General features: G+C 39.4%; 1 protein-coding gene across 1 annotated transcript; it reads right to left on the minus strand.

Moving 5' to 3' along the window:
* Nucleotides 1-17,212: 17,212 nt before the first annotated feature.
* Nucleotides 17,213-92,299, minus strand: SH3RF1 (SH3 domain containing ring finger 1). The gene is made up of 11 exons (XM_088528122.1): nucleotides 91,803-92,299; nucleotides 44,479-44,754; nucleotides 43,035-43,130; nucleotides 41,069-41,371; nucleotides 40,848-40,958; nucleotides 33,497-33,654; nucleotides 30,920-31,090; nucleotides 30,497-30,756; nucleotides 26,809-27,167; nucleotides 24,359-24,693; nucleotides 17,213-19,897 (listed from the first exon to the last, which is right to left on the minus strand). The coding sequence occupies exons 1-11, from the start codon at nucleotides 92,187-92,189 to the stop codon at nucleotides 19,729-19,731; spliced, it is 2,625 nt and encodes an 874-aa protein (XP_088384248.1). The 5' UTR covers nucleotides 92,190-92,299; the 3' UTR covers nucleotides 17,213-19,728.
* Nucleotides 92,300-104,292: the final 11,993 nt, after the last annotated feature.

The following is a 104,292-nucleotide window of genomic DNA, read 5'->3' on the forward strand; positions in this document are numbered from 1 at the left end:
AAACTGGCTTTCAGCCCAAGAGTGATGACTACATACTTGCACCTCAGGTGGGGAGCCTTCCAAAAGGGCACCTACAAATGCAGGAAGACAACTCACTACTCCTAAGCAAGGTACACACACTCTTCCCCCCTGGAAAGCTGCTCTCTCGGGGAGCCTTCGCTAGGAAGGTAGGTGGGAAGGGCCCATCGGTAAGGCCGGTGCTCCGGCAACCCTGCCCTGGCTGCAGATGCAGCTGCGCCGTGTTTTGTCGTCAGCTTTTATTAGAAACACGTGGTGCCGCCAGCCCTCGGCAGCGTGACCCAGCCGCTCCTTTAGACAGTCATCCAGAAGGAGGCCCTGACCAGCGGCTGCAACGACGCTGCATTTTGGGGTTGCTTTTTTCTCCTCCGTTCCTCCCCAGAAGCCACCTCACCCGCAGGGCCCCGCCATGCGGCACCACAACGCGCCCGGTCCCCCCGCACAGCGCCCGCAACGAGGCACAACCCGCTCCCGCCCCGCGGCAGCCGCCCGCCGCCCTCCTCCCCACACGGGGACTAACGGCCGCCGCCCCGCGCGCCGCCAGAGGGCGGCAGCGGCCGCTCGCCGGTGCCCGCGGCGCGCGGCCCTCGCGGCGCTGCTGCCCGTCCTGCGGCGGCAACGCGGCCGCGGGGAGGCGCGGGGCTCCCCGCGCGCCGCGGGGCTCCTCACCGCGGCTCCCGCTCCGCCGCGCGGCGCGGCGCGGCCCTGGCACCCAAGATGGAGGCCGCCGGCATGAACGTGGCGCGGGCGCTGCCGGGAGCCCGCCCGCCGCCGGGGCTGCTGGGACACGTAGTCCCTTTCCCCTGGCGCCACGGTGGCAGCGCAACGGCCGCCGCGCAACGGCCGCCGCGTAACGGTCACGGCCAACGGCCGCCGCGCAACGGCCGCGGCCCCATCCCCGCCGCGCGGAGCAGGGGAGAGGAGGCTGAGCCGCCGCACGGGGCCGCCGTTCCCCCCGCGGGAAGGTGGCTCCTTGCTCAGGAGCACAGGAGGCTCCTAAAAGGCTGTTTGGGATATCTTTAAAATGATTTTTAAAGGGTTCAGGGGGTCTTTGTTGTTGTTTCTCGCCCACCCCCACCACCGCGGGAAATAACCTTGACTTATGAAGGGCCCCTATGAGCAGCTGCAAGCAGAAAATATCTCCAGGAAGGTCATCGTAGAGTTAGCTCAAGAGACACTTTAGATAAACACACAATGCAGGGCAGCTGTAAGACTTTGCGTGAGGAATCAAAATAAACTTCATGGCGTACAATTAAACTAGCAGAAACCCTATGTTTTAACAGTAGTATTACTGACATTCATGTCAGATGCTAGAAAACTACAGGGTTTTCTGTGGAGTCTTTAAGTCATGCATAGCAAATCTGTTTATCCCAGAAATACAGATAAACCTGGTGACAACTTGTGTGCAAGAGTCCTTTTTTATCATTATTAAAGTAACACACTAAGTAACAAGTGTTGAAATGGCACTGAGTGGGAGCATAACTTGGTAAGACACTTGTTTTTGACTCAAAATCCCTAGTTGCTCAGGCTTTCCAGGGGAGCGGTACAGTTTAACACCACTACCACATCCCAGTGTGGGATTCTTTTCTAAGGAACTCGTTCTATCTATCTATCTATCTATCTATCTATCTATCTATCTATCTATCTATCTATCTATCTATCACTCATTATATAGACAAAAATAAAATACACTGCTAAGCAGTTTGTGGGTTTTTTTCCCCCTGAAGTTTCCTGAGGGCATGTAGACTACAGAGGGAACACCTAGGAGCGAAGTATAGTAACAGGACAGCAGCAGGCCAGAATTTATGTAAAAAAATTAAGTAATTACCGCTTAGCCTATCTGTGAGTTCTGTCCTCACATCAGGAGGACTGGCTCATTCTTTTAAAAGACGTTAAAGGGAAGCTGATCTTTGTTGTAATGTTAGGACTCTTCTGACACCAAATAAGCACGAGTTTCATTGCTCCCACTTAATAACAGGAAAAAAAAAAACTGTTATAGTTGACCTTTTTTTTTTTTTTTTTTTATGAATTCAGACAAGATCCTGTTTGATTCTTATTTGTTAACTCAGTAGTTAAAAGGAGATGTGTGTTTGTCCTGTGGGGCAGAAGTAGCCAAGTGTGTGTCAAAATGACATTAGCCTTTTTCCTCCGGATACCTGATTACATCACGAGACAAGAGCCTAAAGCGTAGTTAATCTGAGCACGTTTACTCGCGCTGCTTCCCATTAAAACAAGAGGAGCTGCCGGTGTCCAAATGAGGAACCAGTCGCACATCAGTCCCCCATTCCCAGGGAACCGTGACTCACACAGCAGTCTCTGCTAGATGGACTGTGCTCGCAGACTTGATCCAACCCTAACATTGAGTCTGTAAAAGCTGGTTCAATACTGGCCATTCCAACATCTGGTTTAGTGTCAGTGAGAAATGACAATCTAGTGATTCTTGCATGGTTCTCTACATGACCGTGTAAATATACTTTTGAAACCTGTGCACAACATGCAAAAGTCATGCAACAGTTTCGTGAAGCCTGATGCATTCAGACACTAAAAATACTCTTTCCTCTGAGAGTTTTTTTTGTTCTTAAAATACCTCAGTCATTCTTCCATACAACTGAGATGCTGCTCTCAAGCAAGCACTTTGAAATTTATAGGGAAGCCAAAAATACATATATATATATATATTCCTCAAATGAAAGGATATCTAACACATCTAAGAGCACCAAACGCAAATAAAGCATAATACAACAAACCAGTGGCCACTAGCCATATCGTGCTGGGACAGCGGGGAGAGAAAACCGGTCTGGATACTGATTGATATTTACACATGCACACAAATTAAATTATGCAACTAACAATTTGTATGTTGCAGCTCCCAGGTCTCCATGATATTGTGCTAGCCTTCTTGGCAGGTGATAGGAAATCTGAGATGCACTTGCTCGGGGTGGGGAAAGAAAAAAAAAAAAAAAGAGGTTGCCTGAAAGAAAAACGCTCCCCTCTCCTAGTATTTTGCAACCTGGCAGACTTTTCCCAACCAGATCAGATACTGCCCGGCTCAGATACTTAAGTCGTGAAATTATTCTCTAGTGATTTTCTTTTTAATTACACTGCAGTCTGTTTTGTTTTTCTAGACTATCCAAAATATCTGCATTTTTATGGTGCTGTAAGAAGGAACTTTATCATGCTAACAGGAAGCTTTCTTGGATAACTAAATGTGCTTTCCAACAGATATATAAGCAAATGTTTCCTTAAGAGACCTATTCACAACAACCCTATGAAAACCTGCCCTTAAAAAAATAAAAAATTAAAAAAAGGCTCTGTCAAATTACCTGATATTTCTGCATGGGCAGGGCTGGGAACAGCGGGTGCCCGGGCAGCGTTTTGAAAAGGCAGAGAGCGTCACACGGAGCTGTCAGCTCCCAGCAAGGCAGCCTGGAAAACGAGCGAGATCAACAGCGCTTCGCACAGGGTCCTGACCCGCTCCCGGCAATCACCACTCACTGCTTTGTGTGGAGAGGGTATTCTGGAGATATTGAATATTTTGGAAGCGCAAAGAGCATCCTGTAAAAGTCTGGTACTGTTAGCGTCTAAGTTTTGCAGAAGTGGGTTTCTTTTATTTATCTATCTCTTTATTTATTTGTAAAGGTGTCAGGTTGGCTAGCTAACCTACTGCTGTCTGGCAAAGCAGATTATTAAAATGTCTTTAAAAGAGTTTCTCTTTCCTTCCTCTCCCCCTCCGTCACCCCAAAATATTTGAAGACATCGGTAGAGCTTGAAGATCAGTTTATAAAATCTTGTTGTTTACTGAAGATAAATAATGAAGATAAACAATATACTTGTAGGAACAACAAGGCTTAAAAATACATTCCTTGAATGGTTAGAACTAAATAGCTCTCCTCCTGTCCTTTTGGACTTTTTTTCCTTTTTTAAGCCTCTAAGGCACTCTGTCAAGAAAATTAGTAGCCTCAGGAAAAACGTTTAAGAAAACAGTCAAATATTATTCATGAAAGTAAGGTCATGGCCTTGTATAATCTATCTAGTTTTTATGTCAGCAGTTTTAACTCTCCTCATTCTGCCTTGCATACTCTTATCCCTAGTCTCAGTGACTACATAGATATATAACCTGCAAATATAGTATCTATGGCAAATCATTTCAAGGATTGATTTGTCCTGTAATAGCCACTGGGGATATTATTACAATTGCTAAACATTAAAAAAAAAAAAAAGTATTTATGGTAAATATATATCAAAAATTGCAGCTGGACTTTAGTTCAGAAACACATAAACACACCTGCTCTGAGCATTAAAATTAACTGAAATTGTCAACAGCCAAAAATTTCCCTTTGTGTTATGATATAGCAAATGTCAAGGCACACCTGGCCCTAATACAAATCACAGCCTTGGTTACTGAATCTTCACATATGCTATGGACAACTGAATTACTGCCTGCTTTGGGACTGCTACACAGCCTTCTAGAAATATACTGTATCTATTCACGTTTATATATAATAAATTATGTTTATTATATCTTAAGGTTTCTTTTTTGCAGAAAGAAAAGCACGCTGGGGAAAGAGTAAGGAGAAATAAAGAAGAAAAGGAGAGAGGAAGAAACATGGTAAGATCATGTTGAAAGAAACATTGAAAGATCGACAATTTAGTCTGAACTTAATAGAATAAAAACCTATGTCAACCTCAAGCAGTGGGGTAGATATCTCATTGAGTAGGAAAACGCACAGTTAATAAGCAATATGAGTGGATCCTTCACCTTCTCATCATAAAACCTATCTAAGCAAAATCTGTGATTTACAAATGCAGTAATTACCCCACAGGAAACCCAGCAAACCGGAGACACGTGGAAGTGGAATACTTCCGTGATTCCTCCTAATAACTATTTTGAAATTCATAACATTTATGTGTAGGAAGAGACCAAAAGCTCTTTGAAGCAGGAAACTAACAGCATATCAACAAGCCTTAAGCCATTTTTATGGCCTCACCTATTTTAGCAGGATTGCTCATTACAGGATTATGAAAATGTTTGCAAGAGGAGCCTTAACAAGGCAAAGATTTGTTGAGTGCAGGACTACCAACTTACATGGCACACTGCTTACAGAGAGAAAGCAGGAAGCCTACAGCTATGCAGTCATTCCTCTGTAACTGCAAATAGCTATGAACCTAAACATAAGGACTTCCACTGGCAAAGCTTCAGCTGATGATTTGCCAGCAATAAGTGTTAAATGCAGACCATAATAAACTGCAACTGCGATCGTGACGATCACTCATATCTTATAGATTGCTCACCTCCTTCATCTTCAGCAGTATTATAGGAAATGCCAAAGACAATATTCTTTACAGCTGTTACTCATTTTGCAGCCTGAAAAACACACAGTAATACTTGGAGGGCTTTCAAGGAACTCAATTCCCCACATTCAGTTTTCTGTCAGATTGTCCTTAATAAATCTAGTCTCATATCTCATCTTCTAATAGAAATCCTTGCTTGTCATTTCATCCTGCTCACATACTTAGTTGAGTAGCAGCAAATTTCATCTCCTTATGACAGACAGAAGCCCTTAATGTTGTATTTTCCTCCAGTGATTGAACATCGAGCAGTAAATCATAACAATACCCAATCAACTGGCTTAATGAGGTAGGAAGTAGGTTATTAAAGATGAGAACTGACATTTAGATGATTGCTTGCACCATTTTCAATTTATCTACCATATTTTAATATTTTCCTTCAGAAATGATCAGAAACAATTAGCATTCGTGATAAGTTAACTACTGCTTGCTCTAGCCTGTCAGATCAAGTAATGTCTGATTATGTAAGACACACCCCTTATTTCAACGGTTTTAATATTTAATCATTCCTCATAGATACCTGTTCTGATTTTCAAGAGTACAGTTTATTGTAGGAATCTACTAGAAGTCAAATACATCTTTCTAGACTAAAGGAGGTCTTTTGACCACTTCAATCTCACCACTGCAGGTAAGTGTGGCATACAGAAACCGAGGAAGGCAAAAGCTATTATCCCTGCATTTCAGAAGATTTTACTATGCATCATATATTCATTAGATTATGAATACGTATATTGCATTTATTCAACTGATAAAAAAGACATTCACCACAGAGGGGAAAATGAATCAATTTAGAAGATCAACATACAAGACACATATTTTAACACATGATAATTATATTGGCTACAGAAATGCCAAAACAATAACTCAGCTGATGCGAAAGTCCTGTGATGCAGACTATACAGGTGCTACAGAAGCCTGCTTTGAGATTTCTTTCCATTACAGGCACAGATATTAGTTCACATATATACTGTAAATGCATGTTTTGTCTTTATCCTCACCTCCTTCAATATTCTCTAAAAGGCTTTACATCATTTGTACTGAACAAATAGAATATACTGTATTCTGCATATTATAGTGGTAGGTTATCCCAGACTTCTGCAGACAAGTGCCCCTCCGCCTTTCAATTTATCTTCATACAACTTCTTCATATCTTGCTCTTTATTTTTGGTAGCAGGAATCTTTCTCTCTCTGACCTCTTTCAGCAGACAAATCTCATTTACCGTTCCTTGACCTATATGTGTGTGTATATACACACACAAACAGAAACAGCAAAATAGACTGAAGATATCACAGGTCTTTAACGTTCCTATATGCAGAACCCATAAAACATGAGAGCTTGAAATAGCCACCCAACTGAAGAAAACATGGTACTCTCAGTCTTTGCCAAAAATTTGACCCCACCATGTTTGTTGCCTTCCTCAGCAAGCATCCTGAATTAAAAACCTACAAAGTTTCTTAAGTTCCTTCCAAGTTCTTGTTTTATGCACCCCTCTTTTTTCTTTTTTTTTGACTGCTTTGCACTCCAAGTCCCTGTGAAATCTATTTTATATACATTTTTATGCTTCTCTTGCAGTAGAGCTAATTAGTACAACTGCCTTCCTCTTTATGTAGTGTTTTTCTGCAGAACTTAACTTGAACATCTTCATCTATGTGAACACTGTTTGCTGATAACTGATAAGGGGAATAAATCAGTTTCTATAAATCAGTGTTGTAACAGTGGGTAGCAGAAGGCTGCCCCAGTGTTAGATCGTTCAGGCAGACTCTCTGAAAAGTTCATGAAAGTATTTGATATGAGGCAATTAGCTTGTTACTTTTATCAAACTGAATAATTTGGCAGTAATTTATTAATCTTCTAGGTATCACCTGGTTTATAATTACCTGTAGGGTGCTTAATAACCAAAACTGATCCTCCAGGTTAATTTAATCAAAAACTCCCAGTAAATTTATTTTTCAGTGGTTTTGCATTTCTGTCTTTTCTCCCTCTGCAAATATTGTAATTTGTGCAGTTAGAGGACTTGGGTGATTTAGAATCTAACATTTTATTTGATCATAGAACAGAACTGGACAAGAAGTGACAAGGAAATTTCCCATGCACCTTCACTTATGTGCCTATCCTGGCTAAATTAAGTAGTGATCTATGTTCCTTGCTTGTTTCTCCCTCTTTTGGTTTAAGCAATTTTGTTGATTCTATTAATCAGCACCCCTGGAAGTGTATATGTGTGTATCTGTGTACATGTATATGTATCTATCTATATATATATATATCAACAAAGTGGACAATGCCTGACAGCTAGGAAATATGCTGAAACTACCAATCATTTCACACAGGCCAGTGTACAATCAGTTCTGTGTGTTTACCCAGCAGAGGTCTGCATTGTTCTTGCAAAATAAAGATGTTCCCACGCATTTTAATCATTTGTGACCATAGCTTTTTGCCCACAATATTACCCACAGACAGAAGATTTGCAAACAAAATTGCACGAATCTGGATTTAAGCAACCATCACTGAGTAATACAACACCGCGTCATGCATTTTCACTAAGATCAGAATTATTTTAGGCAACCTATACATTTGATTTTTTCTGCAGCGTTCAATGTTTATACAGCAGAACACAGTCCTGTTTTCTTCATCAAATCATTGTTCAATTTGAGGATGCCTTTCATAAACAATTATTCTGCTCTAATAGTAACAAGCAACACATTTGCTTTGCAGACACCTCAGTGAAACGCTCCTGTCAACATGACTGAATTGTCTGTCATGTGCCTTAAATTCTTTTGAAAAATATGGTATGCCATCTGGCTCCCAAACACTCATTAAATTCATTGAAATATGAATGTCTGAGGAAGATAACATCTGATGATGCTCCCTTTTTTTTTTTCCTCTCTCTCTCCTCCAAAAAAAAAAAAAAGTATAAATTATACCAAAAAAAGACAAGTGGTTATGTTTTATTTATGTTTTAGTTTCCCACAACTAAGAACATGCCAGGCATTTTTGAGAACAAAGACAAATGACATCTCCTATTCCTGGGAGTTTATCGTCCAAGTGAAATGAAGAAGGAAAAACAAGTAGCAGGGGAATCAGATGCTCAAGCAGTAGAATATCCAGTTTTCTGAGGGAAAGGATGTTCTTACGAACTGAGATTCAGAAGACTTGCCATAAATTTCCTTTAAGACTTGCCAAGTCACTCAGTCTGTTTTTCACTTGGAATTCATCTTTAACTGTGGTTAATGGTTGTCAAGTCCCCTTGCTGTTACAGCCTTTGGGAAAGATCTCTTATTGCACAGATTTTTTTTTTCTCTCCCCTGTGGAAGCACTTTTAAGCCCTACAGTAGAAAGAGCCCCACACCTGAAAAACTTGAATTACCAGATACAAGACAATGCCTTTCCAAAGGGGTTTATTAGGAGAGTTGGTCAATTAATTCTTCAGGGGTGTTCAGAGAAATTTCCAAAAAGAACAGCACTTCAAACAAGCAAACAAAAGATATATTTGATAGTAACTATTTGTTTCAACTTTTCAAACAGTGCTTCTCATGTTAACACTAAAACATTGTTAAGCTTCCATTTCCTAGAGAAAGCAAATGCTTAACAAAAACAAAGGCATTTTGCACTAACGTGTATTTAGATTCAAAAGTTGCTAAATATATGAAAATAAATGATCTGATAAATACATGCCAAGCAATTCTGCTTGCAACACACTGGTACATTGCTCCATACAACGATGCAAGAGAAAAGAACAAGCTGCAATCCTGCAGGAAATAGCTCCGAGAATAAAGGAGAGAAGAACAGCAAACAAGAAAACAGACTGAAAAGGGAAGAACAGGAAGGCCTCATCCAGTACACAGCAGGGCTCCAACTCCTCGTACCACATGGGCCATCAACGGGTACATTTTCTTCTTTGTAAGAACCAGGTTGCTCTGCTGGCTGACCTTATCCAGCCTCTTTGCATTTTCCTCAACTCAATGCTTAGCTATTTTCAGCAGCAGGACTCTGCATAATGTTTTATAGCCCATTTTAGCCCTCATGCTACATCCAGTCACAACATCCTCCTTGAGCTCTAACTAATCTACATTCCCTGCTTTGTTATGGAAGTGGGGGGAACGATGCACAGGGAAATAAGCAAGACACTGGCCTGGGTTATTTGGCTGTGAGAGGAAGTCTTTGCCCCGAGACGACTTCTGTACCTGCAGCACTCAGCAATTTTGATTACCAAGACAAGCCAGTCAATAAACGGGAGGGGGAAGGGAGACTGTAAACAAGTATAATTGCTGCCATGCTCCTGTATTTTGACATCTGGAACTTTACAGCCCAGCAGGAGGTTCCAAAACAAGATTCTTATGAGTTAATAAATCAGTTATGCTGACAAGAGGGTCATTCTGTTTCTGATAAGACAGACTGCTCCCTGAGGAATGAGAAAACCCATGTATATCGAATTATCATGTGCACTGTCTGTGCTGGCACATTTATGTGAACTAGAGACAAGTCTTTGCTGGAGAGCAGTTCCTAATGAACATCACTTGCCATGTGCAGGGCAGCCATGCGGAGATTCATTTGATGATAAAATGGGCACACTATAAAGAACAGGATGTAGTACCTATTCCACTGGTGATAATTCAAAGAGCAACATAAATCTGAAGGTCTTCAGACAAGCTGAGAAATCACAGCTGTTGCTAATGCTAACCATTTCTGTGCATTTTATCAGCTTGGCAAGTAAATTACTAGTTCATTTCTTCTGTCAAAAGTGAAAAATAGACTGCAGTAAAGCATTCTCCCTAATGGTATCAGCAGCTCAAGTACCTCCACACTCTGGAGACCCACTCACATGTAACTGGAAAACGCAAACCACAAAGTCCAGCTCCCTCATCTGACAGAAACTCCCCTATAACATCATTGTTTGTAGCCCTCATTTCTTGAGGCACAACAAGAAATAATTTTATGATTTTATTTAAAAAACAGGTGCATTGCAAAAGCATGCACAACTCGATAAAACAGTTTCTAGGTAAAACAAAGATATCATCAACCTGGATTAAAGAGCCATTCTATAATTCTGTTTTCTTTAAAATACATGTACTATACTACAATATGTTCAGTTCTTTCAGAACAACATCTGCATTAATACATAATTGTTGAACTAAGGCAACTACAGTGACATAGATGCTAATGGCATACATTTCATCCATGTGTGTTCCTTTGGAAGACTTTAAAATCATACAGGTTCTAACTTCTTTTCACAGTATCACTTGGGAAGCAAGTCTTTTTCACAGACACCAGCAAGCACAAGTTAGACACTCGCCTTTAGCACATCCCATCACCAGAAACCTTTCAGTTAATGGAGGATGAAGCCAGTAAATTTCTGGAGACAGTTAATTTTTCCAGACCTTCTTGCAGCTGACATCTAGCACTGGTTTCACTATCGGCTACAGAATTAGGGCTCTCCCTTACAATAGTGCTGATATATTTTCAATTCTTTCATGGATCTTCCTCCCTCTGTGGCCCCTATCTAGTTTGCCTGCAAGGCAAGGAAACAGTATTTCACTCCTTCCTTCCCCCAAAGCTGATGTTCTACTATTTAAAGGAGGTAAGAAAAGTAGGGAAAGAAAAAAAAGAAAACATAAGCACTAACATCACATCCTCCGACCCTTTGGATTTGTTTAACATGTCCAAGACTCAGGTGTTAAAGGCTTTTATGAAATAAATCATATGTTTGGTTCTCTTAAATAGAGAGCTTCCCACCTCTGTTTTGGAAAAAAGACAATCTGCTCCAACTTTTCCATGTTCACTGTTTAAATTATCAGCACAGTTATATTCAACATACTTTTCCTTCACTGCTTGGGTGAGTAGTTCTTTCAAGTACCAAGATGTTCTCCTCCTGCCCCCAAAATCAAACATAAGCGCCTGTATTACGAATGTCTGATCACAACCTGTTGCTCTCCACTTTTCCTGTTAAATGAAGAAGATTGTCCTTCCTTTTCAGCAGGGAGTCCACGCTCACACCTTAGCAAATCTCCATTTCTAACGTGCAGCTTGCTTACCTAGCATTTTATTTCTTCTCCTCAAAGCAAAAACATTTGCTTTCTTAATTTCTAACCTCTGCCTCCATAAATTTCTCGTTACAGATCTCAGCAGTTTTCCAGTGCGGATGACACCAGGCTCTACGTGACTGACCTTGGCTGTGCATGAGCTGATCAAATTTATTGCCAGCATTGCCAGGATTTCCTGGAACTAGACTTGATCCATGTGCTCAGCTGCCTGATTACACGACTTGCTCTGAACTTGCTTTCAGTGGAGACAGGCACTACTCCCACTGTCTGTGTCAGCACAGTTTAAAATATCCTATTGGGGATGTCTCTGGGAGTATTTGCTTTAGCACGGTCCAAAGCATAATTTGAGTCGCTGATTCAGCAAAACTTGCAAGCACCTGAAGCTGCTGCTGAAGTTAGCAGCACTTTTGTGCATACACCAAGGGATATTCCAAATCATGGCCACGGTGGCGAATACACAGGAGAGAGGGAGGAAGGGAAAGGAGGATTTTAGACCAAGTCAGAGAACCACAGCCATTAAATCTAAAGCTAGAAAACAAAAAGCATTCCTTGAGCTCTCTGAAGTGCTGGACTTTCCCCTCATATCTACATGTTAGAGCACCCAAAGCATCAGTTTCAGGTTTGAAATAGAAATCATTCCTGTTGTGTAAAGTGCTTAACATTTTTTTTTCTTCCTTAGGAAGAGCCCGAACACCCTGAACTCCTTATGAAATCACAGCCTATGAGGTTAAGTGATGTATGTGAGAAAGAGGCAGTAGGGCACAACATCAGGCTTCATTTTATTTAGCCACCAGACATTCTAGCTCTAGCTGTAAAAAAGTAATTTAAACTTATAACCAAGACATTACACTCATGCCTTAGGGACCTCTTTTATATTTAGATTCACTGTTATCAGCATTAAACATCTCTTCCAAAAACACTAAGTTATGTTACTCAATATAACCGAAAGATAACGTAAGCCAGCTGTTAACTATTGTAAATTTGTCAACAGTGCATTTAGGTGTCAGAAATTGTGCTTTATATCTGTGCCTTCTACAACGCCAGACACGTTGGCAGCTTTAGTTGACCGGATTCAGTACTTCCCCACGAAAAATTCCTTGAGAAAAACCTGAAATACTTGCAGATAGATCCTTCAACACTCACAAGCTACTACAAGGCGAGCCAACCTTTGGCAGTGCTATCTGATGATGGGGCACAAACAGCGCTGTATGAAAATACAGGCTAGTGCTACCCCCTCCTACCTTCCCCCATGTCGTACTTGGGAGAAGATAACTTCTGCAGTGGTGGATTTAGACAGCACCCAGTCAAAGCAAGGCTGCAGTGCAATTATACGGTCACTGTGCCAATGCTTTCTATTACTGTCAGCTGCAAGAGCAAGATACTCCACACTCAAAAATGGATCTGTTACATAGATCAGCAAAAGTAGTAAGAGAGCAGATGGAAAAATTCCCACGTCGTCCTGTTCATCAGTAACACACTTAGGGTAAGTCCGCACAAGAAAGGCTTGCCAGCGTAACTATTTTGGTGCAGAGACAAGCACGCCCTGCTCGTTTTCCCCTTTTTTCCCTACAGGCAAGAGCTGCGAGGAGGTGCAGCTGCTGTGAGCACAGGCGGCTCCCACAGCCCGGCTCAGCTGTCGGGGGACGTCGTGTAGCTCCAGCAGCAGCTCCTGCCATCTGCACTGGGGGCTCTGGCAATGCAGCTGTTACCGCCGAGGCCTGGAGGAGAAGAGGCTTCACGGGCAAGGAATGAGCTAACCCTGTTGTGGGCTTCATCCTCCAGACACCCAAGTGCTTCAGCACACAGAGCAGCAGGCCAAGTGCCTTGTCGTGGGAGAGGAGCATTAGTATCCTCGTTTACAAAGGGAGAGCTTAGCGTCAAAAAAAGACACAACTGTGGTTGCACCAGACAATGTTGCACTGATCTCTTTTTAATTACAGGACTCTCCTTCCTCCCACCCATTCCCCACTGGCACAATCATTGCTGACATGTCAGTCCCTACTAAGAGAACTGCAGCAAGTTTCCCAGGCTTAGAAACTGAGGTTCTGGCCTAACTAATCCTGTGCTGTGAAGAACACTGAGATGCACGGAATTTTGTATTTCAGTATTTGGCTCTTTTTTGTGTCAGCTGATCGCTCAAATATTATCAAATCAAAAAATAAAAAACGGAAAGACCATTACTGTCTTGGCCAGATCTTATCAGCTTTTGATACCAAATTAACACGGATATCTTAATTAAGGAGCATTCCAGGTCCAGGTCCTATTTACTGGAGACATTCTCAACAGAAACACAACAATTCCAGATGAAAATTACAATCTGGATGTCTTTGCCTGAAATCACCAGTTTTGTTTTAAGGAACATGTCTCAGGTACAAACCATCAAGGATACTAGATACCGAAGTAACATCCTGCAGTAATTACCCTTGTTGTTATAGCTTTAAAATACTTATCTCTTTGCATACATTATTCCTCAAGAAGAAGGCTGGTTTTCAAATAGTTCAGTATTGTTTTATTGAAAATTATTAATTATTAAATTTAATCCTTGAAAGAAACCTATATTGTAGAGCATATATCCTGAGTTACAGAATACAAAGAATTGCAGTGACATGCAGGAAAAAGTAGTTATGTACTAGAAATTCGGAAGTTGTACAGAGGCATGGGCTAGGCCTTTGACAAAAAGAATATATAAAAAAGCAGACTTTCCTGCTCCATGTGTATTCAAAAGACAAACAGGGATTGCCTACTAAAAAGGAGGATAGAGAAAAAAAATCTTCCAACTTTTGTTTCAATATAAACTTCTTAAAGCTAGACCTCTTCAGTTTACTGAGATGTTCAGCCAGCTGAAATAAGAAATTTGACCTAGGGCACGTCCCTTGTTGTGCAGAACAAAGTCAATCACCACTTGAAAGTCATTCAGCTGCTGACTCATCTCCTCTCCCAAGCATGCACAGATATACCATGAGAAAATACTGCAGCAACTAACCACAAGAGATTCTGGGGTCAGCAGTTGTTAGCAAACCAAACCCTGCTCTGCAATTGTGGAACTGAAAATTTATAGGTTTCACTGAAAAGTGATCAAGTCTCTCATGTATTACAGTGCTGCTAAACTGCATCATCTTTGATCTAGTGCCTCATCCATACTACTGGGACTAACATTTTTTGAGAAAAGGATAACCCAGCCCTAATAGCTCTGTATTTTCCAAGTATAAGAATCTATCGGCTCAGTTTCTTTCAGATATATTTGTTCCCCTAGAGCAGATGAGATATTTTCTTTCACTATTTAACAGCAGGGGGCATATTCAGTGTACGCCAGCAAAGTTTAATGAAATCAGTGAAGTAGCACTGATTTGCAGTAATTTTGAGTTCAGTCATGTGTTCCGATGCCAAAGAATCTAGATATTTTAAAGGCTGTTATTGCTCGTGTTTTATAGAATGTGTGGGACTCAAAGTCCATTAGTCTGTGGAGAGGGATTCGACCTAGTATATCAGTGACAGAACACCTGTGCAGATCTTAAAAGTTAATAATTTTCCTTCTCCCTTTTTTACTGGCAGCATATTTTCTTGCTGTGTTCCAAATTTCCACTCGTTTCCTGTTGCGCAGGCTGTTCCCAACACCCTGAAGTTAAACTGTAGCTAGTGTTTTGACACATCCTGTGAAGTGGTTTTGATCAAAATGGCTATTAGATGCAAATATGAGTAGGCTTTTGGGTACTGCATGTTGTATTAACAGAATCATAACACTGGAAACTAGAATTGGCAAAGCGTAGCTAAGTACTATTCATTTGAGCGTATGTGTTAAGAGAAATTTTTGCAAGCCAGTTAACAACTGAACAATTGAAATCTGCATCTAGCATTACTGTGCTTAAGTTGTCATTAATCCATTGAGTAATATCAGTGGAGAAGTTAACTGACTTGCCACTTCCATTTTTACTTAAATAAAGCTGTCAGAAAATAGTAGAAGGAAGGAAAATCAAGTAATTTTTGACATCTTCTAACATTACAGACTGTATAACTGCTGTGATTTGATAGACATGCATGAAGTGCTCATTATGCTACATTTTGAATGCCTTTTGCAAATTGGATTGGATCTAGGGAATTTTGTTTTGTTCCTCAATGCTGATCAAGTTGATTCTGATGAAAATGCTCTTCAACTGTTCAAATGGATTGCCTCAGTCTCTTATCCCCAGAAATCAATTTCTTTTGTGCTGCTCTAAGGGAAATTAGGAAAAGGACTTAGATGTTCTATTTGCTCATGCTATTTGGAGCAGGTCTAATCCATCAGAACCTCTCTAAAACTCGTGACCATTTACTTTCCAAACAGGTATTATGTCACATGTCTCACAAGAGCATGGGTGTCAGCTTGACAAATGAGGAAACTGAGGGCCAAAGAAGGTGGGAACTCAAGTTTTCAAGAGCAACTACTGATTTCAAGTCTCTCTTTCGGAAAGAGAGGCACTTGGACACCATTCTGCAGGAACGGTGTATTACATCCGTACCATTTCCCAAGAAAGCACTTAGGAGTGATTTGAGAAGTATAAATATTGCAGATACACGGCAAAAATCCAAAGAAAATAGCAGAACTGACATGTCCCATAGAAAACTGTGACATAGCTATTACTGGGCAGATATATGAAAGACTATCAAAGGAGTTTTAGTATGTCAGACATAAAAACTTGTTGAATAGACAAGCAGATTATTACATTTCATTAAAGCCAATATATCTTTAAACACATTTGCTTAAAGCTACTGGGAAGAACAATCCAGTAAAAACATTTTGCCAGCTCTTACGAAAAAAGTCAGAAGACTCACAAGCCATGTTTTCAAGCCTATACCAAACTATCATAATTGGTATTACAGCTGTAAGGCAGAAGTAATCAAGCAAGGGCAGGCAAGATTTCAAGCACCTTCGGCAAGCCAAACATATTAGAATCACTCAGGAACTACAATATCAAAATAAAACCAACCTAAAGTATCAGATGCTTCCTTTTACTGCTCAGCCATGAGGTTTGTGTATACTCTTCTCCTATGGACGCACTATGGATGCAATTATGTCAGATCGCATTTCTGCAAAAGATGAACAAAGTTGATTTTCTATCTTCTCTATTCCTACAATTCCTCTCCCCTGTCCCATAAAAAAGGTTAAGACACCCCGTTTTTACAGCCTAGATGCTGTGTGATCCACTGCTGTCAGGATCTAGGCCCAGGTCAGTCTTATCTAACGAGGAAACTATCACAGTAGCTGTCACATTTAGGGAGTCTAAATGTTTTGTGAACACTTTTAAAATTCCTTTTGTAATGAACCCACATATAGTGGACAACGAACCACATCTAAGCCAAGGTCTCCTGGTCAGGCTCTTACTTTCAGGACAAAGGAGTCTCCAACCACCCAATACTTCCACCATCAGTCAAAGTTAGGGTAGATACTTTACTCCCAGCATTGGGGACTCCCAATGTACACACAGCAGATCCACTACATTAGATGCTTCTGTCTCTAGGAAAGCACTTTGTAACTCCCACGTGCCTTATTGCAAACTAGTAAGCAGTGAACAAATTGAAATGGAAGTTACCTTCTTGCTTTGAAGTTACTTGCAGCAATACAGAAATGGAAAATACCAGCCAGATCCATCAGGTCTCCACAATTCTTGCAGTATACTCCATTATTCTGAACATCCGACATTATGAAATCTGAACATTTTCTATTAGCACAGCCAGATGTCCTTCTACAAATGCTGAAAATTAAGTTTTATTGGTTTTTTTTGTGATTAATTGGTGTTTAATATTTGCATACACATTTATACTTTAGCCATTTGCTAAGAAAATATTTATTAGGATTGAAAGTTTAACATAGTAAATCAAACACGTAACATTCATTGGACTTCAAACAGATATAAAATATCTTACAAAACTTTTTTTTAATGGAATTACACAGAGCAAATGTACAGGGTTTGTCTGTTTCTACACTGAATTAATCCCAAGCCAAATAAAAAAGAAAAAGGGAAAACCCAGGAAAGGCATGATAAACTGCATTTGTCATTGTTTCACTGCTAGGTAATAAGCCCTTTTTACAAATATTTATAGAATGTTAAAAAAAAAATCATGTATTCCATCTAACAAAACTATTGGATTAACAGCTGATTTTAACTGACTTTACATCATGAAATTCTATTAATAGAGGTACCTTAGTCACTTAGTTTAAAATATGGAGAATAGAGATAGAAAAAAATTAACTTTTAGTAGTCTTTAATATAAAATGCACTAAATCTTCCAAAATAAGAATATTATGACACACTAGTGCCAATTTATGCCGACAAAAACTGATATCAGCTTCTTTCTAACTAAAATTCATTTCACAAAACCTTTATATATTACATGAATATTCAAGTAAACTATTTAAAAATATTTAAAAACACAAAAGGTGAATTATACAGTGTTTCAGAGAGACAATTAATTGGGGAATGCTGTCATTTCCAACTATATAAATTTATAGATATACTTTTTTAATTTTTAAGACCATCATGATACTACCTGATATTGCAAGAAATCCTTGTCATTAATATTTGATATTTTTCAATGTATAATTTCAAAAAAAGAGAAAAACCAAAACACAATAAAGGATTTAATACATCACTGCATACCTGTTCATCACTACTTCTGTGTACTGTGCGATATGGAATCGCACTACTGGCTTCCCTCTGTAAAGTGCTGAGCAACAGCCAAATTCTGGCAGTTTTGGCTGGAGATGATGGTGCTCAGTGTCTTGCAAGAATCACAACTAGACTGCTATAATCAAACAATAATACAAAAACCAAACTTGGCTGAGTAGTGCATTTGCCAGTGTCAAATCTCTAGCAACACCCTGAAAGATAAAGATCACTTTTCTTGCAGGCCTCATGCTTCATATCTGCCAGCAGCAAGGACAGTATGATATTTTATTAAGGATTCAAACACTGGCCACCATCTCTGGCTGGAGGTGAGGTGCTCACTAGTTTTGGTCAAGTGGCTTTTGGGAAACTTTCAGAGCGAAATAACCCAGCAACAGGAAGTGTGAATGAAAAATGTAGATCATGCACAGTTATATTACTGCAAGAATTGAGCAAGACATGCAAGACAAAGAGAAAAAAGTCAGAACATACCAAAATAGCAATGGTTAAGAAGTTAGTAAAGTTTTCACAGTGTTTCATACAGCCTTTTACTTTAACACAAGTGCATCACTTACCACCACTATTGCTCAGACATTTTAAACATCTCTTGGCCATGCAGATCAGTTTGAGAAGAAAACATAGCAAATTACACTTCTTAGGCATTTTTAGACATTAAGTACAGCTTAGAATTAATTTTTATATTCAGTCTTATCAAACAGGTGTTTTGAAGCTATCATCGTTCTAAGTGTAGGGCTTTAACATTGCTTCCAAATTTGTTGGATCCTGAGAGGTAAATGCCCAAAGAACCGGCTATATATACAAAGCTAAGCTTTGCTCAAACAGCCAAATTCTTACATAAACAAAAGGTATAGGGAATTTCTTATTAGCACTCCTAAATTTCTGCCTTCCTTAACCTTTAGATGGTCCTAACTATCAGGTTGGATTTTAGTTAGTTTTTCACGTACATTTTCACCTCCTGGAAACATTACTCTACCTGGGTGACTTATGAAGAAATAGAACTAGACTCGAGAACACCACTGACCACTCACTTTTTTTCTTTTTTCTCCTCTGTCCTAAGAACAAAATACACATTTTTTTTTCCCCACATGGCAAATTCTATTCAACGCCACATCACCACCACTCAACATTAACTCATGAAACAGAGACTTACTCCACTGATCAGACACAGCAGGGGAAGAATGTCTAGAGGGTAAGTGGGAGGCTCTTTATCAGATATAATTGCTTGCTTAAAAGGAGAGAACCCAGCTTCCCCTTAGCTATTCTTTCATAAATTAATAATTTGCTAAAATCATAATCACAAGAATTGTAGCCATTACACAAAATTCAAGTTTTTTTTTTTTAAAAAAACAAGAATAAATTAGTTACAGCCTTGTAAACAATTGTTCATTTATGTAACATACTTGGAAAAAAAAAAGTTCCTCTATATAATAAATCAGACAGTACAAGGCACACATCACACTTAAGAATCCAAAGTGATAAAACCAGCAGGTGCCTTCATCTTCTTTGTTCGCTGGTGTAATTGTGCTATAGACAATGTAGGAATATGTATAATTTTGTTCTTACAGTCATTTGAAAGGATTTCATGACTGTGCTTTTTCTGGTAGAATACCTGTGCTATCTTACAGTACAGTATGATTTGCAGGTCTTGGAATGAATCTTCTCAAATGTTTTCTACAAAGCTGCCAGGGAAAAGGCCAGTTTTTCCATTCCGTTGCAGTGTGCCTTTGAACCAGCCATCCTCACGTTTTTTGTGTACAAACACAATGTCACCTTCCTTGAGTTCAAGTTCTGCTTCACTCTGTGGAGGATAGGACACCACGACCCTGTACCTGCATTAAAAAAAAAAAGGAAAAAAAACCAGCTCTTATTTTAGTCTTTCTTTTTTAACAATCCCTGTAAAAAGGAATAATAAACCTGTGCATGTTAAAACTTATCAGAAAAAAAAATCTGCCTAGAACTGTTTGATGAGTTTATATCAGCTGAAGTTAAATACATCTTGAACAGAATATAAAAATACAGAATTTAAGTCAAATATATGTATTTCATATCATAGTTTTCAAACAGATCTTTGTAAAACAATACATGTATTAAGAGGTTAAGTAACAGGAGAAAATTGTAAACACATTTTTGGATATAAACTTGCAGGCTCTTCCAAGCAGCATGACACAGCAGTAATCAAAGCATTCTTGAGAGTAACTGGACATAACTTTATGACTGTACACGCAATATGATGTTATCCCAGGGAGGGCCCTTGACACACAGAACAAAATAAGAGGCTAATAAAACTTGTTCACTTGTACTGTTGTTTTTTAACATTACTTTTACGTAAGAACCTTTCTATCCTTTTCAGGATAGAAAAAATGCCATCTTATTCAGCTCAGTTTATGTGCTGCTATACTTCACACCTTAAAATCTAAGATGCTAAGACATGCATCTAATTTTATATTGCATTTTTACAAATTCTATTTGGCCAAATCTGGGTGATCAGATCCAGACTCAGATTCACACAGCTGTCCACTCATCTCATCCTCTATCAGCTACAGAACAAAACTATTTTTTTTAATTTATTGCTTATAACATACAGCCAACATTACAAATTTCTTTCAGGGCAAAATAGCTTATGCTTCAGTGCAGAAGTTCATTGCCAGGTCCCTCAAAAAATTATTCACATTTGCTAAGCATGACTTACATTTTGAAAAAAACATGTTTATTCCTGCCTATTCTGATCTTTCAAAGGACATGCCTGCTTATCTCCTTCTTCAGTATATGTAAATATTTTGATATTTGCAAGTCTTTTTTTGGTTACCTCAGCTATAGATATCTTTCATGCATTTATTATGCAGAACGTATTTTCTCCTTTACATTTGACTGTCTTATGGTACCTTTTATTAACCTTAAAAGTATCCTAACTTTGTAGTTAGTCAGTGATAAAATATTTTCATTATAAAAATATTTAAGCTTCTCAGAGCATCCATTGCATCTGACACCAGTTCCTTCCCAGGTTCCTAATGGGTCTGCTGCATCCCACAGCTCTCTTGTACTCTGCATTTGTGAAAAGATTTATTTTAGTCTATTTTAATATTTCTCCATTCTGCTTTTCATTTCTAATACTGCATTTCAGATAGTTTTCAAGGAGATCAAAAGAGTACATCCTCCTTTTTCTCCTTCTCTTCATTGTTACTATTTCACTAGACAAAGAGATTGATTTTCTTCCCAGCTACGTGCACCTGATTTTTAGACAACTTTATTTGTGCTTCTCCTGTCTTGTTCTATAAACCACTTGTTTAACCATCAAATGGAGAAAAGTATTGCATTCTCACATGTGAACAATAGGCACAAAGACCTGGAGTTACTGTTATTGCATAAGTTAAATTCATATTCATTATTCAATTTTTTCTTCCAGAGATTTTCATTTAAACTCTGAATTTTTACCATTCCTGGTCCGCTCACCTGCCCTGCTGGCTCTGCAGCTCTGGGACCTGCTGAGTAGGTGCCTTGACCCCTACAGAAAATCAGGCCCCTTCTAGGGCAGGCCCGTGCTCGATGGCATTCGGTGCTGCCAGACCTGGCAAACAACTGCTGTCCTCTGAAACCACTGGCCTGCTCACTGATGTCACGCTGGTCATTTTGTGGTGCATAAAGTGACGTGGAACGACTTTAATCACAGAATAAGATTACTGCTGTCCTTCACTCTAACTGGATGAAAGACTCTACTTGTGCTATAATTTAGGATATGCAGTGCCGTGTATTTAGGGTCAACATCGGGTCTTCATCACCACTGTGGAGCGCTGGGAAGCTTATTATTACCGTGCTGTATATTTACCGGAAAACTTAAAGCTTTTTAACCAATGCTTCCCTTTATAAAGAAGTGGAAAAAAAAGGCGGGGGGGGGGGGGGGGGAGAAAAAAAAAATCATAAGATTTGGCAAAGACTACTTGGAACTGTCTTCTACCTCTTGTTCCATACAACAAGAACATGAAGGACTGAGGAGTAGTGTGAGCAACCCTCCGGATTCACTGGGGAAGACTGAGTATAGGAATGGTATAAGAATGGTGACTTAATGGTTTGCTGCACTGAACATCTGCAATGTGGAGGGAGCGTCATCTTCGTCCCTTCCTTTAGCGGAATGGCTATGGGAATCTAAGTATTTACCTGCAAATCCATAGCACAAAAAGCTAGTGTGCTACCAAACGTGCCAAGTCCACTTGTTCTCCATGATTAGAAGCTAGCCCTATTTTCCATAGAACATACAGGAAATATGCTTGCTATTACAGTGAAGAGAAAAATCAGTGGAATTAGAGCAAGAATTTGTAATTTCACCTTAAAGACAGCCAGGATTTGTGGAAAACTCAGTAACAAAAAAATGATCTTTTCAGCACATTTTCAAGCACTTCTCAGCATTGTGCCAGGCACTAGGCTCCCTTTTCTCAGAGAACATCCACAGAACGTTACTCCTAAATCCTCTAGTAACCTCTGAAAATTGAACCGCACTAATAGCTAAAGCTTCAAAGCCAGGGTCTGCCTAGAAAGAATCCTGCTGCTTTTTTCAAACAGACCGTAGCCTGTGATTGAAACTGTGATATGAAGGAGCAGAATAATCTCTGCTGCAGGTTTCTGTTCTTCACCTTTTTGTTGAGTTTATCTTCATGAATATTCTCCTCCACATCCCCCACTTTTCACTGCACTGCAGTATGATGCACTCTTATTCACCCCTTCTTACAGGTCTAATGGAAATGAATGCTGGTAGATTAAGAAATAAACTATATTTTAGGTAATAAGCATTATTAAGTAATACATTTTAAGCACTTTGGCCTAGAAAAAAATGGAAACATGGCATGAGCGTGTCAGCAAGGAAAGCTCTAATGCCTCACTGAAAAGGACAAGGAGAATTCAGTGTAAAGATCCAATTCTACTTAAATACACTGAAAAAAATACAATAGGCGAGCAGGGACAATGACTTTGTGGCAGCATTTTCCTGGTGGAAATTATCGTATAACTAAATAATAAGAATACACAGATTAAAAGGATTATTTTAGTGTATGTTATTGATAGTTCAATGCACATTCAGCATTGTTTTCAGTAAGTAGTTCAGAGAAAAGAAACTCTATCATGAAAGCAACATACTTGAAAAACCGACATTTTGTGAGGTTGCAAGTGATTTTACACACCCACTGCTCGTACCAGAATGAAATTGATATTTTCACAATCAAAGCTTAAAAATATATTACTGTCCCAAGCAGCTATGGTAACTTGAAAATACATGGTGCCATTTTTAAAGAAAATTCTTCCAGTTTTTATTTTCCACATGTAAGTGTAAAATCCCTTCAGAATTTCAATCACAAATAAAAGTTTCCTGAAGAAGAGTGTATTGAAACAATAATAACCTTTAAAAATATAAAGCAATGACAAATCAAATTAAGGACAAAGCAGAAAACCTGCACGCTGGCTGGCTATTGCTATGTGAATGTAGCTGAAGGACAGGGGTACTCTAAAGTAATGATACATCCACATAGCACAAATTAACATCAGATCAAAGCCTAACATAGTTAGCACCAATCAGTTCATTTCTACAACTGTTACAGTGCAACTGCAATATTTTTTTTTGCATGCCACAAAGTCCTCTATCTGCTGGAAAAGAAATCCTATGAGATTCTTCAAATTGCTTGTCTACTACAAGAGGATTCAGAAAATTGCCACTTTCTCCTCAGTCCATGCAACCCACCAAGGACCTCAAAACTTGAGAGCAGCAGGGGGACAAGGAAAAGTGACAGAACTTTAAAGCAACTGTCTGGTGGTTTCAGAATCCAGAAGACAAAGTGCTTTTTGGGCTCACTTTCTAGGAAGCAGAGCACAGCAACAGGCACAGCACTCAGGTACTGAAAGCATCTCTGCAACAGCTGAAGAAATCACATGCAAAGTCTACTCACAGATAAGGATCTTATTCACTGTACACTTATGTCTGCAGTTATACACTGCTAATAAGCTTAAAAGAACTAACATGATTAACCATATATGCAAAATTATAATGTGTTAATGAATTGCAAAATAGGAGGCTTATTTTATATATCTCAGTTCTCATATCAGACCTATGATCATAGTATTCATTCCAAAACCTCAAAGTAAACAAACACAAACATTAGTTGATTGATATACACATAAAGCACCATAAAAAATAAAGGACTCATTTTTTTTCTCTATGATCTCAGTATTTTGAAAGACTTCTAGCAGTCCTAACACACACTGTGTAGGTCAGAAATGCACTTTCTTTTAGTTTGTCTACGGTAATTTACCTTTCACAGACAACAGGCCTGGATTCATTCAGGACTGGACCCAGGGACGAGCAAGGCTGCCGAGGAGGCGGCGCTATCGGAATATTGGAATCCAGGGAACTCGTTTTCCGATGCAGCGTCTCCTGTGCCAGTGCAGAGACCTCGCTGTCGGGGGGACAGGGTCCAGCTTTGCTGTGGCCACCTGCTGAAGGAAGCTCTGGCCCCACTGCACCTTGCAGGGCCAGCTCTGCTGCTGCTTGCTCAGACTCCAGGGTCGGGGAGGCTGGAGGCGACACTCGGGGCTTGCGCTTAGTGGATGCCCCCGAAAGCAGTTTCAGCAAACCCTTCTTTTCTTTCTGTGAAACACAAAAAATGCTTCATTTTAGAATACAGGTATTTAGTGAAGAGTTGAACTTTTCCTTCTTTAGATGGCATTTGGATCAGAGAAGACTCAGTAAATCAGGAAGAGAACTCTACAAATAACTACAAAGTATTAAATTCATGAAGAGAAAAACAGTAATTTCTTTGGACCATAAATTTCCTAAGGCCTTTCGCTTCATTTGTTAAAGTTAAGTTAAGGTTTATCATAAAGGCCAATACCACTGGCCCAAAAGGTAGTCTAGAAGCAGTAGCAAGGAGTCAGATTTCCACAAAGTGAATCTAGGAGGTAAAATAGTTAGCTAACATAGAAATTTCTAGGAAAGAATAAAGACTCTATCAAACCAAACTGGGAGAAAAGCCTGCCCTAGAGGCTGCTGTCTAGATAAGTGTCTTCTATTTATCCTCCCTCTGTAAGGGAAAACCTTCACAATTTAGCAGAAATTTGCCACAAGGGGAATGTATTGTGTTTTGCTGCTCTGCTAGAGGGGAGAATTGTAAGCATTCTTTTTGCTTGTCCAGACAGGGATCCCTCAAGACTATTACTTACCCTGAAGAGAATTATTTAAGTAGCTTTTGTGTTTCTTGTCTTTTTTTAAGGGGTGTGGCAGTGATCTTCTTACCAACCCTTTGACTGAGAGAGTTTAGTGCTTAAGAGAGGTGCCAGATTATAAACCCTGAAGACAAAAATAAACTAACCACAGAAACAGAAAAGCATGAGCAACCTGGGATTTTTATTATAGCTTAGGATGCAATGGAATTGGTGAACTATGAGTGAAAAAAAAAATTATCTGTCTCTCTTCCAAGTCTCCATTATTTTCAAGCTATTTCAGCAAATAACTGCTGTCTATGAAATGGTTGAGAAAAAAAAAAAACCCTCCAGAATGTCACCTAAATATGTTAGCATCTTCAACCTTAAGCTCCAAATGGATTTTCTAAAAGCCCTCCCTAAAGATCTCTTATTCTGCTTTCAGCTGCCTACAGTAAATAATTCTGAAAACAAAGTTATTGGTACCTCCATTTGATAATTATCAACAAAAATAATTAAAAAGTAGCAGAGATTAGTGCACAGAATATGAACTTCAGCTGAGAGTGCATGTGGGCAAAGAATAGCACAGCAACTGTCTAGAACAGCTGAGAGCTAAAGGAAGTTGTTAAAAGAAGGTAAAAAGATTAAAGATTATGATAAAGATACCACACTCTAAAACACAGTTGGAAAGAGAAATTTGGTTTTTTGCCTATCATATAACATAATCTCATGGTTCACAGGCCAGTGAGAATAAGTTTAAACCCAGAAGAAAGCATTTCAAACAAACTCAGGAAAGAAAACCAACTCAGAGAGACTCTACTACTCACATTTAGAAAAGGAAACTTGTCTGCTTGATACTTCAGCTTTTTTTCCTTTATCCAATAAACATGGTTTGCAACATGTGTTTTATCTATATATCCATCTGTCCCTAACACTATTGTGTTCATGAGCAAGTATCCTTTCTGCTGATGTAGTAAGCAAAATGAGAGTTTTTTCCACTTATTTATATAGGCTAAACAAATAGCGATTTTCATTAAAAACTACTTTTATTTTATTATAGTGATCTTTTAAAGGTCCTGGAAGTTCATTGTCTTCTGCAATTTCTCCTGTCAGTTTAGAGACACTCACTGACAGCATTTGATAACCACGCTGCTTTCTAAAACATGCAGGAACTTGGCTGCGAGTCCAGAAACAGAAAATATTTAAAATTCCAACTGTCAATCTAATGACTCTTCTGAACTGTGTCAATTCACTTTCTGTTTTTAATATTAATGGCCTGCATCTGCTGCCTTATTTCAACCCTCCAACAGGGATGCTCTGCTCTGCATTTCAATCCATCCTAAATTATTCTCGTTTGGCCAAGAATGGACTTGCCCATAGCTATAGTTGCAAGTGGATGGCTCAGTCTTAAAAGCCTTACCATGGTGTGACTCAGAAAATGAAGACGGGGAAACAGAAACCAGACTCACAGAATGGTTGAGGTTGGAAGGGACTCCTTACAAATTTGCATACAGAAATAGAGGAGAGTTCAAAATTCAAGGCAGCGATTTTATTCTCTGCCCACCTTGCTGTCCTTGTCTGGTTTAGCAACAGCAGCATTTCCACCGGCTCCCAAAGCAGTATCCGGGGACGCAGGAGCTCCGGGATGAGCGTTCCCGCTTCTCCCGGTGACATCTCCCTCCACACAGGGAGCGGTGGCGCCGGGAGAGCCCAGGGAAGCCGCGGCACAGGCCAGCGGGACGGCCGAGCGGTTCGCGTTGACGGCGGCCACGTAGGCCGCGGCGCTCGCGTGCTGAGGCGGGAGCTGCTGGGAAGCCACGGGGTGGTGGGGAATGATCACGGCGGCAGGGATAAGGCACGCGGAACTCTGTGCCTGGATGGGCGTCACGGCGGCCGTGGGTCTTTCCTGACTGTGCGCAGCAACTGGAACAGAGAAGGAAAACGCAGGAGCATTAATCTTTTCACAGGACACATTAGAAGTGAGGTACGGTCACTGTATTATAACTGGCCAATAAAAATCCTAAGAGGCTTCTTTCCTACCATTCTCTGAGGTAATACAATAGTGACATGTCACATGGCATCAAATTTATCTCACTGGAATAAAGAGCTAGCATATGCCTGCTACTTGCACCAGTAAGCGACAGAATAACTACAGACCTGCAACTATTATGAAGGTTATCTATGCTGCACAGAAAAATGCTTCATGTATGAACTGAGATGCAAAGTGAAGATTACATTTTAGTTCATAAGAGGCAGCTAAATCCTGCGTGCAACTTGTTTGCTCATTTAAATATGCTGCATAGTTGTCAGGGCACATAAAACAATGTAGGAAGGAACACTCCTTATAGAAGCTGCTAAAAATATAATTGGATTGTTTTCCCTAAACTATTCAGTAAATCCACAACAGATTTAGTGGGTCTTTCAAACAATAAGTACAGTGGCAATTACTGCTATGAGTGGTTTCTTTGAAAATGTAAGCTATTGTCTCCTGGGATGTTTAAATATAGAAGTAGATTTACTCATACCCCCGTGAAATAAAAGGAACATCTAGACTGGAAGTTGCATAGGGCTGAATAAACTAGCCTTGCTAAGCCCAGCTACGTAGAACAGAGCTCTGCAGGAACAAATTTGTCCGTTCCAAAAACTATATGTTTAAATGGTCACCAGCACTTGCATTAGGTCATTTGAACAGCTCAAGTATCTCTGTACCACTGGGTGAAATGAACTGCAGACATCATCTTACCCGAACAATATGAGGCAGAATGCAGCATCCCAGTACTGCACAGCCTCTTTCCTCCAAGTATGTGGAAACAGGCATCACTCAGGTTGGTGCACACACTTCTCAAATATCAGTTCACTCTGATATTTCAAATGCTAATTGGAGTTTCAGGCTAGTTGTAAGCAATACCCTGGAATCAAGCCTCTAGCACTTGCTCTCTTTATTCTGCTCTCTTCACTAACTCCCCTGCTTATTTGGTTAGATTGAGCCAGCAGTATATTAGCAAAGACTGACATAGTTCACAGACTTGACATAACAATCCTATAATTTGTATTATATCCAACTACAATGTCTAAGAAACAGAAGTCTTTTCTAAGAAGGAACGACAACTAAATGCTATGTATAATTTTGTGACACATACTCTCTCCCCCCTGCCACAGACGCTTTTAAATCCCAAGTACTACAACTACTTCAGATAGGACGGATAGGACAGCAGCAATGCAAGCAGGAGTTTTAGTTAAAATGGATTATTACTGCTGTCTATTGATTATGAGACAAAGTCAATTTTCTTAAAAACAGCTGCTGTTCTTCACGATGCAACTATACTTGCATGCAAGTAATAATGGTACAGGCATGTAATAACTTTCTGTTTCTGTTTTCTTATCCTTGATGCAGAAGAAGAAATCATCAAGTCACCCATAAAACAGGCAGGGTGCACATTTCTTTCCTGGTGCCTCCCAAATGAAGAAAAAACACTGGACTCCTCAGCAGCTGATGGCAGGCAACAGCTAAACTATTTGAAGAAGGGTCCTCAAAGTCCTAAGCTAAACTGAAATTGAAGAGCCCTGCACAGCACAGCATTAGTCCTCAAAACTAGTCCAAAAACTAGAAAATAATGCTCAGAAAAGGTATTTGGGAAAACTCAAAACGAACACATTGCAGATGCTGACTACAAGATTTTCTGCAGTAAAGCGTAAAGCAGCCATTACTGCGTCACTTCTAATTAAATAGGTCATTATAAGGAACAGAACTCTCCATCTCCCAACGGGACACCTTTACACTGCAATCCACTGTAAAGCTCCCCATGAAGAGATGGCAGCCCCTTCCATTTTTCCATTTTGGACTTGGAAAGTTGGCTGTCATGTTTTCCAGCTGACCAGAATTGTAAGAACTTACTCATCTTGACAGCGCAGGACTGAGGAAGTGCAGGAATAGAAGGTCCTCTGGGGCCTGCAGGAGCTTTTCCCTTTGTGCTCTCACTTGGAAGCTCCTCAGCAGGGCAAAAGCAGGATTTAGAGTAGAAAACACCTGCGCCTGAGAGGCAGGAATCTACAGATGTTTTGCTTTATTTTTCTCTTTCCATCTGCCAATAACACTTGGGCTCCTTTGCTTTCATTTCATGGTAAAGAATGAAGTTGTTGGACTGCATCAGATGCAATAGTCCCTTACAAGATCATACTGACAGAAGATTGGGCCAATTAGGGAAATAAAGGTACTAAATACAGACATCTCCAGATATCCTACCTTCAAAAACAAATCTGGTGCTGACATCTGAACGTGCATGTAAGGTTTTATATGGAGATGAACAACTTTAAAGGAGTGTGGGCTAATTCATAGATCCTGAGACCGTAAGATTCATAATGGTCCTTAAGGGGATTCATTTGGATCTTTTATCTTCTCTTCAGTCCCTAAGAGCAACTGGAATCCCTAAGGCTCTAATTGGGTGGTATTATCCTAGTTGGCATATCCACAGAGAAGCACATGAATTTGGTAAACAAAATATCTTGAAAGCAAAACTATGACTCTTTCTGGATCCAAGTTTAAATAACAGGAGGTTCACTATGATACGGCCTTTCACAGTGAATATGGAAACAGACCCATCAGAAACACACGGTTTTATGTAATAGATGGTTCACATCTTGAACACAGGATAGTCATAGTGTTTCAGAGCCAAAGGCAGAAGTTACAGTCAATAGTTTAGAGAACAAACTGGAATGCCTCAAGACCAACCCCAAACTAAAACACTGAAAAAGAAGAAAGAAAAAATGCAAAAGGTCTTCAAAGATGTTAGGAGGGAATTTAAACATGAGTGCCAAACTAGAGAAATATGTATTTGTTATGCAGTTAACACTGGTTAAAAAATAAGCTATAATTAAGATGTCCCTATTTTTATATTTATATGTCCCTATTTACATGAACTGCATGAGTAGGGAAGCTCAGACAATATGCCCCCATCCCAGATAGTGCTGGAATAAAAAAATTCCCTCAAAGTGCTTGCATGCAAATTCCCAACAGCTGCAGCAGATACAGACAAGTACTTAAAGGAGATTAAGAGATGCCACATTCAGAGCAATAAACTTGCATTTCATAAAGCATCCAGCTCTACAAAACAACATTAAAAGGCCTTTTTTGTCCCTTTAATTTAACATATATTTAGACAAAGCATGGCTCCAGCTATCTCCTCAGACAGACTCTAGAGTTTGGCTCCCCCTTCCCTCACAAAATTTATTTTTTAAATTATTACTATTATTACCTGTTCTAACTGCATTGCGAGCCTGGTTGACCGTCATTTGTCCTGTCATGTGCACGAGGACCTTGGCTTGAGGACTGGTTTGGATATGTGCTGCAGAAACCACAGCTGTGGGTACTGAGCTCGAGTTCACCGCCACACCATTCCCCTGGAGCTTCTGAGACGTCCCACTAGCTGTGGAAGGGCTGACCATTGTTACCACTCGTCCTGCTTGGGCAGCAGTAGACATGGGAACTTTTGTTTGGGACGCACTTGTCACTGTCCTGTCAAAATTCAAAATACAAAAGTGAAACACAACTGAAAAATGAGCTAGCTGCTAAAGCCCACAGCTCTTCTACTATCTAGTTTTTAGGATTGCATACGAAGCCAAAATCATTTTGGATGTGAAATTAGGGAAGCTATTTATCCATCTGCATACAAACATACCTCGTAACTGGAGCCACGTAATTGCCAGGAAAAACACCAATCTTGCTTGTATGCATGGAAGTTCCTTTGAACCAGCCATCTTGACAGCGTTCAAACACCAGGAACATTTCTCCCTTCCGCAGTTCCAGTTCATCATCTTTCCGAGGAGTGTACGGATATATAGCGATGTATCTAAATGAGAGAAAAATTCTCAATATATGCAACTGCTACGTGATGGTTTCTAATTGTTTTAGGCTTGTGTTTTCTAGCTGAGAGAGAGCCTAGAGTCAGACATGACAAGGCATGGCAGAAAGGGTTACATATTTGGTGATCCATCATACTGCTACAGTATTAAAACAGAAGTTTTGACAATATTAGAGGGAAATGATTGTTAAGAATATATTCCCAGCTGTGCTTTAGTATCATGCTTAATACATCTAATAAGATCATTCATTTTCCTAAGTTAATGAATTTAATTAATAAGTGCTTATTGATTAGTTATCCCATCATATTCCTCTTTTCTCTTAGTATGCTCATTTCTAATATCTCCTCCTCTTTGTGACATGTCAGCTCCTTCTGGGAGCAAGTACTGGCAAGTACTGATTGTTGGAACTGAAAATATCAGTATCAGAGAGAGTTTTCAAAACGCAACATTGGAATTCCCTGTATTTGTAATCTTCCACTCCACGTATCTCCCTGAAACTCCCAGATTCCCTGTAATTGGGGTTTTGTAGCAGCATCACTCTGTGGTGTTAGGAAAAATGTGTGTTATTGGAACATGAAATTAATGCATAAGGTAGATATCAGTTGTTCCAGTTTAGAGCCTATTTCCTTTTTTTTTTTTTTCTCCTAAGCAACAATATTTAAAACCATAATACAGTGCATGAGAAATAACAGTGGGGGTGGGTAAGCTCCACCCCCATTTTTTAAGGGGCTAAATATATATAAATATCTAAGTAGCTGAACCTCTTGCAATTACATGCTGGAAAATTTGTAACTGTGAGATTTCCTTTTATCACATTAAACAGAGACACTGCTCTACTATTACAACGTTCTGTTTTCTGCCACGAGTTAAACATAAAACCTTTCAAACCTTAAAACTTACACTTACTGATCCAGACCTTTCAGAAATTACATACTCTAATAAATCACATTTTCTCAAAAATAATACACTTTCACCAGAGGCAGCCAATTAGTCTGGCTGATGAGCAAGTACGCTACCCTCCTTTTTTGAAAAACAACCCACAATTACTTGCACTGGTTGCCTTTCCAATCTTGCAACCCCAAGAACAAAAGGAAGCACTCTTCAGGAAAAAATGTCTCTTGGTCAGTAAGGGCAGTATTAACTGTACACTTCTCCCTTTCCCATTAGATCTTTGTTCTCTGCTGCCCACACAAGAACCTTGGCATTAGCTGCAAAAATGATTTAAAGGCAACACAGTGGCAAACATATGACACAGTGGAAACAAAAGGCTTTACTGGCACAAGATTTGGGGATCATCTACAAAGCTGCACAGTAAAGCTGCCTGTGAAAGTAGCTAATTGGTGTTCATTAACTTCACTTTTAGTTAAATCCATCTAAGTTTCCTTAGTATCCTCGTACAGAGCAACGCTTTGAAGATGGAGAACAGGAGTAAATGAGATGGGAACTTGATTAACTGCAGTAAGCATAGTAATCCACTAAAAAAAAAAAAAAAAAAAAAAAAGCTGAAATGCTCGATGCCAAAGAAATAGCCCAAACCCAGATGCACCTGCTATACAAGAAAGGCATTCTTTTGGAGTGGGAGGAAACCTGGTGGGAAGATAAAATAAAAGACGCAGAACAAAAGTGGTCCTTGCATTATTCAAATGCCTTATTAGATGGTTCAACCTCTCCTGAATTTTATTTTTCCTTTTAACTTTCCTCTTCTCCAAACCACACACACAGAAGTTCCCAAGAAGAACGATGCTGTCAGCAGCACATGTTAATATACAAAATATTTTCACCCAGAAAGATGACGCACATTTCCTTGTATTACAAGCGTGAAGACATAGTGCTAACTAGCAGCTTTCTGCCTTCACTGCAAATTGCCACCCCCTAATTAATGAAACTGTAGAATCTTCAATCAAATTTCACTCGCAACTTGCATAAGCAGCCTGACAATGTCATGCTAATATAACAGTCTAAATGATACACAGCATTTGGTGTGTTTTGGCATAAGCTCTTCCACATGAGAATAGCTTTTTCATTCCATTCATAATAGAAAACATCAGATAAATTCACTCCAGGGCTTGCTGCTTGCATGTACACAGTCTTCATTCCTAACGCAGGGATTCATTCATCTTTTGCATGATAAATACTTTCTATTTTTTGAAGTGAGTCTTTTCAATATGCAGCAACATCTGATTATATTTACCTAAGTCATAAATAGCCCTCAGCGAGAAGGCTGTTTGGGGATATCACCTTTATGTATGTTTTGTTGCCTTTGTTCCTCATTACAGGCATGGCTTTTTGGGAATGCTAGCAGAACATAGGCCAGCTGGCAAGAAATAAGTACGCACACAGTTATTGATCTCATTCCATTTCTTCGACGGGCAACAAGTTGCAATTTTACTTACACACTCGGTCGACTTTGTGGTCGTAAATGTGCCATTTGCTCAGCTGATCCTGATGCAGGTCTTTGTGCTACACCTGCAGATGGAGGCCCAGAACCGGCGGACGCAACGTTGGCAGCAGACAGGAGAGGAGGTGGTGGTGGAAGAGGGGGATTCATACTCTGACACAATGAGAACAATATTACAAAATTAGCAACAGGTGATCTATATTGTTTGATGAGTTGAATCAGCTGCACGAAAGTATGATATGCTGAGGGAATGAGAACAGCTGAATTTTGTATTCCATTACCTATTTGCAAAGTTTAGCTGGAAAGCTAGGCTTCTCTGTATTTCTTTTTCCAGTATAAAACACTGGAGTCTTGGGAGCTAATTAAGCAAATGGTGAGCAATCTCTCAGTGCGGGAGAAACCGACTGCATTGTCTTTAATTATAGCATTTTTACGAAGGACTTGACAAAAATTAGTAAGCCTTCCAGGAGGTAGATTTTACATCCTACGGCTGCCTGTGCTTCAAAACATGATTGTTTTTGTAACCTGAAGCTGAAACATAATGCACAATTCAGCAGCAGTACACCCCAAACCACTCCTTCTGGGGGAAAATTCCCTTTGATGTATGGATTACAAAAGTGAGCACAATATGAGACCACAGCCACTGCATTATTGTTACCACTTTTGCCTATTCTTCTAGTTTAAAGCATTAGCTTTTGAAATTCAGTACTATCAAGACTGGTAATCTTTAACAAACACTCTAGTAAAAAGGCACTGTTCCTTTCTGGGCAGATCCTAATGGGGGTTCTGCCTACAGGATTCGACTATGCCTTTTGAAAATCAATGGAGCAATTGTTACCTTCTGCTTTATAAAGCCACGGACAATTCTTCAGGACCTTGTGTACTGACACTCCTGGGAAAAGTTTCTCACAGAAGAACTTTCCCTTCCCCCACTTCCAAAAATAATTCTTTCAGTTACAACACACAAAAAGGGAGAATTCCAAATAAATAGATACAAAATCAAAATGCAAAGCAGAATCAGTTTGCTTCATATACCACTTTGATGTTGAGCAGATACCCCTGATCAATGTCACTGCTCACTTAAGGCTTAAAAAAACCACAAGACAAACACAAATTAACAAAACATACTGAAGTAGTGCTGGGGTCTTCCAGTTCATTGGCATATAAATGTATAGCACCATATTGTAATTCCGGAATTACAAAGACTTTCAGTCACATTCCCCTGCCCCAAAGAGCTCAGTTGTGCACTACTTTGCTTGCTTTTCTAAACTAAAAATTTAAACCGAGGAGGTTCTAGTTCTACACTGCAGCGTTATTGCATTACTGCCTTTGGTGATCATAAAAACACAGTTCTGAAACAGTCTTCCACTACCAAAACAGAGAGTTACATGATTAAAGCCTTAGAATCTAGGGGGGAAAAAAAAAAGACTGTCTCTAGTAGAAAATATAGCTTCTGTCAAAATAACTAGGCTTAATTATGCTATAATAACCCGGTAAATTGTGAAATAAGAACATTAAAACATATTCTGCTCACGTATGAGAATTCCTTATCCAACTGCATCCAACACAAGCAGACAAGACCTGCTGAAGAGATGTAATTGCACCCTTTGATACTAATAGTTAATACAAAAACTACATTACAGTTGTTGTAGATTCTAGAACTCTATCCATCAAACAATATTTTAAATGTATCCTGATATTACAGTGAAATAGAAACCCCCCAGTCCCAAACGGCTTTATAGAAGAGATTATTCTCCTCTCCCTACCAGTTTAGATAAGGACAAGAAGAATACAAATATTTAACTTTTAGGCAACCTGTCTTTAGAATATAAATCCAAACCCTTATTCAGGTATCTAGATAATTCATACATGGTAGAACCTATAAGTCTACATTAGGAGACAATCAGGTGGAAATCTTGAAAATTAAACCTATTCATGCACAGTTATCAAGGTGTCACAATTTCATACTTTCAGTATTGCTGAAGATGCAAATAGTGGAAAGTATTTAATTCACGTGAATGCATAATATATAGAGAAGTCTATTAGCAGCAATAAAGGCACCTGCTCTATTCAGGTTCTGCTCCCTCTCAGTGTCTATTACTATGGTAATGAAACCTGCAGTGAGCTGCAGCCCAATTAAACTTCTAAAGATTTGGCAAGTGCTCAGAAATTCAAACAAACTACCTGATAGGCCTTAGAGGACAAGTGCTCCTCAGCTTGCACTGCTACAACTTAATAAAATTGTTCCAGAAAGATTTAGCCAAGTTTTCAAGAAGTCTGGCATACAGCCATTTCTGCAGATACCAAGAAACAAATCTACCTCCAGGGCACAAGCCAGTTTTGATTCATCCTGTGTTCAACTTTTATATATTAAAAAAAAAAATCAAACACCACATGTTTTAATAAAACAAGTTTATTAAAAAAATTTTAAGAGTATTTTCATTAATGCAGTTGAAGAGGGGGAGGAGGGAGAAGCACCCTTCCTGCAACTATGCTTCAGCCTGAAAATGTACTCTCAAGCATATGAAATGGCATATTAAGCAAATCTCAGAGATAAGTAGTCAAACTGTGTAATGCTTCATCTGTTTAGGCAAAAGCCTTCAACTAGTACCCATACTCGAGAAACTCACATATTTCTGAAGTTCAAATGCAGGCTGTGTTCCCATATCAGTCAACCGGAGATCAATAATCGGCTTACCCAAAGAATAACAAAAGGCAGAGAGCAGTAGAGCAAGGGGAAACACACAATATTAATTAACTGTCTTTCCTCCCACAGAATCTAGGGAAAATACATGGCTTGCACCATCCCCCGCGGGCTAACAAATTAAGGCTCGTGTTTAAAATTATAAATGTATGTTTTGAAGCAGAAGCCTCTGATACCAGAACTCATTGCTACTTTCAGCTGCTTCCTCTAGTCTACCAAAAATTACCCTGAATTTCTGTCGCTTACAACTCAGACAGTTCTCATTTAACACTCCTCTTGACTCACTCAACGCTATGGAATCAGCTGGAACCACATGAAAGAGACCCAAATGTCATCATTTTTAACTCTTTAGTAATACTTCAGACTACCTTATGTATAAACATACAGGGACGGTATTTTTGCTTCTATGACAAAGACCAGAAGAAACACAGATTTTGAATTTTTGAAGCCTTCAGCATGTAGGTGAAATACAGAGCACTTCTAAATACAGAGCACTTGTTTTTTCTAACAAGTGCACATATTATGACACCATATCAAGTTCAGCACATTCGATCTTAAAATGGAACAATATGGACACTCTCCATCAACTATTGTCCAAAATACCTTAAACTTCATATGAGAATATATAAAGGGAGAATTAAAATAAGGTAAATTATATGCTGTTGTTCCACTGCTTGTGAAAGGAGTCTAACCTTGCTGTGGTATATTCCTTTTCTGTTTCTTCCCCATATTACAGCTCAAAAGGCATATTTCCTTTAAGATTCTTTTCAGCAGAATCTGTGGCAACTAGAGCTCCTCCATTAGATAACAGCCTTATAAATCACATCCAAGAATTCCCTCTCAAGCAAACGAGGTTTGCGTAATTGCGTGCACATATTTTCCCCCAACAACTGTTCAACTCACTATCTGCTACTTATATTTTAAGAATTTAAAATATACTAAGCACCTACAAGTTCAGAAATGCCAGTGGCCAAGAAAATAGCAGCAATTAATGCTCCCGGTAAGGATAAGAAGGAAGTATGAAGCTCCAGAGTCTTTTAAGTGACACTAGCACAGGAAAAACCTCAGCTGTAAGATTGGTCTCAGTACATAGCTACTTCTATCTCAAAGAATCAAACCTCAAAACACAGAAGAACTCAGATTCATTAATGCTGCTGCTAAAAATCTAGTTTGCTGCTGTAAAACAAATAAATTATTGCAGGTTTTTTTTTGAATGTAAGCAAAATTTTATCTGTATGACAAGCAATAGGTAAGGTCCATGATCATCTAACAGTGTTCTCTTAATTGTCTCAACTTCAACTGTAAATTGAAGTTGTAAATTAGTTACCTCATACAACTTTTGTTGTGAAATAGCATCTACAAAAGACTACTATGGACAAAAAACTTGAATAAAATTGATATTTCTTGAATGACTGTATTGTTAAAAAAAAAAAAGAAAAAAGAAAATAACCACTCAACTAAAACATGATCCTATACATGTACACAGATACCAGACTTGCAGACTCCGTGGTGCTAGGAATTCATCTCCACTGTCTTACAGTGACTTACTTCCCAAACAGGAGAGCTCAAAATATCTCCTCTTGAAAATAAATAGCTTGCTTTCTTACAGAGAGTAAGACAAGACAGTAGTTCTTCTTCATTTATAGGTTTGCGAAAATAGCAAAGATATATGAATTCAGAATTACTGTGGAGGAAAAGATCCTTCTCTTTTTCATTGATAAGCAATCATGCTCATGCTCCAATTCTTGCTTTCTCTTAGTCCAAGTTTGGCAGGAAGAAGTTGCCACCAATGGTTTGTCTTCAGAAAGACCAAATAGTACTATAAACACCCCAAATAAGTAAAACATCTTCATGCTTAAAATAAAGTCTTAACTCTTCTCTGTTCCAACCTGACTCCTTTGTCATTTGCACAATACTCAGAAATGAAGAAAAAAGCTAAAGGGAGAAAATTAGAGAAATGCAATAGTTGACACTTGCAAATGCAAATATTTAAAAAAAAAAAAAAAACAAGGTGAAAAGATCCAAGCCTACTACTACTAATATATAACTAGTATATTATATTGTACAGTCACAAGTACTCAGAAGCTTAAAATTAATCTTCAGAATGTTAGGAAGGATATTTGCAGAAGGACAAATCCTGAAAAACAAGAATATCATTTTCTATCTTGACCTATCAGAACTGTTCTGCAGATTCCCCAAATTAAGACAAGAATTTATGAAGCAAGAGGAAAAGTGGAAATGGAAGTAGAGTTCCCAGTCTGTAACTCCAAACTGCATCATCATCTAGTATCATCTACAGGAAAAGAACACAGGAACCACACGACTGCGGGCTGTGCTGCCAGCTTGTATTTTAACCGTGCTGACTACAAGGCAAGAAGGAACAAACATTATGTACAAAATGCTATCAATTTTTTAAATACTGCAGCTCCAAGAGGGTGATAGAGAATAATTCTGATTCTCATTGGGAATTATATGCCTAACTGGAAATTTAACAAGGAACCAGGTTATCACAAAGAAAAAGTATCTATACAGGACCCAGGACAATCGTGCCCCAGGAGTTTCACTCCATGTTGCACATAGCACTGTTACTTAATCCCCATGGGTATGGGTGGAAGTATCTTTTTTGAACAAACTTATGCAACTAAAGTACCCAAGGTTGCTTAGTAACTTTGCGCTAATGCCAAGATAAAGTATTTTTCCATGTTGAGAATCAAAGAGAGAAGTTGTTATTTTTAATAACAAAGAAAAATGTTCGTCATGGGCTGGCAGGGGATGGGGAACGGGGAATCTACTTCTGACAGAAGCCTGGCAATCCTGCTTTGAATCATGCCTACCCAACCTGAAAATATCCTCAGCCACAAATCAAATTTACTACTAGATATTTGAAGCATACACGGTAACTAGCCTTATATTCCCCTTGACAGCAGAAATGATATTGATGCTAATTTGTTCAATGTGTACAGATACTTAACTTGAACAGGATAAAAGATATCTAAAAAATTAGCATGTGAGCAGCTAGTTGATTCTAGTATTAGATGGACACCTCTCCTGCAAGAAAATACCAAACCTATATGTAAAAATACCAATCTATATAAAAAAGGAGATTACTAACTGGTTCCAGATTAGCATTCTTTAACAGTAGGACTGCACAGATGGTCCACAGGTTGAGGGAGGGGTAAAAGGACAAAATAATGCTACAGAGAGACTTGGCTTACTCAGTAATGCAGAGCACAAGTGTTCTGTGTGTATAACTGTCAACAACAAGGCCCCTGATCTGAGGAACAAAAAGCACACAACCTATTTAGTTGGATGAGAGCACACACTACATCACCAGTGATGTTGAGAAGAATTAGTGGGATCCTAGTGGACAGGGAGCTGAACATGAACTTGCAATGCTTCACACAGGACAGATGAATACGTGCCACTTCTCAAGATATCCATCAGACTAGCAGGAAAAAAGTTGAAGGACTAGGCTATCAATATTTCCACCACTGAGAATGACTGTGCAGTACTGTAACCAGTTCTGGAATGAGTTTTAAGACAGACAATGAAACACTGAAGATGATTCAGAAAATAAAAGCCTAATTTAGATGACTGAAAATAATATCTTAAGAGTTCAAAAAAAAAGGATAAAAACAAAGAAGGAAGCTGTTAGATGCCACCAATCCAGACAAAATTTAAAGAACAAAAAGCTGGTAACAGAAGACTCTTCAATTGTGTAGACGAAGATGTAAAACAATCCAAGGATGGAAGCTGAAAACAAAATCAAACAACTTTAGCAGCAAGGATATGCACTGCATTTTAGTTGCTTTAAAACAACTATAAGAATAATAAGACACCTAAAAAAAAACCCTGAGAGTTTTTATTTTTACTACACAAAGCAGCCTATCAAAAGGGCAAAAGATAGTCTCTGATTCAAAACACTTATTTTGTACTTGAAACTAGAATTAAATTTAGATAAGGTTCATGAAGTTCCCTCAAGGTTTATGAATACTGGTGTCCACACACTCCATCGCAGCTGAAGTAAGTCTCTGGTAATTGCATTAGGATAGAGGCTATTCCAGAGCTGGTGCACCACAATCATAACAAAATAAAACATTTTATTTATACACTGCAATATGTTCCTTCCTTCAAAAGATGGCCATTCACAACGTTGCTTTCATTTTATCTCCAAGATCCAACCTAGACATGCTAGGTATTTTCTGTATCTGCCACCCAGGTGTACACATGGTGTAAACATGAAGTATTTAATTAGAAGTAAAACGTGGATTCGGTAAACTTATTTCAGAGAATTCTCCTAGTGTTGAGTTCAGGAAGACAAAAATATCTAGCAACTGAGGTCTCAAGTTATTTTTTGCAAGATCCTGCTTGTTTCCCTCCAGTCCTCCCCAGGTTAATCTCCAGCTCACACTGAAAAAAAAAATACTGTTCTTGAAGAAAACATGCTTCTTATGTGTTCTACGTAAAAAGGATAGAGAATAGCTAGGGAAATGGATACACATCATAGTACCCAAGGCATTTATTATTTTCTTAATAACGCTTTTGCTATAGTTCAACACATGCTCTTGTATCACATATATAACACACTTATAGTCTTAATAAACCCAACAATTCACGAGTGCATTGCTTTCATGCTACTTACACCAAGAGCTGCTTGGTAGGTAACTTCTGAAGGGAAAGTAAATGAAGGCCCTGTTGTAACCGGGCTGCTAGGAGGTGGAGTCACAATCAGTCCTGTGGTACCAATATGAACCTGCCAAAAAAAGAAAAAGTCAATTTGATCAGATTTGTTAGGCCCCTAACAAAATCAGAAACCTGTATTTTAAAACATGTATAATTGATACTTATTTTCTGGTAAATTACCTGAGAAGGGGCACTGCAGGAAAGTCCTGTCAGCTCACTTATGCGGGCAGCTGCAGTTGGGTTACTGGAGCTAATGAGAACAGGAGGACTGATTTCCATCGAATGGCGGTTCTGAGAAGACTGCGAAGACTTGTTGGACATCGTGAGGGAGGTAAAAGAGTGCCGTTTTTTGGTGTTTTTCTTGGTATCAGTGTGCTTTTGGGTTGAGTTGTTATGGGCTGCCCCAGAGGTACCTTCTCCAGAGTCTACAGCAGAGCCCGAGGGCTTATCCAACTCTATCAGCTGCTTGGCTGCTGTGTTAAACTGCAAAAAAATATATATTAAAATTAGTATTTTGTATTATTTATAAAAATCAACTGAATAGAACACTAATTTCATTTTTCTTCTAGTCCTAAGAATGCAGTGTAACTTCTACGCTGTAGAGCATAAGATCCTAAAATGAATTTTTTTTTCTTTAAGCTTACCTAAAGTATATTGGTTCATAAAGAACTTTTTCTATTTGTTGTAGCAATGTTGTATTAAGTGCAAATAAAATCTTCCTCTACAGAAAAGAAACATGGAATTCTATTAAGTTTCTTTTTCTGTAATTTAGCTGCAAGTAAGAGAAACAGAAAAAATATTCACATTTTTTCACAAAACCATTATTTCCTTCACTTCAATGTTGAAATATGAGTGAAATATGAGTCTGTGAATGAGTAAAATACACTACTTGTAAAAAACACTAATTGTTTCCAAAAAGAAGTCTCCATTTTGCAAGCTTTTATAGAAACAGAAATTGGGTTGCTCATTAAATATCTTGACCAAATGGCAAGTCCCAGGAAAAAGCTTTCTCTAACCTGGGTAAGTTGAGTGATTGGTTTAAAAAAAGCACTACAAACAGCTGTACTGGCTGAACTAAAGGGACAGTTAACTGCAAGGAGTTGGGAATGAACTGCCGGGGATAAGAACTTCTTAAATTGGATTTTAAAGAGTTCTTAAATCAAAGCCAGAACTTCATTGAGGTTTTTTTTTTTTTTATCATGTCATATTTATCTGGGGCAAGAAAATTTCACATTTAGACAATGAATTAATATAACTTGTCTCAATTCTTGTCATGGTCACACCTTTCTTCTGTGCTCTGAAATACTTATTTCTCATCCATCTTGTAACATGGAATTATTTCTTTTCTTTCATCCTTCTGCCTCCTTTATTTAAACAAAATCTCTTCAGTGCCAGAAGCGCATACTACCATGCACCTGTACTGTACCTTTCAGAAAAAGGCCAACACTATTGCAGGCCTCTATTCCCCTCCGTAACGCAAATGACAATAATTATTAGTGCAGCTGCACACACTTTTCTTAATCACCTATTAATTTCTATGTAGAGGACAAAATAGTGGCTTTCATCTATGAAACACTTAAAGGCTGGAGAAGCTATTTCTCAAGGACTGTCTAAACTGTCATTGACATGTATTTCCAATGCAGGAAGAGACAGGATTTTACCTAAGGGTCTGTTGGATGCAGTTCACTGCCTTACTTGCTTAGCAACATCCTATATTTTCTGACTTCCTAGTAGTGCTGCTTTGTTTTTGAGAGGTAGAGATTAGTACAGTGCAAATCTTACTATTTTTCTCAGTGGCTGCTTTTATTTTGCGGGCAAGTGTCATTTGTGATTGAGTGGATGACCCAAAGTATTAACAAGAAAACACATTGACTGCTTCCAAGTACTTCCATTTTGTTTCCAAACAATGAAAATAGGTATCAAAAGGGTAAGCAAAAATCCAAGGTTGAACAGCTGAGGTCACGAACATTCCCAAATTAAGCACATATAAATAACCTAAGACCGGAAAAAGTCCGTCTCAGGCTATTGTAGAATGTGTATCAGTACTAATTGTTCTAGAAGTGCTATACATAGTTTGCAGCACTTTCTTTCTACAGAATGAAATACTTGGTGGACACAACCTTACCCAGGGCCCAACTTTACTCACCTCAACATATGAGATGGGAAATATCCCTATCTTGTCAGCCAGCATTCCTTCCGCCCAGTTTTCATCCACTCGGCGAATTACAGTCAGAACATCGTCCTGCGAGAACATGCAGGGATTATATCTCCTAGCTGCAATTAAACTTCTAATTTAATTCCCTTCCATAGCATGCAGGCAATCAGTGAAGACAGTACATGGAAAAAAACTGGTACAGAAGGCATTTCGTAACACAAGCATGCAGCTTTTGCAACTGAAGCAGCTCCAACTGTTTTGTTTCCCATTTTGCTGAATTTTGACAAACTATCCACAACTCACCTCAGTCATTTGAGTTTGACCACAGTGGGTTGACTTCCCACTACTTCATTCTGTTGTCTCCGATCAGACTCCTCTTAACCCTAGCATTGAGCAACAGAATCTCAACCTTCCTAGCAGCTGTTTTCCCATTTGTGTAAGAATTCTAGTAACTGATACGACTTTTCAGATGTACTGAGCTTTTTAAAATATGGTTTTGAGAATATTACATAAAAAGGTTTTAATGGAATATTAAACATTGCTCTCTCTATTCTGAAATACATAATCATTTCATATTGAAGAATATAGAAACATATACCCATTAAAGACTGCAGACTGCATATACCTATTAAAGACATAGTTGCCAACAATTTAATCAAAATTCACAAATACCAGCAATTCTTGAAAGTGTTTAAGTAATAAAAAAGTGTCTATATGCATTTGCACAAATTTCATGAAAAGTTAAAGCCTTTTGCTTTTATGCTATTTAGCCACCCTTTCCATTTAAATAGCTGAAGGCAGAACAAAAACGTGATTAGTTTACATTTCATCCTGCAGTATTTGGGAAATCTAGTAAGTTATCAAAAACGTATTTGGTAAGTTTTTGAAAATAAAAGCTCTGATTTTATTTGTGTTTTCAGTTTTACTTGATTTCATTTTGTCCTTTGCAAGAGAAAAAGTTACAACAGAAATGAAGTCAGAAAAAAATTTAGTGTATCCCAAAACGCAATGAGTAAAATTACAGAGTTCAGTAGTACTTCGTATTTATTAACTAGATCCTATAACATCACTTACGAAAAGCAAAACTGAAAATTTATAGGTATTTCAACAAATAAAAAATCACTATTTCTCTATAAGAGGGAGTACATTTAATTTGTAACAGTTTATTTCTCATAAATTGAGAACATTTAATAGTATAATTATGAAAAATTGCATTCTCAAAAAAAAAAAAACTTCAGAGAAAGTATATGCAATTTAGAAGCAGAAGAAAGGCAAGACTAATGTATACAGGAAAAATACCTATAGAATTACTTGCCCTTGTTTTTTCAAATTTTGGCATATCCATTAAAAAAATATGCAAACAAGACTGGAACATTAGCCATACCTATTCTTAGCCAAGCCAATGAATAACAATTAAACTTTACTTTGTTTTTACCTTTGAAAATGGTAAACAGTCTTTATCTGCTTCCTTGTCTTTTACTTCAAAGTCATAAAGTGCTTTGCACTGAGGCGGAGGTTGAGGTAAAGGTTTAATAATCTGAACAAAGTTGGTAGGAAAAAAGCCGTGAATGCCATTGACTTCTCCATGATACCAATTTTCATCCACCTGTCGACGTAAAATGATGACGTCTCCTTTACTGAATTTAAGATCTCCAGGTTCTTTTCCCTCGTAGTTATACAACGCTTTGGCACATGGTAACTGAGGTACACCCTAAAGAAGAAAAATAAATCACTAGAATTAGATATGTATTGTTAAGTAGGATATCTAAAGCATTTTTGGGAGACTATGAATGAAAATAAATGCTTAAAATTAAAAAGTAAAAATCGCCACAATAAAACTATTTTAGTCTAGTGATTTTACCCAAATACACAGGAAAAGCTGGATAACTGTATAACCTTAGCACCCTTTTCGTTACATTTCATGATGATTTTCAGCAACTCTGAGTTACTACTTGACAAAAGAAGAGGCAAAATAAAATGGTAATGTTTTGCCCCTCATGTCCAAATTCATTAGGTTTATCTGTTAAACAATTCAAAGGTAATTACTGGAAAGTATCCTGACCAGAGATCTAACAGAACAATGCTGCAAAGAAAAACACAGTACTATGATAACACATTTGCTGTAAAGCATATAAGGCATGTTTTCTGCTTGTCTGACTGGCTTATTCATTTTTTCACCTTATCTATTTCACACACACTGGTTGCGAAGAATGAAGACATAATGGAGGTGTTTACCAGCTTGAAAAAACAAATCCCACTTTATTAAAGATAAATTACTTGATCATGGAACAATCTCTTTATTAATGCATTTTTTTCTTAAACACAGCTAAAAAGGGTTACTGAAAAAAATAAAGAAAAATTCAGTTCAAGATATATATTCTTGGGCTTCAGTTGATTTCTCTAGGTCTGAAAACAATAAACAGGGCTAGTTGTCTTAGCCTTTCCTTGTGCATCCGATGCTCAAGACCCTCAAATCTTCTTTACGATCTTTTGTTGGGCTCCCTCTACTACAGCCTTGTCTGCCTTGTACTGCAGTGCCCAGCACAGGACACTCTTCAGCCAGAAGAAGCCTTGTGAAGGCCAGACACGGCTTCACAAGGTCTGAGCAGAGGGGAAGATCATCTCCCTTGACCGGCTGGCAATGGTCTCCCTACGGCACCCCAGGACACCAGGTGCCTTCTTGGCCACCAGGGCACTTTGCTGGCCAACAGGGTCAGCTTGGGGTCCACCAGGAGCCCTCAGGAACCCCCTGCCTTTGCTGAACTTCATAGGGCTCCACTCTATGCACCTCACCAGTCTGCCAAGGTCCCTCCAAATGCCCAAGTGTATCAGCCGCTCCTCCCAGTCTGGTATCATCTGCAAACTGAGCGGCTGCATGCCGTCCCTGGGTCCAGGTCACTGATGAATTGATGAATTGAACAAGACTGGACCCAGTATTGACCCTGTTGGGGGGCACCACTAGCTGTGGGGCCTCCAACCAGACTCTGCCCCACTGATCACAACCCTCTGAGCTCTGCCATTCTGCCAGGTCTCGATCCACCCCACCTGGCCCACACTCCCCAAACTTGCCTATGAGGATGGTACGGGAGACAGTGCCAAGCGAGACAATATCCATTGCTCTCCCCTCACCTACCCAGCCCATCCTTCCATCCTAGGAGGCTATCAGATAGGCTGGTTAAAACATGGTTTCCCCTTGGTGAACCCATGCTGACTACTCCTGATCACCTTCCTGTCCTGAGTCTGCCTGGAAATCACAGATGGGAATTCCACATGCAATAACTGAAGGGAGGCACAGTGCAAGGATATCCTCAGAAGGAATTGCCAATTAAACAGTCTGTCTCATTAATCAGAGGACACGGAGTGGTTGATGATATATTTCACACTTTTACCACTTTAAATTCTGTCTTACAGTATAATCTATTTGGACATCCTTAATTTTTGTGTATAATTTTATAAAACAGGTTATTTCATGAATGGATAAATAATTCCTTCAAAATTATCATATTTAGGAGTCCTCTGTCAATACCAAGATGTCAAAGGATAACCTTTATACAGATAAATATGATTTACATATGAATGCAGACAAAACACAGTTCCACCTACTGCATTCTGGATGGGTACTCAATCTATTATATTTGCAGCTGTCATACTATTGTCCCCAACAGCTGTTGGTCTTCACATGGAGGCAAACAATATGTTTATTTATATCACACTTAACTGCACTGGCACACATTGTCAGCAATGATTATCCAGGAACCTGAACAGGAAAAAAAGACTATATAATGCATCCTAACCGATTGAGCAGGACATTCAGGAACCAAAATAGAGCAATGAAAAAAAAATGCAGGTGCTATCTCTTACTTCTGCATGTTCAACAAGGTAAAAAGATGACTAGGAAAGCAAGAGGCATCAGTCCTCAATTAGGGGGATCTAGTAACAAGAGTAACGGGACTCTCCCAGGGGATGCACCCAGTTGTGCCAGGGTGGCAGCTCTCCGTGCCCTGGCATGGAGGAAGCATAAAAGAGAGGTGGAAAAGAAAAAAAAAATAACGCCTAGGAAAAAGCAAGCAAATAAACAAAACCAAGGCAGATGAGGAGTGTCAGCACAGCAAATTATGTTAGCACGGCACATGGGTTGTCAAAAAAAAAAAAAATCATTATTTAACTGCTAGAAAGGGGTACTGAATTCATAGAGCTTATCGCAAAGCCTCACATGAGCACATCCTCCAGCAAGCATTTAAGCATCATTTTGTAGGAGGCTGCTCCCTCAAAACAAACTAGAAGAATAAGCTGCCAGTTGATATCTTGAGTTTCTCAAAGGTGTTTGCCCCACACCCCACGGTCAGGACTTTTCTGGCTACTGCAGTTAACAGCTTCAGCCTTCGCTCTGTTTCCCTGCCTGTTCCCCAGGAGGGAAGGCCCTGGAGATACGCTGAGCCAGAGTTTACATTTCATTTCGAGTCTCTCACTTGGCTAAACATGAAAGGGAGGCTTTGGGAAACAAGAGTTTGCAGGCTACCCCTTAGGTTTACAGCTGCCATTTACCCTAGCGGCTCTTGGAGAAAGAAAACAAACCAAAACAAACTCACAAATACAAAAAAAAACCCAAAAACCCAGAAGTCCCTCAAAAACTATTTTAGGAAATTAAAACATAAAATCCAGAAAAGATACCAGTTGCTACCTTTTATATATAAGCCACTTACCTAAATACTTTTATTATTATCTAAGACATGTATACACAGACATTTCATTTGTGAGATTCTTTTAATTGTTATAAAAATAAGTCATTATAAAAGTAAGATTTGTAGTATCTGATGCTATCAGATATGCCATTTTTCTTTTCTTATTTTCTTTCTTTTTTTTTAATGGACAATATGCAACTGTATGTATTTTTCATAAACTTAAGCCAAGATAAACTTATGCCGGCACAGAAATATGAGATCTGATTTCCCTTCAAAATGAACAGACGCCCAAATGTAAAAACGTTTAAACCATCAAAAAAAAAGAGGGTATAGCTTATTTTGCTGGTAGAACCAGAATAAGCTGAAGTAGCCAAATTATCCCGTATACACATGTCCCAAAAAAGGCACAATCCCTCCAAGGAAACCAATTCAGGGTGAGCAGCACCTTGATTTTCCCTCAGGTCTCCCTCGCTGCGGCGCTGCCCTGCTCTCCTGTTCTGCCCTGTTCTCCTACTGCTATAATGCAACCTGGGCTGCCCAGGTTCCCAGGGAACCGGCTGAACTTACCCAGAATATTTATCCAATTTCCACCTATTTCAGACTCACAGACCCTCTGTTTTTTTTCAAGAAGTCAGGAAGCTTTCTTGCAGAAGTACTGCTCATTTTCACAGAAGGAAAGAAGGAAAAAAAAGAAAAAAGAAAAAAAAAAAGGAAAGCTGGCCTGCTCAGACACCTCTGCAGTAGTTTGTACTCTAGCCCCTTTAATAAATAAATAAATAAATAAATAACCTCGAGTTTCCTCGGAGCAAGTCTGTCTCAGAACTAAGAGTCACGATTTTTTGATCCATTTGATCAAAAGTGTCTTCAGTTACACCGGTTCTTTGCAATTCCATTACAATAAAGGCAGAGAAATGCTTTGCCTTCATCCATCTTTTTCTTATTTCCTTCTCCATACTGTTCATCTCCTAAACCAAAACAGCTACATTAATAACCAAGATGAAAAAGTAATTATTACGGAGCATCTCCACTTACACAGCAAGCACAAAGGCTGTAATTCCACTACCAGAGAGGTACTTTTACCAGTACAGCATTATTTTCCTCCCCCCAGAGAACCAATATTTTAAATCATAAGTTTGTCAAAAATAAAAGCTGCCTTTACATAGAAAGCTGTTTGTTAATATGCTGTAGTAACTGTATCAGGCAGCTTGTTTGCAAGGTTATTTGGATTAAGTGATTTTCCCCCTGCATATATTCTCTAGTATGTGCAGGTACTTCCGAGATTTCATTTCAAGCTGCCATTCAAAAAAAACATTTCAAATGCAGTACTGCTTCTCTTAATCACCTAATACCTTCTTCTATATCTTGTTACTTCTTGCTCACATCTTCCCATTTTAATTTTTTTGCAATCTTTTTTGTAAAGAAGCCAAGAGCAATCCTTGACCGTATTTTTCCTTTCTCATTCTCTATAGCTTATACCAAGATGCCCAGTTCTATGCGCAAGAACATGCCATTTTGTACCTACAATTTTCGGATCTCTTTCATCTTGCCAACTCCAACACCTGCTTTTAAGTTCTTAAGTTAAAACCATTTGATTTGTTCTGGTTTGCACTGCCATTTCTTTTGTTTTAATCTCCTTTGTTCTTTCAGTATCTGTGTTTAAGTTTTCACAGAGCTTACAAGAACACTTTACCGAATACTTTCTTAAACTACTTACATTAATATCCTCAACTAAGATTTCCTTCTAAAGAAAGGAAACATGCTCACTATGTTAAGCTATGCACACACTGCTGTCATCCGAAAATATTAAATCATTAAATAATCTGTTTTGCTGAACACACCCACCTACAGGCTTTAACATCTGAAGCTATAAATCTCTTAATTTGTTTTTTACTGTTCCAGAATTCAAAGGGTCTCAGTAATCCAAGAACAACATTAAATACTGGCTCCTGGCATTTACTTTGCTCATATATGGAAAGATGCAGGGAAAGTCGGATTTGTTCAAGGCAAGGTAAGGCTAGAAATGAAGTGTTATTAATCTACACCTAATGCTGAGTCGTTAGTGCAATCAGTTGCCCGTGCTCACTTTATCATCCAGACCTTCCTGGAAGACCAAAGACCGCAGAGGCCACCAGTGCGAATCAAATAGTTTTGAGTTACAGAGTTCCTGAAGTATTTTTTATATAAATCTTAATGCTAAAATGAGAGATGTTTCTAGGTCGTAAAGTGGCATCAGGTTGTCATATACTGCAGTATCTGAAGAGACTTGTTATTGCTCTGCTGAATACAATGAACCGGGGTGAGACAGCCGACTTCCACGGCAGTTTACTTGATTAAGGAAGTGAGCGACATTAGTGCTTGTTTATTTAGTTTTATTAGTTCCTAATAATTTATTTATACTAAATTTCATGGTTATCATTATAATTATACAGTAAATAACCACAAATTTGACTAAAAACAGTAAGAAGATTTATATAATTGTTTTGAAATGTCATATTTAAATGTTACATTTGTTTAGCCTCTACTTAGTAAATGCTGATTTTAATGAAAGTATTTTTCTAATCAAAAAAAGAGAAACTGCATCAAGAGGGTACTAGTTAGTCAAATTATAGTTTGCTAGACAGATTGGATTTGAAACCTATCTCTATGCAACTTAAAAATTACCTGCACACCAATAAAAAAATTTAAGAAAATGTACTTATGGAAGAAAATAAGGTTAATTTTGCTCTTGCTAACTGTACAGGGTAGGCTCAGAGAATCCCTGTATCTTCTAACAGAAATGTGGGTCCTCCCTTGACTTAAACATCATTTTTATGTGAACTTTTGAGGTAAGCTATCAACGGTCTACTAAAAGCGATGGCATCAGCTTATGGAAGTCCTTTCGGCCTCCTCTGCCTCAACTGCTTTACCACACGCTGGAAGACAACAGCTTGGCCTTCTTCCTCCTTGGATGTCAAGGAATAAGCACAGGGTTGTGTAAGGCAAGTATGAGACAGTCTCTCACAGCGCAGTTTTGAGGTGAAGAGCTGGAATACAGCAGAGGGAAAGGAATTCAACAGCTTTGCCTGGAGGCCTCCGCTACCAGACTGATAGTAGGCAGGTCAGAAAGAAGACACCTTCATACGGCGTCAGAAAGGCCGGTGGGCTACTCACTTCCCATCCAAGACTTCCGTTTTCGAAGTTTTCTTCATGAAGAAATGAGCTGCTTCTGAATGCCACTTTGCTGTTTTGCCTACTAGAAATTCAAAACGGAGATTTTTTTTTCCCTTCAGATTTTAAAAGAAATTCTGAAGAGTTTCCACCAAACTAAGCCCTGAAAATAAGCAAGGGAATAAGCAAAAAGCAGGAAAAAGCTAAAAGAAGAAAATAATTAAGCTCTGCACATTGTATGCCCCCAATTATTTTAATTATATGTATTTGACAGGTCAAAGAGTGGTTCTCTCTTGGGGGAGGGAGGAATAAGTAAATGAAAATGTGAAAACCACTCTGCAGAAAAACTCAAACTTCAGAAAGACTGAGAAAATAACTTTTTCTGTGCAAAATAAAATTTGGGTCTCTATTCCTATTGTTTTTCAATCGGAGAGCCAAAGAGTAATAGACCTTTTTTTTTAAGATCTAAATAGCATTTTGAGTCATCGTTTGCTTAAAAAAGAAAAAAGAAAACCATACATTTTGTTTGCAGGAAAAAAAAAATCAAAAAACATAAACAAATCTTTAAAAAGTACTTTAAGCAGAGATGAGATTCTTACATAAAATAACTCTCTCCAAAAGCAAACAAAGATTTGCTTTACATCTGCTCTTATAAGCCATTAAACCAACCGCACTGGACAGTCTGAAAATGCTGTTCATCTTATGGGTTTTCTCTCAGTGTGTTATGTCTGGTTGGCATTTGACATCTACACAGAACTGTTAACTTTTCTTGTTCCAAAGCCACTTAAAAGAGTGCAGCAGTGGCAGAGAGGATCTGCTAATCTCTTTAAGCACATCAAGTTGTTATGCAACGTAATTACTCTTTGGCAGAATACTTCATTCCATTATACTTTAAACTCTTTTACTAGTAGCTTTTTCAATGCCTTCTGTTTCCACATAAGGGCAGCTATGACTTCTGGAAACAGCAAACTGCACATCCCAGCACTAAGGACAGCCACGGGTCACAGCCAGTCGGTCCGTAAAGGAGCAGTGCAACTGTGAGCCTGGGTAGAAGCCCTGCTTCAAAACGCCACTAACTAGTTATAAATCTCTGAACAAGTCACAACATGGGGAAGGATTTTTACATTTATTCTGTGCTGCCCAACCATACCCAGTTTGCCAAAATGAAAACCTCTAAAGACTTTCAAATTTACAGAGCTAGGCCAACACCACGTGCTTGAGAAAGTCTTGCTGGCTCTGCTTTCCTCATTTCTAAAAATTCAAGCAGCTTACCTCTCTGGAACCAAGCTTATCTCATAAGAACTTGCTTATTCATAATGGTAAGTAATCTTCATAGAGAATACCTGGACAATGACCCTTCTTTAAAAGCCATCAACATCTAATGCACGTAGATAAAGTAGGTTTTAGACCCAGTGATCTCTCTTTGCTTTTCCAGCTAGCTTGAGAAATCATTTAGCTTTATAACCATACGGCCAAAACATTAAAAAAAAAATTTAGAGAGGAAAAAAAAATTCACATAGAATAACATATACAAAGACAAAGAGCCTCTCAGAGAATTAGGAAAACATTTAGAAACATACATATCAAGAACTAATTGAGAACTATTTGATTATTCAAAGCACCAAATCACTAGGTAGTACTTCTCTGCTTAGTGAGAAGATTCATTCTACCTTGTAAACCAGTAAGCACCAGTAGCTCTTCACTCCCCCATTCCAAATCTACTTCCCATACCAATACATATATTTGTTGCCTGTTTATTTTTTCATTAAACTTCCATAAAACTTTTAAAATTAAAAGTTTCCATATAAAGCACAAAGCATTAACTATAGAAGAGTCAAAAAAAAAAAAATCTTCTGAAAACTATCAAAATACAGAGGCAGATCACATTCGAGTGTTATGTTCTTTCCATTTTCACCTGGCTATTATCTTCTCTTTGCATTCTCCATTTCAGCTTCCACATACATTGGACATTATGTACATCCATCTTTGGCAACCTTTTGCTGCTGCCTATACGTGTACTTACCCTACTAATACTGATATCTGGAATTTACTCTCCCTATCAAAAGCCATGCCTGCAATTGCACAAACAGCCAAATATGTAATTCCCTAACGGGATGCGTGCCATTTCCAGCTCCATGTCCCAGTTAAATTGAAGTTTTCACAAGAAAACCCCTCTTTCCCATTAGCTACCTGCCATTAAGGCCAGAGATGCCAGTCCTCCTCTGTATGCCTCGCCAAAACCAAAACATCAACCCAGTATCACCGAAATAAAGAATTCTTCAGTAACAGAACACAGGTTTATAGAATCATAGAATCATAGAATCATAGAATGCTTAAGGTTGGCAGGGACCTCTAGAGATCATCTAGTCCAACCCCCCTGCACACGCAGGGTCACCTAGAGCACGTGGCACAGGACTGCGTCCAAGCGGGTTTGAAGATCTCCAGAGAAGGAGACTCCACAACCTCTCTGGGCAGCCTGTTCCAGGGCTCTGGCACCCTCACTGTTAAGAAATTTTTCCTTAAGTTCCTGTGGAACTTTTGGTGCTTCAGTTTGTGGCCATTACACAAGAGGAGGCACAGCAAGGCCTGGAGCCACAGAGTGCTTTGCTATTTGCCACACAAACTGAACAGCTGTCTAAGAAATACCCCTTACAACAAATTTTGATCAGAGAGAACTATTAACACAGTAATACATTCACAAAACACGGTATTCCCATAATCAGTATAGAACCAGCAGCGCTGACATATTTTACATGACAGCTGGTGCAAATTCGTGCAGCATTAATGGTAGCTGATGAAGACAGAGCAGCAGAGTCAACATCAGCCTCAGAGAAGGAAACCATTTTACAGTGATGAGGAACCTCCCGCTTCTTCTCCTTAGTTTATTAAGGTCTCTCTTTTTTTTTTTTTTTTTTTCATCACAAAAGCTACTGAAACAAGAAAGAAACAAGAGGGGGTCTAAGTAACTCTAGAGGGAAATGCTGAGATTAATGTCCTGCTGCCTGGTGCTATGCTGGGGCAACAGTAAGAAACGAGTAGCAATGTATGTTCTCTACCAGTCCTAGCAGACATCTCTTCCATCCTTACATTAAACATAAGCTATCAGTATCTGAAAAGCAGGTATCTGTTTTATTGATCACATTTAAAATTCTCTCTGAGAAATCTGAGCTTTAAAGCCCTGCTTTACAAAACACATTCACTTTGCTTACTTAACAAAGAAGTCAATTTACCTAATGCAGAGGATGAAACCACTTGATTTAATCAACATGGCACTGAAGTACAGAAGGCCCTGTCCCTACTTCAAGGAGCTGTTATTCTAGCACTAATATCAAAAGCTCCAGAGGGTTTAATCAACAGTGTAAAAAATGTAGAACAATACAGAGCATTACTGTCCTCCCCCCTTAACTTTGGAAAAGGAACCTGTTTACTTGTTGCACCGAGAAAAGGAGAGGTAATTCCAGGTGTAAAGACACATTACACGAAGCCGGGGGATAAATTGCCAAGAGCAGCTTTTACTGAGCTTTGAAGCCGAGGAGTTTGAACATGATACAGAAGGAGCAAAGCCAGCAAATGACTCTGAACAAGGGAGTGACTTTGCAAGATCATTCTTGGTGAGATCAGCATGAAGAAATGTTCCTTTAATCTCTCAAATAACTCTACTGCCAGAAAACAGGGCAATGGGAAAAACAGTGCTGCAGACGAAGAGCCTGACGTATTTTTTTGAAGAATACCTCTCAAGCTTGACAGGCAATGACTTTTCATCTGAGCATGTTTTTGCTTTCCATTATGTTCAAGTGTTAATGTATTCCCTGCCAAAACAGTGCAAGATTTGAAATGAAAGACTCTGTCAATTATATTAAAAAAGTAGCAGCACACAGCTCTATTTGCATTTGAGTTTTAAAAACATTTTGAGAATACTGAACATTTCACAACTTCATATGAAAATGCTTTGTATTTGTAAATTTGTAAAAAATTCATACATGTTTAGGTTCATTTCCAATCTTCTGGACTAACAAATTCCTTCTAAGGTATCACATGAAGCTTTTTTCACCAGGACCTGGAAGAACTTTTGCTAAATTTGCTTGGGAAGCAATAGCATGGCTCCTTTTCCTGAAACCCTTTTGGGCCAAATGTTTTTAACATACGGACTCGAAATAGCCCCTTGCCTACTGTGGAAAAGAAAAAGAGCTAAATTTTAGCTGTCTCTAATACGCAAAAATATATGTAATCTGCATGCACTGAGTCAACTACAAACTTGGTTTGTTGCTCATTTTTCTTTACCCTTTAAAATTTTCTCAAATGAGGGAGCCTCAAATTCAAAACTCCCTGAAATAAAAAAAATTATTTCCAAAATTTTCATAATCTTCTATTTGAAGCAGCTGTTTGGCCTTTTTAAAAAGGCAGTCAATCCTAGCTGAGTTATGGGTTTTTTTCTTTCTTTTTTTAATTTTTTTCCTGCGTGCTCATCAGTGTAACAAAAGGCTGACTGAGCACAGAAGAACGTTACATTAACATTCATCTCTTGTGCAGTGACAAGCTGCAGTTTGCCCCGCACATATATTTCAGCCAGATTGCAGAAGCAGACAAGCAGCCTGGCTAAAACGAGACTTCTGCACATAGTGCTGCTAAACAGACTTGTATGCATAAAGTATATTGAAATACGGAGCGCTGTTCTACTAAATCTGACAGACCTTGCAGATTTGCTCAGAAGAATATACTTTAGCTTGGCGGCAGAACTGGGGAACGTAGAACTACGCTGGTTGTCCTGACATATCCTCCACCACTTTCAATTTTGCTTAAATTCTGGCTTTATAGACCTCAACTTGGTGAATCCAACCTCCCATACGCTGTGGCCTCCATTGGTCCCTGCTTTGAGGCTCCTCAAAGATGTCCAGGGGTGGACACACTCCCAGAAGACAAGTCCTACACGTGACTACAGCTGTGAAGTATTTCACAAAAGAAGATTACACCTTTTCATGCTCACTAGCTTCTTATTCCACCACCAGTTTCCATTGATTTTCAGTGGAAGCTAATTCTTAAGGTAGCAAACTCACTCCAGCAGAACTTGGCTTAGTTTTCTCCTAAGTCATCTAGCTGCAGAATGTCCTAATTACATAGATGTGCTCAAATTTTACACTAACTGTGCGCTCAAATCCATCAAGTCTCTTGTCATTCTCAGAATATCCCATTATTCACAAATTCTCTGTGGTCTGAGGCAGGAAGAGTTACTTTAGAGGTGCATAAAGTAGGACTGGACCCCTTTTGGAATAGATGTGGAAGGATTTTCCATTTTACTTTTAAATACAGTAGTTAATAAAAGGTGGGGGTTTTTTATTATTATTTTTTAAGCAGCACAGATGTACAAGGGTAAGCAGCCCTAAGAAAAGAGATGCTTACATTGAAAAGAATGTCCACTTGTTCAACCTCTCAATATCTCACCAAGAAGAAAGATTCCCACCATGTCATCCAAGGAGGTCTATTCAGCCTGCACGTGCTCGTGGCGATTCTGTTGTGATTCTGCTCACTCAGCCCATTTGAGCTGTTGACACCAATATTAGCTGGTTGCAACAAAAATAATAAAACAGAACAGATTTCATGCTGCCACGCCAGCCAGAAGCATTTTAACTCCTAAAATGAAAGGTCTTTCTAACTATATTTGCATTCACTCAAGAAAGAAAAGGAATTTTAAAAGCAACAGATGAATTACTAGTCTGCTGTGTTAGCACTGATTAAACCTGTCTGTTTAGACATGATTTCAGCTGGGAATCCTTGCCCCTCCTTTTTGTATTTGCTAGACGCTGCCTTGAAATGGTAAGTTTGAGTGTTATTTGCCATATGCTGAAAACCCTCTTCTTCAAAGAAGTTCTCTATTTCATGGCATGCATCCTTTCTACTTCAAATGACAACCTAATATTGGTTCTACCCTGCTGTTGTACAAATTCTTATAAAACCCTTTGTTTCTTCTTACGTTAGGAGTGCTTTATAGTCTTTTTTTTTTTTTTAAGTCTGAAATATCTTGTAGTTGTACCACAATTTACCAGTATAGATATAAATATGACAAATTTACACAAATTTCTGAAACTTTTTTTTACTCTCAAAATACTCAAAGAAGCTAAAGGAGGTAACTTTTTTTCCATTTGTCTGCAGTACTGACAAAAAATGATCACACTTTGATCCAGTTCAGTGAAAATTATGATTTTCCTTCCCGGAACAGACAGCTTAGAACACATTAGGAATAATCTTCATTAATCTATCAACACTTACATCTTCTCATAATTCTAACTTATTTTCACGAGCTATAAATGCATACCACTACATAACAATTTTAATCAAGCACCTATATGACAAATTTTTAATCAGGAGTATAGTTTTAAACATCATGTTTTGATTTTAGAGCAGTCTTAAAGTATATGAACTGCATCCACTTTAGATGGAACGAACTGGAAGATGTGCTCCTAATAATTCCCTGAATCATTCCCAGACTCAGCTCAGAGCAATCATTCTGAAAAATAGATGCTGTGACTACCAAGTCCTGGCACCTACTGTTTCTCCTCCATTTATCCATTCCCACTGCACTAAAATACTAGCTACTACAGACATAATCAAAGCTTTCCCAAAGTGAAATTTTATTTTAATCCTCTGATTATCAAATGTTATACATGCCATTATCCCAGAGGCTTTTTTTTTTTTAAGTAATTAAAATAGTTCTCACTTCAGTCAGGTAATTCCACTAAAAGTTTGTTCCATGAAAGCTTATTTCATGATATTACAACAGATTTTTTTCCACATCTTGATTTCTAAGGAGAGAATTAATGTTTGTATAAAATCACTTATCACAAGAACAAAATTAGTTGTAACAAGAATAAACTAAATATCAGAAATTCTTTTGCAGGAAACTGTAAGCTTTCTCGGTGCACTGGGACCTGTGTTCTTGCACAATTTCAGCTGAAACTTTTAAGGAGTCGGTAAGCTCTTACTAAACAAACACCTACTCCCTTTGAGACTCCATAGGGAGCAGAGTAATAACTCCCTCCTTACATTAAGGGGGAATGCACAGAATAATTATATTCCACAAATATATTCTCAAGAGCAACTTAGAAGAACTACAACTTTCTCATTTAGATAAAAAGTATTTTAATGATGTGGTTCAATCATAATGCATCATTATAGGAAAGCACAGCCTTGGTGCCAAGAGCTAAGAATCAGATAGGCTAATGAATGACTGGTGTCTTCAATTCTCTCTCTTAACTATTCATGCTACTAAACTCGTTGAGATGCATTTGAGAAACAAAATGCAGTAGTGCTATTTCACATTTCCCTGAATTAAACCAACTAGACCCCATAGAAGAGGGCTCCTTAAACAGGATACTCCATTGGATTGGAGCTGCACAACTTTATTGTATTTTCACATCCCCCTTCTGTCCCTCTGGTAGGACAGCTCACAACTGAAGGCCCACAACTAACAGAGCTGCCGTTTTGCGTATCTGCATGAGATTGTATGAGTCCAAACACTCCTAAAAAACAAGCATCTAGCGGAAGTCCTACACTAATCATTAACATGGCCCTCTGCTTAGAAAGTGTTCCACTTGCCTTATTTCTGTAAGTTGGTATCGAAAATAAAATACTGGCCTGAACAAAAAGGCCCAAATATACATTCTTGCTGGTACAAAGCAAGTGTATGTTACGGCAGCGCTGATACCGGGCCAAGGCACACGCAATTCATACACGTTCAGCCTTCCTGCAAGGCGAACTCTCCAACCCACTGAGTTCTGCTCATGGGGACATGAGAACTATCAGGTAGGCAACAAACTCCCCAGTTTGTGCCTAACTCACCCTCCTATCAGCTTGCGTTGACATTCGAGTTCCTGTCTTCATTCGCTCATCTCTCTTCTCCCTCTCCAGGAGCTCTGAGGTGAGGGATCAGATGCAGCCTCAGGAACAGCTTTGGGAAGCAGAGCTCAGCCATACTGACCTAGGCCATAACTCGCTAGATAATTTGCTGCCTTCAGACCAGGATCGTAAGTCTGCCCGCATGTTACTAGTGCGAGAGCCTGTGTGTAATGCTGGGTCAAAAGAGCCCATTAAGCTTCCCTTGCAGAAAATGTCTTCTTCCAGAAAGGCACGAACAGACAAACAAGCAAAAGAAATATGTTTCCTATATTCTTTATTAACAAACCCTGAGAAAGTATTTTGAAATTTAAGATTGGCCAGATCAGAAGATAACATTAATGTCACCCTGAACTACACCAAAGTAAGATCTCCTCAATCAAACTGAAGAATCAAGTCCTACCAGTATAAGCTCTGCATTTTTGCTCTATTTACGCAAGAGAACTGAAACATGAATATAATTATACTGATGCCAAATTTATTTCCCTCCTTCAGTCACAGCGTCCCCGACTTCTCTGACTCAAGTCTTCCGATTTAGTATTTATTTTCAAAACTGTGAGCTTTGTATTTAAATACTACTATATATTCATAAGTAAGTAAATTCATAAGTAAATTCAAAAGTAAATTTAAAATCCTTATAGCTTTAAGAAAATGCTAGAAAGGTACACTGTAGTTTCAAAGTCTGAACAACATATGAAAGTCACTCAAAACCTTAATTTCAGTTTTTTTAAACCCTCCCCATTCTGAACACCTAAGAGTTGATGGAGTCTTTAGCATTACTCGAGACACTTGTAATACAAGAAAACAAAAAGCAAACCACATGCTGGTAAGCACAGTTTAAAGGATGCTTTGTCTCCTCTATAGGAAGCTCAAACCTTCCCCGTTAAGAAACTTGCTGAATTTTTCTCTAGATCCCCCAGTCTCCATATATTTATGGAAGGAATCAGCAAAAGAATAACCTTGTTACAGTGTTCATAACACTGGAATCCTCATTTTCAGTAACTGGAACACTGGCCACGTGAAACTGCACCCTCCAGTTCACTAAATTCTACTTATGGCAACTTAAAATGCAAAACAAAGGCCCTTGCAGTTCTTTTTCCCACCAAAAAGCATGAAAAAAAATATAAAGATTCTTTTTGGAATAGTATGTTGATAAGTTTTTAATGTGTTAAATATTTTAACATTATGTAAGGTCTCTAGAAAATGAAACTAGCTTATTTCTAAATATTTCTTTATTTTATGTTTATTTGTTTGGGGTAACACTGAGGAAGGTCTCTCCTGCTATATTTTTCCGGGCACTTTGCAACACCTCTTCATTTTGGTTAGGCATTAGCCTGATCATCCTGCAGTAGAAATGAAATTCTAGCCTTCAAAAAACCTGAGCATGGCACCACTTTCTTAAGCATTTTGTTATTGGAAGCACATAATACTAATTTATAAATCACACACCACAAAATACACTGCAAAAATGGCCTAAAGGCAATCAAAACTATTATGCTAGAATTCAACTCTTCAAATCTACTTAACACCTTACATTTAGTTTAAACTTCCAGGAAACAGTAAATAAGTAGCTTAACGTCAAAATGGCTAGAATTGGCAAGGTAGAATATCCAGGGCTCTTTGCAGCCCTGCTTTCTTGCGCGTTCCATCAGGAATGCTAAATACATGTCCTCATTAGTAGTTTGGTTTGTAATGCTTGAAAATCTGGCTTTTCCAATTAAATTATTGTGGCGCTATGACAGCTTAACAGGTCAGACATGTCGTATTGCCTTGCCTCTCCCTGCCTTAAAACAGAGAGAGATGTGAAATTCCTAGCAGCTCATAAGCTGTTTTGCAAGAATAAACACAACTATGGCTTAAATGGCTTCTCCAAACACCCTACTAACTAGTTAAAGTAAAAGCTTTTCCAGATGTGTAAAATGTAGTAAGCTTGGCTTCCTTAATTCTGTTTGCAGCTGACACAGGCTTCTGTGTGAAATACCATTCAAATGCAGGAAGCAATTGAAAAAAAAAATCCTTAGCAATTCGATTCACGTCTTTAAGTTTGCCCCTAGAAATAAACTGTACACAGAAATCTTCTGTTTAGATCCAACATGAATCTCTGAACACTAAACAGAGGAGACGAACAAAAAAAAAGAAAAGTATCGGAAGTAAGCATATTTTACAAATTGGCATCTTTATAGTACAAAAATCAGGTTGTTAATTTTGAAATATTAAAATATTAACAAAAATAAGAAAGGCTCCACACAGTTTGGAAACTTGTTCTGAGCCAGAACTGTTAGTAACCACTATAAGGGCCTGCTACGAATTAAGCCGTAATGATGGAGGTCCAGTAGCCCAGTCCTGTGTTGGCTGCTGAGCCAAATGCAATTTTTAGCTTGGTTACATTTGAAAAGGAGTCCGTGCAGTCTTGGCCAGTGCTGTTCCCTCTTGGTCCAACTGCATTAAAACGAGAGGAGATGTAGCAGAAGAGGGAGGACAGGCCATTAGCACCTTTGCTGCTGCCCCCAGCGCCTGCAGGGAGCATCCTCTACCCGTGCCAAAGCTGGCACCAGGTACACACATCTCTCCCAGCTTGTTGGTAGGACACACGGGTGATAAGGAGCACTGGGAAGCCGCCAACACTGCTGGAACAGGAGGCCCAGAGGACGTAAAGAGGCATCAAGGGATGCAGTAGTGTCCTGGCCTAACCCTTCGCGTGATGGACTTCTCAAGTGGACTAGAAAGTTTAAATGGCTTTCAAAAAAAAACAAGCTAAACATGCATAAATCATAGAAATACTGTAGATGATGTTGTATCCTCTAGCAGACACACACACGGAAGGAATATAAACACCTCTTGCTTTTGTTTGGGCTCACTGCTTTGATTGCTGCAGCTTATCAGCAGTAACTTATTCAAGATATTTAATGAAAAACAGGCAGGAAGTAAAGAGAAAATTGCTAGAAAACAATCATTCAAGCAAGGTACCAAACTGTTAAAGCCTGTCCTACAGCATGTGCTAAGCAATAAGGGTTTTCCCAAAGCACAACCTGAGGGACCGGGACTCGCTCCGTCTTTTAAGGAAGAGGTCTCCAAACCCACAGCAGGCCCGCGCACTCTGACCACGTCACTGCTGTTGGATGTCCGTATTATGCTCTTGCTTTGTTAAATAACTTGACACAAAGTTATAAATCCCCTAAAAACCAGCCACTTCCCAAACTGCTGCACGGACACCCTCAGCTGGCCGAGGAGCCGGCAGATGTGGCCATGTGAGACCACGTCTGGCTGCAGCATATGGGCTGCCACCACCTCTTAACTTCCGTACGGACCGGACGAACCTGCTCCTCCTGTTTTAAAGCACAAGAAATGTTTTCCCCACACAAATAACAAGCATCTCTAATTGTAAAATGCAGCACATGGTCGTCATTGATGAGAAGGACCGTTCTGGTGGGCTCCTTGGACTGGGAGAGAGATGACCAAGCTGTGTTTCACGCCAAGGGTCCCTGCTGCTCCTGCCAGGCCAAAAGAGCCAGGGGCAGCTCCCAACTTGGCTGGCTCCTGGGAGTGGGGAAATCAGACAAGCTGCCATGCACAGCTTCAATCCTGCAGATCTGGTGCAAAACACATCCTACCTACTTCACTTCACCGCGTTTTGTAAAGCGGGAGCTAAAGGCTCTAAATTTGTCAGTCACTCACCTGAAACCATCATCACTTCCCAATTGTTACTTTCCATTTTGTCAAGGGGCCTGCACAGTCAGCCAAACAGGTTTACTTGCTGAAAATACCAGACAGGCCATAATGGCCTTTGATAAAATGTCATGTCTTATTATACCAATGAACTTCAAGAGCAAGCACAGAAAAAACACATACCTACAATCCTCCAAAAATTAACTATTTGCTCCCCCTCAGAAATATCCTTTTAAAGAAAAATTTTACTTCAAAAGAAAGAAGGGACAAGGTCCCAATAGCGTTTCCCCTATTCATTCTCCTAAGTCATTCAGCACACAGCACAATGAAATTTTATTTCTAAAAATGCAGTGGACTTATTAGAACACAGAACATACCGAACTACTCGCTTTACATAGGCATTGATAATTTACTCATTATTTTTATCATGTTCCTTTATGTTTCATATTGCATTAACAAGGATTCTGCTAAAAGGCTATTGAAAATTAGGCCTTTTTTCCCTCTGTTATGCAAGATTACACCCACGTTGGGCAACTAAGTAAGAACTCAAGGTTGAATCGTTGAGCCTTGCATCATTGTATGCACAAATAATTTTTTTTTTATATAATGCTATTTTTTTTCAATTTCAATGCTCTGAGATTACAAAGATAAAACAAGCAGTCAGAAGAAAAATGAGTCAGAACAACTTTGAACATATTTGGACCATATAAAATAGTAGACCACAGTTATATCCCCCCTCCAGCTAGAGTTAATCAACACTTTTTTTTCTATTTTATAGTTACACACACAGATGATGTAATGCAGTAAGATTTGCTTGCTTAAACATAGCAATTAAAACATGAAGTTTTGCCTTCTAAAATAAAAATGGAAGCAAACTGCAAATCTATGCTCCTTTACTTAAGGGTTTTAAAACTCTACAAATCATTTCAGGCAAATTTCTCTCCTCCTCCTATGGCTATTAAGGAGATTAAAATTATATTTATCTGTACCTTGAACTAAGTACCTAAGTGATCACTGCAATTGTATCTACACATCAAACACTTCCCCTGCGCCCTTGCCAAAAATTATCCTTAACCTAGCTGATCACTTCTCAGTTAAGTTAGGGGCTTTCAAAATCTCCTAACCTTAATTTTATAATCTTCTTTAACAGCTTTTATCCAAAATATTCTACTTAGGATGATTTTGCTTTATACCTGAATCTGATGAAACTTCCAAGTTATGCAATGTTGTAGTAGCAGTAACAACAACCATAGAATTTTGAACTTCCAAAACTATTAATCTAGTCCTCAAGATTTGAAGGTTTTGAACAGAATCCTCTTTTTTTTTTCTGCAGCACTTACCAAGTTCTTCATGTTACTTATTATATCCAGCAATTATTTAGTTTCAGCAAAAGAAACAAGACTATTTGTCATCATTAATTCCTGAAACATTAAGTGATCCCTATTGCACTGCATTTACTGCTATTTACAATTAAATCCCTTGAAACCTCATTTGTTTCCATGTATATAGGTAGACAAAATTTTATGCAAGGAGGGAGGTGATTTTGGGCAAGTTGTTTCTGAAAAGGCCCCAATACACAGACCTAATAACTATCCCATATTAACTATCCCATATTAACTAACAGCAGCTCTCCAAGCACTTCAGCAATTGCTCTGATAAAATTAGCACCAAACATCACTCTGCTCAATCAATCCCTTCCAGAATCTTCAAAAGTTTGTTACTCCTGGTTTTTCTGATTTGTCCAAAGATGAAGCAGGTGGGTTGCCACAGAGCAACAGAAACTAGCACTAGGAACAGAAAAGCTTTACTTAAATAAGCATTTTAATCCGTTTGATTAAAATGCATCACTGAGAAACTCTTATAAAACAAGGAACTTAATCCAGCTCTTGAGTAAAGAAGCAAAGGAGCACGAGAGGAAGCAGGAAAAGCGAGAGGATGTGGACAAGGTGTGCTCTGTGCACACGCCAAACATGCTAAAAGGAACAGGCCCTTTTCCATAAGCTAAACTCTTACATGCTTGTGACCTGATATAGTGTTGTTCCTTAAGGTTTAAACGTGTTTGGTTGCAAAGTCTGGGAGAATGGAAGACATTTGACTATGCAATCACTACTTGGAGTAGAACATCTAAATGACTTTGCTGACTAAACAATACTACAGGCAGACAGAAACGCTTTTGCTTCCTAGGCAATAATGAGCAAAAGTGGTGAAAGGCAGGATTTTGATGGGGCCTATGAAGAGACGCATCAACCTTTACAATTTGGCATTGTAGCAGGTATTTACAGACTCACAGAATGGTTGAGGTTGGAAGGGACCTCCAGAGAGCAGCTACTCCAGCCCCCCTGCTCCAGCAGGGACACCCAGGGCACAGGGTGGCATCCAGGCGGGTTTGAAGATCTCCAGAGCAGGAGCCTCCACCTCTCTGGGCAGCCTGTGCCAGGGCTCTCACCCTCACAGTAAAGAAGTTCTTCCTCACATGGAGATGAAACGTCCTGTGTTTTAATTTATGGGCAACTAAGACTTGAGCAACTAAGACCTGACTCAAGACAAAGCTTCTGGAAAATTGGGATGTTTACCAGCTTTGAAATAACACGACTGGGTCTCTGTGGAGTCGTTGTCTGCACCTCATGAGCACAAGCTGAGCTGCAACCAAAACTTTAAATTCTAAGCACAAAAGTTAAAGATGGTGGAATATCGTCTAGTTCTAAAAAAATAAAATTGTGAATGTGCATATTTCTCCCCTCACTCACTACATTTTTTGAAGGTTAATATCTGTGAATAACTATGCAAATGTATATTTCAGTGTTCAATAACCAACAGATAACCATGAAAAATCTACTGCATTTAACATTAAATGTGTGCTATGAAATAGACAGTTTAAATTCATTTTATCAAATATTTTCTCATTCTGACAGAGTATTTTGAAGTCTGACTCACAGTTAGGATTACAGCATTCGATGCAGACCACCAAAATGGAAAAGTTAATGCCTGTCAGCCTAGCTGTTTTATATATACACAGTTTGTAGATTAGCATTTCAAAGGATCTGTGAATGAGAAATCAGTGCTCTCCAGATGTACAGTGGGACTCCTCTTTTCCAAAAAATGAATATATTATTATAGCTGGCAAATTGCTTTTTAAAACCATAAATGATTATTTTAAAATGCTCTCTCACATTTGCACTTACGGCAACACGTACAGACTAATCTTAGAAATTGCTTGTTATTACACTTGCAGTCAGTATCCCTGCTACAGCAGATTCTGTGCATTTTTGTGCACTGCTACTCCTACAAAATTCATTATCTAGCTCTATCATTTATTTTTCTATATCTCAACACACACAAGCGGGATAAGATTAGGAGTTATCCTAAGTGTTATCAGAGGCCAGACAGAACATTCATTTCTGCAGGGAACAAATAGGAGCATTCACTCACATTCTGGCAAACTATTTCTTTAGCAGCTTGACAATAAAGCAGAAGAACAATATTCCGTAATGAAGTCCTACTATGCTATTTGAATACGAAACATGTTTTAGACGCAGCAGGAGAAGCGAATGCTTGAATATGCCAGTGCCAAATTGCAGAACTCTCTCTTCTGATCCCCCGACCTCGCACAGTCGAATCGTGGGGAGAGGCCAACGTTGCAGCTGCAGCAGGACTAGCTTTTCTGCAGGCAGGGCTTGCCGTTCTGCAGACGCATCGAGCAGCGCCACGCTCAGAAAGGAGCCCTTTGAGAACGCGCAAGGGTTACGCTTTGTTTTGTTTTCTCTGGATATACTTGTTAGAGGAAATGCAGGCTCTTTACAAGAAATATGGTCTTTTGTTGGCCCTCATTTTTCCCCGCAGACAATAGCTGCTACTGTCCGGCGTTTGAACGACCTCTGGCCTGCCCTCCTACTTTGTTTCCCTTCGGAATGTCATTCAGCCCCTTGCGCTGCAACTCATTATTGCCTGCGTTGTTCCTGCCACTTTTGTTCGGGTCTTTAAAACAGGACATATACTCCCCCTTCCCCAAGAAAAAAAAAAATGGAAAGGAAATAGTTAGGACTTGACAGAATGAGGCAAATAGTCACGTTATACTTCAATGTAAGCTAAAAGGATTTTTAACCATAAATTTACCCGAAGTGAGTTTACTAGACCACTAACTGCACTAGCAATAGACACCACAAAATATCACATTAAAACACAAGGCTTAAGAATATTTTTTCATTTTTTTTTCTCTTTGCTCCCCCATCTTCACCAATATTTCACCATATGTTAAATCTTGTAAGGGAAAGGAGATGGCCTTTATGTCCCCCCCCAACCCTCAGACCAACCTCTGCAATCTTCATCTAAACAGAACCTTTCCAAGGAAGTTTAAACTTAGTAGAGACAAAAGCCTTTTCTGTACTAATGGAGCTTTCACAAAATATTTGCACTGTTGCTATTGCTACCTCTGGTACACTGAAGTTGAAGAGCAAAGCCAGACCTCCCACTTCCTTCATGTGCTCATGCAGCTGAGCCAGCACTAGCAAAGATCGGTGTTTTTCATTTTTTGTGTGTGCCTTTTTTTTTTTTTTTGGTAAGATAACAACCCTCAATGTTGGCAGAGATACATGATATTTCTTTAAGAAGTTCTTTGAAAAATAATCTGAATCAATCTTTTTGACTTAGGAACCTAAAATAGAACTAACCTTTAATTTCTTAAACCGCTACACAATAACGACATTCACAGCCTGCAATGTGTAATAATTGTAATAATCTAATTTTCCTTGACCATAGTTGTTAGCCTAAGAGCAGTAAAAATATCCGTAAGAAAATATGAAAATATCCAAAGACTACTGGAACACGCCACCTTGCAAGAAAGCTCAAGATCTTAAACCACCCAAGAACTTTGACGTGTTAAAATCTCAGTAACTAAACCTAACTCTCAGAAATGCATGTGTATTAGGAGTATACACATTAAAATAAATGTTTTAAATAACCCTTGTTTTTAAAGTAAACATTACATGCAAACAGTTATGAAAAAGCTTACTGTTAATAAAATCATGCAAAAGAGCTATTATCCAGACAACAGTGCTCGCATTAACACCTTACTCAACTCAGTGAAAAAAAGTACAGTTTAACATTTCTGCATTAAAGAAGATTTCTAGAGGAATGTAAATCAGGAGACACAGAAAAGAGTCAAGACTTCATCTGTCTACTGTGTCCCAGCATCCCCAGAGGGAAAGATATTTCCTCTGCTTTTCCTTTAGCTCACCAGACATGTCTCCCCATGCCTCAGGGTTATATGGCAGAAAGAAAATGAAGCCTTTGTCTTCTTCCCCTTTCCTTCTATTTATAGGTCTCTGGCTCCAAAAGCCTGCAATATCGTGCAAGGAAGAGTTCTATCAGAACATTAAAACATGCCATAAATGATACACGCAAGGAGGCACTTCCATATCACTTCAAACTCTTTGCTGGGGAAAATTGGAGTCCTTCCTTGTAAAAAGGTGACTGATATGTTGAACATTCATTCTTCATCCTTTCTTTTCTGCTTTCTTCAGCCCCATTTAATAATCCAGCCGCCAGCCACCAAGCACTCGGACTATTCTCTACACTCCCAGTCTCACACAACCACATGAGCTGGTTCCTGCTGCTGAAGATAACGTCAGGATTCAGGACCCTGCACGATTCATAGCCCAGGTTACTACATGTTAACTTTTACAAGTAAATAAACGTAAAGAACAGAAAAAACTGCAAATGATCTGGGCCAACTGGCTTATCCTTTCTCAGCCCACAACTTCTGCTCACATTGCAGAAGAGCCGCTCTTCTCTTCTGTCCTCCAGTCGAGCACTCAGATGAGCAGCATCCACCTTCTCACTCTTCAGAGGGCAACAAACAACAGGGCAAATTAAAAGGGGAGCAATTCCCATTCCTACTGAAGTACTTCAACTGCTGTCTTCAGGGGAAAAATTCAAATAGCCTCCTACATACTCGCCAAAACCTGACGTAACATTAACTTTAATCTTTTAGATGCCACAGTGAAAAGCTAGAGCTGCTTCAGAAGAGGAGCAGTAAACAGCCTAAGAGCGCACATCTTGTGCACCCGCGCGCCGAGCAGCACAGGAACCCGTCTCCTGCAAGCTGCTGCTTTTCTTATTTTTTTTCCCCCCTGGAAAACTGTTCAGTATTTTAATACTGTAAAACAAAGTGTGATTTGCTCTTTTTGAGGGCAACATTTCATTTCTGAGATTAATATGAACCAAGAAAGAGTGCATTTTAAAATCAACATTTTAGGTTTTGCGTTTATACACAAGCTTTTGACGTGGGATGCATGCAGGCATGAAAACTTCCAATACGGTAAAAATTCTGTGTGGGAGGAGGGCTCAGGTGCCTGCAACTAAGTCTGCCTACCTAGTAAAAAAATCAGGTATTTGTTCTTCAAGCATGCAGATCAATTTCTTTTAAAATAGCATTGCCTTTACAAGTCATTATGGATTGCATGCTGTGTTTCATCTCAATTAAAACAGAGTATAAAGAAAACAGAGTATAAATCTCTCTCCTTCTCGGGACTTGCAAAATGCCATGGGGACAAGGGAACACATGCACAGTCCATCAGATAAACAGTAATTCCAATGATACTCAGTGTGATTTGTTCTCGCTGTACTCAATTTTTAGATTGGCAGAGCTGCAAACACTATAGATTTTGTTCAATCAAGTTCTTACGGTATTATGTCTACTCCTTTTTTTTAATAATTAAAGACTTTTGGATAACATTAGATAAAAAACAATGTACAGGGAAAACAGAAACAGCTAATTAAGAAGAGTTGAAAAACTAAGCAATTCATTTCAGTTTGTTTTATTCCTTTACTAAAATAAATTACTTTTTGCAAGCCAACACTGAAGAGATGCATATTTTGTCACTACAACAAAGAAGCAGAAACTGAATTTTCAAAAGAGATCCTAAAACGCCTACCTGCTTTAGACTTGCCTCTGGAAACAGCCAGTATTTGCAAACAGGTCTGCTTTCATAAGGTGAGGCAATGCTAGGAGGTGCACCAATGACAAAATGCACACACAGATGCTTCTTATTCTACGTTTTAACAAACAGGGGAGAATGGTTTAAAGAAAAAATTAAATAGAAGTTTTCAATCCTTCACTCTAGAGTCAAATTCACCTAAAAAGACAACTAAGATGGGAATAAATGAAAAAGTTTTCACTGGAGAATAAAAATTCTTATCTTAGTGATTAAGGGGCTTTACCTCAAGCAGCAAGCTTAAAAAAAGACAAGACAGGCACAAAGACATCATGCCAGAGCTCATGGCTTACACTTTCTGTATCAAAATTCAGCTAGATGACTCAAAACACATTCTTATTTTAGGTATTTGTATTTCTTTCTAAGAGCAATATGAGATGCCAATAGCTAGATTTCAAAGCAAACTAGCAAAACTGTGCATTTATCAGTTGCATACGATTATTAGTAGAGGCAGAGCACGGTGTTTCTTGTGGTTTCTCTGGTCGTTTGTGTGGGCAGACTTGCTAGCATCTCCAGCACCGCGCTTTGCAATCCTGTGTGCAAGCTGATTTTTCAGAAAGCCTATAGTTTCAGAAACTATAATGGAGTTTTTACAGCTCGATAATGTGCAGAATAGGTTACCACAACTGTTCTCATTTTATGGCATAACATTTCTGCATTTAATCTCCAGATTGTATTATTTATCACACAAAAAAAGGGCATTAAGCTCTGTGGGTAAATTATACTTATTGCTAATTAATTTAGGAAGATCATGCCTTCAAAAAAAAGTATGAGGCTAAATAAAAACTGTTTTGTTTAACTGATATGAAAGCAGCTCCTCCACGTCTGGATTTTCCTGTCCCTACCACCACCTGCATGCTAAAACAAACATGTATATTTACTATGTAGCTTAGATAACACTCACCTAAGAGTTATGAATGCTCAAGCATACGTTACTGAAGAGGCTTACAGAGTTTTATAGTATAGTATTTCTATATAGTTCATCTAATATATGCTAAAAATCTGCTTTATATTGCTGTAATTTACAGTAATTTTGTGATGATTTTGCCAAGACTTGCATATATTCTTTTAACAGGCTGCTTGCAATCAGGAAATTTCTACTCAGTCTGTTTCGTCAGTACAATTTCCATTTAAACAAGCATGTAGATACAATCTTAAAAAATTCACTTACTCATAAGCAACCTTTATTATTTATGTTACAGAGTTCAAGAAGAAAATATAGCACCCGAAAAAAAATACCACACAGCATTCTAGCCTGAACACCATAAATATATATTCATTCCATGCTTATGGGATCTTATCTATAGCACCCACAAAGAAGATCTAAACGTGCTCGAAAACAAACATTTAAGTATATACAAATTATCCATGTGCTCATTTCATTAAAAAAGATACACAAGGATTTTTGAATGACAAATATAAAACAGATTTACTGAGTTTACAGATTTACTGAGTTTATAGACTTGAAAAATTAAAAAATAACTTCCACTTATGCACCAAAATGCAAATAGAAAAATAATGAGTCAAAATAGCATCTCTATTTTCTAAGTTATATTATGTTACTTTAGCAATGAAAGTCTGCTACTGCAGTCATTTACGATTTTAATACCTATCACCTGTTTATGCAAAACTGTATTAATTTTAAGACTTGCTTTAAGTACTAAATAATTTCTTGATTAAATATTTAGCATAAAAAATATACATGTTTCATACATTTAATATATGAAATAATTGACTTCATTGTAGATTAGTATAAGAATTGTGAGATTTACTGGCATAAGATAAACAAATTCATCATTTCTATTTTGGAGCACCTAGATGTTCCATCATTTCATATGATATATATTCAAATGTATCATAGAAGATTATTTCTGCCCCCTCAGTCTTATTTACAAGTAGGTAAGCAGTGAATAAAGCAGCAGAAAGAAATACTGTAGTCATTTCATAAATCAAGAACTGAAGACTCTGATCCACCAAGCCTGGAAGCATCTCAGATGTTCCTGTCTCTACTTTCTGACCCTCTCTCCTGCTGCAGATTATTGTCCATTTAGCCAGGGCGACAGAAACCATCATATCCTGGCTCATCAGCAGGCATAGTTCATAACCTGCAGATTAGCTTAAACTGACTTTGTCAGTAACCTTCAGCAGAAGGCAGGAGTGATAACAGTTTAAATTGCTACAGATAAACCTGTCAAAGATCATGATTCAGCTCACACAGAGACTCTAAGTGATTTGCCCAAGGTCATACACTCAACTCAAGAGCTGGAAACGGAAATTATCTGACTTACTGTTAACCAGAAGATACTGTTTATTAATGTGTTTTTATCACAGAGTTGGAAAAAAAAAATCTGAATGCATCCTGTGGTTTTCAGGTTTTAATTGCTTCCTGTTTTTCTTTTCCATGACGTACAACTCCACCAAAACATAAAAGAAAAACTGCAAAAACTCGATAAAAAAAATCATCACATTCCTACCCTGCCATGCCTAGTATATGGCTGGGCTACGGAGCAACCTTCACATTGTGAAACTGAATTGAAAGAACATTGCTACATCCATTCTGAAGCAGAGGTACAAGGTCATCTGATTCAGCACATTCAGTAGGAGTTGATAATTTTTCCCTCAGGAAATATGTTTACTTTGGCTTTCTTTTCAGAAGTAAGAGTCTATCAGAAAAGGAAGATAGAAGGGAAAAAAAAAAAAGAGAGAGAGAGTGAGAGAAGCAAAAAAGGAAGCAATGCCTAAAAATGACACACTAAATTATATAATCACTATGAAAGAGTCTGGTGGACATCACAATGCGCAATGCACTTTATTTGGTATTTCTCTTTTCACTTGCCCATAAGCACAAAAAAATGATTTTTTTTTAAATTAACAGACCAAACTATTTAACTTCATGCAAAATATTTTGTGATTTGCTGCAGAAATAAACCTCATTTATTCAATGAAGATACTTGAGTTTCCCACAGGAAAAAAAAAAAAAAAAAAGGAGTTAGTATAACTATTTATATATAACTATTTATATATCTAGTTTTCTCAAACAGCAAAAGAGCATTAGGGAATAAATACACCAAAACACCCACATTTAAAGATCAACATGTGTAGTACTACAAAGGAACCTAAAGGTACATGAAGAAAACAGCCAAAAGAATAGGAAATAAAAGTGGACAGGACAGATTAACATATTAAGAAATCCTTTCTCTGTGACATTGGTTGAATATAGAAATATACCAGTATTTATGAATGTACCCTGAGTACTGACTATTTGAGTACACTTGTGGTGTTGCTGTGCCTGCACATTCAAACACACAAGTGAAAACAACTTTCTATTAAAACCTATTATTTGTCTGAAAGGAAATAATGGGCTTCAATCCCAACTCGGAAAGCAACACTTCATTGTCACAGTTTGCTATAGTTACTGCAACTGACAGTGAGATAAACTACTCTGATAAGAAATTTTACAGCAGAAAACGCAAGTTAAAATAAAAAACAGCACAAATAGTATGTAAAATGCATCTTGATTATGGGGAAGTAAGTAGTTTTGTGAATCATACTCCATAGAACTCACTTTTTTGCATTCAAGTTGGCTTGTTCAGAGCACTGCACCTGATCTCCCCATCTGCTGCAAACGGGATCTAAATGACAATTTTTCACAATACTGAGAAGTTGTCATGATGGGGGAAGAGAAAACTTTTCCGATATCTAAAAATTGCTTGTCAAACATTTCTCTTTGGCCAGGAAGACATCAAAATGCGTGGTATGAAAGCTATTTGAATGGTAAAAAATTCTTGGTTGCTTATGAACCAGTAATTGGTGAAATATTTCAGTGTCTCAAAAATACTGAGTTTCTTTCAAATGAGACAAAACGGTGCTCACTCCACATCTACAGACTGTGACTGTAACCAAATCACATGCCACCTCAGATTAAGCAGTTTGCTATGGTCTCAAAAAGAGAGCGAGGATTTCCTCAGGCCAGAAGATGCACTTAAAGTATTTCAAAGTTTCCACAAATGACACTATAGTGAATTTGCGTTATTTAAGCACAGGAAGAGGCTCTCTGCCTACCTGCTTGAGAGAACTGTCTAATTATCTAGGAATAAAGCAACCCAAAGAAGTTTGTAGGAGGATCAAGCAAGAGACAAACAGCAAGAGAAAAGACAGCAGGGATGAAAGTCTTGAGAGTAACTGCTTGTCCTTTAACTGAGGACACTATTTTCAAAGTTCAAGGCAAAAACTCCAATTCTTCACCTCTGGAAGACTTTACTACTGCATTCAAGATGTTATTACCTCCATTTTCTACCCTATTTTGCTGCCTGCTAAATGGACGATAATTTCCAGGATGACAGAAACAACTGTACATTTGCTGAATCTTAGACCTAATATCAAAAGGACATTCAGGGAGAAAAAAAATAAGAAAAAGAAAATATGTACAAAAAAGCAGAGGCTGGCTTGTCAGGGCTATATGGACCTTTACCTAAAGCCTGCAAAACTAGGATTAAATGTTCCATGCGAACTGGAGCACAGATGGAGTTATGACACAGAGAAGTCTTGAAGAGAATGGAGGAAGAAACCAGGAGTGCCATTTGCTCTTTCTGAGAGACACAAACAGCAGAAACCCAGATGGTGGGCCTGGAGTCATCTAATTCCAACACACAATTTCTCTCCCAGCATTTGGGAGACCAGGTCAATGACATTTAAGATTTTTTCTTTTTTCCTTTTTGCACACAGTGGCTTGTATAATTAAAGAAATTGTATTCCTCCCTTGACAATTAGCCTTCAACTTGCAGATTCCAATTAATCCCAGTCCATCACTTAAGAACTCAGCAAACAAACACACCTTATTGTGCCTGTTAAGAAGTGTGTGCAGTAACTGCATACTGAAAAGAGATTTAAGCCCACCAGTATCTTCACTCAAGTATTTATTTTGTCACTCCAGAAATTAATCCTTGATATAACTCAAATCATACATTTTTTTAGAGATACGTTTAAGGTACGTTTTAAGGTGCAATGCAAATCTGCAATTTTATGGGTTCTTCCAATTTGCACAACCTTAACTACAGCTTAACCCTTTATTCCAGATTTCCTCATCCACATGTTAATGTATCCATGAGGCCATCTTATTCATAAGCAAGAAGGCAACAGACATGGTTGATCACGACCCCACCTCGCATCAGAGTAGGGACAACAGGAACTACAGCACAGTCCATAGCTCATTTCCCAAATAACTCCTAAGTCAACGACATAACAAAGCACGTCCTACGCTAGAAAAATTGATTATTTTTAAAAGAATCTCTCTCTCAAAAAAAAAAACACCTCAGGGCTTTTTTAAAGACCTTTAATGAGCCTTTAATTTCTGCCTAATTTGTCCAACACTTCAATTTGAAGCATTAGTTAAATGGTACCCTTTGCTCAGAGCCAAAGAACGTTGTATGTCAAAAGGATACGAACAAGAGTGACCATTTCAGCCAAATGTTTACCCTGACTGCTTCTTTCAAAAGATACAGGGAAGATTTTGCAGAAAGACAATTCTGGCCATGAACATAACATTACGCTGCACTTGCCCCTTTACGGACCTTATTTGAAAACCAAGGCTTTTGTTGACGAGTTGTTTCTGTCCAACAGCGACAAGAAAGCTTCTCGCTGTGACTGTAGATGTATTCTTAATACCCAAGTGATTGGATAACATTTGTCATATAATACAGTACTCACACTTAAAAAGGATATTTAGTTATGGTTGTTGTGTGCTGTCATACCCGATTTACAATTCCATTTTCTACTACCTCACGCCCATTTGGACTGCATCACTTCAGAATTGTAGTATATTGCCACCAGAATCAGTTACTTCTGCCACCACACCAGGCATTAAAGCAAACCCTAATATTACCTTTGAGAAACCTGAATATTACCTTTGAGAAACCTCAATATTACCTTTGAGAAACCTCAATATTACCTTTGAGAAACTGCAAAACAAATAGCGTCCCTTGTCAGAAGCATTTTATCCAGCAATACTAAAGTAAAGATCTTGAAGCAAATGTACAGGGCTACTCTGTTTTTTCTAGTATGGCCTGTTGGGTTTCTATTAATCTTTTGGAATTTAATGAAGCAAGTATTCTTCTGCTATCTAACTTCTGATTTCCCCCAAACTGGGAGAAGAGTTTACTGCTCCTCAAGCTGAGCATGAGAAAGGATCACTGTATTCTGGGGACCGCTCATGTCACTGAAATACTTTTTTATTTGCTTGTTTGTTTATTCTTTTTTTAAAGAGTAGCTTCTGAAGGAACTTTTGGCACAGGCACTTCAGAGCAGGACAGGATTTCAAGCAGGGAATACCAGAGGCCTAGCGAGTCCTCCCAGCTCGAGAGAGACAGTTTGGGCCTAGCTGCAAGGACACAGGAGCGCCGGCACCGCTCGGCCACCGAGCCAAATCGGCCTGCGCCTGGCTCCGAGCAAGAGGCTACCAGTTTCCAAAGAACAGCAAGCATTAAGCATCTGCCTCCCGCAAAAGGCATGCCTAAATTCTGCTTCAGAAAACAGCATTTAAATTAAGACTCCTGCCAATAATCGTGTGCGAACGACACTGAATTTAAACAAAAGCAAGCGTGAGGCAAAGCTTCCATTCACTTTATCGTTAAATCTACCCCTATTAAATCTGTGTTCACAAAAGCTCTACTGCTTATTAATAGTTATTTTTTATGTCAGCAGCATATTAGATTCAAAGAAGGATGAACAGCTTCAAATGATGAAACACTAGAGGCTACATTTGCTTTTCATAGTTCTGATATGCCTTAGGAGCATTATCATTAATTAGTTACTGAGGAGCATTATCATTGTGAACTAAAAAGGGCAAACACTAAAAGCACATACAGAAAAAGGCTGGTGGACTGGCCTAGTGTTTGATGGCCCTCTTCTTTCAAGGGTAATTCCCCTTAGAGAAACTTCCAGCATACCTTCATTTATGCCAGGTATTTCCTAATTTTGCCACCCTTGCTGTGAGCAGAGCACTGCTGCAAGCTCGTCTCCAGTATTTTCACAAGAACAGTCTAGTAATAATTGGTAATTACCTTGGCAGCACAGTCCTCCGCTTCCATCACTGCTAATATTAGTGAAACAAAACTAGACGCGAGAGGTTTCTTAGAAAGTCACCGTTCATGCAGCTTGGCTGGGTCTCTGTAATGCTTGTACTAATTATTCTTGAGCAGATTAGACCAGCGAGGGCTGAGGCAGCCCGCCAGCCTCTTCTGTGCATGCTCCACTTCATGACCACATTGCTGCCTTCAAACTGCAACGAGATGGTCGACCCCAACACAAACCGCAACAAAGCCATGAGTTTAAGAACCCCCATAGCTATAACAAGACAAAGGGATTTCAAGAAAATAGTAAAAACAAAGCAATACAGGAGTCATTTATGTAAAAGGCAAACAATGAAATATACCCATACAAATCCTAAATTTGCTTCCTATTTGGAAATATGTAGAAAGTGCAGAAGAAAAATATGAAAAGAGAACAAAGCCATGAATTCTGTATAACAGTAAATCAGCTCTGTAGCGCAGACAACATATTCTATTTGCATATTACAGTTACTTTTATGCCTTCATCTGTATGCATAAGGTAGAACAGTTACTCTCCAAGTGAAAACATAATTTGATTTTGCATCTGTATGTCTCAAAAACAGCACATTTCTGCAGTCTGGGCTCTTCTATTTCCTTGGAAGTAGAGGTTCACGGTTCTGGGATGTTGGGTCTGCTTTGGCATGTGTGTGTCTGTGTTGCTGTGTGTCTGTGTGTGTGTTTGTGTGTGTGTTGTTTTGTTTTTTTTTAGAAAGAGAAAGGAATTCAATTCTATCACACAGCTCAGTGATTCCTTCCAAAAACTGCTTCAGTAGTCAGGCATTCAGATAGTTTGGACTATAATCCAAAGTACTCTTTTGTGTTTTTTTCCCGCCCCTATCATCTAGAAGGGACATACTTAACACTTTTTATAAGAAAAGAGATTTGAACCAGAAAAAGTGAAAGGCTAGACACACAGTGCAAGGTCACAGGAAAAAACATAGATGTGCATATAGCTGAATAAAATTTGCAGGTAATTATTATCTTTAAGAAAGTAACATTATATTGAAACCACTGTTTTTATTTTCTCCATATTCAACAATAACGTACAACACCCCAAAACAATAAAGATATATAGGAAACCTTACATGTGCTTTTAAATTTTTCCTCAAAGTAGTGATTTAACTAATGAAAAAAATGTTAATTCATGCTTTGGTAAACGAAATTCGTTTCTTCCAAGAGAATAAAGCTCCAATATGTGAAAGTTTATCCCAAGAGATACTATTTTCTCATTAAAGCCAGAAGTTAGGATCTAAATATTTTCTCTGGAATGAAACCCATTCTTACATTATGAAAATGAGAAAAGAAATCTCACATGTAAGCCAACACAAATAATGAATGTTATTTTTCACATCCGATAGTCAAAAAATAAGGGAAAAATACACTCCAAGACATACCTAATTATGTCCTTTCTAGACAAAATATAAAACCGGAATGATTTTACTTGACTCAAATATTCCACTGGGGACACAAGCAAGGAGACAAAGGAAATAAAATAAAATAAAAAGGTTCCTTTAAAAAAAAAAAAACCTGTGAAAGTATCTGCAGTACTTGGCTTTCTTAGGAGCTCCCAGTTCAAGCACTCACCCTGGCTGTGGAGAGCTCGGGTCAGCTCCCCTTTCTCCCTGGGACAATCTGGTTGTACAACCTACTCCAGGGGACACGAGATGCAAACACCAAACCATGGGTTCCTTGTGGTGGATCTCCCTTCATTTCTAGTGCCCACTAAATCACTGAAGGAAACAGCAAAACTGTTCTCTGGCCTAATGACCCAAGCACTCTCTTGGGATGCCCACGGCCGAGTCTTAACCCTTGTTTCAGCGGATGTTCTTATTTTCACAAGGTGGAACAGCTTCAACTTTAAAAAGAGGCTACTTAAGCCACTGTGATCGTCTTACAAATCTTAGAAACAAGTTAAATATTGAACTAAAGACCGTATTACCTTAATTAACAACAAATCATTTAAAGCAGATTTAAGTTTTCTTGACAAAATAAGAAAAAAATGTATATTTATGGAACTAAAATTCCAAGTTTTCATCAGCCTTTGATCCAAAAGATCAGCCAATATTTGGAGGTCTTTGCAGCGTTGTCTCCATTAGAAAGACCAAATGAGAATACCAAACACTGTTTATATACCAAGAACAGTCACAGTGCCATGATTCTCTGAAAATAACACATGCAAATAAAAGAGCACACCAGCGCTACAACCGTCACTCGTACCAGGGAGTCCTGGGCTCTTCGGAGCTTTTTCTCTTACCTTTCTAGTTCACATTCACCTCTGCTTCATCCCCCACCTCTGACAGATCCTTTTTTTCCTGAGGCACTAAATCAAGACCCAGCTCCAGTATTTATGGCCAGTTCTGTCAGACCTCATAGGGTACTTGCCCCTGCTCCTGATTTATTAGGCCAGATTTTTCAACGCCTTTAAGCAGCAGTTTCTATCATTTCAGCTACCACAGAAACACTTAGACGAGTGTCCCTTTCCAGGAGGGTATCTCCCACACTCATTAAGCTGTACCAGATCTATTTTCATGGCAGCCATTAACACGTTGCTGCATTCCAATAGTGTATTTCCCAATGAATATTTTCAAAGCAAACTTGAAAATTGCTTTTTTTCCCCCCTACATCTACAAGACCTAGAAAAATATCAATACAGAGGTTATTTACATAAGACCACTTCGGACAGATTTCTTCTAATAAGCTTCAAACACTGGAAGGAAACACAAATCAGCTAAAATAGCCTTTATTTTTGAAAGGCAGCACGAATCAGATGCCAGGTCATTCACTGAGTACTGCTAAGACAGTCATATTCATTTAGCTTAATAAAAATCAACTGCCTCCTCCAAAAAGGAAAACACAGTTTGGCAGCAAATAAGGCATCCAGCTTAGACTACAGAAATCAAGGCTGCACTCAGTCTGCATTGAAACATCAGCAAGGGCAGGATTTGGTTTTCCTGTCATAGGAAGCATTGGGGCTCTGCCAAGGTAGAAAGCCATGGACTGGCATGATGTTTCCCTGCTCTTCTCCTCCCCTAAACACAATATGGAGAAGGAGTAACTGTTGTTAGGAAAATCATGAACCTACCTTACACTGTGAACAGCTAGCACTTAAAGGAGAGCAAGCAATGATTTCCTGAGAGAGACTGAGGCCAAATATCCAGACCTGAGGGCAAGGTGATCTGCTTAGTATGAAAATGATGTATCCGGCAAAAGGAGGCATCTTCCCCGAACAAAACTGGACGTATTCCTGGAGCCAACCATTTAACATTTGCTTGAAACATATGGTAGACAACTTTTCCTAACTATAAGACATATCTAATAACGACAATTACCAAGTCAGTATTTCTGTTTGATTCATAGAGTTTGATTCACATAAACCAGCTTGAACTTGAATCTGGTTGTGTGTGACTGGGCTTCAATGTGACTCTACCTAAGCGGAGTCACACTGAAGTTCCCCGCCTAGGTGGAGGGGAAATTCCCCATATGTGGATTCCTGCTGAAGACTGTGCCTTTGCATGCTGTAAATCCACATCCTCCTACTCAGTGAAAGTACAAAAATGCTTCAGAGAATTTTATTTCTTCATTTTTAATCATTTCTAATTTAATCTGTGTATTTGTGAACACAGCAGTACATTAAAGACGAAAATATACTCCCAGAGAACCACGGTCTACAAGAAAACCAATAAAAAGGAACATAAGCTTCACCAAGCGATCTATTGCATCAAATCTCATGACTCCCATCAACTTCAAAAAATTAAGGGTAACTACATATGCCTCACAGACATTTCAAACGCACAATACACCCAAAAAAAGGATTAAGGACTCCACATTACAACAAGTATCACTCAGAACATATTTTTAAAATGGCGCACAAGATTGCATGTAGAATTCTTTGACTGCCACATTAAAAAACAAAACACCCCACACAACTATTTCCTGACAGTTGTTTTTTAACTTGAATCATATTCCTAAAACCCTTTACTGCAGATTATGCACACTTGAAACAAGTGTGTAACAAAATCCTAAATGTATTTTTATCAAGTATTCCAAGTATTCTTCCAAAGTTTTCTACAATGTCTGACCAAAAGAAGACTTAGTTTCAGCCTATCAAACGCTAGCATGCAATTACAAATACTCTTAGTTTAATTGCATTAGACACAGTATTCAACATCTTATTATTTTTAATGAAATAAAAACATACAAGGTTTCTAAGGAGTGGAAAGGATAACCATTTCCTCCCTTGTGCCAATTAAAATTAAAACTGGCCTCTTTCATGCCATTACTTTCAAAGCGGGGGAGCTGGTCAATAAACCACATTAGCTCCCCACTGCCTGCACCAAAATTATGACCATATGAAAAAGTATAGATCCCCTGAACAACTCTTAATGTGGATACATGTAATTTAAAGTTAGAAGTACACTTTCATCGACTCAAGAGGTTTCAGTATTAGATGATAAACGTTCTTAAAAAATGTAAAGTAATTTCAGGAAAATTAGGAAAAAAACTATAAGAACTGTTCATTAGTAGTAACAACTGACATTTTTAGGATTTTCCTGTGAAGAATCAAAAACTACATTAGAGACATGTATGAAAAAGCCCTCAGGATACTGAATAGGAAGTTCTGCATCCATCTGAAAGCAAAATACCGTAAGGACTATCTAGGACATGACACAGTGTTTAAAAATAAGTGATGAAAAATAAAATACAAAATGTACTAGGAGCAAACGGATAGCACGTGAGGCAATAAGATTAACTCACACCACATCTAGCCAATTATTCCTTATCATCTTTTCCTCTTTTGATGCTCTTCAAAATCTTCCTCAAATATCAGTTTACCTCTTCAACTTGTTTCATTAGCACTTCCTTCTCACTAGGTCTCCAGACCCAATTCTACACCTCCAGTGAGCGAATACCCTTTGCTTGATCTGTTTTCTTCATCCTTCTACATCTGGTTTGTCTATTGCCATGTCAAGTCTACTACTATAGTTTTGTTTTCTTTCAACACCATTCATCCTTTTTCCTCCCATTCGATCTGCCAGGTCTTTATCACCCATCAGCACTCAAGATTTCTCTGCGATTCACTCATTTCCTCGCAGAAGCCTCCTCCCATTCCTCCAGCAGGATAAGTGCTTCTCTCCATGCTTCCTACTCCCCGCGTACTCTTCTCTTCCCACTTGTGGGCTGCAGGTCAGGCCTGAGAGATGCTCGAGGTGACTCACATCTACCTCCTCTGCTCCTGCCCCTGCGTTGGGTGAACACGTGGGGCAAGGATCTTGTGAGTCAGGGTGAATTCTTCCATGATACACTTGAGATTTCACTGCCACGGGAATTAGGCTGTGAACATCCACGCAGAAGGTCAGCATGGCTACAAAAAATACTGATGCAGCGTGCAGTGGTCAGCACCATATTCTTTACATCAACAGTTTCAAAATTCTGGGCTTCTGATTGCCTGAAAATTTTAAAAACACAGCTGGGGGTAGTGCTGGTAAGCATTTAAAATCATTTAGTTTATTTGTTTTTGTGTATATGCAAATATATTTATCCCACTTAACATTCAAAACCTTTACTAATTTTACTGCATTTGTTAATCCTTCACTAACAAAATAAAGTTGCAGTCCTTGCAACTTTTTCCTCTAGCTGGAGGTACTGAGGAAGTAGTGAGGTGCTCAAAAGAAGTTAGGGTCAGTGTTTCTCCACATTTCAAAAGCCAGTACAGATATCAACACTTAGTCCTGAAGGCCAATATGTCTACTGAAAGATTATCTATTCATCTACTTATTGACTATCCCTGCCTTGCTTAGGCTGCAGATCTAAGAGGATTATGGAGCATGGTGGCAAGGCTGAAGGCTTGTTAACTTAATAAGGCTATAGATTTAAAACTGTGTCAAATTAAACAGGTTTTGAAAATGGCTTAACTGTTCTAGTGTGGATTAGATTCAAGATTCTCCTCTCAGATCTTCATCTAGCCCAAGAAAAAGACGACCATAAAAGAGAGGGGGGCTCTGACATACGTAAGAGCGAAGGTTGTCCCCGAGATGCTGATTTTCTTTCAGCAAACTGCGCGCTTCAGAGTAGGAGCTTCATCTTACTCGGAGGCATATTACCACAGCACGCTGAATTTATCCTTACTGTGTTTGTTTAAAATAAGCTTTTAGAACAGCTATGCCCTATATATGCCAAGTCAGATAGTCATCTGATCATCTCTGAATACTTTTCATCTTAACACTTTTTAAATCAAAGAGTCAGTAGTGCCTTGGTATTTCAGAGCCCCTCATACAAGTCGGAATGCATACTCTAACCTAAAAAAACAAAGATAACATGATAATGAAAAATTAATGAACACAATTGCTTCAATTTCCTCAGTATTGATCCTCTTGCACCTCTGTGCAAATAAGACTCCCTTCTATTCTTTTAGCTCAGCAGCTTCAAAGTCTTGTAGGAGTGAGTACTACTGTTGTCCTTAACCAGAGCTTTTCAAATAGCTTGTTATTACCAAACTGTGGTTCAGAACATGAGGTTCAGAACATGACATAGAATGGGGCTTTAATTCTTGAACAAGCTTTTAACATATAAATATATTTTGAATAGATAGGGACTGAGAAATAGAAGGCAAGAAATGTAACACACACATCTTCCCTTTATGAAAAGCAAAGTAGAATTGCCTTGCCTTACTGTAACATCAGTGCCATGAAACAAAAGTAATTTCTCTAACAAAGACCAAGAAAAGGGTTTTTTGTTTTTGAGTATTTCAGGTGCACAAAGTCCAACAGGATGTTCACCAGAGCCTCACTTGGCTTCCTTATTAACTAAAAATTAAAAATCTCTGCAATACTGTTGGCACTTCTTCACTTCAGAGAAGAAAACTATGGTATCTGTATTAATTTTTAAGCAACGTTCAAATCCTTACCTTTGATCAAATGCTTTTGTGATTAATAATATACTTCCTGGCGAGGAAAAAAAAATCTTAAAAAAAAAATCTGCACATTTATAGTAAGTGAAAACAGACAACCTACATTTAACTCTAAAGAGTCATGCCTGTTTGGAAGACGGAAAGGACAGTTAAAACCAATCAGAGCTCATACGTCAAAAAACCCTCATCCACAAACTTGAAACATATTTTGAAGGTTATGTGGGGAAGGACGAACACATCAGCACTGTTTTGAGCAAAATTACTGAGAGAAAGATAGCACGAGGGAGAAGGCAGGCGCTTATGTGCACAAGAGGGTACTGAACCCACGTGAGGGGACAGGCGCCTGCTCTCACGGGCCCGGTGTTTCACTCTGAATAGCCTGAGTACTCCTGCTACAGATGTAAAAAAAATGTTGGTTTGATCAAGGGCCAAACAAAATAGGAATAGATGCCTTGAAAAGAAATTAAACTACTTAAAATTATGAAGTGTTCAAGCATGTACGCTACAAAAATTTGACTCTGGGTAACAGAAATCACATAACTGAGCAACACGACGAGCGCGGTACGCGGCAGCTTCTAACAGTACAGGAATAGATGGTTTCCATGCTGCATTGCTCATATGTGCATAGTCCATAGTTGACTTGTTGGCACCACTGACCATCCTCTTCCCTATTTGCTCTCCAGAGGCTGCAGCGAGCCAAAACCCAATCCTGACTAGCTTGTCCTTCCCACGTGGGAGGTGGACATCTCACGATCACTGCTGTAACCATGAAGTGAAGACAGAGATGCCTCCCCGATCTGTGTCAATGGAAAGGATTACAACTTGTGAGCTCTCACCCTAATGCTTCCCAGTTAATACATAGAGGAGAAACAGCAGAACACAAATCAGTTACTTAGGGAGTATCACTGAGAAAAATGGTAATAATAGTGGTGTCTATGCTCTAGAAGTGCATCTTTTTGAATGCTGACTATTTTCTAGAATATAACAGGATGCAGAAGAGACAGAATGAGGTAACTGCTGACCCCTGTGCTGAGCAAGAACAGCCCAGGGCTTGGTGCCCAAACTGCACGAGGCCCAAGCATAACCATGCAACTGAGACAAATGGAAGCAGTTGTTTAGGCACTCCCAGTTGAGCCAGGCTCTGAGCAGGACCAGCACCACTGTTTATTCCGGCAGTCTGAGAGGTGACAACGCTGCTGTCTCGCTGTCCACCCAGGGCCATGGTGGCACAGGCAGTGCTGTGTGCCCAGGACATCCCTGCCAGGCTGCTCGCTTCACAGGCGGCTCTGCTGGGCCTGAATCTGATGGCTCTCTAAACCCAAGGGGAGTGAGGGGCTACCAAAACGCTGCCATAATTCCTTCCTTACCCTAAGACGTGCCTCTTGTAGCAGGCATGTGAAAATATAACTGAAGCCCATCAACAACACTGGTAAAGGGGCAAACATCTCTAACCAGCTCTTCAAGTTCTCCAAAGCTCTTCTGTCAGGTTATTTCCCCTTCTCCCTCTCCAATCTATAGCAAGGTAGAAATCTATAAATAACACAGTCTGTAGCACCACTACTTTTCAGTATTCCAGGCGCACGCCACAGTCAAGGTATCCATTAGGTTGTCGAGACGGATCAGAAAGGCTGGAGGAATCTTTGTGTGTTTGGAAGGAGAGCAAGGAGGAGCAGTGCAGGACAGAGCGCTTTCCTGCACACGCGGCTCTCCCTTCAGCTCTGCTCACTCCCTAGGGTGAATTCAGCTCACCTCAAAGCAGGAAAGTAGCCGTTCTTGGGCATAGGTAGGACTCTTCAGGGATACTGGTTGGATAGTACGAAAAGAAGAAGTTAAAAAAGAAACTAATCTAACACGACTGATCCAAAATTCACAACGTTTTGTTAGTAAACAGGAGCGGACAGGAGGAGTCTCTTTTGCAACTGGAGAATGAGCACAAGCAAAGCAATGCTAATAACCAGTGCGTTCTGCTCTGCGCCATAAACACCACGCGAGGTTCTGCAGCTCCGATTCTTTAACAGATTCTTATTCTTTATTTTTTCCCTCTGTTTCTCATAGCAAGTGTCAAAGACAAGCTGGATGTAAAAGAGAAGAAAGATACAACATGATGCCTCGTCTTCAAAGCAGTGTGCTAAATACGGTCAATAAGGCCATAAAGGGCAGGAGTGGAGCCCAAGGAAGGTGTAAAGCATATGTAAAGATATAAGGATATATAAAGGTGAGTCCTGGATGAGCGCAGCTCAGAAGCAATCGGCCAGCAAGGGCAGCCCAGTGAAAGAGTGGCAAGCAACTGAGCAGGGTAAGTTTCCAGTTACTACTGCAGACGCCCTTCTCTGCGGACCCCACACATACCCCAGACATTGGGTTAAGAGGAGGAAGGATCCCTTAAATATTTACTCCAGTAAAAGACAGGAGAGAGGAATTTCTAGCCGAGTCCTTTTTTAATTGGCCCCTTCAGCTCTTCCTACATTTCAACCTATGTAAGAAACCACAGAAAAGGAGCAGCAATCACAAAATGTCAGACACTGTGCATTAAGAAACACAACAATTATTGGTATTCCGTGGACTGCCTACTTAACATTTTTAGTGATGTTTAATTTATATGCTAATAAGACAAACAAAGATATTTTTATTTAGGTAAAAAAAAAAAAGTTGCCTTTCATGAGTTCATTAAAGTTACATCTTCTGACTTCCTTTCTGTGTGGAAGATTCCTTTTTTTTTCCTAAATAAGCAAAACGTTTTGATAGCTTATAACTCACTAGCTAAAATCACTGAGTAGAGGGAAAAGAGACACAACCTTATTTCAGGTAAGCTGATCCAAAAAAGTCCACAAAAATAGAGAAATAACAACATTCAACTGGAAGGAAAAAAAAAAGTGATGGTGAAGTATCATATCCGAGTGCCATACTTTCAAAAGCCAATTGTTTTCTAAAAGACTAGTGCAATGTATTTATTTAGCTATTTTACAATGCAGCTTATAGGGAAAGATCGATATCAAGGTTCAAAACACAAAACTTTTCCTGTAGGTTTTTCCTGTAGCGCCAGCATTATTCACATTAAACATTCTTTTTTTATTCTTTTCAAAATACACTCAAGTATTCGAGTCAGATATAAACTTTCCTAGATCAAGAGTAATATAAAACAAGCTTCTAGAGTTTTTTATTTTATGCATCACCCTTTTCCTCCCTGAGGTCTTGAGGCAATTCACAGTTACACACCTAAATGCAAAATGAAACCCCTTTGACAATTTAACACTAGCCACCGGACCATCTGTGGGACAGGAAATGGACTATCAAGAGCTCTCCAGTAATCTGGAAGTCAACTACTAAGTAAAGAGTGAACAGTAGCATCTAATGACCTCAGCCAAGACTGTACATCCATTGTAAGAGACATAAGACGTATATCCAAAATAAAATGTCTCAATCTCTGCACTCAAGGCTCCATCGCTTAAAGCGAGTGGGACAAAAGCGGTACTATCAGTCATATCTGCAGATGGGAAACAGAGGCACAAAGAGCTTTGAGTGACTTCGTGCAAGGTTATAAAAGAAGCCTGTGGCAGAGCCAGGAACGGAGCCGGAAGCCCTGAATCCACAGCCCAAAGCCTTTAGATACTGAGACAATCCCTCCTTTTTCTCATCTCTTCTCTTTCTCTCCCTTTACTTAACTAGTTATCTAGCAGAGGAAACACAGTAATACCATGACAGGCTATTTTCTTTTTCTATTTATAATATCTATTCAATTTTATCTAGTTAACACAGGATACAAAAGCGTTTCAGGAAAAAATAGTTAAAATCGTACAATTGTCAATGTATAACCAGAACTTGGTATCTCAGAGAGCATGAGAGCAAACAAAATGTGCATGTATGATTTAGAGACATGCTAATTTGCTCAAAGTGTTTTCTATCTATTACTGCAGAGTATTAACAGACATCTAGCTCCACTTTCTCAAATTAAAAGATTTCACATAGGAAAATTTGCACCTTGCCTCTCCTTACTTCCATGAGAGGGAACACATCCAGAAACATATTTAAAACTGAATAGTCTAAATATTTAGATGCACTTTTTTTTTCTGTCTTTAATAAGAGGGAAAAGCCATATTTGTACAAATTCATACGAATACAACCTCAAGATTGGCCACCAATCAGATAATGATTTTCTAACCTGCCAGGACAGAAAACAATCATGAAACTTGACTGCTTCTAACAAGTTTTTACAACTACATTTTTCCCCAATTGTGTACTTTGCCATTTGATCCATTCACCACAGAGCAGATCTCTTCTAGGAGCATGCTGACCAGGGGGTGCTTAATGATACAACATTCTTATTTACTCTTGTTTACAGCTGATCAGAACATCTATTCCAATCTATACCTGCTATTATGCTTGACTACCCCCATGTGTGTTTTCAATGCTTTGTTAGTGTTGTTATTGACCTACAAATGGCACATTTTCAACCACATTAAGAGCTTCCTGGTGACAAAGTCCCTGCCAGGATATTAGCTGGCCAAGGACTGTGGTGGCAACAACAGCAGCATTCATTCCAGGTCCTACCAGACCTATGAATCCTGCTAAAGAGTCTGTATTTTCTCCAGGGCATTTGGGATGAAAGAAAAACGACTGCTAACGTCATGCACTCAGTCCAACAGCTAGTCAGAGAAGCTCAAGTTCTCACTAGCATAAGGTGGCCCAGTGTCCCTAGTGCCCCAACTTGTGTGCTGAGCTCAAACACCTGGCTGGCAGGAAGGAAGGAAGGAAAAGAAAAAAATCTCTCTCCATTTTTTGGCATTTTAGCTGCTTCAGTGGTTCCCAGGCATGTCCACCGAGCCCAAGCGACGGCTGCTGCAGCACTGTGGGTTTGGGGCTGAGAGTTTTCCTATGACTTTCCTGCGTAGACAAGCGTGAGAGTGGAAATGTGGATTGATAATACAGTGTAACATGACTAAGCTTAATAGAAATTCATGTAACAAACTTCTTCTGTTAAGTTTTTCTTTCGCCCCCAAGTTAGACAAGCTTACTGCAAACATCTGAAATGTCAGGGATTCCCAAGAGGAAAACAAAGCATTAGGAGCACACTGAGGAAGAATTTAGTCAGGCAGGTAGGAAGTCCCCTTCAACACCTGAACAAACATCTTCTAATTGATGTGATCATCCTTTACCATTTTCCTTGCACAACTCACCAGAAGCCGTATTACCAGGGGTTTCTCTAGTTTGCCAACAGATTAAAGACAGGGAGAAGGGAGGGGGGAAGGGAAAGCATTCTTAAGACTTTTCTGTCTGCATCAATTTTTTTCAGTGACATACAGCACAATGCATTGGGATTACACTGTCGATATTCATTCAGCATAAGAATCAGCACTATTTAGCATGGCTAACCTTTGAGATACCCACACATTTGAAAAGGTGAATTATTCCCTTATTTCGGCCTACCTACACTCAGTTCGGAGACCAGCCTCCATAAAAAGTCAACCATAATAGGCTTTTCAGACTATACAGACAACTTGGCTAGGGATTTCACTGTCACTAAGAAGACAGCTCTTATGCTAAGAAACTACTTGGACTATAAAGAAAGTAGCAGGAGAATTAGCATGTCTTAGGCATATATGAGTTTAAGAAAAAAAATACACGTATCATCTTAAAGTCATTTTAAGATAAGCCTGTCTTCTCGTTCAGACATTAAAGCATATCTCCAATTGCTACCAATGGGCACGGTTAAGTTTAAGACTCCTTCAGTAAGCATGCACAGTAAAACTACCTTAAGGAACTTAATACTTATATTCATACATACATACGCTTGGCATACTTTTTTAAAAAAGTGAGAAAAATCATAATAAGAACATAAACTTGAAAGCAGGTACACTATATATTTTCACATCATCTTTTTAAGGAAAGCAGGCTCACGTGATAACACAGCCCTTGACTAGCCCCCAGATGCTCGCTCCTGATGGCCATTTCTAACAGCAGGCTGCAGGTCTTAATACCCTTAGGAGCTGTCAAAGCAGAAAGGTTTTCACTAAAGAAAGCACTAAATTAGCCCCCACACAAAAGAGAGCGCTGCGGCATGAGCTTAACTATTATGTGTCCTCTCAGGCAAGCTGGCTGGGAGCAGAGCTGTGGGGCAGAACAGAGGCTCACGACGGGTAGAGCCCTGCGCTGCCTTGCTCCGACCGGCATCCAGGGAAAGGAGCAGGGGGCACGCGTGGCAAAAGGGAAGGGAAACACAGTTATTCCAGTGGCGCAGGATCATCAGGATTGCGGCGAGGGTCAGCGCAGGGGGGTCCGTGAGCGACGCCCCGGCCCGGCTCCGTCGCTCCGGAGGGCTCCAGGCCGCTCAGCGCCGGCGCGTTGAGCGCAGCGCGGGGGACGCCAGCAACGGGGCTGCAGCTCCGCATTAACCGTTCCTGAAAACCACGGCATCCTCTAAACGGGCATTTACGAGTTTAGTATTTCTTCGGGGTACAGGCAGAATGTTTATGACTTGACAGCCCTCATCGACATGCACTTCATTTAGTGTAACAGCAGCTTTCATTTATTAGTTCCCCCTCAGCAAAATTAGTTCAAGAAATCTGACCCTGCCACTCATCTAGAAACAGATTTTTTTCCCCGACTCCCAGAGTGGAGTTGCATTTATAACCATCTTTATGCTACAGTTGGCAAAACAAATAGAGCATTCACCTCAACGTTGTCCATTAAATTGGCATTTTATTTTCTGATTTTTTTTCCTTAAACCCCTTTTCATACAGCAAGTTCCTCTTTGCTCCCCGTCCCTACCCTTCAGGGTAAGCTCATGTTTTTGAATCACTGCTTTTCTAATACAAGGGGGACTCTGGGCTAAGTGGACAAAAGATGGGAACATAATTTTTCCCCATAGGAAAGAAGACACAAGAATGCTCGTATTACCTTAAGGAACTTTGAAACCCTGGAAACAAAGATGTATTCAGATTTACTGTAAAGTGCTCTAGTCTGCTAATAATATTCACTGAGTATCAGTTAATTGCATGACGAATCCACATGGCCACAATTTCAATGGCACATGGTATAACATAACTAATAAATTGAAGCAACTTGAAGCAACAATCCATATGTTATCACTTTCAACTCTACAAAACATCTGGAAATGCAAATGATACTCAACAGGATATTGCAGAACATTAAAAAGAGAGCAAAATATTCTATATTCAGTTTTATTATTTTTCTAATAAGTTTTTGAGAAATTCTGAAGCGCATTCATTCACATATGTAGTACCTCGCTGCACCAGAAACCTTTAAGAGGGGAAGCAGTCTTTGGAATCACAGAGTTATTTACTGCGGTCTACATGACAGTACATAAAGGAGTTACACAGGCATTTTGCTTCGAGTTGAAGCAAAACGGGAAAGAAAACACCTAGTCGCTTGGAGATTCACCTCAAACACTGAAGCTCTGAGTGTACAGGCTTCATAAAATGTGTGGCAAAGCCTTTCAGAGAAACTAGTCTGCCTTGTTATTAGCTAAAACAAGCAAGGTCAGTCATTTCCTAAAATGATTTTTCCAAACACAGGTTCTAGAACAGATAATCATAAATGAGGCTACTGAAGCCTTCAGCATAAGGTATGCCAGAGTTTACAGCTTGCACGGATCTGCAGGGACAAGAATACAGCCATAAGGCATTTTTCCCCCCCAATCCCAGCACACAGATTTTCTAATTACTTAGAAGGAAAAATATTGGGAAAACTACTTAGAGGATAAAAATCTTCAAGAAAGTAGGAAAATAAAAGTACAATTAAATTATCAATCACAGCAAATCAAATATACTAACAACAAAACAAAAAAAAAGTGAAAGTCTAGCTCCTTAGAAGGCAATGGCAAAACTTTGATGAACAAGAGCAAGTTTCCCTGCTTGTTTCTAAACATTTATTATATCTAACCTAAAAGAACCTCACTGCTGACCTGAATCATTACAGGAAGTGCAACAGTCAAAATACAGTCTCCAGTCTTGCAGGTGACAAACCAGGAACAAGTTCAAGTGCTGTTCTTCACAAGATGTTTATCTTTAAGCTTTCCTTGCTCAAGCTTTCGACATAAATCATCGCGTTATGACTATGTAACTTCCTTCTAAAAGACATTTAAGGTATGGAGATGGTTTTCTCCCTACCTCATCAACTGAAGATTCAAAAAGAAAGGATAATCCTTAACTAATTGGTATTTACAGAACAGTAAACCAATACTGGTTTTGCCAGTAGTCTAAAACAGTACTCCCAACTATTTTGTTCTGCCACCTGAACTATCCATCCGATTGCCTTTCCTCCAAAGGGAAGACCACCAACTGTTTTGAAAAAGTGCAGAAAAAGATAGAATTGCAACAAAATACCAACTCCACAACACAAAGCTTGGTACTTACTCTAACGGGAGGGCTCCGTGCTTGCACTCTTTGCTGCTGTCCAGCTTGAGAGCTCTGAGGGTCCTTCGATCCGCAGTTTGCAGCCGTGTTGACCGGGACCCTTAACGCAGTTGTGCTGCCAGTCCCAGCACCAGTGCCAGGTTTCCGAGGCCTCTGTTTGATGCCATCCAGTAGTCTGACAAGCAAAATATTACTGGGGAGTTCATCAACACCGCAGCCCACCAAAGTCCTGCACTCTGGGCACCGAAGCTCATTTCGAGAGCTCACGATGCCCAGCAGACAGCGCTTACAAAACGTGTGCTGGCAAGGCAGGACTTTTGCAGAAGCATCAAGGCGTTCTAAGCAAACAGGACACTCCAACAGATCCAGCAGAGCTGATTCATCCATTTTCGTTATGTTACTCAACCGGAAAAGCAAATCTTTGCAGAATTTGCGTGTTTTGCGCACTCCAAGGATATCATGTTACATCCATTCCTCTTCCAGCTGTGCTCTGAATTTTTTTTCAGGGTTTAAAAAAAAGGCATTAATAACCTGAGAAAAGGAGTCAGGAGAACTGCATTATCTGAAGATATTCACGCAATGTACAAGATAAATAAAAGCTCTCTAACCTAACACAAGCTTTAAAAAAAAAAAAAGTCACCCTACATGAACTCCTAAATAGCAATAAATACGTAACAGCAATAGCAGCTTAGATTAACACAGATGTCTAGTTAAAATATTACAGTAAATACTAATCAATGCCAAATGCTACAGTAAATACTAATAGATTTCTGGGAACATCTTCAGTTTTCTCAAATAATTCCAGAACAAATAGATGCCTCCCCAAGACAACATGTTAATAAAGCAGAAACTACGAAAAAAAAAATCAGCTCGATACACCTGCATCCCTGTACGTTCATTTGAGGTTGCTCTCCCCACAATGAAAGGTGACAAATCTGAGGGTCAATAAACTACAGCTCGTGCCACAACAAGGAGGCCTCGCCAGCAGGGAGGAGCACGGGGGAATCGTGCTGAAGCCAGCGGGAGCAGAAGAGACTTCTACCATTTCCAGCGCTGCTGTGAAACGTGAAGCAACAGATTATGGGGAGCAGCCCTGGAAGCTGCCAGGGGCTCACGGGCTTCCGAGCTCCCGGCGAGGAGCCGCTTCCCGGGGACCCTGCACTTCCCAACTATCGCCCTGCGCTCCCGGCAGGAAGTGCCGCTGGAATATCGCTCGCAGGACGCGAGCGGGGACGGAGGCCGGGGCAGGCGCTCCTCGCGCCGTTTAATTTGCACAGCAAAGCCGCTGGCGGCGGGCGAGGGAGGGAGCGACGCGGAGGGGAGAGAAGGGAAGGCGAACAAGGGAAGGGAAGGGAAAGGGGGGACGCTCGCCAGGAAGTGGCGGGAGGCGGCTCAACAGGCGGCGCGGGCGGCGCCCGGGGGGTTCGCCCGCCGCGCGGGAGCCGCTCGCTGCCCGCACACCCACACGGAACCGCCGGCGCGGCGCTCCCCGCCGCGGGGCTGTCACGCCGAGGCCTGCGGCCGCCGCCCGCAGAGGGGCTCGCGCCGGGGCCAAGGGGGCGGCCGAGCCCGGCCCCGCACTCACCGCCGCTTTGTTCCCGGCAGGAGCCGCCGCCGCCGCCGCCGCCGCTCGCGCCGCTGGTGCCGCTCCCGCCGCGGCCGCGCCGAGGCTCCCGGCCCGGCCCTCCGCCCTCCTTCCCTCCCGCCGCGCAGGCTGACGCGGGGGGCGGCCCCGGCCCGCTCCGCCTCCCGGCCCCGGCCCGCGCCGCCAGGTACCGCGCGCGCCCCGGGGACGCGGCCGCCCCGTGAGGCGCCATGGAGCGGCCCGGGCCCCCTCACGGGGCGGCCGCGGCCCCGCGTCGCTCCTGCGTGTCCCCGATGTGTCCCGCTAGACCTGGCTGCAGTAGGTGGAAGCTCAAGCCCTCCTCCTGCATGAACTGAGTGGTTTCAGTTGGTCCAGAGGGAGGTCTGGTCTGTCTGTGCTTCCTAGGGAGTCTCGAAACATAAACAGAAGAGTATAAACACCTGATACGCAAAAACATCCCCACGTCTCATTGTTTTCCTGTATTATACCCCTACAACAAGGCAGAATCGCCACTCCCTTTAAAACCTTGACGTGCCTGTTGCACCTGAACAAAAGTTCATCTCACAGTTAGACTGCACTTTTGGCCATAGGCTTTTCCAAAGATCTCGTCGAGGTTCAATAGAAATCATTCACCAGGCTTTCCAGCTTAATATAGTTTTGTAAGCAACATAATTATTGTTGGCTAAACCTCACTTGTTGCCTAAGGAAAGTACAGTGACTGTTCCAACAACAGCGACACTGCGTTACAGGTGGTGCAGGAGAGAAGCGAGATGAAAGTTCAGGGAAGCAGGATAAAAACATTAGCCCTTCATCAGGGTTGGTCTTTGATAATGTTTTATGTAAAGTCTGTAAAATATTAATACTCTTGTCTAGTATACCAGCTCAAGCACTTATGAGAGTGGCTTAAATGTTACTTCCTGAGCAGCAGTAGTTAATTTTCAACCCAAGACACTTGATGTAAAAATCTGCGGCTGTGCGTGCCCATGTACGGCACTGCCCTCTTATGGATAAAGGGTTTTGTCTCAGAGATCGTGGAAGAGGCTGATGCCAGCACTCAGAGGGCAGGGTTTGCACTATTATATTTAAGTAAGTAGTCCTGTGCAAGGAACCATACTCATGGGACATGTTTCACACACAGAGACCTCTCTTCCTGAACCCGCTCCATTCCTACATACAGTTTTGTACTTAGGCAGGGTCATGCAAGGAACCATTTGATGCAGTGAGGAGGCTGCATGTTGCATTGGCAGAGAACCATAAAAAACACAAATTTGAGGCATGAGACAGCTTCTATCTTCCCAGTTAGTCAACCCCCCGGCTTTTTACAAATATAATTTCCATTTAAAATATTTTCATAACGGTGAATTATACTGTACTATGTAATGTACTAAACTATACTTCAGAAACAAACTCTGCTTTGTCTTTTCAGTGTATGCCATTTCTTGCCTTCTGAAAGCCACTGGATAAAGAAAGAAAGAAGTGAAATGATGTAGATGGAAGTAAAAAGCAAAGTCAAAAAGTCTGTCAGGCACAGAGCTGGTAACTACGAACCCGTGTTGTGTGTCCAGCATCCTTAGTGCAATAAACTTGCCATGACCCCTCTACTCCTCCTTCCCCTGTGCCACTACCTTCTGTTTCTCTGACGGGGCAACCAGCTCACAGGAGTTATGTCTCCAGCCCTCTCCATGAATGTAGTCATGCTCTTTACTCCTCCACCCTCCCAAACCATATTGGAATAATTCCTGTTTCTAACACATCTCCAAGCATCCTTAGTTTTCCCTTCGTCTTCAAAACACAAGGCAGTGCATGCTGGAGCTGGCTCTGAGCAATGCTGGCCGGCTGACCAGTTGGCCAGCCAACAAGAGGAGATAATTTGACCTCTGTGAGAACTCTTCTTTACCAGGAATCATTTGGTCTTTTCTGGGTATGATTACTGTTTTCTATAAGACCTTTCAAATTTTAATACATTTAGGAGTGTTCTGCCAGGCTTTGCCAATGAATGAAAAATAATTGGGAAATGGGCCTGACAGATACTACAGCATACTCGCTCAAATCTGCTTCCTTACAAATGTGACTGCAAAATGTTATAAGACACTTAGGAATAGCATTCCACTTGTCAGCATGCAAATCTTTTGAAATGTACAGACATTTGCAATCAAATGCACTAAAGAGCAAAAGCATTATATAAGCTAAAACACACAAATGCATTGAGAAGAAAAACACCATATTACCTCATTGTAATACCACAAAATGTTGCTGAAGATCACGATCCTGATGGCGTGATAACCAATATGCCTGAAAAAGTAATGTTAACAGTCAGTATGTTTAGATTCATAACTGAGCAACTGAATGCTGAGTAAGAGCAAATCCCTGCAGTTCCCAAGGCAAATACTTGCCTGTGGGAACAAGCAGATGAATAAAACATATTTGTGAATTACATCCTCAAAATCTGAGATCACTTCAATGACTAAAAATCGGAGTAATAAGAATCCTTGAAAAATGGACGTGTCCTATCAGAAAATTCACAACAGAAGACAGAGTCTTGAGGGAGTAATCATTTGATTTGTTTTCATTTTTTTCAGGAATGAATTTTAATAGTATTATTTGTACTAAAAAGAGTAAACACATTTTTGCTTTAATATACACTTCCTCATGCTAAAACAAACCTCTATAGCTATTTTTCCAACCAGTGTGGTATTTCACCATTTGTAATTACCACTTTTTCTATCAATCTCAAGCACAGACCAAAAAACTTAATCTTATTTCCTTGGAAAGTGACCCCAGGAGATGTGGTTCCAATTTCCTTTCAAAGGCTAAAAGTCAAGCAAACTCTCACTGCCATCAATTTAGTGAGTTTATCACTGATGCCCATCCTGATATTACTGTATTTATATGAGAACTATAGTGCACAGTGAGGGATGGCTAACTTGCCCCAGTCCCTGGTGAAAATGGGCAAGGATGTTCACACGTTCCTCTGTGACATTGTTCCTTTCCCATTGAAGAGTTTATTTATTTATTTTCTCAATGATATGTCCATGCTGCAGTTAGTGCTAGCTTTAAACTCTTTAAAGCTTGGCTACTGTTAGCATAACATTGGCAATGCAGAGCTCAGCATGGTTGATATTGATCAGTCAGTTTGATGGCAAACTTGAGTTTTATGCTGCCCCTGCCGCTCTTTGCCCTCATGTTATTAATCACCAAGCCTGAAATGGCCCTTACTACAGATAAGGTTAAAAAAAAAGGCAGAGAAAATGTTTATTTAAAAAAAAACAAACTAGAGAGCACAGCCTTGAAGGTTTTAGAAAAGACACAGCAAATAGACGTGCAAAAATCTCCTGCCTAATATGTTTATGCAGTGAATTCTTTTTATTCTTACGTCCAACTGATAAGCTACAGATCTTAATGTGTATGTTGGTCCTAATGCTCCTTTGCTTCTCTGGAACTACTGCTCTGTCCACAGGAGACATTCCTGTGTGGACAATCCTGTTAAATCCTACTCTAGGAATGTTACAGTCTGATTCAGATCTGCTCTCTCAAGGACTTGCCACTGATTCAGGATGGAGCTTTAGAATTATTGACTGCCTTAGACCTTTTGGAACACTTGCATGCCATTTTTATAGTGTGCTAGGTTGTTAGCAATTTTTTAAGCTATTAAATAATTTTCCCCACCTGCAAAGGCTATGTACGAGTTATAGTATAAAACTTCTTGATGATCTGGCAGCTATGTTTCATACTAAGAGTAAACTGACAGCCATATAAATATGTAAGTAGTTATTGCGTTACTCTAGACTGAGATCAAGACCAAACTGTAATTAGCCACTTAAAAGGTGATAATGGGTCAGAGTGACTGAATTCCAACTTTTCTCTTCAAGGACATAGTGACAAATGTTTAAAGTTTTCAAAACACAAATATCTGAGGCAAGTCAGAGGACCCAAACATCACCCCCTTTTAAATATGCAAAAACACAATGCTGTAAGGATAGTCACCATTAAATGTTCATAAAACTACTTGAAGCCGCCATTACCATACCTCATTACATCATTATGATGGCATCTAAGAGAAACTGAAGGTCTGGAGAGTAGATGCTTGACGTGTACTATTTAAACAAAAATACAGTAATTGGTAGAGGGAGCTGGAAGAGCTAGAAGAGTCAACAGCACCTTTGTAGTAAGACTGCAGAGGGCAGGTTTGTGGCAGGCATCGTGAGAAGGTTACCCGAGTTATGCCAAGGCTACGGTTCCTGGTTTCTGTCTTTTGTTTGCATGTGTACGTTATACTGCCAGAAAAGCATTTCAGCTTCTCTCTCTGAAATCCTGAGAGGCAGACAAAGCTACAAGCCAATAAGTTTCATGAACAGGAAGGGAGCCACAGTACTGTGCTGTTTTATCTTGTGGTGTCCTGCACTCAGATGAGCCCTTCTAGAGGCAAACATCCTTGGCCATGGCCGATACCTCAGGGTCTGTCCCCCCAAAGCAGCAGGCTGGAATCTCTGGCACTCTTCACATTTTCACATAAAATGTATCTTTAGAACATACCCTTTGCCTTTGGCCTTTCAACCATGTGAGAAATGTTTGTGCCCTCTAACTCTCTTTCAGTGCACCACAATTAAATGTAAACTCAGAAAATTCTGCAGGTCTTAACGAACAGCTGGTGTCTCATTCTAAGAGCACTTAGTGCAAAGCTCCTGCCTATTTACAGAAGAGAAAATCTTTACAAAGCAGTTGTGCTTTTGCCCTTATTAAAAAATGAGAAATGTTTAGCAAGAGCAAGGATACATCTGTACTGCACTTGATGTGCGCTTGATGGTAAGTCTTGAGGTTCCTGTTGTTGTCCAAATGCAGGAGTCTGTTGAAATGCACCCCAGTCCGCTCACCTAGACCCTCTCTGCAATGAAACCTGGTAAGCTTGGATTTTGGCCCAGAACAGAGTCAGAATGTAGCTATGCCAGACTCCCAGGCTTAGGAACAGGGGAACAGTAAAATGCTCCAAGATGCATGTGACATCTTTCCATATGCTTTTAGAGAAATTTCTGCAAGAAGAATTTACTAGCTTGCTTAGGTTCTAAAATAGGCCACTTTAGAATTTTGACTGCTGCGACAGTTTGATAGCTTGCCCAAAAAAAATATAACAATTTCATAGAGTTGTAATGCTAGTTCATAAAAGCATGCTCAGCTCATTTCTTGAAAAATGATTTACTTCCTCAAAACAGTATTTTCCTACTAAAACAGCCTCATGGTCAGAGCTATCCACAGGCCAGGAGAATTACCAGCATGTTTAGTTTTCAAACCTGCTCTGCCACACCTGTACAGTTCTGCTGCGGTATCAACAAATACAAGTGATGATATAGATTTTATAAGAATTTGTGTCTTAACATATAAAAATCAAAATATGTTACAAAATTTGAAGTTCACTAATATTTCTATCCAAAAGTAACCAAAACAGTGTTATTACTTCAGAGTAAAGCACTTTCCTTGACTGAAGCATCTCTTTTTGGAACATATCCTCAGATATAGGAAAGTTTTGTTTTAATTGGAATAAATTAATCAGCAAACTGGTAAAAAATTAATCAGTTAGTACAAATTGTAAGTACCTTTCATAGCTTCAGATATCTGTGATTTCAGTTGCACTTAAAAAAGCATATGGGCAGAGGTTTGGACATGGTCACTGTACTATCATTTTACCATATAATGTCTTAGAAGTAAAAAGCAAGATTTTGCAACAAAGCTTGACTCTGATAGAAAATTTTGTACATGAAATCATGGCAGACATTGAATTACATTGGGATGAAGTTAGGGAAATAAAGGGACAGGGACTGTGTAAGCCAATAAACTGTTTTTAAGTAATTGTCATTGCTTAATGTAATAGGAAACGTCCCCTTAGATTGCTACCAACCTTTCACCCATGCCAGTGGATGGGGGTGGGAAAGGAGGAGCAGTAATCCTTCCTTTTCTGTTTCCTTATCAAAATTCATATCAGAAGTTGGTTGTGGTTGCCTGATTTAATGAGCGTCTGAAATGCTGTGCTATTCCTGACGTCGTATTACTTCTGCTACCATAATTCTTCTCTACAAATGGGGGAGTATAAACAAAAAACTTTTACTTATTCAAAATAAGATTAAGAAAGTGAGATGAATTTATAGAGTATTCATGGCACTACTTTGGATTTCTTTTACAAAGCTGGGGACTTGGCTTTCAAGTCAGTAAAGATACTGAGACACAAGATGACTCCTCTGAGGCTTCTGGCACTACAAGGCTGTATAATCGCTTTGGGATTGCCAATTCTTTTTTTTTTTTTTTTTTTTAAAAAGATTTGTGTCACTTTCACTCCCACACATCTGGCAAGAAACTCCTCTGCACTGGCTTGGTTTAAAAACTTATCTCATAGATCATTACTCTCAATCAATTGCAGCCTTTGTACTTATATTGTCTCACAGCCTGGAGTCACTGATTTTGTGAAACTAGGAATTTGATCTATATTTTACTCACCAAAAAAAAAAAATACCCCACTCTAGCTCTTTGTTTGTGAAGCCAGCTCTGAAAATGTAAATCATATCAAACTGATTCTGTGGGCCAAAGAAAACAGGCAGCTGGATTCCATCCCATTGAGCTAGGCACCAACCCTTATCGTTATCTCTTGATATATATACTTTTATATATATATATATATATATATATATGCACACACACACATACATACACACACACACTTTTATATGAGCTACAGTCAAACTCATTTTCAATTATTTTCCCACATGTCTCAGAAACGCTGACACCAACTCTGCATGTGGACGTGACTAGGGCACTGGCAATGAATAAATATGCCAAAAATCTGTTACCAAGCACGACTCCAAAACACATTTCTACCGCCATTCTTCTCAAAAGTCACACCTCCACTAGAAAAAAGAGTGTATTTTTCATTTGTGTCACAGTCCTTGAAATATAGAGAAGGCAGCAGCATTCAAAAACTTGTTGGCACGCTCTGTACTAGGTGTTTGCCAGGGTGCTAGCTCACATGAGCTAGTGAGCAGTTTTCTGCTGTTGTAGATACAGCTGGAAGCATCTTTATTTCTAGTAGTTATTGTGCTGTTCCTTTCAAGATGACAGCAATGTGGAGCATGAAAGCCTCATGCATAGACAACTAACTAACACTGAAAAAGCCTGTTAAGGGAAGAGTAAGAAGGCAGAGGAGGGAGATAATGACTGGCAGACATTCACTTCTCTCTGCAAGATAAATCAAATGTTTTGCTGGACAGGACACAAGGGGACAATTCCCAGGACTAAGCCTCATGACCTCTCTCCTAGAATACCCTAAAGGTATATCCTAAAGGAGCATGACCAGATTTAGAAGTGACCAGCGCCCATTGCTGGGCTGCAGAGACATTCCCTATTTGTCGGCAGAATTGGTATGGAGAAGCTTGAGATGCAGCGTACTCTACTAACCCTCCATTCCTGGTCATCCAATTTCAAAAGAAAAAATGGCAACCGACTGATAATAAATATAGGATATTATCCAAGTGTCCCAAAAATCCTCCCCAAATACTTTATCCCAACAATATCACAGCCAAGTAGAAAAAATCAGGATATAACCAACTTGAAGAGCCTTCCCTTTCTACTTTCATAAGGCAAATTAACTATGTTTTGACCCTAGGTAGGGTTAGATAAGATGAAACATGGCAGTTTTAAACAAAATACCAGGTTTTGCAAGCCATAATCCAAGAACAAGCTGCAACTTATTTTTCTGTCATTTTATATTTTCATTTTCCTAAGTGAATAACACTTCTGAGTGCTTGGAAGTGTTTATTAATCAATCCTGATACGTATCCACACATGGGCTGCTGCCTTAGATGAGGTTAGCTAGTTATAGCTGCTGCAGGAACCTTAATTCACTTTCATTGACTTTGAGGGAGATGAGTACTACTATAATGCCCTTTTTTGTATTTACTTGGCAAATACCCATGTCAATTTAAAAGTTCCCATGGGAAGTGTCAAGAGGTCACTGACATTTTCCTGGGCAATGAAGGGAGAGGGGTGTGAAACCTTGGCTTCCTTGCTGCTTTCTTTAGTGTTTTCTTCATGTGATCAGTGTGGTACGAGGCACTTTTCCCCCTGTTGCTGTTAGAAAAGAGAGTGAGAGAATGTAAAAATGTTAGACACAGAAAGCACCTCCCTGCTGTTTTATTTGACTAATTCTAGGCCTCTAACTGTAAACTGTCTGCCACAGATCGTGTGCATATTAGATGATATATTCTATATCCTTTAAAACTCCCAAATGCTTTCAGCACATTTTTTTCCAGCCCATGGTATTACACAATGTCTTCTATCCAAGGATCACGGAGACTTCTGACCTCTCTATTATCAAATGGCAAGGAAATACAGCTCCTTAAGGTTCAAAAACCATCAGGGTTTGATTTCCAGAAATGAGGCACCTACTATTCCCATTAAAAGCCATTCATGTCAATAGAATTGTAAGTGAATAGTACATTTTTCAGACGTCACTAAGACGGACTACAGAAATTCAAAAAAGAAAAAAAAAAAAAAAGAAAGAAAAAGAGAAGAAGACACATTCAGTGGCCTTGTACCCAAGGCTTCCAGATTTTGGCTGAAAATACCTGAAATATCGAAGACAGCTTTGTCAAAGCTAATGAAGGGATTCAACTTTTTTCATACTACAGATTAATGCAGCACCCCTCCAAAAACACTACGCTTATCATATGACAGAACAGCAATTTCTTGATTTCTAGGCTCAGCAACATTAATCCAAAAGACATACACAACGTTTTCCTCCATTTTAACTACTGAAAAGCAGAATAAAACATCGCTGGAGAGTACCACCAGCAACTGAAAACAAAAACAGCTTACGTGCATGACCCCATCCTCTTGATGGGGGTCACTTTCACATGGCAGAACAAACAGAAGGAAGATGTGCTCATCCTCACCAGCTGCAGTTCTCAGTCACCTAACTTGGCTCCAGCCGACCTTCTCAGCAGGTTCATCACGGACCCTAGGCTTTGTACTGAAGCATGAGTTTGGGCACACATTTCAGCTTGTTGGACCTAATAACCTTAAGCAAATGAAAAGAATAGGCAGCAGCAGAGAGCAGTTGCATCTTAGAAGATCACAGTGAGATCTGATGGAACGTAGCCTGTCCAATCTCTGAGGCTTCCTTTAAAAGTTTTACTGGTCTTGTGGGTTAAGGAGGGCCTATCACTAGGCTCACTCATGCTCCACTATGGTACGTACGGCTAAATTTTGATATTAATGGTGGAAAATCCAAAAAGACCCGTTAGTCATAGTATCCCTGTTTGGTTAACAAAGGCCACAGGCCAGGATTGATGTGCATTGCCTTTGCCAACCAGCGCTACCTTAACCCCATCGTCTGGTAGGGTAAGAACTTGCTGGTGTCTCCCAGCCAAGCAAGATGGCCCCAAGTACCGGAAGCAATAGCAGCCATCCGAGGAAAGGAAGCACTACAAATACAGCGAATTAAGCTATTCAGGGCACTGAAATCCTTAATGGACATTGAAGTTGATGGTAGAACAGGGTACTATTTCATGCAATCATCAGGCTGTTTAACAGCTGAAAAAAAATATCATATTATTTGTACCTAAGACTCGCATCAGAGATACTTTATTGCTGTGAAAAGAATTCCTCAGATATGTTTACTAACAACTTAGGTCAATGTTTTACCAAACCTTCAAAACTACTGAGCATGAAACACTAAAAAAGACTAACATTTCTTACAATTAAAAAGTCAAAAATTATGTCAAGTATAAGTCCAAATATATGCCCTGGGAAAGCTCAACTGCCATGATAATTTTACCCTTTTGACTTTCTCTGACACAGTCTGAAAAACAAGGCTGTAGAATACTCTAACCTGCCATTTATGTTATCAAAATTAACTGCAGTGGGAAAGATTAACTAAGCGCACTACAATAACAGCAAACTATATGCAATTTCTCATCGGCATTTAGGTGTCATTACCAAGAATTGTTATGGCCTAATACATAGAAAGAAATAGCATTTATAGAAAACACTCCAGCTACACTAGTTTATAAAAAGGAGGCTATTTGTGACCTTTTAGCAGTAGATATATCACTCTGGATCTGCACCACAGTGCTCTAGCTAATCTCAAGTCTTCTCTAGCTGTCTCAAGTCTTCTGATGTTTGGTACCGCACCAAATCAATCATTTCTTCAGCAAAAGACTAGGCTACACACGTTACTCTTCTAAAACCACTCTGATAACATCTAAAATAGCTCTAGAAGCAATTATACAAACAGCAATGGCATCTCTTCACTACTGATGGGAAATAGGGAGATGGAAGAAAAAAATATTCCTAAAGCAAGGCGGCTTGAAATTTTACATTTTATTAAGATGGAGATAAAAATCTCACGAGTTTTTGCCCGAAATCTGAATCAAGGGAAATGGACAGCCCAAGCCAGGCATTCGAAGGGATGCTATTTGAAGTGATACTCGTCATCTCAACTAGAAAGCAGACTAACGTGGAAATCCACTTGAAATGTGCATTGTATTAAGACGCAAATTCAAAGGAAGAAGCTCCTTATGTATTTTAAAAGTAGTATTTGCACACTACAAATTCTTCCATCTAGACTGCTATGATAAAAATGGCAAAATCGAGTATTCTTAAATAACAAATGGATTGTATTTTATACTAAAATTTTAGTTTACATGGCTTTCCATTTTGAATGAAAATAGAAAGTAGTGAATTAAGAACAGAACTGGCTTTACTAAAGCTTTGATCAGGTGCCTTTAGAGGAGACAAAAGGTCAATCAGAAATTTAATTAAAATACACTTCTACTCCATCCAGCTGAAAGGAAAACTGTTGGCAAACACAACACAACCATCACAACCATTTTGTTCCATATGAATAGAACATATACCAGCATC

The sequence above is a fragment of the Tinamus guttatus genome, unplaced genomic scaffold (genome assembly GCF_059628265.1).
Source record: "Tinamus guttatus ecotype Peru unplaced genomic scaffold, ASM5962826v1 Tinamus_guttatus_pri_ptg000301l, whole genome shotgun sequence".
In the NCBI taxonomy this organism is placed as follows: domain Eukaryota; kingdom Metazoa; phylum Chordata; class Aves; order Tinamiformes; family Tinamidae; genus Tinamus; species Tinamus guttatus.

What these genes read in the sequence shown, in the direction of transcription:
- SH3RF1 (XM_088528122.1), bottom strand. Translation starts at nt 92,189, where the DNA reads ATGGATGAATCAGCTCTGCTGGATCTGTTGGAGTGTCCTGTTTGCTTA. An exon ending in ACTGTTTACCATTTTCAAAG is followed by an intron (nt 43,131 to 44,478) that starts GTAAAAACAAAG and finishes ATGTTCTCGCAG; the next exon opens with GACGATGTTCTGACTGTAAT. An exon ending in CCTGCAGTGCCCCTTCTCAG is followed by an intron (nt 40,959 to 41,068) that starts GTAATTTACCAG and finishes TTTTTTTGGCAG; the next exon opens with GTTCATATTGGTACCACAGG.